Raw genomic sequence first — 102,400 nt, forward strand, 5'->3', positions numbered from 1 at the left:
GCGTCCCTGGGTTTCGCGTTCCCGCTCCCCCGCGCACCGTCCACCCCTTCCTTGGCCTGGGCTCCAGGCGCCTTCCGACCCTCCTGGCCGCGTCCCCGCGCCCAGCCTCAGGGGTGGGACCTGGCGCCCATCCGCCGGCCTCCCCACAGGATCACCGTCCGCCGGCCCAGGCGGCTCCGCACAGGAACCGAGCTACCTCCCAGGGTCCAGCAGGCCTAGGGCCCGCGGCTGCCGGCGTCGCGGGAGTGGTTTTCCCGGGGGGGTTCCCGTTCGGGGCCTACGGCCGTCGCGGGCAGGACGCTGCCCCTTTAAGCCGCTCGTGCACGTGCGGGCGGGAGGAAGCGCGGGCGTGCGCATGCCCGCCGTGCGCGGTGACGCGGCGTGGGGTTTCCCGAGGATGCGGGCAGGGGCCGCCGCGCCCATCCCGATGGCTGGAGGCGTCTGAGGGGCGGACGACGGCGGCGGCGGCGGGCGCGGGCGGCGAGGGCAGCGGGCCGGGACGGGAGCACCGCGGCGGACCCGACCAGCCTCGCCGGCTCTGCCCGCGGGCCGCGAGCGCGACGACCAGGCGGCGGCGTGGGCGCGTCAGGCCGGGCGAGGGCGAGGTGAGCGCGGCCGTGGGGCCCGGCCCTGCCCTGCCCGCAGCTCCGGACCCGCCCGCGGTGCCCGCCCGCCGGGCTCGCCCGCCGCCACGGCTCCCTGGCCTGTCGGGGTGGGGCTGGCGCGGCCGGCGACCCCCGGCGGGCGGGCGGGCGCATCCTGCGCGGCGGGCGGCCGGCGGCCCCGCGAGGAGGCCGGGGCGGCGGGCGGGCCTGCGCGGGGCGCGGGGCGCGCGGCGGAACAAAGGCCGCCGGGACGCGCCTTCCTGCGGGGCGGGCGCGGCGGCGGGACCCCGGCCGCGCCCTCCCCGCCGGCTCCGGCCCTGCCCGCCGCGGGGCCCGGGTCCCATCCGCTGCCCGGGCCCCGGCGCCCGAGAATGAATGGGCGCCGAGAGCGGCCCCGAGACAAGATGGCGATGCGCGCCGCCCGCGGGCCGCCGGAAGACAAAGGCCCGGCCCGCGGCGCGGAGGACCGGCGGGGACGGCGGCGGGTCGGCCGGCCCCCGGCGTGGCCGAGCCGCCCGGCAGACCCGCTTCGCTCCCCGCGGCCTCCTGGCTTCCGCCGTGAACTGACACCGGGGCTTGACCCGTCGAGGCGTTTAGGCATTTTTCGGGTCCTCTGAACGGCAGGGTTAAAGTTCAGAAGTGGCATCAGCTTAACGCGCTTCTTCATCTGCGGGGACGCTCTCTAGTTATGGCTTTGACATTCCCTCCCCGCAGAAAAGCAGCGATGCGAGAATTTTTATTTTGGGAAGGGGAGTCGGGCATTTACAAGCCCCAGAGTTTGGTACTGGTCTCGGGGGCAAGTCGTGTAGTGTCAGTTTGGGGGACATTGGGGTTCTCTGCGTTTTACATTGCTGTCTGACAGCAGAAATCTCAGATAATACTAGATGGTCAACAATTGCTTATGAGATTGGCTCCCCACCCCCACTTTTAGGGAATTGGACCCAGGTCCTTGCTAGGCCAGCGCTCCACCACTGAGCTACCTCCCCAGCGGTTTTACTCTGAGATAGGGACTAAGTTGCCCCGTCTGGCCTGGAATTTGGGATTCTCCTGCCTCAGCCTCCCATTACAGGCCTGCAGGGCCACATGGGAGATTAAGAAAATATGTAGATTATCTTTCATGACTAGCAAATAAATGGAAGTATTAGTTTTGTGAAAAATTCAGATCCACTTTAGAGACTGTGTAAAGTCTCTTGAGCAAGCATTGTTTTTGATGAGGTTTCTCATCAATACCACAAGTTATTTTCTGATTTGACACTATATTTTGGGGAGAGGGGCTTTTAGATTGGAACTAGATTTTTAGTTTTCATGCTAAGATAGCCTTTTCTGAATTCTTCCGGAAGGTACATATTGCAAAAAGAAAGTGAATAAGCAGTTCCCTTTTTGCTTCCTTACTGACATTGGGTGTGTGACCAGGAATGGAACTGGTGCCCTGGATGGTCACACAGATCTGTGAGCCTCCAGAGAGCAGAATCGAGTGGCAGCTTCTGGCTTGATTTAACACAAGACTGACCTTTCTGACAATTGGTGCTGTCCAGAAATGGAATGCAGCCGGGAGGTTCAGGGTTCTGTGAGGGAGAGGCTGTCCTGCCTTGTGTGTTCACAGGTGCTGCAAGTGCTACAAGTCTTTCTCAGAAGGCAAGAGTCTGGAAAGTCAAAGTCAAGTTCTCTGGTTAAGCCTGGACCTCTCCCAGTTAGCCTGCACTGTCCTCCACTACTGGGCCCCTGTTAGCTTGCTTGGTCCTGCCCATGCTGGGCTGCCTGGCCTCAGGCTATGTCAGGACCGCCTTTCATCTTCTGTGAGGCTGTTTCCAGGGTGTCCTTATACAGAAGATTCTTTGAACTTGCAGCTTTGACTCAGAATTGACGCTGTCTTACATGAACATCTACTGGACAAAAACAGCTCCTTTTGTGTAATACCTGAGTTTACAGAAAGCTATCTTTATCTCTTCAGACCAGTCTTAAGCCAAGTGCCTGTTAGTTGCACTTTAAAAAAAGGTTTTCTCTATTTGACAGCCTTAGTTATTTCTGATTTTGGGGTAGGGGAGCTGAAATAAGTTTCCTCAGATTTAAAAAGCTGCAGAATAGTGTGTTGCCTTTTTTATTTTTATTTTTTAAACATTTTTTAAGTTATCAATGGACCTTTATTTTACTTAGTTATATGTGGTGCTGAGAATCGAACCCAGGGCTTCACACATGCTAGGCAAGCGCTCCACCACTGAGCTACACCCCCAGCCCACCTTTTTTATTTTTAAAGAGTAAATGTCTTTTAAGTCTTTTTTATGCCTAGAAGAGTAGTTTCTAAGCTGGGGTCATCCAGGTAGAATTATTGAACACTTGCAAAATTGATTTCATGAGGGTATAGTTAATCTCTTGAAAAAGGTGGTATGCTCTCAGGTATGAAAGCTTTGTTACCTTTTGCTTTACTAAAAAAAAATGTGTTACCCATTCATTTTATTGGGAAAGGTATATATATATATATGTAAATAGCTTTGAGAAAGGGATGTAGAAGGTCTTCCTGGTATCTCTAGACTTACTAACATCATTTGGTTTTGTTGCTAGCAGTTACTTTGATGAATAATATTGATTTTGTTTTAGCAGTGCAGTATTGGCATTTATTATAGTTTCTTCATTGGATTGTTTTTCTCTGCCCGAGATTTGGCTCATGTCAGTCTCAAAATTGGATTAAATTCTTACTGTCTGTGGACTTTGGCTTTAGCATTAGTGGATTAGTAATAGATATTCTCAATTTTATTATCTGGGCTTGACCATATGGCATACCATATTTTTTTGAAACTCCTGTTTAGTGTAAGTCTCATAAGACATGGAACAAAAATTTTTAGAATCTTAACCCTGTTTTAAATTCTAACTTCAGGGCGGCTGGGGTTGTAGCTTAGTGGTAGAGCACTTGCCTAGCACACGCGTAAGGCATTGGATTTGATCCTCACCACCATATAAAAGTAAATAATTAAGTAAAGGCATTGTGTCCATCTACAACTAAAAAGAAAAATATATTTAAAGAAGTCTAACTTCATGGAGCTGGGGTTATAGCTCAGCTGTGGAGCACTTGTCTTTGCATATGTGAGGCACTGGGTTCCATCCATCCTCGTACCACATAAAATAAATAAGTAAGTAAGTAAATAAATAAATATATTGTGTCTATCTTTAAAAAAAAAGTCTAACTTTAGGTTTGCATTTATCTTTATTTTTTTGGTACTGGGAATTTAACCTAGGGGTGTTGTACCACTGAGCTACCTCTCCAACCCCTTTTTAAAACTTTGGGACAGGATCTTGCTAAGTTGCTCAGGGCCTTGCTATGTTGCTGAGGTTTGCATTTGATAATGAGAGTGGTTGGAGAAATTATGACGTGGACAGTTCCAGTGAACGTAGAATGAAGATAAAAGGAGATATATTATTTAGTTTTTACTTATTTTTCAAACCCAGAGCATTGTTTATGCTAGGTAAGTGCTCTGCCTCTGAGCTATATCTCCAGCCCTTTTATTGAGACAGTGTCTTGCTAAGTTGCCCAAGCTGGCCTGGAACTTGTGATCCTCCTGCCTTCCGAGTTGCTGGGATTATAGGCAAGTGCCACAACCCCTGGCAAGAACAAATTAAATTATAATAAAGCAGAGAAATAATTTACAAATCTGAAACATTCAACAGTGAACAAAGAGCAGTTCTTGTGGACTGTGAGGAGTGTGTGTGGATGTATATGTGGGGAGATGCAGTGTCACGTTCCCTGTTCTGCACCAGGTGTGGAGGACCACACCTTTTCAAAGCTTTGCATTTGGTTGCACATCTCTCGTTTCAGAGGTAAAATCTGCAGACATTGGAGCTGGCTGGTGGGTAATCGGGGACACTAACCATTTAGCCTTGTGCTCTTGGCAGTGCTGCCCTACAGGAGCCATGGTGGTCACTAGAACTACTGCTGGCTTCCAGTGATGGATAAGGTTTCCATTTTATAAAGCACAGTTGCTTCCTTTTTTTTTTCAAGGATTTATTAAATCTTCTAAATTAGGATTCTGAGAGAATCATTCCTAAAAGCTTACTAATATAAAAGAAAAGATTATCTAGGTAATCCTTAGGGTTATTCGATTGAACTCATTTTGCTGTTGATAATAGATTATTATAAATTAATAATTAGTTGTCTAAACTTAATGCATTTATTTACAGGCTTCTCTAGCCTTTTAGCGTGGGACCCTAAGTATGGTGGACCATATGCTTGTCTGTTCCTCCTGTCTGTGTCTGTGGTTGTCTTCTGACTCAGTCCTAAGGCGTTCCCCCTGGGTTAGAGATGTAGCTCAGTGGGAGAGGATATCCTCAGGACATTTGAGGTCCTAAGTTCCATCCCTAATTCTGCGAACAAAATAAAACCAAATTCCTTGTGAGGATTACAGATTCTCAACCACTTGTCCCACTGTAGTTGATACAGCTTTAAAAGTACTGGATACTTTCAAATTGATGCGTGTCAAAGCCTCTGCAGTAGGTTTCAAAATATTTGTCATAGGAATTTTGAAATAGTTCCTAAATTCTAGGGAGGGAGAGGAATTCACTCATTTCTCAAAAGAACTGGCACTGAGTTAGAACCCAGCTCTGTCACTTCACTAGTGGTGCTGGTACGTCTGGTGTTTCCTGGTCTGGAAGGGCACACAACAGCTTAGCATGCGGTTGGTCTGAGTATCAAACAAGTGTGGAAAGCTCTCCGTGCAGTCTGCGAGAGTGGGTCATTCTATTGTTAGGGGCTCACTTTGTAAAATACTTAACTCTGATAGTGTTAGGTCACATTGTTAGAAGACAACTTATTGAGAGATTGGGTTGTTCTTCCTCTTGGTTCTAGAGGAATATAACCCCACCCCTACACACAAAATTTGTGGTTTTCACATGGGAGTGGAATTTGGGGTACTTTACAGTTGAGCCACATCCACAGCTCTTTTTATTTTTTATTTTTTTATTTTGAGACCAGATCTCGATAAGCTGCTTGGGGTCTTGCTAAATTGGATAAATCTTGCTAAATTGGCCTTGAACTTGTGGTCTTCCTGTGTCAGCCTGGAGTTGCTGGGATCCAGGTGTGCACCACCGTGCCTGGCTAGAGGAATATTAGGGTGTCAGGCACACATCAGCTGACTTTTCAAATGCTTACCATTTCTCCCAAATCTTCACTCACATTATTTACTCTTCTGAAAGACTTTCTTTGCCTTGATAGGATAATGTTGAACTGGTACTTCATTTTGAAAACTGGCAAAGTTTATTTTTAGGGGACCTTACCCCCCAAATGCTGAATGAATCTTGGCTTTCAAATATTTACTCACCGCTTTCTCTGTTGGTTACTGAGGATAAAAATTGTAAAGCAGGCAAAGTCCAGGACCTTTTTGAGTTTATAGTTTAGTTGGGTGTGTGATCAGCAGGGACAAGGAAGGGTAATGGGTCTTGGGGACACCTGACCTGATCTAGAGTTTGGTGAAGATTTCTTTGAAAAAAAGTTTTAAATCAAGGACTGGTGATAATACATAGTTTGGTGGTAGAGCACTTGCCTGGTATGCCCTGGTTTTGACTCCAGTACTGCCCCCAAAAAAGTCAAGACCTGGTTATTGGGGTTTGTCTGGCAGGCAGGTAGATGGTGTGAGTGGTTTTCATGCAGCTGCCAGTTGTTTTCCTTCACCTGTGGTGTCTCCAGGCTGCCAGAACAGTGTCAAGTATATAATAGGTGCTCATTAATTATTTATTCATTGAACAAGAGCATAAGAGCATGACTTACACAGGAATGGCAATTCCACAGAGAGGGATCAGAATCTTGATTTAAAAAAAAAATTATCTGGGTGGCTCCTGGAGGCCTTTGAAGGGTTTTAAGGAGATTGACTTGATGGGGATCTTTACCTGTACTTAAGCCTTGAGTGTGCTCAGAGCAGGTAGGAGGACTGGTAGGGACTTTGGCTGGTGTGGAAAGGAGGCCTTGTGGTTGCATGGGAGGGGGGACGGTAAAGAAGGTGTCAGTCCAGGTTTCTGTCCTGGATGTCTGGGTGGCAGTACTTTTGTGGGGCACATAATGAGTTCAGCTTGTGCATGCTAGGTTTGAGGCACGTGTGTCCTCATGTTCTGTGTCATGGGTACAGGAGTCCTCTGGCCTGGACGACTAGTTCACTCCCTCCCTTCTATCGGGCTTTGTGAGTAGCTCATGCTCACAGCATCCTCTGACCTCCTAATTTCCACATCTCACTGTTTTTGTAGACTAATGTTGACCCCTCACTAGTTGTAAGCACCTTGGAGGTAGGCAGTTGGGCTCACTGTAGCATCACCAGCCCCTAAAGCAAGATGCACCCCAAATATTTGTTGAATTAGTGACTTCAGAGGCCTGGAAGCAGGAGGCCTTTGGGTGTTATCAGTATTTAGATCATGCTCTAAGTCCTGGGAGCAGCAATCAGAGCAGCGGGTCTCAGTCCAGTCTGTGCCTGAAACCTTTTCAGGACTTTATTAGATCAAAACTGTATCTGTAACGATTAAGACATTTGACTTTTTGCTTTGTTGGCATTTACACGAATGGTGGGTGGAACTGCTAGCTTCTTATACAAATCAAGGCTGTGATACTACACTAGTGGTCACAGTCATTGTCACAGTGCTCAAATAAATACTCTTCACCTCTTGACCTGCAGTTTAAAAAATCCGGTTAGGGACTGGGGTTGTGACTCAGTGTTAGAGCGCTTGCCTGGCATGTGGGAGGCCCTGGGTTCGATCCTCAGCAACACATATAAATAAATAAAGTAAAAATTCCATTAGCAACTAAAAAATATTTGTTTAAAAACCCAGTTAATCAAATGTCCTTGCTAAAGAAGCAGAAATTGATTTGGTAACGTAAGCTTTGAGTACCCATATCATTGTTTTTCTATATCCCAATGAGAAGTAGGCATAAAGATGCAGAGGAGGTGATTGTGCTTGGTTTTGGGGTTGAGTTAAAGAAGAGTGGCTATTTAGATATGGGTTCTGGCAGATATTTTCTTTTTCTTCTTTTTTAGAGAGAGAATTTATTTATTTATTTTTAATTTAATTTTTTTTTTTTTTTTTTTTTTAGTTTTCGGTGGACACAACATCTTTATTTTATTTTTATGTGGTGCTGAGGATCTAACCCAGTGCCCCGCACGTGCCAGGCGAGTGCGCTACTGCTGAGCCATATCCCCAGCCCCAGATATTTTCTTGAAAACTAACAAAGTGATGGCTTGGGCTGGTGGTGCATGCCTATAATCCCAGCACCTTGGGAGGCTGAGGCAGGAGAATTGAGAGTTTAAAGCCAGCCTCAGAGACTTAGTGAGACCTTATCTCAAAAAGTTTTAAAAAGGGCTAGGGATGTAGCTCAGGGGTAAAGCGTCCCTGGGTTAAATCCTCAGTACCAAAAAAAGAGCAAAGTGAACCAGATACTTAAAATTATGTTGACAGTAATAAAATAGGAGCTTTCAAACAAAAAATTAGATTTTCAGAAAACCATGAACTTTCCAGTATTTAGACTTTTCTTAAGAGATCAGTGGTGATGTGGATGTAGTGTTTTCAATATTATGTAACGAAATGTGTCGATGGTTCTCAGCTCACATTTTCCAAATGGTCTCTGCATGGTGTGACAAACCACAGATGGGTAAATGATCCATTCAGAACAGAAGAATGGAGTAAAATTAATGAAGTTGGATAAAACTTCAAAAATTTAATTGAGTTCCACATCAGAACTACCCTTTAAGAAACTGTCTGCAACTATACCTATAGTCCCATCTACTAAGGGAGCTGAGGTAGGGGGTCAAAATGCAAGTCCAGCCTGGGCAACTTAGACCCCATCTCAAAAAAAAAAAAAAAATGCTGGTGACAGCTCAGTGGCAGAGAGTGTGTGGAGGTCACTAATTCAATCCCAAATACTGAAACCCCCCCCAAAACCATAACTAAAAAACCTGACCATTTGTTGTTTCAGTCTAGTACCAAAGAAGATTATCACATTTATTTGAAAAGACTTCTCTCTTCCAACTCAACTGAGGTTGAGTTTTCTCCTAGATGTTAGCCAAAAGGATGCACTGTAACTGTATACAAGAGATAGAGGCATCTGGCTCTTCTCTGTGCTAAAGAGTAAAATATGGTTAATATAATTTTGTTCTTTATTTTTGTGACATTGGAGATTCAACCCTGGGCCTCACACATGCTAGACAAGTGCTCTACCTCCGAGCTACATCTCCAGTCCAAAATACAGGTTCTTACCACATACTTTTTCTTAGAAAATAGTTACTTTTTCCGTACAGTACTGGAGATTATTGAACCCAGGCCCTTTTGTATTCTGTACTGGATAAGCACTCTACCACTGAGCTGCATCCCTAGCCCTTTTTTTTTTTTTTTTTTTTTTTTTTTTTTTTTAAAGAGCTCCAGTCTCTTCTTGCTTCTTCTCTTCCTCCTCTTCTTCTTTTAAATCCTTTTTTTTTTTTAAGTTGTAGTTGGACACAATACCTTTATTTTATTTATTTTTATGTGGTGCTGAGGATCGAACCCAGGGCCTCACATGTGTTAGGCGAGCGCTCTACCACTGAGCCACAACCCCTGCCCCATGCCTAGCCTTTTTTAAAATTAAAAAATTTGAGACAGGTGTTGTTAAGTTGCCCAGGCTGACCTTGAGCTGGTGATCCTCCTGCTCTCAACCTCCCAGGTAGCTGGAATTTCAGGTGTGCCACTGCATGGGGCGAAAATAGTTTTTTTTTTTCCTCCATAAAAATGTTCCTGTTGGGGGCAGGGAATATAGCTTGGTTGGTAGAGTGCTTGCCTCACATGCACAAGGCCCTGGGTTCAATCCCCAGCACCTCCCCACACACATACACACACACAAACAAAAGTTACTGTTGGGAACATGTAATAGGCTTCTAACTTCCAAGTGACTTAATAAACATTTAAAAATTTCTCAGTCTTGATTTCTTACTTAATAAGTCCTGGTAGATCTAACAAAGCCCTTGGGATTCTCAGCAATTGGGATTATAGGGGCCTGAGACCAAGGTGTCTGAGCAGTGCTCATCTGAGGTTGAACCCAGAGCACATCAGAGGCCTGACCCAGGTTTCCTGTAGGGGCTGGAGGCCCTTCCCAGGGGACAGGCACCCATGGACAACACTAGGATTGTGCCTTTTCCTGGGGAGAAGGAGAACAACCCAGAGACAGCACTGAGTGATGTGCAGAGGTCATGGAGCTTGCAAAGCAGTGACCAGAAAAGCTGGGAGAGCACCAGCATGTACACAGCCCATGGCAGCCTTCTCAGAGCCCAGGGCATGGTCAGAAGGGGCACACTGGGAATAGATAGAGCCCTTGGCAGTTGTGGGGCTCCTGAGAGCAAATGAGTGGTGTGGGCTGAGGAGAGTTTGAAGCTGAGGGGTTAGGGTGCAGGTGAGGAAAGCTGTGTAGACGGGGTAGGTGAGGAAATCTGTGGTCTACACTGGTTTTAGATGGGAATGCTTAGAGGAAGGTAGCTGCGAAGGGGAAGAGATGAAGGTCTTCAGTAAGATGTGGGTTCAGGGCTGAGCTGGGCCAGAGAGGGGCTGCTGAGGGGCAGTAACAGCAGTCACCCTGCCCTGTTGGGGGACAAGACTGTAAGCAGGCCACTGGCTGCTGGCATCCTCACATTAAAAAGGGTGATTGAGACCTTGGAGCATGGTGGGAGAACAGATCAGGAACCTGGGGAAAGAGGTCCAGGCTCAAATCAGCTGTTCTGGCAATTGAAGTGAGTCCTGCAAAATTGATATACATTCCGGTGTGGCATAGATTTGGATGAAATTATGTTGGGAGAGGTACTTTAATTTTTTGTTGAAATAAATTCCTCTGAGCCTGGCTTCCAATCCCTCTACCCAACACCCTGAACTGGGTTTTGCCTGGTGGTGGTGCCAGTGCTGTGGCATGTTTTTGTTGAGTCCTGCCACATGTTGATGAGTTTGGTTTTGCTGTTGCTCTCAGTATGCAGTTGTTGGGTGCTGATAATGGTAAGGTCCTTGCCTCACCGAGTCACATGCTGTCAGTAACCTCATTTCACAGATGTGCAGGGAGACAGGGTCACTGGCCAGGTGTAAGCGGAACCTGTGTCTGAACCTGGGCTGTGGGCTGCCTGCCTCTGGAGTCTGCTCTGAGTATGACACTGTGGACCTCCTGGCAGGAACTTGTCTCTGTTCTTTATTTCAGAAGTGGTCTGTTTGCCTTCTTGTATTATAAAGTGGGGTGCAGTCCGCTTGGAAGTTTATTAACAATTTTATCTGAAGTGTTTCCTTCAGTGGCTTCTGTTCTACCTTCAGAGACGACAGGTATTGTGCAACTTGACAGTCCTGGTATCATTTCTAGCTACTACTCTTTTCTCTTTTAAAGTTAGGCATTCTGTTTCCACCACCTATATATTTCCTCTACCATCTGTACTGTACTCATTCTTTGGGGATCTTGTTCCTGTTGTCTTCATTTTTGTCTTTGATCTTTGCATTTTAATAATGCAAACATTTGGCTGGATATGGTGGTGCACACCTGTAGTCCCACTTATTTGGGAGACTGAGGCAGAAGGGTCAGTTGAGCTTATAAGCTTGAGACCCTATCTCAAAAAGAATAAAATAAAAGTATTTACTGTGTTTATTGGAGAACTCAAAGGGAAAACCTATGTATCTTGTAAGAAAATAACTTTATAAGATTGTTTTTATTTATTTATTTTTAGTTTTTTGTTTGATCATGCATGTTTATAGAGTTTGGATCATATTGTAATGTAGATTTTTAGATTTTGATCTTCTTTGTTACATACTGTGTCTTTCTATATTTATATTGCAGTACCTAGGGGGTTGAACCCGGCGGTCCTGTGTCACTGAGCTACACCTCAACCCTTTTTATTTGGATGGGCCATGTCCATCTGTTGAACACGCCAGTTCTGCTACTTCTACCTCAGTTTTCTCATGTCTCAGGCATTGTGAGGATTAAATGAGATGGTGCAAATAAAACATGGAACCTCATGCTTAGTAGGCCTGACAATGTTAGCTTCCACAGCTACTGCTGATGGCTTCTGACTCCTTTGACACGTCCTCCTTTCTTGATATGCTTCCCCACTCCTTCCTGGCCTTTGATTCCTGTCCTGGGTGTAGCTGTTACTTAGTTGAGGTCTCCAGGGATTCTGCTGGGCTTTAGGTTGGTACAGTATTTGCTTCCTACAGGTTCTGTAACTAATTATCACACACTGGGTAGCTTAAATGAACAAATTTACTGTCTCACAGTTCTAGAGGATATAAATCAGAAATCAAAGTGTGGACAAGGCATACTCAGAAGTTTTCAGGGAAGACACCTGCACCCTGAATCTAGAGCCTCATGCATGCAAGCATGTGCTGTCATTGAGCCAGCCCCCTGGACTTCTCTTACCCTCTTTATTGGTAGCAATCTTTGTTGAATGGCTCCTAGATGCATCACTCTAGTTTTATGCCGCTTTTTACACAGCCTTCTCTCTGACAATCTCTGTTGTCCTTAAGACACTAGTCTTTGGGTTAGGGCATACACTAATTCAGTGTGACCTGCAAAAATCTCTTTCCAAATAAGATGTGGACCTGAGTTTTGGTTCAAACTGTTCAAACTCTACAGTTACCCAGGTCTTCGTCCTTGACCTCACTCTCATTTTCCTAATTTCTTGTCTCACATGTCTTCACCTTCTCTTCAAGGCCAAGAGAAGTCTGAGCTGCAGGTTGAAGAAACTAGCAAGAGAAAATTTAATAGAAAAGGTAAATGTCTTATCAGTATTCTGTGTTTCACAGAACCTAGCTACCACTCTTTTTTCCCAAGTTCTGGGATAAAATTGGTTTTTTCAGGTGAGTGTGAAGTCAGGAGAGGGAAAGCACTTGGGCTCTTGCGTATCACATTTTTCCTCTTATCTTTGAGAGTGGCTGTGTGCAAAGAAAGAGCTCTCTGAAAGGGCTGTTTTTTTCTGATATTAGCATACTCCCGCAGAGCTTTGAAGCCTGCAGACCATGGCCACCTTGAAGCACATTCCTCTTAGCCTGTGCCACCTCACAGGCACCTGGTTCTCCTGCCTTTTCGTTTGTTCTTAGTTTCCTGCCAGTGTAGACTCCCTCTTTCCCTGACCTCTCCAGAGGGAATCACAGCTGTCCCACCTGAACGCGGCTTTGACCTACCTGACCCCTGATCGTGGGACTCACCAGTCTACTTGCCCGTCTAGGGGCCCAGTCTTGTGCTTATTTTCACTGCTGGGTTTTTCATCCTTTTGGCCTCAGCTTGAATGTCATCTCCTCAGAGAAGGTTCTCTGGTCATCCCTGTGATTTGGCCCCACCAGCTGACCAGTTATTGCCCTTGTGGCACTTGGTGTAAGTGGCAGGTCCCTGCATCTTAGTTTCCCTCACAGGGCAGATTTGGAGCTGTGGGTGTAGTGTGATCCATCAGGCCACCAGAGCCTGGGACTTGAGGACTTTAGGGAGTGTACCACGTCAGTCTGCCGTCAGGCTTGGGATGCACAGTGAGGACCCAGATCTTAGGTAGTTTTCCTGAGGACAGATAGGAGGCCGGCACAAAGCATTTTTATTTTGTGACAGGTTCACCCTAAGTTGCTCAGGCTGACTTGGAACTTGGAATCCTGCTGCCTCAGCCTCCCGGGTAACTGGGATGACAGGCATGCCCCATTGTGCCTTACTTAACTTTAATAAAATTAAGTTTATTTTACTTATTTTTTTTTTTTAAAGAGAGAATTTCAATATTTATTTTTTAGTTCTCGGCGGACACAGCATCTTTGTATGTGGTGCTGAGGATCAAACCCGGGCCGCATGCATTCCAAGGGAGCTTGCTACCACTTGAGCCACATCCCCAGCCCAATAAAATTAAGTTTAAAAAACTTAATGACAAATATATTTTAAATTTTAAAAGATAGTTTGTATGCAAAATTAGAATTTTTCTAGTCAAATTTACTTTTAAATATTTTAACTTAAAAACACATAGTTCCTAAACTAGCTGCACTTAAAGAATTTTAGTTTTGGCTAATTTTAGCAGACCCTATCTCTTGTGGTCCTCAGCTTCTCCCAGTATCTGGGGTTTGGGTGTTTGCTAGGGGCCAGCTGCTGAGACACTTTATGTCCCTTCTGTGTTCCGTCTTGTCTCTTTTGTGGGAGCAAAAGAGCTTGTTGGTGATTTTCACAGGAATAGGTAGAGGCTGCTGCCAGTGTTCATCACTGTCTTTTGGGGACCAGTAGTCTAAATCAGAAGTCTCTAAGAAGGTGACACAAAGAATGCCCCAGAGCCATGAATTCTTCCCTTAGTGTGGGTATGTACTCTGTTCTCATGTTTTGTCTCTGCCCTTCTCTGAAGACACTTTTGATTGTCCTAGCTTGGAGTATGCTACAGGGATGCATCTCAACAACAAAGGATCATCTGGCCTAAGCTTTTAGCAATGCCAAAGTTGAGAAATGTGTCCTGCAATTTAAAAAACCAAGTCACCAAGCCATTTTATCAGTGATCTATTGCTGCATATCAGACTACCCCCAAAACGCTGGATTGTCACTTGTGGGTTTGCAGCCAGCCACCAGGTGGTGTCCCCCAGATGGGCTTTTAGCTAGGGTGCTTCAGTCTCTGCCTGGCCTCTCCAGTGCTTAGTTCAGACCTTCACCCATAGTGTGTGGGTTCCAGGAGATGGGGAGCTGCATTTTGCCAGTCAGTACAAACTCACAGCAGAGATGGATCTGAGGAGCCAGCTGCAAAGATTGGCCTATTTATATTCATCACAGCCTTTCTATAACATTACCTTTAGAATTGCCTGCTCAGTAGGCTGAGGCAGGAGGATCAAAACCTCAGCAAAATGAGGTGTTAAGCAACTCAGTGAGACCATGCTTCTAAATAAAATACAAAAAAATAGGGCTTGGGATGTGGCTCAGTGGTCTAGCACCCCTGAGTTTAATCCCTGGTATCAAAAAAACAAAAAACAAAAAGACAATGCTGAGACAGGAGAATTGAAAGTTTAAGGCCAGCTTGGGCAACTTGGAGAGTGACTGGCTCAAAAAGATCTGGGAAGGTGACTGAGTTGTAGAGCTTCTGCCTAGCGTATTCAAGGCCGTGAGGGTTCAGTTCCTAGTACTGTACTCCCCCCCACAAAAGTATGCTTGTTGATCTCATCTTCTAGTCATTTATTCTCTTGGGGGAGACAGCAGACTAGTTAGTAAGCCAGTTTCAAACCATATGGTGAGTGTGTGGAGGTACTGGGTGAAAAGGATACTTGGCTTGGGGTACCTGGGGGGGGACTTTCTAGTGGGCAGTGCTGGAAGAGTGAGCAGGAGTCAATGAGTTAAAGAGCCTCAGTATGGACAGTGACTGTGGGTGCTGTTGGGGTTTTTTTTGTACTGGGGATTGGATCCAGGGGTGCTTAAGCACTAAGCTACACCCCCAACCCCTTTTTATTTTTAATTTTGAGAGGATCATTAACCTATTTGCCTAGGTTCTCTCTAAATCTCTGAGGCTGGTCTTCAACTTGTGATCCTCCAGGTGTATGCCACTGTGCCTGGCTGACTGGGTTTTAAGATTCTCAAGATTCTTCAGATTGCTGTACTCCCAGTAATTTGGAAGTTTGAAGCAGGAGGATGGCAAGTTCAAGGCCAGCCTCAGCAACTTAAAAAACAAAAGGGCTGAGAATATAGCTCAGTGGTAAAGTACCCTTGGGTTCATCTGCAGTAAAACCGTTTCCCCCCAAAAAAAGATTCTTCAGATTGATGAAGAATGGATTGTTGGGGAAAATGTAGAAATAGAGGTCATTTAAAGGAGACTGTTGGTGAAAAATGATGTGGCTTCCAGCGGACACTGGTATTGCTATTTTATGGACCATAGGGTAAGAAACGAGCACAATCTATGTCACAGGAGAGAGAATGGGTACAGCAAAGGAGGAAGCAGGAGGTTGACAGTTCTCATCTTGTTGTGTCGATGGGCCTGGCTCATGGGGCCAGCTATTAGGATTGAGCTAATAGTCATATGACCTGTTAATCATCTGGTTTCATAGCTTCAGGTATTGTCTTCTTCTGTGTGTGGCCCTCTCGTTAGCAGTTTAGATATGACAGGGACATGTGGTCGACCTATCTTTGTTAACTCTCTGGTTGAATAGCAGTTTGAATTAGCATAAAATTTTATTTTATACAGAAATGGATAGAACTGGTTGGCCTCAGCAGACAATAATATTGTGTCATAAATTTGCAGCTCTTTCATGCATAATAGTCTTCATAAAATGCTTACTGGCTCAGAATATCAGGTTTTAGAAGAGACAAGGTAAGACCGAGAAAGCTGGTTTGAGGCTCGGGCAGGAGCTCAACGGCAGAGCACCTACCCAGCATACACAGGTCCTGAGTGTGGTTGCCAGTATCACAAAAAGAGCAAAACAAACAAACAACAAAAAAAAAAAAAAACAAAGAATAAAAAAGGAAAGCTAGGTTTGATTTCGAGAGGGAGGGATTTTATTTCTATTTTTTGTGGTGCTGGCATTCAAACCTAGGGTCTCCCACATGGCTAAGCAAGGACTCTACTGAGCTACTTGTGTACCCAGCCCTAGAGGGAGGGATGTCATAAAGCAGCATTGTTAGCATGTTAATGGGTTGTTCTTTCACATTGAGTATGAGTAGCTAAAGTTTTGTGCCTGTAGTTACGAACCAGACGCAGCTTGTGTGTAGATACAGCTGGGCCATCTGGAAGAGGCACAGAGGAGTTGGCAAATGAGGCTGACTGTGGCTAGACCAGTGGGCCCTCTGCGTGTTCTCTCTGCTCACTGTTCAGTTGGCTAAGGCTGGGAGACTCACTGGGGAGGAAACGTGGACAATAAGAAAAGCTCCAGCCGTTACATCTGTGCTGCTGCCCTGCCCTTCCTGTTACCTGGTAGCTGTGCCTGTAATTGAGCTCTTTGGCCTGAATTTCAGCCATGGAGCTGAAATAAACTTTCCTTTACCTTATAGTGTACCATATATCTCAGAGCTGGAGGAAAGGAGTTTGAATTTTTTTTTTTTTTTTGGAGAGAGAAGAGAGAGAGAGAATTTTTTTTTTAATATTTATTTTTCAGTTTTCGGTGGACACAACATCTTTATTTTATTTTATGTGATGCTGAGGATAGAACCCAACGCCCCATGCATGCCAGGCGAGCGCGTTACTGCTTGAGCCACATCCCCAGCCCTGAGTTTGAATGTTTTTACCTTAAGGAAATTAGAAATAGTTGAGTGACAGATAAGTTGACCCCAACTAGAACATTATACAGTATGCACATGTATGGAAACCTCACATGGCACCCCATAAATGTGTGCGATTTTATGTTTTTATAAGCTGAAGTTAATTCAAATTTAAAGATACCCTTCCAATAAAAGGATGATAATTGTGGTCACCTACTGTGTTGTGGGCACTATATTGTGAGCCAGAGCTTGGCCAACTATGGCCTGCCATCTCTTTGTGTGGCCCACTAAGAATGTTTTTTATGTCTGTAAATGGTTTGAAAGCAAAAAGAACAATACTATTTTTTTTGACATGTGCAGTTTGTGTGAAATTTACTTTCCAGTTCCTTCACGGTGGGTTTTATTGGCATGCTCCTAGGGTCTTTTGCATGCTGTATTTGAGTCTATGGCTGTCCCTCTACTATAGTGGGGTCCATGACACCTGTAATGTACAAGATATTTGCCGTCTGGCCTCCTCAGGAAGACCTGCCACCCTGCATGAGCTCTGATTACCATGTTGTCCTTTGGTCTCTTATCAGCAGAGAAGCAGCCCTGGGTCAGGTACAGTTTGCCGGACCTTCCAGAACTGGCACCCAGACACACCTTTCTGATCCCAGGCTTTCTGTTTTCAATCACTGTGCAGCCCTGCTTCCCACAGAAAAATTCCTTTTCCTTTTCCTTTAATAATATTGGTTATCAGTTGTGTTCTAACCTTGTGCTGGTCCAATGATGGGGTATCCTGCACATGAGAAACAGGTAGGTCTAAAATGTTCAACTTAAATGTTGTAGGTGTCTGTGTAGGACAATGGCTGTAACAGGGTATGTCTTTTATTATTGTACCTGAAATTTTGATGCCCACAGGATAGAAATGCCTTAGGAAAATTCCTCTGTGGTGTTTGTGCCGCAGTGTCTGAGAAGGAGGACTTGGATGAGGAGAGAGCAGGGGGTGTTAGTAAAGTTCTCGGGAGTTGACAGCATAACCACATGTGCAAGATGCCAGGACTTCACCACTGTGGCTTGGCCATGAGGAGGACATTTGGGTCTCCTAAGTATAGGTCCTTGGGAAATCCCTAAAGTGCCTTTTGGGAGCTTGCTGTCGGCTCTGGGGCTTCCCCAGCCAGCGCTGGCTGCGGGAGCTTTTCTGAGGTGTACTTTCATGGAGCTGGGAAGTTCTGAGCTCAGTCCCATGCCCGGTTGGATGTTTGCCATTTCCTTGTTTCTCTGTGGCCCTCCTATTACCACTCCTAGCCAGCAGCTCCCCACAGCCTGTTAATGGCTCTCAAGGGTTGAGGAATGAGTTCTTAGGGACACTTGGGGTTGTCATAGCCTGGAGCATCAGAGGGCAGATGTGGCTCAACACTGCAGGCACAGGCCCACTCCACACCACCACAGAGGAGGTGGTCTGTCCACATGATCAGCAGTGCTGTGCGGGGGGGGGGGGGGGGGCTGGCTCCCTGTTTTGTGTGTGGGGCAGCATTTGTGTGGCCTTGGCTTGCTGCGATTTAGATTCTGCATCCATCCAAGTGGTGATTCCTGTGTGCTCCGCTGAGCACTCTCAGTGTCTTTTTTTGTTTTTGTTTTTTTACTGGCTTGCTTATTAGTTCTACTTTCAAGAAGGGGAAATCCTTGGGCATTAAGGGTGGGAAACCGAGAATGTTCCTACACTGCCCTCCTCACCAAAGGGACTATCCTCCCTGCCTCGAGGGGCAGCTCTGGGGAAAGGAGGCCTCAGCAGGTGTCTGGGGCTCTTGGTCCTGGTCACTCTCCTAAAGCCACATCATTTTTATTTTAAAATAAATTTGAGTACATTATAAAATGGATGAAAATTTCACCCTTATCACTAAAGACTTCAGGGTTTGAGAACATGGGCTTGTTTGTATATGGCTACAGTTGTCAAGATCGATGAGCTTCAGAGTCCACACCACTTTCTCTCAGGCTGTGGCCAGTCAGTCCAGCAACACGTGCCACATTTAGACATCAGGTCTGTTCTTCTTTGCTACCTTGCATTTAAAGAGTACAGGCCAGCTGTCCTGTGGAGTGACTCTCACTTGAGGTCATGGTTGGGTCGAGGTTTTCATTTTGGGCAGAGTACTGTAGGGATGTGTCCTGGGCCTCTCTGGAGAGTCGGCCCCAGGGCTGCTGGATTCCACTTCCTTGAGGTTGCTTCTTGTCTCTGCTGTCTCCTCACCTTTCCTGACCTTCCTTCCCACTCCTAGTCCTCAGGCTGCATTGCAAACTGCACTTTCACTGGGAGGTGCCTTCAGTAAGCAGGTACCTGCTGGGTTTTGTTCTGAGACATAGGATTGGGAAATCTTCCCTGTTCTTGACGAATGTATGGCATACAGCCCACTCCTAAATCAGAGGGCATGCTTTGTGGGTGGGGCTGAAGGTGAGCCAAGAATGGTAGGTGTGAGGGCCTTGCCTCCTTTCTTTGCCCCTCTCTGTCAGTCTCCTCCTCTTTTTCCCCTTCCTCAGTTTGGCCTGTCCTTTCTGCCCATTTCCTTCCCTTCTCCACCCATGCCCTCCACCCTGATGGACTGTCATGTAAGGCCCAGATTTGGGTCTTGACTGAGAGAGCCCCAAATTCATGGCACCCTTGGTGTCTTAGGATTTTCACCATGCCCAGAGTCACAAAGGCACTAAAAGTTACCTGTACTGCCAGGCATGGTGGCACATGCCTGTAATACTAGCAACATACCAGCAGCTCGGAGGCTGAGGCAAGAGGATAGAGTTTAAAGCCAGACTCAGCAATGCAATGAGACCCTGTCTCAAAATAAAATACAAAAAAGGGCTGGGGATGTGGCCCAATGGTTAAGCACTCCTGGGTTCAATCCCTGTACCACACCAAAAAAAAAAAAAATTTTTTTCCCTGTATTGAGTTGTGAGAAGAACTTGGTAGCCATTGGAAGAATAATACTTATAAATTGAAAGATACTTATATTCAAATACTTATAAATTGAAAGATACTTATATTCTTAAATAGCCACGATTGTTAGTTAATGGACTGTAGAGCTTCCTCACACTTCAGAATCGGGTTGGACTCCACCCGCTTCACTTCCTGTGCCATGCTGATGTACGTATGGTAGGTGCTTTTTCTTACCAAAGACCAGGGAGAACCTGACTGTCAGGACCTGTGGACGTAGGGAGGGTGTAGCGCCATCTGCTGTTCGGGCCCTGACTTCTCAAGCTAGCAGCTCACTTCTGTCCGATTTTGAGTTCATCACAGTCCTGGGCGTCTCATCATTCAGTTTGGGACATGCGATTTTTTTGGGAGGTGGGATACAGGGGATTGAACCTGGAGTGCTTTACCACTGAACTACCTCCCCTTCCCTTTTAATTTTTATTCAGAGACAGTCCTCTGTAAGTTGCTAAGGGTTTAATTTGCTGAGGCTGGGCTTGAATTTGTAATGCTCAATCCTCCTGCCTCAGCCTCCTGAGTAGCCGGGATGACAGGGTGTGCCACCGTGCCCAATTTGGGATACGAGACTTTTAATGGCTTGCAGTCTGTGCTGAACTTGGCACTGTGTACTGGTGGGGTGGTGTTCTCACAAGAAGGGCCCCACCCACTGGAAGTGCTGGCTAGGGAGGAAGTGGCTTTCTTGCCGAAAAGTGTCTGTCACAAGAGGGGCTACTGGAAGATATCAGGAAAGACAGTGGATGACAATATAAAGGGTCTCATCAGTGCTCATAGAGTGCTTCTGTGGAAAAAGCAAAATGTATCATCTCAAATGTATAGTCCAAAACAGACTTGGAGAAGATAGCCTGTAGTTTTTCTTGACAAGTGTGACAGGTAAATTGAAAACATAAGTGATCTGTTAGGTACCAGGTGACTACTTCCATCAGATAACCAGATTCTGGCAGGGCCCTTCTGTTTTTCACAAAATAAGCCTTTAAGACAATAGGGATAGTCATGAATACTTTTAAAGAAAAACATTAAAGAGTTTCTCTGTTGAGTCTCATTTTTAGGGGCCACTCATCTGTTGACCACTTGTATTTTGGGAAATTACATTGTTAACTGATTTGTGTGTTTGGATCTGTGTTGATGCTTTATGACTCACTCTTCTGCTAGTTAGATAGTGCCTGAGTGAGAGACAGGCTTATGTAACTTGGAGAGGATCTGTTACTGTGTTGCAGACACTAGCCTACCACTGCTTCCTTCCAGGGACCCCAGCCCTCACCCCTGAGGCAGGGAAGCTTATCTACCTAGTGAAACATGGGAAGTGACCAGGTCGGAGCTGGCATGCAGTCCGCGTGCCCTGTGCCCCTGGAGTGTCTTCCTCTGTTGTTATTTTTAGGGTGCTTCCCTTGGGAGACTCCACACTGAGCCTCTGTCTCTTCTGAACCAGTGCTGTTTTTGAATTTTAAAAGAAAAACTGGTTGTTGGAATTCACATTCTCATTTGTCCCAGCTCATCACTGGACTTCATTTGGTAGGATTGGGAGGAGGCAAAAAAAAAAAAAAAAGTCCACCAGTAGGTTAAGCAAGTATTTAAGTGGCTGCTGCGTTCCCATCCCACAGCACAAGCATGCAGTGAGGAGTGGGTAGAGGCCGGCCCCGAGCTCCATGCCCCTGACCTGCTCCCCCCACTCCCCTCCCCACTTCAGTGTCCCCACTGCTGTCCAGTTTTGTGGAGACAAATGCCAGGTAGCTCCCTTACCTTGGGTCCCTCTGATTTACTCTCCTGGCTGGGAGTAAAAGACCAGGGGCTTGTTTGTTTCACGGGGCTTGTAGTCAGTCCACATCAATGAATCACCTGTGCAGAATTTTGTTTTTCTAGCCTGGTTTTCTTGTATTCACTAGCCTCAGTGAATTCCTATGACTTTGGGGGTTTTGATCAAGAGTTTTTATTTTCCTTGAATGTTTTGCTTGCTTAAAGCTTAACCAGGAAGGAAGATGAGGGATAAAATGAAATGTATATATCCTTAAAACAGGTTTTTGTAGTAAATGTTTGAACTTCAAGTGGACTTCCCCAACCCCTTGCGTGACTGGACTTTATACCTGGAATGGAGGCAGTGAAGTTATTTGCTTCTCACATCTAGAGATAGAAGCAGCTGGTTTGTCATGGTTAGTGTAAGCAGGTGAGAAATCGACTAGTGTGTTTGTCCTTCTTGGATTTCTGTCAGCACACTGGAGCAGCCTTCTCTGGCTACCCTGTATCAAAGACCCCATCCCACCTATGCAGCTTTCTCACCCAGTGCTGTTTTCCTTCAGTGAACAGCACCTGATATATCAAAACTGAAGACATTGTTTATATCTGCCTCAACTGGAAAGTGTGCTCCACAACGGCAAATCCTAGTGTCAGTGCCTGGCATGGTGGGGGCTTGGTACATAAGCGAAGGAAGGCTCACCTGGTTGTCGAGACCATGTTGTTATTGCATGCCCATCAGCATTGTAAAATGGGCATCTTGTTTGGTATTGGTGTGTGGCTGTGTTTGCACTTAGACTCCAGGTACACATGTGCTTAATTACTTCACTGCTGCCCAGACTGGCACATGGTATTAGATGAGGCCTGCTTCCTCCTTGGACTGCTTCTCCAGCACAGGTTATTTGGAGCTGGAGTCATGGCCAAGCCAGAATACCTTCTATGTTTTGTGGTTTTTATAGGAAATAAGGTACTCATGTCTTCAGTTGCTGAGTTTTGGAAGTATGTCTCTTTCCTTGTCTGTGGGAAGTATTTTACTTTCTAAAATTGTTTCTAATTTTTCAAGGCAAAACACTTTTTTAGCATTTCTGTTGGATTGGTGATCCAAATCTAGCAGAGTGTACCACTGTCACCCAGTGGCCTCCCTAGGTCTTCTGACCCAGAGGCTTGGGGAGGAGTACCTGGGGATACAGTTGGTAAGGCAGAGGGTTTTGAGTTAAGGCTAAGCTAAAAAAGTTTGGTTTTCTTCCGTAGGAGTATTTGAAGACTTTTGAGCGGAGGAGTCACATGTCAGAACTGTCCTTCAGAAAGATAAATTAGGCAGTGATGCTTAAGATGGATTGAAGAAAAAAAGAGGTGGGGTGGAGAAGCAAATTAGTAGTAGGCTAAGCAGGGAGGGGAGTTGGAAGGAGGCCAGGCAGTGGGTGCAGAGTGCAAGAAGGTGAGGGACATTGACAGGATGGAGTGGTGACTTGGTGGAAGGAGCTTTTGAGTCTGCTGGAGGGGATTGGTGGGACCTCAGTGGGTTTGGGAGGAAAAAGCTCTCCCAAGCTTTGCTTTAGAAGGGGAGTCCAAAAGCCAGTGCATAAGATAGGGAATTGAGCCCTTACCACATGGCAGAGGTAGAACTTTCTAGGAAATTAGAAATTCCTAGGCTATAGCCAGGAAAGGGGAATAACAAGAATGGAGGAGAACTCAAGAACAACAGTTTCCCCTAAATCAGCCAGAGGATGTTGGCTGTGGCTGTGATGGGGGGGGGGGAGTCAGCTAAGACCTCCTGGGGGTGGTGGTGGTGGAACACTCGACTGGCACGTGTGAGGCACTGGGTTTGATCCTCAGCATCACATAAAAATAAATAAAGGTATTTTTTTTAAAGAAAGATGTGTTTTTTGGAACATGTGATGGGCAATGGAAGACAGAGGACTCAAGCTTGGAGGACAGGGCAGAGATGGGGACTCAGGAATCCTCGGAGAGACAGTTTATGCACCTGTGAAATGAGGATCTGATAAATGTATGCGCTGGCACCTAGGAGTGGGTGCTTGGTGGTAGGATAGGTATGGGGATGCCTGTAACATTATTAGAGTTATTCATTTCAAGAAGTTAACCAACTGAAGCTCTAATTAAGAAAAAACAAGGGCTGGGGATGTGGCTCAAGCGGTAACGTGCTCACCTGGCATGCGCGCAGCGCTGGGTTCGATCCTCAGCACCACATACAAATAAAATAAAGATGTTGGGTCCACCGAAAACTGAAGAATAAATGTTAAATCAATCTCTCTCTCTCTCTCTCTCTCTCTCTCTCTCTTAAAAAGAATTAAAAAAAAAAAAAAAGAATGAGTTGTAAGGACTGGAATGTAGAGTTTAGGAAGGGACAGGAAAAGGAAACAGCTGAGAGGTGCTTGCTCCCCCACCTCTGCATTACTCTTCTCTACTCTGTGACCTTCCAGACACAGAGAGCCTGCACCTCTCTCTGCCTCATTGTTGGAGAAGAGTTTGTTTGGTCCAGCTGAGCTGGGTGTCTGCTGCAATCTGGGTACCTGTGATCAGGGTGGATGGTGGCGAAACAGGATTATGCAGGGTAAAGGTGCTGCCAGGAGCCAGCAGCCATCCAGGACTGGAACGTGGAGGAGGACAAGGGGAAACTTTTAAAAGTGGCTTGTAAACTAAACAGAGCCCTCATGCCCAGAAGAGGGCCCAGAGCAGAGATGAGGATAGGGCATGACTCTTGCTCATAGGCCCTCACATAGGAAAGTGGCAGTGGATGGAGAGCATGGGAGACAGAACCGCTCACAGGGAGAGAGGTGACAAGCAAGGGCTGACACAGGCCTCCATGAGCCTTGGGGTAGGGCAGTGAGTTTCCTGGCAGGCAAGGCAAGGAGGAGGAGGGAGCCTTCTGAGCATAGGGGGAGTGTGAGCAAGGGGCAGATGTCAAAGCTGCATCTGGGGTTTTTTGTTCTTTTTAAAAAAAAATGTACACAGACATTGTTCTAAGTGGGAGTAAAAGTGTTCATGTCTGCTACTGGATGCAGGATTTAGATGGTGTCACCCTCACTGTCCTTTCCTCTTTGTGTAGCTTCTGTCCTCTGACCATCCCAAGAGTGATGGTGGTAGTCCTGGCCTCATCCAAGCATGAGGGGACACTCCATCTGATGGTGCATGTGTGTGGTACTCGGCATCATTATATCTGACTCCTTGCCTCTGGCCCATAAGTACTTGATGCATTTAATCGTTCATGAAAAATGGTGTGCACTATACTTTTTTCCAGATATATAATATATATAAATTTTAAATAATATGTACAAATTATATAATAAAGTATTTTTGTTGCCCAGGCTGGCTCTGAACTCTTGGGTTCAGGTAGTACGTGACCCAGTAGCTGGGACTACAGGCTTGCACCCCTGGAAATTTTGTTTTGTCTTATTATTATTATTTTTTTGGTACTGGGGATTGAACTCAAGGGCACTCGACCACTGAGCCATATCCCCAGCCCTATTTTGTATTTTATTTAGAGACAGGGTCTCATGAGTTGCTTAGTGCCTTGCTTTTGCTGAAGCTGGCTTTCAATTCGAGAGCCTCTTGTCTCAGCCTCCTGAGCCATTGGGATTACAGGCATGCGCCACTGCGCCTGGCTTCCCTGGAGATTTACCTCTCTAGCCCCGCTGCTTTTTTTTTCCTCCAAGGAAAAATGGGGGAAGTCTTGAGAGAGGCCCTGGGATAAAGCAAGTAGTATATACTAGGAGAATGCAGGTCATCTCCAAAGGGAAAGAAAGCTCCTGGCCCTTTTTATTTTGAAACAGGATCTCACTAAGTTGCCCAGGCTGGTCTTGAATTTGTAATCCTTCTGCCCCAAACTTCTGAGTAGCTGGGATTACAGGTGGGTGGGTATCAGGTTTGGGGTTTGTTTGTTTGTTTGTTTTTCTTTAGTTGTAGATGGCCACAGTGACTTTATTTTATTTATTTATTTTTATATGGTGCTGAGGATTGAGCCCAGTGCTTCACACATGCTAGGCTAGCGCTCCACTGCCGAGCCACAACCCCAGCCCTGGGTTCTTGTTTTTTGTGATGCTGGGGATCAAACCCAAGGCCTTTAAGCATGACAGACAAGTGCTCTGCCGTTGAACCACATTCCCCAGCCCCAGCTATATTTTGAAAATCTAGTTTGATGGCTTAGAATGTGGATATCCTTGAGGCTCACTGTGCATTGCTGTGAACCGCAGATGCCCAGGGTGCTCTGTGCAGCTTGGCACAGCTAGATGTCTGGGGCCAGACCTAGTGGGGACCACTGCTGCATCAAGTATGTGACTCTGCATAGGTGTGGAGTGGGAATGAGGGCCTCGCAAGGCCAGAGAGGCAAAGGAGGCTTCACTTCCACTGGGCCTTCAGCCCTGGGTGTGGGGATATCTCCTCTGTTGTGAACAGCCTCTGGTAATAGGCACCACATACCATTCTCACCTCATCCTCACTGCTTTCTTGAGTGTGGGGCTCTGGTTGGAAGCAGTTTAGGATGGTGCTCTTTGCTCCAGCTTCTGCTGCTGTTGTGGGGAGGCTGGACTGGTCTTTTGTGGCCCCTGTTTTCCACCTGGAGCGTAGGTGCTTTGATGTCAGCCTTTCCTCTTTTGTGCCAGGCTGTCGTAAATATTTTCAGTCTGGAAATGTGTTTCTATGTTTTGTGGGAATGGTTAAATCTATAAGGGGCTGTTTCTGATGTGCCTCCCCATTTCCTTACTGGATTCAAAGTGCTCTGAGCATATTACAGTTTTATATAATTGTCAAATATTCAGTGGTCACATCTGTTCTAAATGTCAAAGTGACTTTTTTCTGGCTAAATCTGAGGTTCTCCCCCTGTTAATACTGAAGTTGAGAGAGTCTGGAGAGATCTTGTTGGCTATACTATACAGCATATAGCTAGATTCACTGGGCACAGTGGCATATACCTGTAATGCCAGCTACTCAGGTGACTGATGAGAAGCGTTGAAAAGTTTGAGGTCAGCCTTGGCAACTTAGCAAGACCCTGTCCCAAAGTAGGGATCTAGTTCAGTGGTAGAGTGCCCTGGGTTCAGTTCCCAGTACTGCAAAAAACAACCCCAATCAGCAACGTGAAAGAGCTGGAGATGGAGGTCAGTGGTAAAGTGCTTGCCTAGCATGTGCAAGGCACCTGTTCCATCCCTCATACTGCAAAAAAGAAAGTAAATAGCTGAATTCATCTTAGACCTTGATGGTCTCAGTGGCAGCACAGTTCGTTTTTTCATTTACTCAAGAAAGATTGGAGAGACGTAAGATGTGACTATGAAGTTGTTAAATGGTGTGACACTGAATATCTGGGTGGCCAGTGTCCCCAGACCGATCATGGCTTTGTATAGAAAGCATGTGCATTCAGTGCTTGAGGAAACCTGCCCTGCATGGTGGGAGTGAGGCTGGGGGGCCAGGTGTCTGAGCTCATCACAGGTACCTGCATGCGACTGCCCATGACAGTGCACTGGATTTCTTTCAGGGCCTTTTTTTAACAGACACTAGCCTTTCATCTGCCAGAACGAAGCAAAGGCCACTCCTTGGGCTGAGGCAGCCTTGTCTTTATGTGAGACTAAACTGTGAGCAGAAGTTGGATGGTTTGCTTTTCTGCTTTGTTTTGGCCTTCAGCAGGTGCCTATAGTAAGCTTTCCTCTCAGTATTCTTGGAGAAAAGCGTTCTGGTGCATACTCGGGACCCTTCAGAGGAGAGTGTGTTAATTCTGAGCATAAATGTGAGACACACTAAAAAGTAATCTTGTAGCAGTGTGGTGGTACACACACACCTGTAATCCCACAGGCTTGGGAGGCTGATGCAGGAGGATCACGGGTTCAAAGCCAGTCTCAGCCACTTAGCAAGACCTGTCTAGAAATAAAAAAAATTTAAAAGGCTTAGGGTATGGCTCAGTGGTTAAGTGCTCCTTGGCTGAATCACTGGTACAAAAAAATAATAATAATCTCATGCCAATAGATAAAGAAATCAGTAGAACTGCAGACTCAGTGATGAGCTGATGTTGGAGCTGCCAGATGGGAACAGTCAAGTGACTTGGTTTAAAAAGCTTTACTGATGACAGTGTATGCATGTCACTCATAGAAAGGGAGCTACTGAAGAGACATGTCACTCTTCAGCACCCAGGAAGGAATCTTGAAGCTGACCAGGTCAGTGGGAATCCAGTGAGGTATGCTAGCAGAGAAGGAAAAGGCTAGACAAAGAGTCTCCAGGGTATCCCAGCTGTGACAGACTGACTGCTGTGACATCTGACTGGGGCCCTGGCGGTGACAGACTGACTGGCTACATATAATTGGGGTTGGGGGAAGAAGAGGACAGAGGCTGTTTGAAGAGCAGTGGCCGGGAGGTTCTCAGTGAGGGAAGACTATGGATGACAGAGGCCTGTGACGCTCAGAGAGCTCCAAGCAACACCAATAGGGACAGAAGCTCCCGGCACCAAACTGCTGAAAAAGATGACATTTTGAATATAGCTACAGAAAAAAGAAACAAGAAAATTACCCTGCACTTTTTATTAGACAATTCAAGTGAGGTGACATTTTGAAGGGGCTGAATTGGCCATCCAGAGCTCCATACCCAGAGAAGAGGTGTTTTCAAGTTGAAGGTGGAGGAACAACTTTTTATCCCCGGGGCTGTGCGGTTTACTGCACTATATGTGCTCTGTGAGAATTGGGAGCTTCTCTGGGCAGGGTTGTCACGCACCTGCAGTCTGCATGAATGCTAGCTCTCTGGATGTGGCACAATACCCAGCAAAGCCACCCTCGATTCAGAGGCCAGCTGCGCTTCTGACCAGCTGGTCAGGAGCTTGGGAGGCTCCCTGATACCTCCACAAGTTCAATATTTTGCTAGAATAAGTCCCAGCATTTAGGAGAGCACTTTACCCCTGGCTGACTAGGATTAGGAGGTACGCCTGTGATTGTATGCATGTCTGTCCATTATGAGCCCCATGCTCAAGATTGCAGGGTTTTCCCCCACAGTGAGAACTGAACCCAGGCCTCAAGCATCCTAGGCAAGTGTTCTACTACTGAGCTACCCGCTAGCCCTTGCCACCTTCCTTTTAGCCTGGACGTACTTCCTTCCCTTCTGCCAAAGCAAGACTATTTCCAGTGCCATACCTTGAATGAGTGACTTCTCAGAGGAGCCCTGCGGTTTTTCAGGAGCCTGGGTTTTGCTTCAGAAGCTCTTGGTTGGCGAGGGTTGGGAGAGGGACATTTGTCTGTATGTGCTAACTGTGCAGGAGTACATACACAAACACCAGAGGGCCCTCCTCACCTTCACACTGCAGGGTGTGTGGCCCTCTTGTCGGAGCTCTGGTTCCCAGGTGTACCTCACTGTTCACTCTGTCCTGCAGCATGAAGCTCAGATTTCAGACCTTTTTAATTGTTCCTTTTGCCCTCAGTGTACCCGTAGGTGTACATACAGTCTAGTGACTCATTTGTTGTTGGTAGTTTTTAAAAGGTCTTGCTGTTGATGTTGAGCTCTTGTTTTGTTTGAAAGAATTTCTGGCTTTTGTCTGTCCTTGCATTAGTTCAGACACGTGCAGTTGGAGGTCATGGTAGAGCTGCTGTTGTTCTTAGTTGCGGTAGTTAGTACCTCATGTTCTACTTGTTCATTACGTTTCCATCAGAGACCTCTTCAGCAGTGACTTGACGTAGTCTTCAGCAGCCCCAGTTCTTTACGTACAGCTCTTAGGGCTGGGAGTGTCTTGGAATTCATACCTTTTCCAGGTTTAGAAAGATCAGGTGTGCATGTGCTATGCAGCTTCCAATCAGACACATGAGCACAGCCTATTCACACTGACTGGAAAAGAAGAATTGATGCCATGAGCCTGTTCTGCTCTGGTGTTGGGATCTCTAAACTGTATATGAGTAACAGGGTGTGCCTATGTGTTCTCCCGACTTGTTGCTGTGCTGAAACTGGAGAAATCGTTCCTGATAGATACCTTTGCTTGATTCAAAATGTCAATGCAGCATATAAAGAAATTCTCAAGAGGATTCAGCTTGTAAATTGTAAAAAATAAATAATATCATACTTAAAACCTCAAGATGGACTAAAATATATATATAATCATTTTATATTGCTTAATTAGCTCTATAGAATCCAAACATAGGCTGGGTTGATTTTATCATGGAGAAGGCACCTAAATTTTTTTTTTATTTCTTTTTTTTTTTGTAGTAGTAGTGCATGTCACTACTACAGTAATGCTCAGTGGTTGAGCACTCAACCACTGAGCCACATCCCAGGGGCACTCAACCATTGAGCCACATCCCAGTCCTATTTTGTATTTTATTTAGAGACAGTGTCTCACTGAGTTGCTTAGGGCCTTGCCATTGCTGAGGCTGGCTGTGAACTCCTGATCATCCTGTCTCAGCCTCCTGAGCCACTGGAGTGCTCCGCCATGCCCTACTCGCACCTAATCTTTAATGTAGTAATTTCATCTTTGGAAATCCCCTAAGGATTTTAACTTAATACAGTCATGAAAACAGACCACCTTTGCAATTGGGCTCTTTGGCTAAGAGGGTTGTGGTGCTCATAAGCACTGCAGATAGCTGACATGCACTACATACCTTCTTGTGTGACGTGACCTCTCTGCTCTGGACTGGGAGGCAGGCCTGATGAAAATGCCCTGATATCCATGAATAGTTGGATTGCCCCACCTATGGCATGTGTCCTGCTTCAGCTCTTTACTCCCAGCCACGGGATCTTAGCCCAGCCATGCTCGTGTATTTCTTAGGCCTTGCCTGAGTGCTGCAGGTCCTCTGAAGAAATCAGCTTCTCTTGGTTTTATTAATTTGCATTTTTAGAATCCCTCTCACTCTTTGAGTTGTAGGATAATTTCCCATGTTCTCTCTACTTGAACGCAGGACTTATGTGTGGCTAACAACATCTGTTTTGTTAACTTGTGTCTTCAATGTATGGCACATTGATGAAATTACATTATAGAAACTTAACACCATTTATTTATTGGGTGGGGGCAGGTATTGGGGATTGATCCCAGGAGTGCTTTACCTCTGAGCTACATCCAGAGCCCTTTTTATTTTGAGACAGGGTCTTGCTAAGTTGCATAGGGCCTTGCTAATTTGCTGAGGCTGGCCTCAAACTTGTGATCCTCCTGCCTCAGCCTCCCTAGTTAACTGGGTTTACAGACATGCACCAGTGCACCCTGCTCAACAGAATTTCTTAATGAATAGGTGCTCAGAGGACTTGACCCATAAATGACTTTAAAAATAAAATGGAGTTGTCAGGTAAACTTCAAAGACCAGCATTTGAGATTTATCCAGTGGCACCCTAAATAGTGGTAGGAAGGAAGGGGTCTGCTGTGCGGTGGCTGGTTCTTCCTCCTTATGGCAAGGAATGGTCTGGAACCTTTGTACTATGCAGGTGTTACACAGGTCTATCCTCAGAAGACAAGAGTCTGCCACCTGGCTCCAGAGGGCATAGGATGGCTGTGTTGGGTAAGGTTTGGAGTATTCAAGATGTTTGTGTATGTTGGGTTTGCTCAGAAAATTGATGACAAATCTGAATTTACTCCTAAATCTGATTTGAATTTTAACTACTTTAAGTTTTGACCATAAATACTTTGAACTTTTTTTTCTTCTTTCTTTCTTTCTTCCTTTTTTTTTTTTTTTTTTTTTTTTTGGTACTGGGGATAGAACCCAGGGACACTTAACTACTGAGCCACATTTCCAGCCCTTTTTTTATGTTTTCTGTTTGAATTTTTATTTTGAAACAGGGTCTTGCTAAGTTGCTTAGGGCCTTGCTAAATGGCTAAGGCTGGCTTTGAACTTGTGATTGTCTAGCCTCAGCCTCCTGAGCCACAGGGATTACAGGCGTGTGCCACACAGGTGTGTGCCACTGCACCTGGCTCAACCACACTTTCTGTTCTAGCAAGTGTAGTCATGTTGCAAAATGTTGAATGTAGGTCTTGGTTTTATTAAGTCCCTAGTTTCCCATTTTTCTTTAAGGGTAGTGCTGCTGGTTTAGGCTCATGTGCTGGGGAGGCAGGCCTGCTCTGGAGGTCCGTCTAGTGCACTGCACATGGTGGGCGTCTGTTTTCTTCTGAAAGAATGGGGAGCTTGAACTCTGGGTAGCACCTGAACCACAAATCCATCTAGGCATTCCCAGTAGAGCAAGCTGTGGTTTATTTTGCGGACTTGTTCTTGTCCTACCTTTCTCTTGATGTGGAACATGCCTGGAAGGATTTGTGTCTAGAGAGAGGGATACATTGTGATGCTGTTCTAGAGGAGGAATTCTCACCTGGGACTGGGGCCACCCCCTAGGCACACCAGGGGGCAGTTATAGCTGGGAACGGGGCTACTGGACATCCCCATGGCCTTGGAAACAAGGTCAGTGGTGCCCAGGTTGAGGTTGGAGACTCCCGGGCGGTCTCGGGGCGCCCCCCTTGCTACTGTGGCTGGTGGCGGTGGCGGTGGTTTGCCTTCTCTGATGGATTTGTGTTCCCTGACTTCCACGCCCACCCTTTCTTTTTTGAGGTGAAAGTCACATAACATAAAATTAAGCCATTTAAAAGAGAACAATTTGGCATTTAATGCATTCACAGTGTTGTGCAGCTACCATCTTTTACCCAACCTGCACTTTCATCACCCCAGGAGGAAATCCTGAGCCCATAAGCTGCTGCTCATCACCATAGCCCCTGGCAATACTGCACCCTGTCTCTCTGGATCTGCCTGCTTGGATATTCCATATAAATATGTGTGACCTTTTGTGTCTGGCTTTTTTTTTAAATACCTTTATTTTATTTATTTACTTTTTATATGGTGCTGAGGATCAAACTCAGCGCCTTGCACATGCTAGGTGAGCGTTCTACTACTGAGTCACAACCCCAGGGCCCCCCCCCCTTTTTTATACTGGGAATTGAACATGGGATGCTGTATGAATGAGCTACCTCCCCAGCCCTTTTTCATTTTTTATTTTGAGATTGGGCCTCGCTTAGTTGCTGAGGCTGGCCTCAAGCTTGTGATCTCCTCTTGCCTTAGCCTCCCAAGTAGCTGGGATCACAGGCGTGGCCACTGACCGTGTCTAACCTCATTACTGAGCAGGGTTTGTGAGGCTCACGACGTTGCAGTGTGTATCAGAGCTTTGCTCCCTGTATGGCTAAGTAGAGTTCCACTTTGTGGATACATCATGTGTTTCTGGCCCACTAGCCCATTGATGGGCACCTGTAGTTTCCACCTTCTGGCTAGTAGGTGTGTCTGTGCGGCCTCTGCAAACTTATTGAATCCTTGTCTTCAGTTCTTTTGGTTATATACCTAGGAGTACAGTTTCTGAGTCCTTTGGTAACTGGGTGTTTAACTTTTAATGAACCATGGAACTGTTTTTCTTGCATGCCCACTTTTACTTCCAAAAAACATGCTTGCTTTTACATAAGTAGTATAATTCCAAAATTAAACTGCTTTGTTAAGTGCCTTAGAATTTACAGTCCACCCAGAGGACAGTGGCTTGTTGATGCCCCTCCTGCCCCACACTAGGGGTCATAGCACAAGTCCTGGATGACTTGTGTCAGAACATGTAAAGGACTCTCAATAGTAACAAGTTCTGGCTTGAAGAGTGAGCAGCCAGAAGTAGTCTTTTTTTACAGAATTTAATTTGGGGAGTTACAAAAACCATCTTTATATATTTGAAACTTAATTTCTAGGAAGGTACAAGCAGACATTCCGAAGAAATCTAGAATTGAGCATTTTCATTCTGGCTGGAGTTGTGTTGAGGAGTTGGAGCCTCCCCTGTAATCTCTGGCCATTTCAGACAAGGCAGTGGGTGGAACAGAGGCACAGCTTGGAAGGTCCCCTGTAGGCTGGACAGGATTTGGAGACAGCCAGCCATGGCTTCCTAGGGATTCAGATGGAGGCCCTAAGTAACAGGCCACGTGTGGGGTGTGGGCCAGGGCAGCCTTGGGGCCTCTTGTCACAGTGGGTGCTTTGAATGCTTCTTGCCCACCTTTCTTTTGGTTTAATGCCAGGGTTAGGGTTAGGGTTAGGTTGTTTTCCCTAGAGTGCTTCTAAGTATTTTCATATGAAGTTGAGATCAGATTTCTTTTCTTTTTTTTTAATATTTATTTTTTAGTTTTAGGTGGACACAATATCTTTATTTTATTTTTTATGTGGTGCTGAGAATCGAACCCAGTGCCTCATACATGCTAGGCAAATGTGCTACCACTTGAGCCACATCCCCAGCCCTTTTTTAAAAAATATTTATTTTTTTAATTATAGGTGGATACAATATCTTTATTTTATATTTATGTGGTGCTGAGGATCAAACCCAGTGTCTCACACATGCTAGGAGAACACTCCACCTTTGAGCCACAATCCCAGCCCAAATTTCTTTGTTTTTATAGTGAAAAAGAAAATGTTACAATGGTACCAAGTGAAGCAGTTTGAGGGGAGGCACAGTAATAGGGGAGAGGTAGAGGAGTGTATTGTTACTTAAATGTAACTGTTGGTACAATGGAACATTTTCATCACACTCTGATCATAGTGCAAACAGCATTTTCTTTTAGTTACAGACAGATTTACATGTGTTGGAGACCAGACCAGAAGCACTTCTGAATTAAGGTAATTTCACGTATTAAGTGATACTCATCAGTTGTTTTTTTTGGGGGGGGAGGTGAGGCAGGGTACCAGGGATTGAACTAAGGGGCACTGAGCCACACCCCAGCCTTTTTTTATATTTTATTTAGAGACAGGGTCTTACTGAGTTGCTTAACACCTCACTTTTTGCTGAGGCTGGCTTTGCACTCAAGATCCTCCTGTCTCAGCCTCCTGAACCACTAGGATTACAGGCATGCACCACTGCGCCCAGATGTGTCAGTTCTTAAAATACAATGTGTAAATTTTGTCAGGGGTTTGTGTGGAGGTAACTGGGATTGAACCAGGGCCTTACACATGCTGGGCAAGTGCTCTCCCACCGAGCTACACCCCCCAGCCCAAGACACCCATCTTTTTTTTTTTTTTTTTTTTTTTTAAAAAACAAGCTTCCATTCAGCATTTAGCAAGAAGTCTTCAGGTCCCAAGAGGTGATGCGTTACAGTCTGGACAGGAGCAGTATTTCTCTACTATTTTCCATCAGAAAGCTTGAGAGTCCTTTTCTGAAATTGGATGCTGGTGGGAACACCAACACCTGATGTGGAAGAAGGTGGGGCGTGATCCAGTGCAGCAGCCCCTCTGTGCAGGTGTGAAGTGCAGTGGTGAGACCGGCGTGCCCGTGTTGGTGGGCAGTGGGTCCTGGCGAGGGCATGCGCTTTCTCTGTGTTCTTCTTGTCATTCTTTGAAGTTTGGGCATCCATCTCTGTGCAAAGATGAACTTGGCACCATCTTCAGAAATTATCTAAAGTGGATTGTAGACTGCATGTATGTTCTAGAATTCAAAAACTCCCGGAAGAAAACAACCATTGGGAGTTTGAGTGAAGCAGAGATTTTAGATATGGCGTCAAAGACAGAATCCAAAAAGGAAAACGTTTGTAAATTGGACTTCATCAAAATACAACACTGCTCCTTGAAGGGCGTTGCTGGAAAACGAGACACACCATGGGGTCAGTAGAAGACATTGACAGATCACAAGCCCTAGATGGCTGGTAACAGAATATGTAAAGGACTCTCAGTACTAAGAGAGCAGCCGACTCGAAAAAGGCAGGTGACTTAATAGATGCTGCATGGGAGAACACACAGTAGGTGAGCACTTGAAATGCTCAGGACCATTAGCCATCAGGGAAATGCCGTGAGACCACTGAGCACCCATCAGAGTAACCACATGACTAGGTGGGGCAAGGACACAGGGGACCAGAACCACGCTGTGCTGGGGTGGGAAAAGGCAGTTTCTGAAAATGCTGAGTACCGACGGTATGCCTGGTCATAGCACCCCTAGGTGAGCACCAACGGTGTGCACTCCTACATGCCCATCTACCCAGGAGAAATGGAAACTTGTGTAGGCAGCAGTGTGTCAGCATCTCCAGGCAGTTGTGCTGACAGCGGGAGCCAGACCATTGCAAGGCACAGGGCATGTGCTTCTCTGTACACACACTCCTGTAAGACATGACAGTGACGTGCCGCGACCCAACACGTTTGTGGTTACCTGGGTTAGGGCAGGCTGGGCAAGGACAGCAGCCGGGTGCGAGGAGATTTGGGGGTTCGTGGATGTGTATATTATCCTAATTGTGGTTTCATGGGCGTGCACGTGTTTAGGCTGCCTCAGGTGATACACATCTCTTACGTCCCATCTGTCAACACAGAAAACCAAACCAACGACTAGAAAGTAGCACTAGCACTTCTCACACAGCCTTGGGTTCTGCTGCTCCTCTGGTGTCCAGACTCAATTTCAGTGGAAGGGCCTGTTCCTCTGTATTTCTACCCATTGCTTAAAAATTTTAGGTCAAAATTTCCATAACTACTTTCACAATGAGTGTTTTCCTTTTAATTTTTTTTTTTTAGTTATTGATGGAGTTTTATTTTTATTTATTTACTTATATGTGGTGATGAGGATCAAACTCAGTGCCTCACACATGCTAGGCAAGTGCTCTACCACTGAGCCACAACCTTAGCCCCACAACAAATTTTTAATAGGTATCACCTCTGTCAGTCTCTGTCCTAGGGGCCACACACTGACTTTGTGTAGCAGGTATAGTGGGCACTGTTGGTGTCTTCACCTTCAGACACCTCCCACTTTGCTGCTGAGAGGCTTACCCAGGAGACTGGCCTGAGGTCACAGAGCAATAAGGAGCAGCACTAGGTTGGAACCTGGGCTTGCCACTTTCCAACCATAGGCTGTCATGCTGCTTCCTACCAGCAGGGCTGTCAGGTGCCACAAGTCCTGCATAGGTAGGCAGTACCTGCAGGTGCCAACGGAAGCACTGTCCTTCAGGGTTGAAAGGAAGGAAATAGGTGTGAAACGGGTCCTTTCTCCACAGGGGAGGCCCTTGCGTGGTGAAGAGCAGTCTTTGCCGACTTGAGTGCTCACAGACCCTTGTGTGGTTTGCAGTTGTCTCATCACCCACCCTGGAAGGTCATCCTGTGAGTGGAAGGCATTTGTTGCTAAGACTCCATTGATCACATGCAAGGCTTGGTTCTAAAATTAAAGTAGGACTTCCTGTGTGGCTTCAACATGTCTGAAGGCATTGTATTTATCGAGAGATTTTTGACTGCTTAGGATGTGCTCAGTCCTGGAAGCAAGAAGAGGCCAGGGCTAACGAAGTCAGTAAAGGGGATCAACCTGGAAGGGTGTGATGCCCCGGGAGGAGAGCGAGTAGCCTGGCTTTCTAGACACTTGCTCATCACACTGGGGAGGCTGCTCTTACCTGCACTACCACACCTGGTGGGTAAGCGAGCAGCCTTGTACCTGTTGTGAAGAAAGTGGCACTAAGGAGCCAGGGGAGAGTCCTCCTTATCCTTGGCCCTGTGGGAATGGGACCATATCATGCAGGGAGAGCTTGACTGTGCTGTCTACTGAGGTGATGGTGGCCATGCACCACAGGTGGTGGGATCATCTGACATAGTCCAAATCGAACTGAAATATACACCAGATCTCAAGACTTAGTGTCACCAATGGCTGTGATATAATTGTTTTATATTGATTGCATGTTGAACTAAGGTTTTTGACACTTAGGATTAAATATTGTACTAAAATTATTGTTGTTTCATTTTACTTTTAATTGTTTAAACCACTGTAAGATTGAAAATTCTCTATGTGGCTCATGGACAGTGCTGGTTCAGGGAGATTCCTGGCTGGAAGAGAGCTGTGAGCCAAGGTCAGATGTCTAGGTGTGCTAAACCCATCAGCATACTAGGTAGGTAGTGGTTTTGAGTCACTTCCTCTAGAAGTGGAGAGACTAAAATCCCCTTTTCCAGATGGAGGACCTGCAGTTAAAAGGAAGGTTGTCACTTTGTCCCTACAGAAGACTGTATTGTTTTCATTGCATCTTGGTTGATGATAGGTGGTGACTGAGGAAGTGAGATTTCCTTGGGTGGTCTTGTGACAATCACTGGCCAGTCATGGATTGCTTCAGGGTAGCTAAATTGGAACCAGGGGTTTGGTTGGTAGCTGTGAGACTGCTGGGGCAGGGTTGTGGGTACATGGTGTACTGAGACCTCTGTTGTAGGATGCAGGTTCCTGAGGCACCCTGGAGATCTAGGGGCAAATTGTGACCCACCTTTCATTTCCAAAGTGCTTGAAACCCAAGTGGTGAAATCAGGGATTCTCTGTGCCACCTGCTCAGATGATTGTTAGTCTGTCATTCCTCTGGATTCTGCTGTGGTCCCGAGGACAGGGGCATGCCTTGTCACCAGTGTCCTGTCCCCTGGAAGGCGTTCAGGCAGCAGTGAATAAAGTGAATAAGGTTCTTGGAGCACTGCTGAGCTTTTTAAAAAGAAAATTATAGTTCTTGGGATTGAACTCTGACTCAGCCTGATCAGAAAGCAAATGAGCTGCAGTTTGTACTGTGAAATGATGTTTAGCAGAGTGGATGGGTTTGAAGGTGCGCCAGAGCTGTGTGGAGACGAGCAGGACACGCGGAGGTTTTTGTATGGTGGAGCTTGTTTCCTCTCCTTCTGTGGGGAGGCACTCCTGGCTGTCTGGACTTAGTTTGGGGAAGAACACTCTTAGGACAAACTCTGCTCACCAGGCAGTCCTTGTGCCTGGTTAGACCCCCTCTCACCATGGTAACAGACACACTCCCGTCCTGAAGGGATGGGCTTCTGCTCTCATGCACACTTTTGCACGTGTGTAGACTGTGGTCCTGGCCTTCCTGTGGGAAGGAGAATCCTGAGTGGGAGGAAAGGCAAGGAAGCGGGGAGTCAGTTCAGGGCTGTGAGGTGCTGTGAGTGAGCTGCGCATTGTGCAGAGAGCGAGGAAGGTGTGGGGACTGTGGCAAGCCCAAGAGAACCAGGTGAACATGTCGGGTGTGAAGCGTGGACATGTAAGGCTGGCCGTTTGGGTGTCCACACAAACTTGGTAAGAACTGACATTGAATTCTTCTCAAAAGCAACCAGCTAAAGTGGCAGTGTGCTCCAAGGTCACTGCAGAAAATGTGTCCTGGCAAGACCTGCTCCTGCAGTGCTGAGTGTTCACGTCTCCCAGAGCCAGGAGATTCATTCAGACCTGGGCTTTGTTTGAGATGTATTGAACACATGTTTATAATGTGGTCAAAAAAGACCAAAAACTATTTTGACTTCTTAAAAAATGTAAGAGAGGGCTGGGTTGTAGCTCAGTGGTAGAGCGCTTGCCTGCCATGTGTGAGGCACTGTGTTTGAGTCTCAGCACCACATATAAGTAGAATAAAGATCTATCAACAACTAAAAAAAAAAAAAAAAAAAAAAAAAAATTTTTTTTTTTAATGTAAGAAAATGTGCAAACACAGAGATAACTGTGTGGTCACCCAGCTTCAACATTTTCAGAAACTGGCCATCTTTGTCCGTCTCCCCTTTTCCTCAGTACTTCTTTGAAGGACTTTGAAGCAAATCCCAAAATCTGTCATTCCACTTACCAGTGACGAGCACTTGTAGCTGTTAAGGGTTGCATTGTAATGTCCAGCAAAAGAGCAGAAGTTCCTTCCTGTCATCTGATACCTGGATGTCTTCCCAATTTTCTCTTCAAAAAAATCAGGCTGGTCTTGAATTTCTGGGCTCAATTGATCCTCCAGCCTCAGCCTTCTAAATACTGAGACTAAGGTGTGCACCACCTCACCCAGTTTGTACATTTGGATTTTGAATTGAGATCCAAGATCCCAGCATTTTTCTTCTTCTTTCTTTCTCTTTTTCCCCCCCTCCCTCCCTCCTCTTCCCCCTCCCCCCTCCCCCTCCCCTTCCTCCTCTGTTGTCGTTGTTGTTTTGTTGTTTTGGTACCGGGGTGCTTTACCATTGAGCTACATCAATCACTAAGGTGCTTGGTCTAGCCTCAAAACTTGAGATTCTCCTGCCTCAGCCTCCTGAGCCACTAGGATTCCAGATGTATGCCTCCATGCCCAGCAGACCCCAGTATCTTAAGAAGTGATTTTTGTTTGTTTATTTTGGGGGGATATTCCTCAGCCCTTTTGAATTTTCATATTGAGATAGGTCTTGCTAAATTGCCCAGACTGGCCTCAAGCTTGCAGTCCTCCTGCCTCAGCCTCCAAGGTAGCTGGGATTACAGGTGTGCACCATCACATCCAGTTTAAAAAGTGGTTTTCAATGGAAAATTGAAATACGTACAAAAGTATCTGCATAAGAAATTCCATCAGCAGACTAAGCTATTACTTGCTTATGGCTGGCCTTGTTTCTATGTGCCCCCCTCTATTTCCCTTCTTGGTTGTTTCAAAGCAAATTTCAGAAATACCATTTTGTTCTTCAGAGATTTCATTGTTGTCTTTAAATGATAAAGCCCCATTAAACATGTAGTGCTGTTGTCACACCTACAAAGTTGCACAGTTCATGTGACTCCTTCCACAAGTCTGCTTTCTGCTTGGTCAGGGTATCCCTTAACTGCCTGAATCCACAGATCTTCCCTCTTTCCCTGGTCGCAGGAGTGTGATGTTAGGGATCACCGCTGTTGAAGTCTGTGCTTCCAGCCAAGACCAGCAGTGCGCGCTCACACCTGACTGCTGCTCAGATGTCGTCGTAGGCATCACGTACATATATATATATCTTCATTTCAGCCCTGTGACATAGATAACACTGTTCCCATTCTGCGGTAGCCAGACCAGAGAAGAGTGCTTTGGTGTGAGGGTCATAATCTTCACGTTTGCAAAACCAGAATCTTGAGCGCATTTCCATGCGTGTGGCCCCTGTAGCAGCTGTTGCAGCCTGGTGCCCCTGGGGGGCACTGTCAGTGGTGGTGGGCATTCATTCTCCGCTTCATTCAGGGGCCTTGATCCGAAGCATATGCCACTGCCCTGAGTTTGTCAGGAGGTGGTAGAGGCACCACCTGTCAAGCATGGTGCCACACGTGTGGAATGTTCTTCTGGGAGAACCCTGCCAACACGTGGCTTACAGAGGTGTTGCATGCCATCTCAAGTAGGGGCAGATCCCTTTAGTACACATTTTCTGGTTTTTGTATTTTGTGGTGCTGGGGATCAAAGTCAGGGCCTTATGCATGCTAGGCACTAATAAACTGCACTCCCAGTCCACTGCTTTTAAATCATTTAAATTTCTATGAGTAGTATTTCTAAAACAAAAGTCCTAAATAAAATCTACTGGCAGATGTGGGTCATGAGCAGACATGAGACCTCAGCAGGACCTGTCTTAGGGGATTAAGGTGGAAAGTGCAGCCTCAGCAGGACCAGAGCTTACCCAGGTGTGTTGGAGGAGAGCAGCCGCAGGCAGGCAGAATTGATGGTGGGGCTTCCCAGAAGAGCTGGGGGACAAGGCGCAGCCTGGAGAAAAGCAGTAGTGAGTAAATGTAAGTAGGACTTTTTAACAGACATTTCATTCTTAAACTTTGAAAGTAGTATGAGCAGCTTTACCAACGCTGGGAGACTCGATAGAAAAACATGGCCAACGATTCTCATGAAAGTGTAGTTAGCCTCTAAGTATATGTTCTTCTAAAACAACTAGAAGTATTGCATTCAAATCTGTGTTATTTTAAAATTTAATATATAATTAACAATCCCCCAAATTTTTGCATTGTTATTTCATTATTATCAGTGATACAGCACACTTTATCTAGCAATTATAAAAAGTTAACAATAGCCCTCCCCACTTTTTTAAACCAAAACATGTAGAGAAAATAATGTAAATGCTTCTTGACTCCATAGAGAAGCTGTTAATTTGGGGAGCTGGTGGCAAGCAGACCACTTATGAACCCCCAGGGAAGAGCAGAAACTGCCCCGCTCTTCCTGTGCCTTCTTGCAAAAACAGCCACTGCTGGTCTTTTTTCCTATGTGTAGAAAAAAAAGATGGTCTAGTATTGGCACTGCTGCCTGTCCTCTTCACATGGAAGGGCATCCTGCCTTATGGGCTGGTCTGCTTGTTCCCCTGCTGTCTCTTCACAGTGACCGTGAACTTGAGCAGGTGGGGAAAGCCTTCTGTGTGATAAGCAGAAGGTGGCCTGCTCACGGTGTGTGCCATCCATTGCCCTGCAGCTCAGCTGGGGCCATGTGCCTGTGACCTGCAGGTGGGCCAGAGCAGTTCAGCTGTAAAACCTCCTTCCAGATTTTGTTGTGGAAAATAGTGTTTAAATTTTTCATCTTTACAAAGACTAGTGAGAAAGAAATTTATTGACAGGCATTTAAATTTTTTTAAATACTTTTTTTTGTAGTTGTACATAATAACTTCATTTTATTTATTTATTTATTTATTTTTATGTGGTGCTGAGGATCGAATCCTGGGCCTTGCACATGCAAGGTGAGCGCTCTTACCGCTGAGCCATAACCCCAGCCCCAGGCATTTAAATTTTTAAAATTTACATTTTCTAGTTTTTCTCTAGTTGCTGAGGCTGGGCTGAACTTGGAATCCTGCCACAGCATCCTGAGTTGCGAGGATCACAGGTGCACGACACTGCACCTGACTAAATTGCCTGTTGACTAGAACTGTGCCTCCTGATGACCCTGACTGCCCCTTTTCCTCACACTGCCTCCAGATGGTGGGATGGAGGAGCCTCTTTACAACTGAGGACCATTCTGTTGGGGTGCTGGACTGGGAAAAACTGGCACTGTAACCTGCTATGAAATGCAAGCAGGGCAGTCGTGTGAACCAGCTTTCAGTTCTAAACATGGTTTCGTACTCTGTTGATCCTTCTTGCTCTCACATGGTGATGTTCATAAATTGCAGTCCTTAGGCTTGTGTGCTAAAGAGTTAGAGCCAGGCGTGGTGGTTCACACCTATTGTCCCTCTACAAAAGAAGCTGAGACCAGAGGATTGTCTGAGCCCAGCAGTTCAAGACCAGCCTGGGCAAAAAAGCGAGTCCTCCGCGGTTCAAGAAAAAAAAGAGGGACTCCCAGTCTTTCCCTACCAGAGTGGCCTGCCCAGTGAACTTGCCTTGTCCTGTGCCAACTACACTTTGTTCACGCAGGCAGCCTGGGCGTGGGCCCTCTTCCTATGGAGCTTTCCTCGTGGCTCCTGTCCCTCATGAGGAATGCCTGGAGAAGCAGCCCCCAGGGTCAGCAGTCTTTCTGAAACTTGCTGTACACTGAGCTTTCCTAGACAGTAGCAACCGCAGGTCCTGGTCTGCATGTCGGGGACTCTGCCTCAGGTCACAGCCAAGCGTGCAGGCCTTTCTTGGTAGTTCTGCAGACTCGCTCTCACCACTTGTGAGTTTGAGAGTACTCTGGTTCCCTGAGAGACTGGTGTTTAACTGACACTTTTTTGCAGTTTCCAGTGCTGATGGGCACACTCACCCCTCTGTCCCTGCTAAGCAGCCCCCAAGGGCACTTTGTTGTTTGAAGAGAGACTGGTGTCATCAGTGAGCACACATTAGGACTCTGCAATGAGGAGCAAGAGACGATGATTTTTGGATGCTTTTGTGCAGAGGAAGGTGATGAGGAACATTAAAAAACTAGGCTTTGTGGGTCATTCAGATAAAGCCCCCCAGATGTGTTTAAATCTCGGGGACATTAGATATTTGATGTATAGTGTAGTAACCCTATTACTTTTACATGGAATTGTGATGGTAAAGTTGTGAGCCTGTGTGACTTGCATGAGAAACTGAGATCCGTGTGGGAACCGTGTTTGCATGTAAGAGCTGACGTTCCGAAGTGAATAAGGTGCTGGTGGTTCCAGCTGAATAAGGCTCTGGTCTTATTTATGACTGACTCAGCAGCCAAGATCCTAATCAGAAATGCCATCTCCTGTGACATCCTCCTGGGAAAAGGCTTTTCAAGAGGACGGTTTTGGTAGACTCTTGATAAGGGAACTAGGCAGGCATACGGGCTCCCACTAGCCTGATTCCACTGGGCCCAGAAGGCCCATTTTGGTGGGAATGAAGGACTGCTGGATACTACCTCTGTCCTTTCAGGATTGCTGTGGTTACTGCCGTGGCTTCAGGGTTCTAGTTTGCCAAATACCTGTGGTTGTTTCCTAAGGTAACTGCCCCTGGGATTTGGTGTGGTGTCTACTCTAAACGTTAGTCTTGTGTCCTTGGTTTATAGGGGAGACTCAGAAAACGACAGTGTTAAGCATTTGCATTTTCCTGAAGAATGCTAAAACAAGTTTTTTTTTTTTTTTTCAATCCACTATCGAAGTCCTGTGAGACATGGTCACATTATGCAAAGCCAGTGTGTAATTGTCATCTTCACTTACCAATTTTTTTGTGCTGTTTCTGTCTCAGATCACGGATTCTTTGAGGTGGCACTGAAAGCACTAAGACCTGAAGATGAGTGAACTTGACCAGTTGCGGCAGGAGGCGGAACAACTGAAAAACCAAATCAGAGTATGTACCTGCATGTGTCCAGGCTCACTAGTCATGTGGTTCAGACCAGACGGTACCATCACAGGAAGGGGGTTATAGAGCCAGGCTTTTGGTCTTTCGGAAAGAAATTGAATCTTTTTCTTTTTTTTTTTGGTACCAGGGATTAAATTCAATGGCACTTGTCCACTGAGCCACATCCCAGCCCTATTTTGTATTTTATTTAGAGACGGGGTCTCATTGAGTTGCTTAGCACCTCTCCATTGCTGAGGCTGGCTTTGAACTCGTGATCCTCCTGCCTCGGTCTCCCGAGCTGCTGGGATTACAGGCATTTGCTACCTCATCCGGTTGAAATTGAATCTTAATTTGGCTCAGCATGTGCTAGTCTTAGATCCAGTACTTTGTTTTCATGCACATTATAATTATTGGTTATTTGAATACATATGAAATGTTTCTGTAGAATTCAGAAAGGTCTGTTTTACCATCACTACCACTCCTTGTCTTCTTTTCTTTTTTTCTTTGGTACTGGGATTGAACCCACGATGTTCTACCACTGAGAGGCATCCTCAGCCCTTTTATTTAATTTTGTTGCCCAGGCTTCCTTGAAATTGTGACTTTCCTGCCTTAGCCTCCCATATAGCTGGGATTGCAGGCGTGTACCACCATGCCTGGCTCTTCTGTGCTTTTTGTCTTCACCTTGGGAAATAGTTTTGTGACTTGGTCACTGTATCACAGGGTGAATTCTGCCCCGTCCCCTGAAGATAATGGCTACCAACTTTAGGGTAGACAAGGTGCTTACAGACAAGAGCTTTAACAACAACAAAGCAAAAGTATTTTAGCTGTGCCTGTTTTTCTTTCTTTCTTCTTAATTTCAAAGAGGAATATTCCCTAGGGATGGCTGTGGGAACCTACGACTTTTGAGAGACTGAAAGCTAGATGTATCTGATTGAGGTTAAAACCGGACAATGAATAACTTCAACGGAATTCTAAAACATTGAATTCTCGGGACTGCAGTTGTGGCTCAGTGGTGGAGCGCTCACCAGCACCACGTAAAAATAAACGAATAAAGGTTAACAAAAGGCCACAAACATTTAACTCTCTCTTGCTTTCCTCCTTTCTTGTTTTGATGGTGCTGGGTTGACACTTGGGTCCTCTTGTCTAAAAGGCAAATTCTACCACTAAGCCATACCCCCACCCGACACCTATTGCTAAATTGCAGAATCCACAGGCTTTTTATAAGGGAGAGGTTGATCTAAAAGGAGTTAGTTCTGCTTGGTCCCCTCTGTGAACATTTTTTAGAGACACATTAATGCAACAGTGTGTGTGTCCTCCCACTTGCCATGATGAATGAGGGAAGAGGAGACAGGCTCATCAGCAAGAAGTCACAGTGTTGAGCACGTTTCTGAACAGCAGCTCAGTTCTGAGTGCAGTGCCAGGACAAAGCCGCAGGCTTCCTTCTACATGCCAGTCATGCCCAGCAGCCTTGCTGGAGAAAGAAGCACCAACCTCATGTTCGCCACCTTTGTCTCAGACTTGAGAAAAAACAATGGAATTACTGAAATTTACAGCTGGAAAAAAATAGAAAATATCCTCTAGTTTAGGAATTTTACAGCTGGATGTTTAAAATGGCCTGCTACAGTTCAATGCATGAGAGAAGGATCTAGATTTTTATTAGCTTTATTAGGTCAGGCTTCCTCAATGTGTGTCTTTACCCAGGACTAACTAATGAAATACATTTTAAAATATTTGCTTTGATATAAAGTTATTCCCTGACATACTTGTTTGAATAAAACCAAAAGATATTTCTCTATTTTATTTTTTGGTGATGCTGGGAATCTTACTAGGGCCTCATACCCATCAGGCAAGCAAGAACTTTATAACTGAGCTATACTTGTGTTTTTTGGGGGTTTGGGGGGGTTGTTTGTTTTGAGACAGGGTTTCTCTCTGTTACCCAGACTGATCTCAAACTTATGGGCTTAAGTGATTCTTCCGCCTCAGTCTCCCGAGAGTAGCTGGGATCACAGGTGAGAACTTCCATCCCTGTCTTGCCTAAAAATTTGTCTGACTTAAAAGCTTAAGCTTCTAGCTGGGAGTGGTGGTATGTGCCTACAATCCCAGCTACTCAGGAAACTGAGGCAGGAGGATCCCAGATTGATGGCCAGCACCAGCAACTTCATGAGGCCCTGACTCAAAATTTAAAGAAAAAATTAAAAGGGCTTGGGGTCTAGTTCAGTGGTAAAGCCCCTGGGGTTTCAATCTGCAGTACAAAAAACAAACTCTTAAGCTTCTACATAATTCATTTTGAAGTAAGCACTGGTTTTGGTAAATTAAAAAGCAAAACTGTGATGTTGTTGCTTAATGTTAGTGTAATTGAGTCATTTTCCCTGAATTCAAAGCACTCTAATTGGTTTACTGCTTTTGAGATCATATTTCTTCTTTACCCAAAACCCGATGGCTAAGAATGTAACCAGAGTGGTACAGGCTGAGGGGTTGTGAAGCCCTGCCTGTGTGCCTGATGGAGTGGACATGTGCCCATGTGTGACTGTCCTGCTAAGACATGTTGCCTTCCATGGCTCTGTGATCTTTTTGTGATCCTGGGGATCCAAGCCAGGTCCTCACATGTGCTTGGCACATACTCCACTGAGCTGCAGACCCAGTACTTTCTAAAAAATTGCCCAGGCTGGCCTTGAATTTGTGATCCTCCTACCTCTATCTCCTGAGTCCCTGGGACATTTTGTTTTTCTAATAAGTGAAAATTTTTCATAAATTGTTGCTCATAAATGTGGACTCGGCTCTGTTCACAAGAGACCGTGTGGTAGAGGGAGACTGACGGGAGACACTCTCCTGTGTTTTCACCCTCACATGTGGAACGCACAGGGTCCTCCTGGGCCCACGTGGTGGCACATGGCCTTTGATAAATGCTCTTGTTGCCATATTAAAAATGTGGAGGCAAGCAGCCCTTGCAAGTCTCCTTTCAGTGTTTTAGTATGTGCTTGGTGCTCTTTTATTGAGATGTTTGTCTTCAGAGTTCAATTCATAGCCCACCCTTAAGGGAATGCCTCCATTCGCCCCAGTGCATTTCACCTGCACACGGTCAAGGCCCAGGAGCCCATCGTGGGCAGCGCGGCTCCATACCATTCCTGTACCCTTGCTATCCTGATGAGGATCTACTCCATAGACACCTGCCTGGGGTTTGGGCTTTGTCTCTGAAGTGAGGACTCGGTGCTGTGCTGCCTCCTTTGCACAGGACCAGGGGGTGAGTTGAAGGCCGTTGAGTCCATTACCCCAAATAGGAAGATAAAACTTCTTTCAAAAAGTATGTTTTTGTGAGTATTCGAGGATGTCATGCTGATTAAAGCTGCAGAGCGAACAGGAAACAGCAGGTGATTCCAAGAAGGGTCTTTTTTTCTTTCTTAGATTTGATTTTCAGCTTAAAAGACCCCAAAGGACGTTTCATTGTTCTTTTGATTGTATTATTGAGGAAACATGGGTTCTTGGAGATGCTGATTGAAACAAGGCATAGCTTAAATACTCAGAGGGCACAACTCACTCAGGAACAGACCAGCTGCCCTGAACACATGGTGCAGAAACTGGAATTGGCCAGAGCTCAGGCCTTAGCTCCATGTGTGAGATAGCAGGACACCCGAATAACAAGAGAGTGAAGCCTCTCCTGTGGCATTGCTTAGGGTCTACCATTTGTCTGGACAGAATAGGAGAAGGGTTGTTTGTTTGATCATTCCCTCTGATGGAGTGGACAATGTGCTCTGCTGTGCGTGTCCATTGCACTAGAAGTTAACTGAGGGATGTTGCACTGTCCTCCTCGAGCAGGTGTGGGGCTGGCTTGCACCAGGAGGCTTTTCTACAGCTTGCAGGTGAAGGAGTGTGTTCTGAGAGGCACTGAGCTCCCTGACAGCCATGCTGGCCGAAGTGGAGAGGCCTTGGCTCGCCTGTGCTTTCCCTGCTCTTCAGCAGTGGTCTCACCACAGCCAGCTCTAGGCGTGTCTAGATGCCCACATGGATGTTAGAAATCAACCAGGGTTAAGCTGCTTAGGTGCCGTATTTTATTTCTTCTGTTTAAAAAATTCCTGTTGTATGGCTGGGGATATAGCTCAGTTGGTAGAGTGCTTGCCTCGCCTGCACAAGGCCCTGGGTTCAATCTCCAGCACCACACGCACACAAAAAAATTCCTGTTGTGCCTTTTTTGAAGCAAAAGCCATATATAATATTAACACACATGTATTTGGAAATAAATATTAAGCTTCATACTTGGCAGAAAAAATTAATTGATGAGAAGACTTGCTACTCTGAATCTTTCTCATCTACTTTACTCCAGAATTTGTTTTCAGTTGACCCCCGCGGCTGCTCACTTTGCTGCTGAACTGCATTCCCAGCCCAGCTCTCCTCATTTTATTACTGATGTAAAAATGCTTTTTTGGTGTGTTTTAATAACAAGCAGAATTACTAATAACTTCCATTAAAGAAGAATTTGGAATCTAGGTTTGGTATGCAGTAATAGTAATCTCAGCATATTTCCATGCTATCAGTTCCCAAGTATTGCCGTCAACTTCATAAAAAATGGTCATCTCCAGTGAGGTGGTTTGTCCTGAAATACTGCTCTGGCAGTGCCCCAGCTGGCATGGTGGTAACAGGTGGTCAGATGACAAAGCGTTTTCTTACTAGGAATTGTGGTGGGTTCATTCAGGTCATGCTCCACTCAGATGCTGAACCTCATAAAGCTGTCGCCTCGTTTTCCTTCATGATACGGAGCTTTCTACTTACAACAACACATGCTGATTTGAGATTTCAGGACTCATTTTCTAGTAACTTTTGATCACTTCTTAGTGGTGTAAACAATTTAACATTCATGGTGTATCTCTTCACAGTTCTTACCTGCTTCCATAGATTTACATACATGAAAGCAGATTGATAGATATCCAGGTATGGTGACACACACCTGTCATCCCAGCCATTGGTGAGGCTGAGGCAGGAAGGTCACAAGTTCAAAGCCAGCCTATGCAAAAGTGAGGTTCTAAGCAACTCAGTGAGACCTGTCTCTAAATAAAAAACAAAATAGGGCTGGAGAACTGGAGATGTGGCTCAGTGGTTGAGTCCCCCTGAGTTCAATCCCCGGCACCAAAAGAAGAAAAAGAAGGGAATACAGATTGATAACAGGATAGCTTTGACCAGGAAATTTAATCAGAGTTTGAGTGTCTGATTCCTGATTCCTTGCTGTTTACATAGAATTTAGATTTAATGATTATATGGCTTGAAAGCAAAGTCCTTAGTTAATACAATCTAGAAGAACATTTGTTTGGCCTGGGTAGTGGGTCTTTTGGGGGGCCCCCACCCCTTTTACCCTCAGGTGTCGTTGGACAAAAGCACGTGTCTGGTGGCCCTGGAAAGGCAGTGTTGGTTCCCGTGCTTTTCTTTGCTGTCCCAGCTTCCAGTGTGCTCTTTCCAGGGCTGCCTAAAGTTCTGAGACCTGTGGGTACTGCAGGCTTGGGTGGGTTTGGGTATCATGAGTGTCTATACAGGGTGGCCTGGGCAGTCCACAAGCACAGTGCACTGGGGGAGAGGGGAGGCAGGGGAGATTGCCCCACCCTGTTCTGCTGGTGCTGTTTGCAGTTGGTGGAGGCTCTCTGAAACTTGCATGTGGGGGGAGTCCTGGGACTGAATGTAAGAGATGTGACTAACTTACTTTGTCCTTGTCTTTCAGGATGCTCGAAAAGCATGTGCAGATGCAACTCTCTCCCAGGTAAGAAACAATTGCACAGCGCAGTGTCCCTCCCAGGGCAGAGGCTGGTGGGGCCTGGCACCTGCCCACAGAACTGGAGTGACCTTGCTCCTGGGGCTCCTGTGCAGTAAGGTGGAAGGCCACTGCAGGGTGCTTCATTCAGAAGTCCTTCTGAATCTAGGCATGAGGAGCCATGGCTTTTTTCTAAATGAAAGCAGTGTCTCTCCAGCATTAAAGAATCACTTCCTGGTACAAAAGTGATAGTTATAAAATACTGTTGTCTAAAGGTGGGTTTGACCATTCTCTAATCAACGGAACCTGCCTTAGAACTTCACTGTGTAATGTCCACTTTGGCAGTTCCTCAAAAAGTTAAATGTTGAAGTTAGCTAATCCCCAAAAACCAAGTGCTGAATGTTTTCTCTGATATAAGGATGATGATTCACAATGGGGTTGGGGACAGGGAGCATGAGAGGATTAGACAGTCTCTAGTTAGAGCAAAGGAGAGGGAGGGGAAAGGAGAGGGCATGCGGGTAGGAAAGACAGTGGAATGAGATGGACATCATTACCCTAAGTACATGTATGGAGACATAAATGTTGTTGACTCTAATTTGTATACAAACCAGAGATATGAAAAATTGTGCTCTATATGTATAATATGAATTGTAATACATTCTGCTGTCATATTTAACAAATTAGATTGAAAAATAACTAAAACAAAGGTTAAATGTAAGATTACCATATGACCCAGCAGTTGCTGCTAGATATGTGCCCAAGAGAATTGAAAACTGGTTTTCAAACAAGCAGTGTTAAGGAGCCCCTTCATCCCTGGGGTGTGCTCTGAGACCCCCATGGAGCCTGCAGCCGTGGTACCAAGCCCCACATGCACCGGCCTGATCCTATACATCTTTACCTGCAATGAGATTGGCTCATACGCCATGCTTAGGAATAGGCCATAGCAGGAACTAACGAGAGGAACAGCTGTAGGGCCCCAGTGTGTGTGGGGGTGTGTGTTGCTGCCCACGGCCTACACTGTGTGCCTGGCCAAGGGGCCACATGGGCCCACCATCAACACAAGTGTGTTGAGGTTAAGCTGGAAACCTGGCAGCTGCCCAGCGACTGATGAGCAGATGGTGTGTTTCACGGCATGGGCACGCTGGACAAGGGCAGTTGCTCCTATCTGGAGTTTCCGACTGTTTGACCTTAGGGAACGAGTCGTAAAGAGCAAAGCCACCAATAGCGTGGGGCTGGCGGCCTGCTCACGGCAGCCAGTGGACTGGGTAACTGCGTGCACAAGGACTGTAGTGCCTCTGCAACACAGCATCACTTGGTAGGCCTCGTAGGCACTGTGACCAGGACAAAAGCCAGACCCATGGCTGTGGACTCTGACCCTTGTCAGTGTGAAAGGTCTAGAGGAGGGAAGTGAGTGTGCAGGGGCTAGGAGGGACCTGGGGAGCAGGGCTCCCAGGGCAGGCCTCCTGTCCTCCGGTGGTGGTGGCCGCATTGCATCGGGCAGGCACTGAGTGCTGCAGGGTAGCAGCCAGAATGTGGGTACTTCATATTCTGTGGACCTCACCTGTGAGGGGAAAGGGAGAAGCCAGCACCTCTGCTGTGCACAGGAGAGGGAAAGGAAGGCCAAGGGTGTGTGCACCTGCAGTGGAAGGTGCAGAATGCTGTCCAACAGCCGTGGAAGAGCTAGGTCTTGGCACGCAGGAGAGAGAGCCTGAAGCTGGAGGGTTGCTCCTCACCCATGCTCATCTGCACTGACTTTCTTATTTTTAAGATCACAAACAACATCGACCCTGTGGGAAGAATCCAGATGCGCACCAGGAGAACACTGAGGGGGCACCTGGCCAAGATCTACGCAATGCACTGGGGCACTGATTCCAGGTACGGGCCTGACCAGTGCGAGGGTGTCATGTTCTGCTCTTTTAGGGGAAAACACTAACTCAGAAGTTGAGTCAGACACTGAGCAGGCGGGGTCCAACGCTCACAGGCACTCGTTCCCTGGACAGGCTCCATTGGCCAGGGTTGCACTCATGGTCTCAGGAGAGTCACCACTTCAGCTCTGCCTCCCTTCTCCACTCACCTGTCCTTTGGTTTCTGCACCTTTGTTCCAGCTCTGCTGTTTGCTGCTCATGGGACCTCAAGGAAGCTGTCTCCCTCTCTGTGCCCTGGGTCCTCTGGTCCCAGCATGTTTCTAGGGGTTCTAGACCTGTTCTGGGCACTGGAACGTGGAGTGTGCATGGCTTAGTTGGTCTCTCCAGCCCTCACTTGGCAGGCATGTGGGGCTGTGCACCTTAGCAGCTGACCCCAACTTCCCACCTGATTTGTGTGTCCCCTTCTACTTGCTTGCCACCCCAAGGAGGTGAAGCCCCTCATGGCTCCTGTTTCTTCTGAGTTGAGTTCTACCCCTTGCTCAGACTTATATCTTCCTCTGGGTATCTCCCCTCCACCACCCTCCCTCCCTTGGCCTTCCTTTTCCTCACCCTATTCACACCCCGCTCATCCGGTCTGTCTGAACTGGCCAGCTGTGCCAAAGCGGAGTCTGTTAGTTAAACTCTTCTCCTTTTCCTCTTTTCTTTCAGAGGTAACTAGAAAACCTGGCTTTTCTGCTTTTCCACCCAAATAATAAAATACATTGCTACTTGGTTTGTGTGACCGTAACATGCTCTTTCAGACCCTACATACAAGTGTTAACATGCCTTTCCTTGTAGTTTGTGTGTGCGTGCAGTTGTCAAAGTGGAATTTTCTGCTTGGCTTTCTTTTTTTTGAATTGTCTGCTTTAGAGTGTAAATAGGGAGAGAACAAAGGATTCTATCTTTAGTTTGTTCTGTACAGGGTCCCGCAATTGCATGTGCAGATAGGCCCTCGTGATCATTTAATGATGGCATCAAAGAGAGAATAAAAAGGAACGGAGGGTCGTGAGGAGCTGCTGCCAAGAGGGTTAGGGTTTCAGCTAGATGGGAAGGGTGCACTTCAGAGACGAGCATACAGCACCATGACCATAGTTAGTGATGATGATATTAGGAGTTCTTTCATTCTTATATTTTTCAGAATTGGGGACAGAGCCCTGGGCTTTGAACTTGGCAGGCAAATGCTCTACCACCGAGCTACGTTCCTAGCCCAAGAGTAATTTTGTTTAGTTTTTTAAAAGTTGTAAACAGGAAGAAGAAAGAATATCCTTACTGATAATCCCACCTTAGATTTGTTATCAGAAGTACATGGTGACGCAGGATATGGCTTTCTTGTGTGTCCGCTGTTGGGTTGGACAGTGCTGTAGCCATGCTGTCTGCAGAGCTCATATCAGCCGTGTGCTCTCCTTCCCCAGCCTGGCTGTGGGCTCCGTGCCTGAAGGGTACATGTGAGCTGCGGCCAGGTGCACTCGGGCAATTGGCCTGAGCAGTGGCGTGAGAGCAGGGCTGGGCAAGATGGGTGGACTGCACCAGGTCACTTGCTGTGTGGGACTCGTGTTCCGTGTGGTCTCAAACTGGAGTCTGACCTTGAAAGCCCGGATTCGGGAGGAAGAAGAGCACACATTAGCTGGACTGAGTTCAGGATGGTGGCACTCTGGTGGCACTCCTGTGCACAAGAGGCCACTGGGTGTCTGCTGGTGTGCCCTTGTTCCTGGGTAGATGGTAGGTGTGTGGCTTTATTCTTTATCGTTCTTCAAGCTGAACCGTTGTGGTTCATAACACACAACCACAGAACAGAACCAAAGAACAATGTGGAGCTGGGCCTCTGCTGTTCAAAGTATTCCGGGGTTGTTTCTTCTGGTAGCCATGTTTTCCGAGATGCAAGTCCAAAATAGTTGTTTTGGGGTTTTCTGGGACTTGTGTCTTCCTGTATTGCCGTCCTCAGTTTCCTGCCTTCATTGAACGACTGTACAGGTTGTTCCTCACAGGGACAGTGGAGCCCTTGCCTGGCGTAAAAGGCACTGGGCGCAATCCTGGCTCTGTGGCTTGGGCCAGAGGTCATGACCAAGGTTGCTCCTTCCTGTGTAGGATGGGGACACTTAGTCGTGGTAGTGCTGACAATTCCCCTTTCAAGCCAGAGCGCCTAGGGAGTGCTTGTGTCCGTGTGCTGGGTGCAGGACGTGTGGATTTGTGGTGCTTTTGGAGACACCATTTCTGGCATAGGGGTTAATGTTAATTTTCTTTCTCCTTCCTCAAAAAGTCTGCTGAGGCCTGTGCCTGGCAGAGAGAGCCCACCCTCCTCTGGGATGATGAGGGTGAGCTGCACTGGGGCTGTGATGGCTCTTTTCAGTGGCCTGCAGTCCTCAGGCTTGCTCCCAGCTCCCGCCTTGATGTTGAGGGCACCTCGGGAGACTTAGTGAGCTGTGTTCATTCCTCAACAGGAACCTGACCTTGGGATTAGGAGTCCTGTCTTCTCTCACCTTCTGGAGGATCAGCACACAGCTTAACGTTGCCCTGACCCCTGGGCAAGTCAGCAGTTATTAAGCTTTTTGAATTGGAGACCTCTCTGAAGGTGACCCCCCCTGACTGGGAGGATGAGCTGCTAAAGGTGGCTCTGATGTTTCATATAAAGGCTCAGAAAGGCCAGACAAAAATAGAGCAGCAGAGGAGACCTTTGCTATCTCAGGGAAATGGAGGGAAGCACCTGGCGCATGGGGTCTGAACCTGGAGAAGTTGGCTTAAGAATGGCACCTGAATGCTGGGGTACAGGCCTGTTGTAGACACAGCTTAGCATGCACAAGGCCGTGTCCCATCCCTGGCACCAGAGAAGAGTATCTGCAAAGTAATAGGATTGGATTCTGCTTTTGATTTAGTTCTGATCGGTTTTGTAGCAAAGTGCTGAGGTTTTATTCTTTGCCCAACTTGTTGACTTCTTTGTAAAGAAAATTTGTGTGTAGTTTAGTGTCACAGGGATCCGTATTTGAGTTTTACCTCAAGATTTTGATTAGCTTCAAGTAGCCACATTATGCGTACAGCTAAAACTGTTGGAACCTCTGTGTTTTTTGTTTTGGAGTAATTAGGATTGAACCCTAGGGTGCTGTCCCACTGAGCTACCTCCCCAGTCCTCTTATATTTTGAGACAGGGTCAGGCTAAGTTTCCCAGCTGGACTGGAACTTACCATCCTCCTGCCTCAGCCTCCCAAGTAGCTGGTGTTACAGGCAAGGCCACCACACCTGACAAAACAACACATGCCGTAGAATGCTCATGAGTAGTTGTGGCTCCCAGAATCACCCTCACTCTGCTTGCTTTCCACATGACTTTAATTCCTTTGCCCATTAGTCATGCTTTACTTTTGCAGCATCCTGTCTTAATTCTGCAAGTACAGGTAGGGCAGCTTCTCCACACAGACCCCAAACTTTGCATGGTTGCCCAGAGCAAGAGAGCAGTTGTGAAAGGTTTGTGATGCTCCATGGTCTCTGCCGTTGAGGTGCAGTTCTGCATCCTTTCTCATCTCCTTACTGTGGAGGTGGGTGCTAGGTAGAGACCTGCATTCCAGTGTTCATACAGGCTGCTGCATTTGATGGTTTGTTTGGGTTTTTGTTGTTGTTGTTGTTGTTGTGTGGTTTTTAAATTATCTATATATATATATTTTTTTGGTACCAAGGATTGAACTTGGGGGCACTCTACCACTGAGTCACATCCCCAACCCTATTTTGAATTTATTTAGAGACAGGGTCTCACTGAATTGCTTAGCACCTCACCATTACTGAGGCTGGCTTTGAACTCACAATCTTCCTTTCTCAGCCTCCCGAGCCAGTGGGATTACAGGTATGCGTCACTGCATCCAGCTGATAGGGGTTTTGGATGAGAAATGTTTCGTGAATTTGGAAGGTCTAAAAGCTTTCTATTTATTTATATCCAGGCTTTCTCTTTGCCAGAATGGAACAGAAAATTGTATAGTAAATATTTTGTATCACTTTTGGCTCTTGAGAGATCTGCTCCTTGACTTACTGAGGGGAAGGCAGGCGGCAGCAGCTGTGAGAGGAGATGGCTCTGTCTGCACCTACAAGTGAGGAACCTGGTGGTCTTTGCAGTCTGAGCCATGAGTTCATGTCTTCACAGTTGGTATATTTGGGTTCTTTTTCTTATCAGTAGGTGTGTTTTGTCTCAAGCCAGTGTAACATGGAAGCACATATTGGAAGTCACCAGAGTTCCAGTTTCCATTCCATTCCATTTCTTTGTGGGATTTCTGTGGCCAGTGGGACTAATGGTTTGCTTCTATTTTTTCTCCAGGCTTCTCGTCAGTGCCTCGCAGGACGGAAAGCTCATCATCTGGGATAGCTATACCACAAACAAGGTAGGCTGCTTAAGACCCTTCCCTGAAACACCCCCAGAGAGTGGTTTGTTCCTACCACCTCACCTGACATGGCTGGCAGGGGGCAGTCTCAGAAAGTCTTGTGTTCAATGGTGAGGTCCCATAGGAGAGATGAAACAGCTAGCTGCCTGTGTGTGTTTAGGGGGTGGGGCTCTTACACTCCTGCTTCTCCCGCCGAGAATTGGGAATTAACCCCTGGGGTGTTTTACCACTGAGCTGTGCCCCTAACCCTTTTTTAATTAATTTATTTATTTTGAGAGAGGGTCTCACTATGTTGCTTAGTCTGGCTTGGAATTTGCATTCTCCTGCCTCAGCCTTCTGAGTAACTGAGATTACAGGTATGCACCGCCATGCCTGGCTTTGTAGAATACAAAAATACAGATTTTCATTTAGTTACAGCTTTTTTTTTTCTTACCCCCCCCCCTTTTTTTTTTTTTAGTTACAGCTTTTTACAAAGGATAATCTGAAAGGCATTTTACTTTGAATCATAAATTAAATTATTTTTAGAATTTAGCCAGACCTGGGAATGTAAGGCTCTGGTCTGTCCCCATCACCTGGGCATGAGACTGCATGCCCATAATTCCAGCTCCTTAGGGGCTGAGACAAGAGGGTCACCTGAGTCAGACTGAACCATCTAGTGAGCCCCCTTTTCAAAAAAGTTAGGGGAGGCTGGGGATAGAGCATCTGCCTAACATGTGGAAGGCTCTTGGTTCAATCCCTAGCATTTCCCAAAAGCAAACTTAAGAAAATCTATGTTGTCTGCTGTGGCTGGGGTCATGGCTCAGTGGTGGAGTGCTTGCCTACACATGGAGGCTCTGGGTTCAGTCCTCAGCACCACATACAAATATAAAGGTGAAGTGTCTTATCTACAACTAAAAATAATAATAATCTAATGCTTTAGAGAAAAAAGTACTATCATGAGCCCAAACAGATAATATAAACAATCTAATGTGATTATATTTTACTAAAGAATACTAAATGTGTATTAAAGATCACAGAAATTCTAGTAAGTGTATCTAAAACACAGGGAGGTTTATGTGACCAACTGATGATAACAGGAATTTGGTTGCTTCAGTAAAGATATTCTGTTTTTTTAAATGAAACCTCAGCCATCTGGCAAGCCTTTTACCATCTCTGGATCAGGAGGCAGCACTGCTGTCGTTCAGATGCCTGCCTTGCTCTGAATCGTGCCTTCAGTGAACTCTGCGTTAGGTTGGCATCGCAGTGTGCAGCTCTGGGTTTCCAGGCATTTCTCTCTCAGTAGCTTGGGCTGAATGTTGAGAAGCAAAAGCTGAGTCATGCTGTCTTCTGAGACAGGGTCTCCCTGTGTTGCATAGGTGGGTCTTGAACTTGAAGCAGTCACCCCACTTCCACCTCCTGTGTGGCTGGGTCTGCAGGTGTGCACCACCAAACCTGGTGGAGGTCAGTGTTCTTGAGCTTGTTGTCTGTGTTTCTGCCTTTTAGGTCCACGCCATCCCTCTGCGCTCTTCCTGGGTCATGACCTGTGCTTACGCCCCTTCTGGGAACTACGTGGCCTGTGGTGGCCTGGACAACATTTGCTCCATTTACAACCTGAAAACTCGCGAAGGGAATGTGCGTGTGAGTCGTGAGCTGGCAGGACACACAGGTACACACTCATTAATAACCTTCAAAGGATGCAAGCTGCTTACTCAGGGTCCTCCGAGCGTGTTTTGATGCTCACCTCCTGTCAGTCATGAATAAGATGGGTTCAAATCAAAGTCACAGTAATGGCCAGAAGTCCTGGACATGAAAGCTAGGCCTGAAGTACCTGGACCAGTCAGGACCTGCGGGCTTGTCACTGTAACTGGACCTGTGGCGTCCCCACCTTCTCGTGTGCATCAGTGTAGCATAGCTGAGTCTTTTCCTGCAGTGTCTTCATCATGAGCACCTCTCCGCAGGAGGTTCCTCATCTGAACAGGTGTGTTTGCTGCACAGGGCCTTTCCACACACAGACTGTCCTGCCAGCTGGGTTCCCCTGGGATCCCAGCCCTCGTAACAAGGCTCAGCGTTTCAGAAAAAAGAAGGCCCCATCTCGTACTTCACTTCTATGGCTGTGTCCCCCACCCTCAGAACCCTGTCCCCCAGGGTACTCTTGGCAGCACATCATGGGCTCCCTGCCTCACGTGAAGCCAGGGAAATGATCCTCACCTGGTGATCAACACTGCTCTTCACATCTGTTGGCAGTCTGGGAGTGAGTGGCTCAGGGCCAGGAAAGAGCATGTCCGTTGTCCTCTTTAAGATAGCCTTCCTTACTTCAGGTTGCTTTCTCCTTAATTTTCCAACTTCTTAGGTGGGCCCGTAGCCCACTGGTTTTAAACTTTGCTTTCATAAGCACTTTTTTAAATTTTTAAATTTTTTAATTCTAATTTGCTATATATGACAGCAGAATGCATTACAATTCATATTACACATATATACATATAGAGCACAATTTTTCATATCTCTGGTTGTATACAAAGTACATTTACACCATTACGGTCATAAGCACTTTTGAAGATACAGGTTGCCTGTAAGTCTGGCTTTAAATTTAAGTTGCATTCTGCAAATTTTGACCTACCATATTTAAATTATCATACCAGATGATGTATTTCTAATGCTCTTGTGAATGTTTGGCTCACGGGGCATATATCTGAAGTTTTCGTGGTTAACTTGTTGATTTTGAGTTATATGCCATTGTGTTCAGAAAGCAGTTCTTAAAACTGTGAGCCTGTGGTCTGTGAAGATGGCCACATTGTGTTAGGCAGTGTCCGTGTACGTGTTAATTAATTAGAGCAAGTTGTGACATGTCTACGTTTTCTGTTTCACTTGCATGAAGTACTGAGGAAGGGTGTTGATAGGATGTCCTTCCTTATCCCTCCCTTTCAGTCTGTCGAGTTTTACTTCCTGTGTTTTGTGCTCAGCTAGCTGGTACATCTGCATGTTTGTGTGGTGTCCTCTTGCCATGCCCCACATCCCTCATGGGACTGCCCCACATAGGGTTTCTTGTTAAGTCTCCTTTATCCAACCTCACATAGCCGGTCCACCCTTGTGCTCAAGGTTTACATGCCATATTTTTTCTTCTTTCCTTTCCCCTTTGTGTGTCTTTATTCATGGTCTCTTGGACACTGCGTGAGTTGGGCCATGGATCTTGTCCCTCCTCGGAAGGCCTCTACCTGTTAAACGGTTGTTACTTCATACCTGTTCTGCGTGCGTGGGCTCTTCACTTTATGGGGAGTCTCCGCTGTGAGAGTGTGTCGAGCGCACCGGACACACATCCTTGCCTTACGCACCCTTGTGATGGCAAGGCTGTCTCAGGGATGAGGCTCGCTGCTACTTCTGAGCATCCCCAGGGTACTATGCAGCACCTGGTCAGTGCTGGACAAGATTCCTAGTCAGATCCCAGCCCTGCCTGTGTGGTTGTTATCTCTGCTGCTGGGCCCTGCTCTGTTGCCCTCTGCCATGTTGTGCTTCTCCTGGACTTCTTTTTTTTGGGGGGGGGGGTGGGTACTGGGATTGAACTCAGGGGCACTCAACTACTGAGCCACATCCCCAGCCCTATTTTGTATTTTATTTAGATATGGAGTCTCGTTGAGTTGCTTAGTGCCTTGCTGTTGCTACAGCTGGCTTTGAACTCACCATCCTCCTGCATCAGCATACCACGCCACTAGGATTGTGGGTGTTCGCCACCGTGCCTGGCCAACTGGACTTTTTTAAAAGCCTGATTTAGCAGTTGGCTTTTTAGGCAAACATCTTTGTGGCATTTTTGGTGGTTTTCTAGGGTTTACAGATGCATGCATCATTTTTCACAGTCCAGGCAGTTAATGCTGTGCAAGTCCATATGAACATAGGGCCCACTGTCTGCCTCTCCTTGTGCATTGGGTCTTTGTAATCAGTATCACATCAACACGTGCCGTCACCCTTGCAATGCATTGTTACAGTTTTTGCCTTTAAACATTCTGAAGAAATAGCTTTAGGAATCTTGATAAATTAGAAAAAAAATAACTAGCTTTTGAATGTGTCTTGTGTTGGAGATCCCTTTCCTCAGGGATCCCTTGCCCCCAGTGAAGTGGCAGATGGCACCAACCCTGTGCTGTGCTTTCCCAAGGCATCCAAACCTGTAGTGGTTTGACTTGTGTATTAGGCAGAGAAGGGACTGACAGTAGTAACGAATAGGAAAATTTATTTATTTATTTATTTATTTATTTATTTATTAAAGAGGGAGAGAATTTTAATATTTATTTTTAGTTATCGGCAGACACAACATCTTTGTATGTGGTGCTGAGGATCGAACCCGGGCCACACGCATGCCAGGCGGGCGCGCTACCACTTGAGCCACATCCCCAGCCCCAGGAAAATTTTATTTTATTTTATTTTATTTTTATTTATTTTTTTTTTATTGGTTGTTGAAAACATTACAAAGCTCATGATATATCATCTTTCATACATTTGACTCAGTTGGGTTATGAACTCCCATTTTTACCCCAAATACAAATTGCAGAATCACATCAGTTACACACTCACATTTTTACATAATGGCATATTAGTGACTGTTGTATTCTGCTACCTTTCCTTTCCCCTACTATCCCCCCTCTGGGCTCAGCAGTGTCTCTCCCATCTGTGGTCTCCCTGCTGGCTCAGATGTGTCCGTGTCTCTGTGTGTCCAGTTGGTGTCTGTCGCCTCCAGCACACAGGCCGTCCCTTGGGTGGTTTCACGTCAGAACGGCAATGTCCCAGCAAGAGGGAAGCGCATCTCACCCAGCTGCGTGAAAGCACGGTTGGCAAGCTTGTGAGCCACAGAGGGTGTCCAGGAAATGGACAGATGTATATTTATTATGGCAGGTTTAATTTTTATTTTTAGAATTTATATTTATTTCTGTTTTAAAGCGGTTTTAATTTTAGGCTTTAAATTTTTACTTTTACTTTTTTTTTTTTTAAACAAACCTATTTCATCTGGATCTTGAACCCAGTATAAGTAGCTGCCTTCACAGTCTTTGTCTGCTAATCCCAGCACGTGGTCTTCCAGGGTTGGTCTTTGTGGCTCTAGCCTGACTCCTCTTGCTGTAGTAGTGCACTGGCCATCTGGAGTAACCTCATTGCAGACTCTCGTTGCCCTCCGGGCTCCGGTGCTGACCTTTCCTTTGTGGACAGCAGTGCATTGGTGGGGTCTGCTCTCTACCAGTGTACATCAGGTGTCTGGTGTGGGCGCTGAGTGCATGGTCCAGGGCTCCCTCTGCATCTTTCTCTTTGGCACATCTAGAGACATCCCAGCCAGGCTGGCTGAGCCCATAGTGCTGTGCAGCAGTGTGAAGTCAGGAATCGGTTACAGTCAGCCTCTTGAGTGGGCTCTCGCTAGGATGTCTTCCTATTTCCACTGAATTGAAGGGGACATGTGGTACCAGCCCAGGCTTCCACCGTCAGCCTGCCACCCAGGCTTCAGGGAGTGTGGCAGGACTGCAGAGACGGCAGTGCACAGGCGTCTGATTTTAAAATCAGGATACTCTGGAAGTGGTTGACCCAGTGAGTTCATAGTGGCTGGGACAGAGTGTCTAATATTTTAAATATATTGCAAAGAAAACAAACTTTGCAACTTCTGTTCTGATGAAAATAATTTGAAAAATAATCAGTTTCCTAAACACTCATTTCTGACAAGACTGTGTGGCCCACTTACACAGATGGTTCTCAGTCCTGGCCCCAGGGGCTAAAGAAGAGAGAATCCATCCATCCCTGTCCCAGCAGCCGCTTCTTTCTGAGACCTCTGGTACAAGCACAACACTCTGGCCCTCACACAGCCTTCCGTTTGAGATGGCCACGGGCATTTGAGCATTGTGGCAGAGGTCTGGCCAGATGCCTTCCTGATATGACCGAGCATTGTCCTCGGGCGTGGGGACCCATGACAAAGTTCAACTTCATTTTCTGGGCAGTTTTCTTCTCCAGAGAGAAGCTGAATGTCAGACATACCCATGGAAATGTGTGGGTCTTTCCTCATAGGCTCTAGTGAACTCAGACATAGAAGGAAATGTACTGTCTCCATGAAATTCCCGGCGGGAGTCATGCCAGCCATCAGTTGCCACTGCCAGCAGCTCCGCTCCCTCTGGCTGCAGGCCAGCCCCCAGTGCTTCCCCTGGGCCTCCTGGGGCTCAGCTGGACCGCCTTTCCATTTTAGCAGCCTTGCTGCACCAGAAGGACGCTGCCATGAGCCAGAATGGATCCCAGGTCCCCTGACAGTGTGAGAAACCTTGGAGCTGCACACCTTTTCTTCTGCCTCTGGTTGCTCACAGAAGGTCCCTCCAGTGGCCTCACTTGCCTTTTCTCTCGTTGGTGAAGCAGGTGTCCTGCACTCCTCACCTCTGTCTCCTGCCCCTTTATGCCGTCCAGCATGGCCCGGCTGGCTTTTCCTGCAGTTGTAGGTGGATGGTTCTTTGCTCCTGAGGACAGAGGCTCCTGGAGTTGTTGGCCCTTCTCCTGGAGGACCTTGCCAGTGGTCAGCACTGGCCCCATTGCCCAGAATCTTCTTCAGCCTCCTCCTTGTGCGGGCTGCGAGGCTAAAGCTGCCAATGTGTATTCATTGTAGAACTTGAGGGAAAGAAGTTTGAATTATCTTTTATGGTTTTTACATAAAATCCTAACTAGAACCACAGTGTTGTCTTCAAGGGAGTCGAGGAGCATTCTGCTGTGCAGTGCTAAGCTGTCTCCGTTGTTGGACATTGTGGTTTCCCATCTTCTGCTCTCCACTGTGGACATGGAGCAGGGAGACTGTCCTTATAATTGGGCACTTGAGACTCATTACCTTAGGGGGCTGCACTTGGCCACAGCAGCTACTCCGGGTAAATGAGTGTGTGTACCTATATTGCATTCTTTCCCCAGCCTGGTGACATCTGCTTTCGAGATGTCCCCTTGGTACGTCCTCAAGGACCCTCATTGGTAGCCTGTCCTGTGCTCTAGTAGTGTACCTTTCCCTCTGCCTCTGCCCAACCTCACCCCAAGCCTGTCTCTGCAGCTAGTCGTCCCCAAGACATTCAGGATAATCCTGCCTTTACCACCCAGAGGACAGGGCCAGCGCGTGCCTCTCCACCCGACGGGCATGCACATAGGAACTCACCTTGCTTCAGTGGCTCTCCTTGCACTGAGAACTGCTTCTGCTATCTCTTCTTTTCTCCCTTCCTTCCTTCCTTCCCTTTTCTTTTCTTTTCTTTCTTTCTTTCTTTTTTTCGTACTAGGGATTGAACCCAGAGTGCTCTGCCACTGAGCCACACCCCCATCCCTTCTTATTTCTGTTTCATTTTGAGGCACCTCCTCACGAGTTGCTCAGGCTGGCCTGAACTTGGCGACCTCCTGCTCAGCCCCCTGAGTGGTTCAGACCACTGGGAACTTCTAATGTGCACAGCTGGCTCTTCTGATACTCCCCGAACGGGTCTCGTTAACAGGGAGACTGGGACTCCGGAGAGTCCACAAGAACCTTTAGTACTGTTGGCCTCTGAGTAGCCACCACACAGGTTGGGGCAGGCCTGTGTGACTTCACAGCCTGTGATCTTATGTGTGTCTGGGCAGGGCAGGCCTCACAGGGCAGTTTGGGCAGTGTCCACTCACTGGGTTGCCCACTTCATGTTTGGTGGGCTCCTCTTTTGATTCTTGTGGAGCCCTAACAAGCCGCACGTTTGCTGGCTAAGTTAGAGTTTCTCCATTTCCTCCCTGAGCGAGGCAATATGTATAAAACATGTAAAAGATACAGTGTCTGCACAGTTAAATTGTATTCCTTCCATATATGAAAGCTCACAGGCAGCGAGTTGTAACACTGTGAGCTGACAGCCCCCTCCTCACATGCCACAGAGACAGCTGGTGCGCACCCTGGAAACTCTGACTTATATTGTCCACCCCTGCTGTGCCTTAAGGTGTCTGGGCTCTAACAGTTTTGGGGACCTCAGGTGCCACTCAGGTCTTGGTGGCTCCTCCTGGTGAGCTGAGGCCTGTCAACTATCCGAAGACAGTCATCCAGCTCCTTGTGTCAGGGCTGCAGGGCTGGGGCTTATCATTTCATCTGTCCTGCGGGAAAGCACCGGCTTACGGGACTGCTCCTGGTCTGAGGTTGTGTTTCTCCTGCCCAGCCCAGTGAGGTCAGTGGGGTCTCCCCCTTTCTTCTGCCCTCTGTGCTCACACATGGGCCAGAGGAGAGCTGTGAGGCCGAGCATCACCATCTGGGTGCACACCCAACAAGATGGGGTTTCTGGGAGGAAGGGCAGGAAGAGGACCAGGACAGCCACGGGAGCTGTGGGGGTGCGACCACAGCTGGGCCCACCCGCCATGCCAGGCCACAGCTCCTATGTGGTCCCTAATGTCCCTGGGGTTTCTGGGAAGAATTTGACCACACATCTGTTCCTGTGGGCTAAACCCAAGAACATTTCCCCAGATCTTTCAATTTATTTTGAGACCGGGTCTCACGATGCTGCCCAAGCTGGCTTCTAACTTGCTGACCTCCCTAGTCTAGGCCTCCACGCTCAGCTTACGTGTCCTTTTCTAGACACGTACTGGTATTTTGGGGTCCATCACCTCTGTGTTTTTCCTGTGGGGCCAGATTAATGATGTCTGTGGAAAAGGTGCTTTGTTTTCCCATATTCCTGCCGCTTCCTCTTGAGCTCCTCAGTGGGCTGCTGTGTGTGTTGTTTCTGCTCTTCATGGGCCACGTGGCCCTCTGGCGTGAACATGGAGGGAAAGAATTTCCATAACCACAGTATAAATGGGAATCTTCTCGGGACTCCCTAGTGCTTCCACGATCCCATGGAAAGGCCAGGCTCAGGCCATTCTGCTTGCCATCCCCAGCCCTCAACCCCAGAGCTGTGGTAAATACGTGGCTCCATGGGTGCCACAGGAAACCGATGCTCAGCACAGTGGCAGTTAGCAGCACTGATAGAGCCACAGGCATCAGGCCCAGCTGCAGCCTTGGTTTTGCCTCTCTTCTTTCCTCAGGCTGCATGGGGTAGGATGTGCTGCACCCAGCCCACATCCTGGTAGCCCCATGGCCTCACTTCCTTGGCAGGGACCGTTCCCACCCCAACTTGCACATCATGGCCACTGCCCTGGAAAGCCAGCCTATGCCCCTTGTTCACAGAGCCTCACCACTGGACTTCTCGGAGTCACTGCCATTGAGGCTGGGCTCCCCCACCACCACTGGTCCTTCTGGGGCCTACGAGCCCTGTCTGGCCTGGCCCTGTGGCGTGGACTCTGACTTCTCCCTCACATGATCTTTGCGTTAACCATCACTCTCCACCCACTCCAGTGAGCTCCACCAGAGCAAGCACTTCATGCAAGGCTGTGTTCCACTTTCCAGAACTGCCACACTGGACCCTGGACAATGGTGAAGGGCCAGTGAGGTCAGGAGGCAATACTTTGTTGAGCAGAAAAGCAGGTGAAGAATGCAGGTGCAGTAGTTGTGACCACACCTGTCATCCCAGCGACACAGGCAGAAGGGCTACAAGCTCCAGGCCAGCCTGGCCCACTTAGCAGGACTCTGGGGTGGAGAGCTGGCCTCCTCACACCAGGCTCAGGTGTCTGGTAGGTGCAATTTCCCCACCACCTGCTGCAGAGCACGTGGTCTGTGAGGTGCTGCCCGCGGTCCTGGCGTCTCTTGCTCGAGCCTGCTCTCAGCTCGCTCAGCAGTGCGCACTCCGACACAGCTGCTTCTCTGTGCACAGATGGAACCAAAGGTAATATTTAGACTGCCCCGGCCTAGACGAGAGTCTTCCAGGCATATCTGATTGGCTACCGTGCCTTTCTTTGCTTATGGGATCTGAGCTTGCTAGGTGTAGGTCATCATTGTGTCTGCTCTTTGCCAGGTTACTTGTCCTGCTGCCGATTCTTGGATGACAATCAGATAGTCACCAGCTCCGGAGACACCACGTGGTAAGTACCAGATCAGCACTGGACACGGGACACACACCTGTTGTCCCAGAGACTCATGATGCAGGTTAGCAAGGCCCTGTCTCAAAACAAGAAATAAAAAGGGCTGAGCTATAGCTCAGTGGTAGAGTGCCTATGGGTTCAGTGCCCATCACTGAAGAATAAAGAAAATTGGCCACCTGGCCAGGGCTGGCAGTGTAGTCTGAGGCCACTCCTCTGTTCACTGGTAAGTCCACATGTGCAGGAAGGATGGTTCTTGGCATTTATCAGGCCATTTTTAACTGGAACTAAGTACAGATGATTCCAGGCTGCAGTCATGCATGAAGGTGCCTGGTTTCTCTGTTTGCTCTGCGTGTCTCCCCCTGGCTACGTATATCTGTAGCTCTTAAGGAAGGGGCTCCTGAGCACAGCGTGAGACAGCAGAGTTGGGCCGCGAGTGAACGGTGTCATCAGATGCTTCCTGAGAGTTGTTGTAGCTCCTCCTCGTCTTCTGGTCTTCAGAGGTATTTGTGGGTGGCCAGGAGCTGCTGTGACTAGCCAGTCTGTGGCACAGACAACCACCCCTGAGATGAGGTTGGCCCACATCTGGTGAGGAGGTGGAGTCTGTGGGACATGGCCCGCTCCGGCCCCTTCAGCTGGGGCTTTATAGGGTCAGAGTGTCCTAGGAGTGTAACCCCATAGATTTACAGGAGCTCATGTTCTACACTTGGTCAGATGGTTTTGAAGCTCACATCTGGTCACTTCCTTGAAGCTCCTGTGCTCCCTGCTTCCTTTGTGTCCCTCAAGCCTGGTGAGGGTGCCTCTGTACAGCATGTGGGACTTACTTCTAATGGACCTGCATGGCCAGGCCAGCAAGGCTCCCCTGGAGGCCGACATAGAGGGGCACTTTTCAGAGCTGTTGCTGCTTTCTGTGATCGTTGCTGGGGGCAGCAGTGGCTATGTCCTTGAGCCACCCCTGTGCAGTGGTGTGGGTGCCCCACCTTGAACAGCACCAGCACATGGAGTGCCAGCAGCAGCCATTGGGAGCCCCACTATCCTCCGCGAGCCCTACATGTCCCCACTTTGAAGAGCCTCAGCCCTGTGCTGGTGTGAACTGCCCTTGGGCCCAGGTGCTCTGGGACCAGCCCTGCCCCTGGGTTTATTTGCTTTGCTATTTCTCCTCCAAACAAAGTCATATTACATTGGGTGCAGTGGTGTACACCTGTAATCCCAGCACCTTGAGGGAGGAGGATTGCAAGTTCCAGGCCAGCCCCAGTGATTTAGGGAGACCCTGTCTCAACATAAAAGGGGCTGGGGACGCTGCTCCGTAGTGAACCACCCCTGGGTTCAATCCAGTGCCACTCACATACAACAGTTCCCATTTGCCCTCTGTGAGAGCGCTGATGTTTCCTGTGGTCCTAGTGGGTGGAAGGTAGTATATCAGATGACCTATGGGCTGAGACGTAAGACTGACTTGTTTGTCCCTGCTTTAGTGCTCTGTGGGACATTGAGACCGGACAGCAGACGACCACATTTACTGGGCACACTGGAGATGTCATGAGCCTGTCTCTCGCTCCTGACACCAGACTGTTTGTCTCTGGTGCTTGTGATGCTTCGGCCAAGCTCTGGGATGTCCGGGAGGGGATGTGCAGGCAGACCTTCACAGGCCATGAGTCGGACATCAATGCCATCTGCGTGAGTCTGGGCTGCCTCTGGGCTGGGGCTTCTCTCTTCCTGTTGATAGGACTCTGGAACCCTGAGAAACACTGGCTGCAGTCTGATAGGAACTTGGAGGCCAGCTGATGGCACGCTGTGCCTTGCCAAACATCTGTGACAGGCCCGTCCCCACCCGGGACACCATGTGCAGGTGCCACAACACACCTGACTTCAGTACAGGGTTTTGGGCCTCTGGCCTCCCAGGGTGGCTTGGAGGGACATGTCTGCTGGGCTGGGGAGGATCTCTGCTCTTTCTCCACACAGCCAGCTTTGGGCTGCCAGCTGCAGGGGAGCAGGAACCCCGTCCGTGGCAGCCGACCTCAGCTGTATCTTGCTGCCCCAGTCTTGCCAGAGCCCAACCTGCTGCACTTTCCTTACAGTCGTGTCTACAGTGGCCCCACTACTGAGCAGTCATGTTACCATGGTTTCTTCATGAGCATCTACGTATGGTCTTGATTTGCCTTCTCTTTCCAGTTCTTTCCAAACGGCAACGCGTTTGCCACTGGCTCAGATGACGCCACCTGCAGGCTGTTTGACCTCCGTGCAGACCAGGAGCTCATGACCTACTCCCATGACAACATCATATGCGGGATCACCTCTGTGTCCTTCTCCAAGAGCGGGCGCCTGCTGCTCGCCGGGTACGACGACTTCAACTGCAACGTCTGGGATGCGCTCAAAGCAGACAGGGCAGGTAGGTGGCCACGGGGCCCCTGCTGAGCATGCAGCCACGGGACCAGGGTCCGCTCCAGTGAGCGGACTCTCAGGGTACCTGCGCTCCCCCTGTGAGAGGAGTGCACTCGGGTGGCAGGCAGGAGAGCCACACCCAGATGGAACATGGCAGTGGGCCTGGTGAGTGCCCGTGACAGTGTGTTACTGGTCTGCACTCTGTGTGTCCCTGTCAAGGGTGCTAAAGGGCTTTCTTATTAAGTGGACACATGGCCGTTAACCTGAAGGAGGCTGACCTTGGGAATCCTCCAGCAAGTCTGAGTCTGGAAGTCAGGAAGCTTGACTCCAGGACTGTTTGCTCTTGTGCTCAGCTGGACTCCACATTCTTCAGCCCTTCTGGGAGAGCAAGGGGGATCCTGGTGGGTGGGCGGGAGTGTCACAGCACTGTGAGGGAGGTCCATAGCCTATGCGGTCAGCTGCTTTGAGAAGGTTTTGATTCTTTTGCCTGTTTTCCCCACACACACACACACTCCTTTGATGATTTAAGCTTCTCAGGTGAGTGTGCCAGAGTCGGTCCGAGTGGCCCCGGGTTTGTCCAGGTGGTTCCTCCTCATCCTCTGGAGAATGCTTGTGGAAACACTAGTCTTAGCCACTCCCCTTTAATAAGCTTGGACTTGGCCACACCCTTTGGTGTAATTTCCTTGTGGACAAAACTTGCCCCCCCTCGCCGGGCACAGTGGCACACACTGTAATCCCAGTGGCTTGCGAAGCTGAGACAGGAGGATCCCGAGTTCAAAGCGAGCCTCAGCTAAGTGAGGCACTAAGCAACTCAGTGAGAACCTGTCTCTAAATAAAATACAAAATAGGGCTGGGGTGTGTGGCTCAGTGGTCGAGTGCCCCCGAGTTCAATCCCCAGTACCAAAAAAAGAACAAAAACAAAAAGCTTTCCCCCTTGCTGGTGTTCTTCCCTTGCCACCTGAGGTGTGGCCATCCAGCACTTGTCCCAGCCTGATAGTGGGCGAGGCACCCCTGGATGTGTGTGTGATTGTACCCTTGTGTTCCCAGGTGTCTTAGCTGGACATGACAACCGCGTCAGCTGCCTGGGGGTGACTGATGATGGCATGGCCGTGGCGACAGGGTCCTGGGACAGCTTCCTCAAAATCTGGAACTAACACCAGTAGGTAACGGAGCAACCCACGTGCCGTTCCCCGAGTAGAGCTATATGTGTTTCTCTTAGGACCTGAGGTAGTTGCTGCGTGGCTTGTAGAGTAACGTGGACGTGGTGTGGTCTTGGAGCCTAGTAGATCGAAGGGATGGCCCCTTGGCCATGGCTGCTGCAGGAGCAGTAGAGAGGGCAGTGGCACTGCTTGTAGGGCTGAGTCCTGAGTGCCCGTGTCTGTACGTTGACCCATGCTCTGTTCACAGCAGCAGGTGGACGCCACGGAGACTGGAAGACCATTCCGACCTTGAAGCGCTGCAGTGATAGCATATCCTATCCAACCGTACTAACGTGGACACCCACACCTCCCCTCAGAACTTCAAAGGGCAAGATCTTTTTCCTTCACCTATTGCTGAAACCAAGAGCACAATTCCCATTACGAGAAGGTCTCTGTGCTGTAAACTAAAACAAATTGTGCATTCCTTCCGGGGCCATTGTCTTTGTTTTCTTTTTGTCTTGGATAAATTTTAAAAGGAAATACTACAATAAACATGTTAACCAGAAGGCCACCCTGAGTGTAATTGTGAGACAGACGCCTCTGCACTAGCAGGTGGAACTGTAGACCAGGGTCCTGTTCCGTGGCACCCATGCAGAGCCATTTGAGGACTCTGTTGAGCTTGTGATTGTTTCTGAATTTCGAGTCAGGTCCATAGCAGGGTTCTGGACGCTTTCGCACTTCCTTTTTCAGACATACTTCTCTGTGTTCAGAAGTCAAGCAAGACGGGTGTCTGGGGCAGGCCTCTGATACTGCCGGTGAGCTGGCTCGTTCTCTTCTGGTCCCAGATGGCTGTGGACGAGGAGTGCTGAGAAGCAAGAGCGCAGTCAGAGTCCTGCTCCAGCTCCCTCCTAGCCCGTCCTCCTGGCCAGCTCTGCCCAGCTGTCTCCACTCTCACCTTGGGTTTCCTGTGAAGGGACGTTTGTATTCCCCTAACACTACCCTGCCCCGCCCCGCGTCAGGAACCTGTTCTCAAGAGAGATGCCTGTCCTGTGCTTGGATAGTCAGTCGGTTATTTGTGTATGAAACAATGTACAAATCAATGTTTTGAAAATAATGATCTCAGACTTTCTAAGTTGAATTTTAAACACTTTGATTGTTTGCCATGTTGGGTGGTTTACTCTTAGAATCGCATGCTGTAGAAATGCTCACTGCACATAGGACTCAGTCCTTAGGTGTTCTTTTCTTTTAAGAAATACCCTCTTAAAGCTGTAACCGTGGCGGCTGTCCACTTCCTGTCGCTACTCTGCACACATATCGGAAGCAGCAAGCGCTCTACACGTCTGAGTAGCGGGATAAGTCACTGTTTTCTTTACTTCTTTAAAAAAAAATACAGTCCTGTTGCAAACGATTGCTGTTGGATTCTGAGGGAAGGGGTGGGGGGAGCGACAGAGAGCCCTCCTGCCTCCTTGCGCCAGGACCGCCTTCTGCACCCGAGGCAGACCTCCAACTCTCATCTCGAGGGCCCCTCCTCCCTCGCCCAGTGCTCCTCCTAGCTGCAGTAGAGGCTTCGCCATCCTGTCTTCTGCACCACCTGTGCAAAACTGTGCTGTGGCCTGCAGAGGGCCTGGGCCTGGCAGAGAGCACAGTGGCCCTCCTGCTCTCCACCTGCACCTCTGTAGAGCTCTCTTCACCCCCTTCTCCCCTTCTGTATTTAAAGTCGGTGTACTGCAAGGAGGCTGGATGCAAGGTAGATGCTATGTTGAACTGTACTGTTATTTAAGATGTAATAAAGCAGTTTGACATGAGGGACTTTGCTGTGCTGGTTGTTTGCGGGATTTTAGTGTATGGGATGGCTGCCTGCCCTTGGTTGCCCCTGCTGCTGTGAGGCCTGATAGGCATGGTCCCCCCACATCACATGGTCCTCCCTGTGTCAGAACACTGGCCCCTCTGAAGTTCCTGGGAAGCCCCAGTCTCAGGCCTGCAGAACAGCATGGTCCCCCTGCTACCACCTGGGCCATCCTGGGTGGTGTCTCCCCAGGTCCCTACCCTGCCATCCCCTCCTTGGAAGCTGACAACCCTGACTTCTATTTTGTAGTCCCCTAAGGTGCCTGAGGCCATGCTGCCCCAGAGACACCCTTTCCTCTTAGCTAGGTGGCATTTTCATCTGTCTGAGTGACCGAGCTGCCCAGGAGCATGGGAAAGGAGGGCTAGGCTTCGTGTGGCTCAGCGCCCACCCGCCTCCCGCACTCACCCCAGTCCTTTCCAGGCCTCCCAGCTGCAGAGCCTAGAGGTGACTGCCAATCTTCACAGCTTGGATGCTGGCACTTTTTCATATGCAAGTGGAAAATGTCCCTTTTCTGCCTCCTACCCAACAGCAGAGAGGCTGGTCCTAGGACTGCGTGGCCAGGCCCACTTTGCTGGATGCAGGTATCTGTCCCCCTCAGGAGCAGCTCTTGGGATGGACCTGGTAAGGTGCTATTTCAGGCCTCCAAAGTGGAAGTGACTGGTGGGCTAAGCCTGTAGGTTTCCTGGGCTGGAGGGTGGAGTCCACGGGGGCTGGTCACTTCACCTACCCCGTGCTTCTCTTTGGGAGTTCCTGTATCCTGGGGGGGTCCAAGCCTGGCACCTGGCAAGCAGACCTGAGCTGACAGGTGGGATCAGACCCCTTGCCCCTTTCCCATACCCTCTGCCCAGAGGGGACAGGAGCTGATGGCCACTGTTCCGTTTACTTAGCAATGTCACTGAAACAGGTGTCCATTGTGGGCATGTGGACAGCAGTACTGACCAGGGTTGTGAAAAGGGAAGGATCGTTCTCTCCCAACGGGATGAACCACAGGCGTTTTCAGATGGTAGGCTCCAAAGGTCCAGTTTGCACAGATGGTGTCCACCATTGACTGGGACAGGAGCAGCATCACCACCTGCAGCCCTGAGGGGTGACCAGGAGGTACCAGTCCTTCCACATCACTCCCCACAGTCTGCCCTGTAGCCCCTGCTCTTCCCATGTGCACTGGCCCTGGCCCTGCCCTTGGAGGGTGGCATACCTGTCACAGGTAGAAACAATTAAGGGGGCCTCTTGGGCTCTGCTCCCAGATGGTCCTGTCTCCAGCACGAACTGCATGTGTCCTCTATGTCCTGTGTTACTAGGTTTCTGTACTGCCCCACATACAGCAGAACTTGGCCATCAGCAGGGACCCCAGAAAGCAGGGCCCTGCCTGTGGCCTATTTGGTCACAGAGATACATCTGGGGCTCAGGGCAGCTGCCACAGACTCCGTCAGCACCACCCCTGGTCATCTGGGTGGCCTGGGTGCAGGTGCAGGGACAGGGACCTGAGGCTAGGAGGGGGCTTGCCTAGCTCCACCGGGTCCCCACCAACCGGCTCATCCCTCTGTTCTGCAGCCTCCCAGTCTCACCGCTGTCCCAGTACCCACTCCACCACCCTGGGCTCATGCCACTAGGAATTCCTACACCTGCTATTCCCCCTACCTAAGGGACACCTGTCCATAAGTACTCCTGGGCAAAACTGAGCCCATGCTCTGTGACCCCTCCTCCATCTGCCTGTCCCACCTCTCTTCTCTGCTGTGGCATGATGTGTCTGGCACGTGGCATTTAGAAAGCTGGTTGCCCCCACCAGCCCAGGCAGGAGACTGACGCCTAGGGAGGACAGAGTCAGCGGTGGATGGGATGGCCCCCTTCTCTGTTCCCAAGCCAGAGAATGCTGAGACTAGCCTGTGCCAGGTGCACTGGCTGGAAACCAGAGGCTGAGGTTCAGACAAGATGACCTTGGAATAGTCAGGGCCCTCACCTGCTGCCCACCTGTCCCTCCGGCTGCTACTTTCCCTTTTGGATGCTGGTCAGCCTCTGCTCACCCTGTTCACCCCATGCAGCCAGGCCACCTGAAGCCAACTTCCTGCCCAGAGCTGAACAACGCCCAAAAGTGCAGCCTGCACCAAGCACTCCACCCTGGCTCCTAGGAGCAAGGGGCGCACCCCCAGCGACAGCCCTTTTCTGGGTGCAGGCCACTGTGCTTCTCCCTCTGCTTCTCAAACCTGCTGGCCTCATTTAACCTGCAGAAGAGGTGGGGACCACATTAGGGGGTCTGAAGCGTAAACAACATGGGGGCCATTTTTAAGAGAAAGAATACCAAACAACAAATTAACAAAATTATTACACTAACAGCTAACTTAGCAGCTCTGGGGCCTGAGAAAGGGCAAGGTTACCATCCCTGCTGCTACCCCTTCCTGGACCGGCCCCTCCTTTTTATATGACCAGTTTCCTCACCCAACTCCAGCCCTATGGACTTTGACCTCCTTCCAGCCCTGGGCCCTCCCCTCCCTTTTTGGACTCGCCCAAGTGAAATGCTTCTGGGTGCTTTCAGGGCCCCTGCCACCCTTGGCCTTGTTGGAGCAGGCTTGTCATGGGCCAGTGTGAGACTTTGGCCCCTGAACCCCCTGCCCTGTGAAGCTGCATGTTTAAGGTCACCAAAGGGAGCCACAGCCTGCTTCCTCCTGTAAAATGGGGAAGCCACTTGCACAGGCTGCTGGGCCAGGGTAGACAAGGGGTTCCCCTGGCCACCCACTGTGCCCCTGTCAATTCCCTTTAGAGGGATCACATGAGAAGGATGTGAGCTGGGTGCCTCTGCAGGTGATTGCTCCCACTCTAGAAGTTTCTCGAAGCCTAGGCCAGTGCCTGGCATCTATCACTCAATGTCGATCTAACACTATAATGCCAATAATTTCTTGAGCTGGAAACAGCTCAAGCCTGCTGTGGGTGTGGCTGGCAGTCACTTTGGGGAAGCTGCCGAGTTTACAAAATAACCCATGAGGAAGTTACAGAGCTTAAGAAATCCCCCCCCGAAATTCCCACCATGCTTGCCCCCTTCCCAGTCACCCTTGGGGCCTCCACAGTGCAGTGGTCCATGTACAGCAGTGTCATTCTTCCCAGGAAGACACAAGACGGATCCTGGGAGTCCCCCAACAGAGAGCAGGCTGACAGTAGCAGGTATGGGGTAGTGGGGAGACCCATAAAGCTGCTGAGAGGATTCAAGTTCACAGGGGACCAGGCCAGGGGTGCCATGTCAGGGAGCCCCACCATGGGGAAGGAATGACCATGTGAAAACCCAGGCTGGTGCTTGGGAGGCCAGCCTGGTCCAAAGCACCCCGTGGTGCCCTTCTCTGGTCAGTTTCCCACCAGGACCCAGAAGCCCAGGACAGCACCTGGCACATTGCTGAGACATCTGCGGCCAGGGAGGCAGTACAAATGGATGACACAGTTCAGCAAACCCCTGCACTGGGGGCCACAGCTCTGCCTGAAGCTCAGGTCAGCTCTGGTGGCCTTGGCCTCTTACTCGTCCCCTGCCTCCAGGCTGTGGGCTGTGGCACAGCGCTGTTCCGGGGACTTCCAGACCCCCCACATCGAGGCCAGTGTGCGAGGCGCATCCAGCAGCTTGCTGGTGGCCAAGGGACAGGAATGCAGGTGCGAGGGGGAGGGCCACCTCTCAGCGCGCCTGGCGGCCCTGGGGGAGCACAGCGCTAACAGGCTCCTTCGCAAGTTCTGGTTCCCGCAGTGGGCCTGGTCCACGTCGTGTCGCTCGAGTCATCAAGGACTCTGGCGGCGGACTGGACACCTCTCTCGCGGCCCCCTTACCCGAGGCCAGCCCACTGGGTTCGCTCGCCCTGGCCATGCGGTCCGCCAGGCCTCGCCCGCCCCGAGGGGCGCGGTGGGGCAGGGGGTAAGGGTCAGGCTGCCGTGGAGGAGGCCGAGACGCCGAGGCCAGTGAGGACAGGAGTCGGCCCCCGCGCCCCCCCTCCCCTCGGCCGCGCGCAGGGCGGGAGCTCCGGGTCGGCGGCGTGCGCGTGCGCGGCGGCGTGCGCGTGCGCGGCGGCCGCGCCTGCGCACTGAGAGGAGGTGCAGTGCTGCTCGGCGGCGCCGGCGCCGGTCCGTGCGACCATGGGGCGGCGGGCGGCGGGGACGCCGAGGGCCAGGTAGCGGCGGGGCGGCGGGGCCCGCGGGCTCGGCCCGGCATGTAGACGCCCCGCGGGTGCGCGGCAGCGGACGGTGAGTGCGCAGGAGCCCCGCCGAGGCCGCGCGGGTGTCCGGGCTCGGGGCGCCGGCCCTGCCCACCTGCCCGCCGTGGCCGCCGCAGGCGCTGGCCCTCCTCCCTGCGTTCGAGCGCGGCGCGGCTCGGGTTCGTGGCAGGAACTGGCAGGGGCCACCGGCGGGGCCGCGGCCGGGGCTCGGGCCTGGGAGATGGCGTGGAGGGTCTGGGGTCGGGGACATCCTCGGGAGGCCGCTGGCCATCCTCGCGCCCTGGGTTGCTGGAGCCTGGACCTGGAGGCTCGATGGGCGGCGGCGCCGACGTGGTCCTGCGGGGCGTCGCTGGGGGCCGAGGGGCTTTAGCTTGTGACCGCGCAGGGGACCCGGACCTGGAGGAAGGCGGTGAGCCGAGGATCCTGGGGCAGTGCTGTCTGGACTTCGCCAAAGTCACGTGTAACTTGGTACCCAGTCCTCGCCAGAAAACTCGAAAGTTCCCAAAGTCCGCGGTGATGTTCCCACAGGCAGCGGCCACGCGCGGCCCAGGTCAGCAGCGCAGCCGCCGGCCGTGCGGTCCTTTCTGCTGCCCGGTCCGGCTCGCTCCCTGGTACCGCGGGTGGATGCGGGCGCTTGCCACTCACCTACCACCCCAGCCCTCTTCTTTTTTGAGACAGGGACTCACTAAGTTGCCTAGGCTGGCCTCAAACGTGGGTCTTACGCCTCCGCCTCCCGAGCCCGCGGGAGTCCGGGGATTGCAGCCCACCGCGCGGCCCCCTTTTCTCTCAGTTGTGGAACAGGGCGTCCCCGGCACAGCTGATGGCAGTCTCCTCCCTTGGCCACGGACCTGCCTTCCTTCCCTTCCCTTCCCTTCTCCATAGCAATGGGATTCCTTTGACTTTGATTCTGGATTACAAGTTATTTTTCCTTTCTTGTTTTGGAACACTCTCCATTTTAGCTGAAAACTTACTCATTCTGCTTGGCCTTGAGGGCGGTGCTTTCCAGGCTGTCTTCATTGGTGCTTGTGCTCGCATGCTTACCTTGGTGTTATTTTAGCGCCTTCCTGGATGACATGCTTCCTGCTCCAGGGTCTCCTCTTTCCCCTAGCCCTGAGCCCCTGGAGACTCTCCTGGGTGTGGGGAGTCTGCCCTCAGCAGTCACTTCTTCACTGAGTTTGTAGCCCTTCCTGTGGCTCAACAGGTGTCCTTGTACAGCCTGATACAGGAGCATTATTGCAAAGTGGCCCCTTTACATGTTTCTGGTATTTCTTCTTCATGAGTTTGTGCTGCTAAAGCAATTGGCAGTCCTGTTGTTTACATGAGGTTTGTTTATGGTGCCCAGAATGGCCTTGAACTTGGGGTCCTTCTGCCTCTATCTCCTCCCAAGTCTGGATCACAGGCATGTGCTCCTGTGCCCAGCCAGATGGTTTGCTTAAGGATGCGGATGGCCTCAATCTTGATGACCTCAGATCTGTAGATGGGAGAGTTCAGCAGCAGAAAGCAGCTTTTCAGAGGCCTCACACCTTTGGGAGGGACCTTGAGGTGACAGGAGGACATGATTGTGACCATAGGGCCTCCTCCATCAGCCCCACTTTCCACCTCCACCTAGTGGTAGTTACCACTGCATCTGGCCTTTCTGGACCGGAAGGTGTCACTTTGCAACTTCAGGACTCAATGTCCTGTTTGTACTGGTGACTTATCATCTGCAGCATCTCCTGACCCATCACTGTGGGCCCCGGGCCGCTGCATGGGAACAGGTAAATTAATAAAAGTAAAGAGTTTTGGTCCTTTGGACAGATGGTAACAATGGAGAAGGTGCAGGCAGGGAGAGGGTGCCACACACACTGAGTAGGGGCATCACCTGGCTTCCCATTGGGAAGTGCTGGTCTCAGGTTTTCCTGGGTGCCCAAGGACGCAGCAGAGCCACCTTTCTAGAAAGCTGCCTTCCAGTTGTGGTCTTAGCTTGCGGGGTGCAGGCTGGGCCCACTGGCTTTGTTCCCATCGGCAGTGTGGTGCACGTCCACCATGTCTCATCTCTGCCAGCCCGACCTTGTTGCTGGGGGAGTTAATGTTCCTGAGGAGCCTCTCCCCATCTCTGTCTCTGGACGAATTCTCTCACATCTGCTAGCTCAACACTTGCCTGCCCCCCAGCACTCTTGTGCTCTAGTCGATGGGTGCAGCTTTTGTTCCTGTCTATTGAACCCGTGTTTATTGGCATCTTGGTGTTTTTCCTCACCATTTCGTATTGAATTGTTTTGTTTTGTTTGCAGTGCTCTACCACTGAGCCACATCCCCAGCCCTTTTTTAATTTTATTTTGAGACAGGGTCTTGCTAAGTTGCCTAGTGCCTTGCTAAGTGGCTGAGGCTGGCTTTGAACTTACAGTCTCCTGCCTCAGTCACTCAAGCCTCTGGGATTACAGGTATGTGTCATCATGATTAGCGCCGTTTTTATTTTTTATTTTGAGACAGGGTCTTGCTAAATTACTGAGGCTGGCCTTGAACTTGCCATCCTCCTACCTCAGCCTCCTGAGTTGCTAAGATTACAGGCTTGTGCCACAGTGTCTCAGTGCCTGGCTGTACGAGTTCTTCATATTTTTTTAGATGTTGATGGACCTTTATTTTATTCATTTATTTATATGCGGTGCTGAGAATTGAACCCAGGTCCTCACACATGCCAGACAAGTACTCTTACCACTGAGCCACAACTGTAGCCCCAAGTTCTTTATTTAAAAATTTTTTCCCTAATTTTATTGATGCATTGTGATTATGTGTAATAGGGGATCCCTTGTTACATATTGTACATGTACATGGTATAACGGTATGTATGCATTCTTTATGAATACTTCATTATTATGCTTCAATTTTTTTCCCAGTGAAACTTCCTAACGCAGAAGTCACGTTTAGATTTGTGTGCTTTGAGGAATCAGAGCACACTTGGATGGAGTCAGAATCATGTTCTTTAGAAATGGTTAACAGTGGCAGAGTGCCTCCCTGGCATGTATAAGACCCTGGGTTCCATCCCCAGCACCATCAAAAGAAAAAAAAAAAAAAAAAGGTTAGCATGCCAACAAACTTGAATTAAATGTGAATCTTGATTCACAGTTGTCAAAAAATACACTGTAGAGATGACTTAAAATTTTAAAGCTAGTTTTAGTATTTAATATGAGTATGAGTTAGTTGACTGCTTGGTCATCAAACTGGTCTTTGCAAGTAAATATTACAGAGCTTCCTGTAATAAGATGAGCAGCCGGGCCTTGCTGGTTTTTCCTCTTGGTCTGTTAGCATTGGATCAGAACCTTTTGCCCACGCACAGTGCTGCACCATGCCCATGCAGTGCAGTCTCCATGAAACCCGAGGGCAGGGTCCAGAGAGCTCGGAGGGTCCTGCAGGGCAGTGCTGGGTCGGCGGGAGGCTCTGCGCCCCTTCCCCACGCCCCACCTGTGCGTGTCTTCATCTGCGTCCTTGGTGCTATCCTGTGTAATAAACCAGTGGATGTCTCCCTGAGCTCTGTGATCCGTCTGAACGGGGAGGGGACTGGCTGGAGGCCTGTCAGTCAGAGGCACAGGCTGCTGCGTGCTTGCTTCTCCTTCTCCTGGAGTGATGGAATTCTCCATACCCTTCCTGGGGCACAGCCAGACTCGGGGTGCAGGTTCAGAGCTGGACAGCAGTGTGCCGTGCTGCTGGTGACCCGGGGCACCCCAGGTGATTCAGCTGTGCCGCCACATGGGGGCGTTTCTGTGGGTGGGCCTCCTGTGTGGTATGCTCCCCAGCTGTGGTCCAGAGTTTGGTTTGGCCAGAGCTTGGGATTTATGGCCTGAAATCGCCCTCCGTAAACCCCACACTGCTGGAGACGAGGTGGTTGTGGCACTTTCTTGGTTTAGAAGGAAGTGCACCAGAGGCACAGTTTTGACTCTGTGTGGCCATTTCCCCCAGGACCTTTGGCTGGCTCTAGCCCTGTGCCCCTCTGTTGGGTGTCCCTTCTGTGCTGGGTCCTGTTGTCCAGTTCCCACCAGAGTCAGGATGGGCCTGGAAGCTTCTGGCCGGGGGCAGCCCTGTCTCCAGGCTTTGAGAGCCAGCGAGTCCCTCACGCAGCCCTGCCTCCATCAGGAGGTCGTGCGTCCTGGCTGCGGTTCCTGCTCCATTGGAGCCCTTGGACTTCACCTGTCGACTGGCTCCCTACTCCCACTGCTCTGACCCGGCTTGTGCCCAGGGCCAGCACTGCTCCTGCGTGACAGTCCCTCCCCCAAGAGTCATGTTGTGAGACCCTTGGTCTTAGGCTGTTTTCACAGGTCTCCTGTGAGGTGGTCTTGATGGACCCCTTCCTTGCTCAGCTCAGGGTGGGGAGCAGCATCCTGTCGATGGAGAAGAGCTTTGGAAACCAAGTGTGGCTTCCAGGCTGTTAATGGTCTTTGAGGAACCAGGTGGTGACGGCACTGAGAACTTTCTGGTTCTGCGACTGGTGTGTGTGCTCTGCCGTGCACTCTGCCCCTGAGCCACACCAGCCTGGCTGCTTGGGGACATTGCCCTTTAAGCCCTGCCTCCAGCCTCACTCTGGTCACTGGGTTCCTTCTCCCTTGTCTTTCGTTGCCTGGTTGTGTATGCTTGATGGTTTGCTGAGCACTGTTTGGGGTCCCTTGAAAGACACTGTGGGACCGTTGACAGTGACACGTACCTGTAGCCCCAGCTCCACAGGATCACAAGTCGAGGCCAGCCTGTCTCAAAATAGAAAGGGCCGCTGCATGTCTCAGCAGCAGAGCACCCTGCACCCAAGTCCAGTGTCAAAAGAGAGAAAAGGACACTGAGAGTGAGGAAATTCTGGAACCTCCCAACAAGCGGAGACCACAGGCAGGGGCTGGCTGGGTGGTGCAGTGCGCTCACCCTGGACCTCGGGTTCTCATTGGGTCTTCCATGGAGGAAGAAGGACACGAGGTGTGGTGCAAGAGCCAGGCTGTGTGCCCACGAGGGCTGGTGGGACACTCATGCCAGTGGAGTGGCACCTATTCGTTGGTGCTGCCTGAAGTGGGAGCACTCTGAGGGTCTGAAGAGCCCCGGGTGCTCAGGAGGTAGGTGGCCGACCCCATACTCTGGGCCCGGATGAGGCAAAGCATCAAGGTGTGAGGGTGTGAGGAGGAAAGCAGCTCAGCCAGGCTGGCCAGGAGCAAAATGTGCGCCCCACAGCCACGTCCCTGTGACCTGCCGCCTCCAGCCACACCCACCTGCCTGTGGCCACCACCCAGGTAATCCACTGGGCGGATCAGGCTGTCTCAATCTTGTCATTTCACAGTGAGTGTCCCTGCCTCGGCACACGGGAGCTTTGGGGGCACCACGTCTGCCAGCCATGACGCCTCATGTCTCAGACACTGAGCAGAACTGCCATCCCGTGCCTTTTGCTGACTTGTTCTGCTGCTGTGGGAGCATTGTGGGCTTTGCTCAGCTCCCTCAGCCGTGCTCCCCATCCTCGCCCCTCAGCCTCCGTCCAGAGCCTTCCCGCCTGCTCTCTTAACCGGCCCCTCAGGTTGGCGCCTTCCCTCTGCGCTCCATCTGGTCTGGGCCTCAGGTCAGTGCCCGGTGCCGGCCGTGCAGTCGGAGCTCTTGTCTCCCTCCCGCCTGGAGAGCAGTAACAGTTTGGCTGGAAAGTGCCTCTCCGAACTCCCTAGTTGTGTTCACGTAGGATTCCTGGTGCTGCCCCAGGCTGGGCTGCTGAGTTTGAGGCCAAGCTCAGGGAGTCCCCCAGGAAGAGGAGTGCCAGGGCAGGTGGTGTGTTTGGTCAGCTCCGAGGAGAGGGAAGGATGGTGGTGAGGCAGGTGTGCTCCCTGGGAGCTGGCGTTTGAGCAGAAGTCGAATGAGGGTTGTTTCCAGTTTGGGAACAGCACATACAGCTTAGCATATGCCAGTCTGTCTTCCAAACTGGCTGTGTGCCGTTGCACGCCACCAGTAGCAGGAAAGGCAGTGCGCCCCGGTCCTGCCCCGTCCTGCCCCGTCCTGCCGCCGGCCTTCTGCTGCCCTGCCTGACCTTCCCAGGGGAAGTGTCTCTTCACATCTTTTGCTCGTGTTTCTTGGGGGGTTTGTTTAATGAATTGTGGAAGTTCTTTTTTTTTAAGAGAGAGAGAATTTTTAAATATTCAGTTTTCGGTGGACACAACATCTTTATGTTATTTGTATGTGGTGCTGAGGATGGAACCCAGCGCCCCGCGCATGCCAGGCGAGCGTGTTACCACCTGAGCCACATCCCCAGCCCCTCGTGGAAGTTCCTTACGTAACAAGTCCTTCATCACAATGTGCTTAGCAAACTCTTTGTCTGGGACTTGTATATTTTTTGGCTTTTTTTTCCCTTTGGTGATACTAGGGATTGGACCCAGCTTCTGCGTGCGCCAGTCTCTGGCTTCAGGCCCAGCACAGCCGCCCAGAATGCGCTGCGGTTATGGGGTACATTTCTGGGCTCGCCGCTTTTTCTTTGCCTGAGATCTCTGGTGCCAGCCCTGCTGTGTCTGGCGTCCGCAGCTGCACAGCAAGGCGTGACACGCCAGATGGCACTGGACTTCCACCTTGGTCTTGTTCTGAGTTGTTTTTAAGGTACTCTGGACCTTTCACCTTCCCGCTTGAACAGCAGGCTCTGACTGTCACAGCGTGTACAGCCCTGCTTGGGTTCGGGATGGGGGGAGTCTGTAGGTGGTTGTTGTGTGGGCTCTGCCGCAGGCATGGGGTGCGCTGGCCATCCCTTTGTTTCTGCCAGCTGTGCCCAGGGCCTCCACTGCTCCTGTGGGGCCTCGTGTTTGCCTGCTGTGTGGTCGGTGGTGTCTCAACCCCAGGTGCTCTCTTCCTGCGTCCATGGGGTGCTCTCCTGGTCTGCCTGTTGGTTTGCCTCCTGCAGACCTGCAAGCAGACTCACCTGCTCGGTGTGGCCGTCTTGTGGATGCTTGTACATGCTCTGTGGCTTTCCAGAGAGAAGTCCGTGTCTGGTGCGTGCCTGCTTACCGCCTCTGCGCCCCTCTTCCTGCCGTTCTGTGCTGGCTCTGGCCTCCAGTGCACCATTGGTTCTGTCGACAAGTTTTTGTAGGTCTGATTTTCAGTAAACTTCAGGGGGATATTGACCACGAGGGCAGTGCTCTCCGCTCTAGGTACATGTTAGCCTTGTCTGTTAACAGGTGAGGCCCCTGCCGTGCGCTCACCCTGGTCCCTTGGAGAAGGTGAGACATAAGAGTTGGCATTTTTTTTCTTTTTTTTTGAAGGACCTCAGGCAATTGTAAAATGTACCCAGAGGAGAGCCCAGCTGCGAGGACTCAGAGACTGCCCCACCTCTAACCTTGATGCTGCCCCTTGCCAACGCCCCAGGTGTCTTGGCGTCGCGGACTGCTGAGACAGAGCAGCACAGAGGCGTGTTCTGGGCTCTGCAGTGACTGACGCCCAGCATTGGCGCCAGTGGCTGACATTCCTGGCCCTACGTGGCCTTACCTCAGGTGGAGGGTGGAGGGCGGGGCCTCAGGCCTCCAGCAGGCACACTGCCTGGTCAGGCCACCCATGGGGTGTTTCCCTTGATCACCTGCTGAGGCCCCCCCCCCCGTCCCCAAATACAGCCCTGCTTGGCCCGGCAAGGCCAGTCCAGTCCAGTGGCCTCGGCCTGCCTGGCACCTCTGCTGCTGCGTCCTGGCTGGCTGAATTTTCTTCTGTAAGGAGAACAAACCCCGGGCTACTCTGCCCAGCCTCCATCCAGCGGTCTAGGGCTTCCTGCCCGCTGGAGGCCAGCTGTAGGACCCTGTTGGCTGCTCTCCCCTCTGCCCTGTGCCGAGCCTCAGGGTGTCTGCCAAGCGCTGAGCTGTCCTGCCCAGGCAGGCTGGCCTCCAGAGGACAGGGGCTGTCGCCAAGGCCGCCGTTGGCTTCTCTCATGACCCCCTGGTGGCTTTGAGGAGAAGCATGCGTCCTGATGGACCCTCCGTGGAGATTGTGCTTATCACCCTTCAGTTCCTCTCCAGACCCTCTTCTCCTTGTCATCTTTCCTCGAGATGGGACTTGGGTGTGAACCGCTGAGCTGCAGCTCCTGCCCTTCCGTCTTTTGCTTTGAGGCAGGGTCTGGCTGAGTTGACCAGGCTGCCTGGACCTTGCACCCTCCTGCCCGAGTGGTGGGACGACAGGCTTCTGTGTTCTGTGTGCCAGTTCCTGCCACTGGCCCTTCCTGGCTGGCTTCACTCCATGTTGGCTGAGATCAGGTGGCTGGCCACTTCCCACTCCGCAGCTCTCGCACAGCTTTAAGGGGCCGGTGCTTGGGGCTGTGTCTGCTGCCACTCATCCACTGATGGTACACCTGTGAGTTCTGTCTTGGCCTTGACCCCTGAGCTGGTTGGGAGAAAGTTCCAGAAATTGTGATTGGTAAGGTTGCTGTCCTTAGTTCCTGGCCTCTGCTCTCCTGAGCCTGCTGCTGTGGTCAGAGGTGCAGAGCTCTGCCCTCGCTGCTGCCTGGAGCCGGGGTTTCCTCTGTGGCTCTGATGCTGGTCGGGCTCATCCTCTTGGTAGGCCTGCCATGGACCTCGCCGGAGCCCTTACAGCCTTCCTGGGCTAGGAGGTCATAGGCGAGGCGAGGCCTTCTCCTCTCCACTTGGCATGCTGTGCCGTCCGTAGCGTGGCCTTTCATTTCAGGCATTCCCGCTTGGCCATGGGGCTCTGCCCCAGGGCACAGCATCCACCCCTGAGCCCCTGGCCTGCCCTGTGATGCAGCCACCATTGCTCTGTTGTGGCCCCCACTGGTTATTTTTTTCTGCTTTAGCTCTCTAGGTTCACTCACAAGCCTCAGGTGGGACCCTGAGTTCTTGAACATCTTTGGGGTGGAAGCAGCCCGTTTTCAAAGCACTTGGGTACAGCGGCTTCTGGCGCTCATTCCCTTGGAAGGAGCGTGTGGGCAGAACAGTGGGCGCGCCGCCGCCAGGCCCTGCTCCACCCCACATGGCAGAGGAGGGGCAGAGGGAGGGGCGCGTGTGAGAGATACACACACACACACACCAGGGCAACCTCACACCGACTGACTCTCTTTATTTCATTGGATCAAGGCGTCTGCTTTTCTGGCAGAAGTTCTCGTGTATCAGCTTTGGAAATGGAACAGGAGAAGACGAATGTGAGCAAGGAGCTGAGCCCAGACGCGGCCTCGTACTGCTGCTCAGCATGTCATGGGCACGAGGCCTGGAGCTACAGCCGCCCTGTCCGGGGTCGTGCCAAGTCTCGGAGCCTGTCGGCCTCACCTGCCCTGGGCAGCACCAAGGAGTCCAGGTAGGACCAGGAAGGTGCTGCCGTGCGGCTGCTGCACTACACAGTCCTTCTGAGCAGTGTCCACACTCGCCACAGGTTGGGCTAGGCGTTGCCCAGGGGAGCTGCCTCCGAGAGCAGAGCAGGGTATGTCCAGTGCCACGCTGCAGCTGAGCCGTGTCTGTCTTCTTTCCACGCCAGCACACGGCCACCTGGGAGCCCATGCTGAGGGGTGCCGGCTCGGAGGAGCCTGCTCAGTGTAGGGAAAGAAGGCGGGCAGGGCTGAGGTACCAGCCTCCTGTGCTGGGCCAGCCCCTCACACCGGGGACATGGGTCTCAGGTGCAGGGCCATGGGGCCCTTTGCGGTGGCCTGCCCTGGTACAATGTCACCCGTACAGCAGCACTCAGGGCCTTGGGAAGGCGGCCTGATGAGCACAGGGTTCCAGTGGCGCCTGGGGTGTGGCTCTCAATCCTGGGGACAGTGATTCTGGTGCTTTTCATAGAGAAGCCCGCCAGGAACCAGTGTGGTCTACAGCAGTGTCCGTGCTGTGTGGGATTGGGGTGTGGGTGAGGCGCAACTCTTTGCATGCATTCTCCAGGGTCGCAGGCCACAGGGCGGGGGACCCTGGGTGCTGCAGCCTGTGGGTGACCTTGAGTGATGGAGTCACCTGTGGAGAGGTCATACTAACACGAGAGGTTTTTGTATGTTGGTGTTAAGGTGCTTAAACAAAGCCAGCGTCTTGAGAGTGGGGTACAGAGCAGGCTGCTTGCTTGGGCACTGGGGACATTGACAAAGCTGCGTACCTCGCACCATCGACTCGAGGAGGGAGTCTCAGTCCAGCTCTGGTAGGGCAAAGCACCCTATGAAATAAAAAGCCCACGTCTGTTCAGGGAGCTGAGGGGCCTTCCGAGCCTCTGGTGGTGGGGTGGGGAGGGCACAGCCGGGGTGGGTCCAGTGGGCCGTGGGTGCACACGCATCTGTGTGCAGCAACAGGGCAGTCGGGCCTCCACCCGGGGCTGCACCCAGCTCTGCCGAGTTTTTATTTTGAGACAGGGTCTCACCGAGCAGCCCACCTGCCTCCTCCTGCCTCCTCTCCCTTTTGGCTGGGATGACGGCTGGCTGCCCCCTGTTCCCCTGGACTTAGCACAGCACACCTTTTGTGTCCACGGGACTTTGAACCATGAGAGTGGTGAGGGTCTGGGCAGCCTTTTGGGGGTCCCCAGGGTGAGGCAGCGTGGCACACAGCTGTTCTGAGGAGCAGAGAGGGAAAGTGGACGTCCACCTGGCCACCTGTAGTCTCTGCAGGCACTGGACCGTCTTTCCAACAACCTTTGACCTTCCCAGCGGGAGTTCTGTGTGATAATCTGCATGATTTTTAGACTTTTGTAGACAAACCTAGTGCCTAGTCCAGAAAGGCCCTGGCACCCAGGTGACCCCTCTCCGTGTCAGCATAGGCCTGGCCAGACTCCATGGCCCGTAGGCCGCCATCGCCCAGGGCGGGGCAGGTCTTTTATCTGCATCAGGACTAGGCAGTTTTGTGGAGTCACGAGATGGGCAGTGGAAGGTGAGCAACCCTGCAGGTCCGGGTTGCCTGGCTCGGTGACAGTCACTCTGGTGCGTGAGGGGATTATGAGGCCTGGAGGCCAGGGAGGGAGCCTCCTGAGGAGGGCAGTCATGGTGCTGCCCACTATTGCTGGGCAGGTGGGGAGCCCAGATGCGGCCCCCCAGGTGATGGCCTGGAGCAGGCCCTTTGTCAGGGTTCAGCTGGCCGAGTCCCTTTTCAGGGACCACGGAAGTTGGGCTGCTGAGCTCACTCTTTTTGGCGACGAGGGTGCCTTGGAGTTCCAGTCTGGCCCAGGTCCCCCAGGTGGCACTCACTTGTTCTCAGGATGTGTCTGGTTGTGAGCTCAGCCTGGTGCCTGGGCCAGGGCACGACCTCTGGGCTGACCCTGGAGGCTGCGGTGGCTGCTCAGGCTCACGCCGTGCGTGTCCTCGGAGTCTGACGTGACTGCGTGTCGCCAGCTGCGCACTGCTCTGACGGCAGCCCTCTGTGCCCCTGCAGGAGGACACGCTCTCTCCATGGGCCCTGCCCAGTGACCACATTTGGACCAAAGGCCTGTGTGCTACAGAACCCCCAGACCATCATGTAAGTGTGTGGGCCAGGGCGGGGTGTGTCCTGGGGTGCTACGGGGAGAAGCGCATCCTCCTGGTCGATTCAGAAGCTGAGCGGGTACCTCCCAGCCCTGCTGAGTTCCCAGCCCCTGAGTGGCAATCTACTCTAGTGGCTTTGCAAAGTGGAGGGGATGAGCTGGGCACTGCCTAGCCTGTGGACTCTGGGCCCGCGCTGGCGTTGGTTGAACCTCGGGTGCCCCACTGAGCTGCACCACCAGCCCTTTTTATTTTCTGTCTTGAGACAGTCTTGCTAAGTTGCTTAGGACCTTGCTGAGTTGCTGAGGCTGGCCTTAAGCTTGGAAGTCAGGTTGAGTGGTGTTGCAGTGAGAAGCTCAAGTCGCTTCTGATTCCAGCAGAGAGAGTTCTGGGCATGGGCTGCCCCCGTGTCAACATGCTGGCTTTTCCTTCAGTCGTTTCAAGAATACAAAGGTGTGGGGCTGGAGGTGTGGCTCTGCGGTAGAGCTCTTGCCTAGCATGTGTGAGGCACTGGGTTCGACTCTCAGCACCACATAAAAATAAGTAAATAAAATAAAGGTCTATCAATAACTAAATCATGTATATATATGTATAGAAGGCAAAGGTGTTAGCTGGCTTCTCTCCGTCAGACTTAGCTGTTTGAAGGATGCCTTGTCCTTTTCTTTCCTGGTGCTTGGGTCCAAATCTAGGGGCTCAGCATGCCAGGCATATGCTCTGTCACAGGACCACACCCAGCCCAGGGTCCCCTCCTCCCTGTGCCGGCTCTGCTGCTGGCCCACGTGCCCTGGAGGAGGCATGCTTGGAAGTGTGCCAGTCAGCGTCCCCCACCCCGCTGGTGACAGCGCTGCAGTCCAGCTCTGCGTGGTGTTGACCAAGCCAGTGTTTGTGCTCTGCGTGGTGGTCTGGCTGCGGGTAGGGCTTGTGGGAGGGAAAAACCAAAGTGATCTGACATTAGTGTTTCGACCTCAAAGGGTCAGAGCTCTGATCTTCCCACCTTCGCCCTGCACCAAGGACGTCTTGGCCCTCTGTGCTCCTGGAGTTGGGGAGCACCCCGCTCGGGTCTCCATCCCGCCAGGGCTAGGTCACATGCAGTGCTGTGTGGGTCTGCCATGGGGCCAGTGGCTGTGTCGAGGGTGGTGCTGTGCCTGGAGGTTGCAGGTAGACTCGAGAGCGGAAGATGGGAAGTTGCCAGCTGATTGCACCTTTACGGCACTGGGTGAGGGGCTGGCTGGGCAGCTCTGGTGTCCCCGGGGCTGCACTGTGCCTGCCGGCTCGGTGCTGCAGTGCCACCTGGGTGAGACACCTGGCCCACCTCCTGGAACTCCACCGTGGGGACAGCAGAAGTATGGACCTGTCACCTTCAGCTTGTTTGAGGAACTGCTTTACAGACTGGAGTGGCCTGGCAGTGCGGATCCCTGTGACGGTGCTGTCACCTTCCTGTCCATGAGGGAACTGCAGGTCCCCGGGGCCCTGGCATCACCCCACAGTGCTTTCCAGGAGCTGTTCTTGTACAGTGTGGACTGGGAAGATGGTTCTGAGCCCACGTTTGCTCCCCAGCCCCTCTGCCCAGTGGTTGGGATTGCACCCTGCCCTGTGTGGACTCGAAGCAGGCAGGGCTGGGGCTGCACACCACACCTGCACCTGTGGGCCTGGGAGGGTCGGCAGCCCGCTGTGCAGATGACCCAGCAGGAAGTTGAGAGACTGGTTCATGGTCACGCGGAGGGCTTGGTGCCCAGGCCACGTGTGATGGCACTGCTGGTCACGCACGACACGGGCTGGGCCCAGCGAGGCCTCAGGGCTGGAAGAGTCTTGATGGGGCTGCCCAGAGCAGCAACAGTAGAAGCAGGCCTGCTGGGCGGCCACGTGCGGAGCAGGGCTCTCGCCACCTGACAGGGCAGAGGGCTGTGAGCATCCCACACTCCCTCCTGGAGCCTCTCACCCGACAGCCTCTCACCCGCCCGTGGCCCACGAGCAGGCCTGGCCAGTTGCACAGGCTGCAGCCGAGGCCGAGCTGGGCAGGCTGGCGGCCATGGCACTCCGCTAGGAACAGGTAGAGTGGGCCTCTTACGTGGATGGAGGAGCGAGAACAGCAAGAAAGCCACCCACTGTCTTGATTCTCGTCATGAGCGTGCAGAGCTGGCCGTGGGGCGAGGGCATGTGGAGCTGGCGGTGAGGGGCTGCTGCTGCACACCCGCCCGCAGCAGGCGGAACCAAGATGCTGTGGATGTGCAGGCTGCCCCCTGGAGGGTGGAGGTCACCTCGTAGCTGCAAGAGAGGTGCGGGCAGATGGTGAGGCTAAGAGGGTGCCATGAGCAGCCCGTCGTCTCCCAGCAGTAACAGGACAAGGCACTGCTGCTGTGGTTGGTGCTGTGCAGCCTGCCTTGAGGCTCTGTGGTGGGCTCTCGCTGCCCCATGAGGCACCAGGCAGGTCCCCACAGGGACCTGCTGCAAAGGGGCTGAGGCAGGCAGTATGGCGCCAGGGAAAGCGCCAGCTGCCTGTCATGCCTACCATCTGCAGCTGGCTCTGTGGCACATACAGTCCACATGTGCCCCAGGCACTGTAGACCTGGGCGGTTCCTGGGACTGCTGAGTTATAGAAGGGCCTGCTGGGTGGCCCTGCCTCTGGAGGACCCCACCTGCCCCTCAGCATGCTGTGTGAGGGGTCGAGCTGGTGCGCTGCAGGCAGCAGGGTAGAGGGCCATGGGCACTGGGCAAGCAGCCTTTACTGTGACTACAAGGGCCAGCCCACTCACCTGGGGTGTCCCAGAGCAGCACAGACACTCCCCTTGGCTGTGCAGGAAGCACCGCTGTGTCCTTGGGGCCAGGCCCAGGAATGGGTAGGATCCCAGCCGACTGGGTGGGGCCGAGGGCTTTCCTGGTTTCCTGGCCTCTTTTCTTCATGGGTTCTGTGCACAGGTCTGCAAAGGTGAGTGGTGGGTGCCTGAAGGGACCTGGCTGAGCCCTGCAGGTAGCAGGCAGGGCAAGGCAGGGTCTTTGGGTCTACGGCAACCGAGAGAGTAGCTCTGCTGTGCCCTGGTGCTGGCATCTGTGCCAGGCTCCCACAACCACTGTGCAGTGTGTCCAAGAGGCGCAGCCCCTCTCAGGGACTCCTCCTCCAGGGCCAGTGCCTGCTAACTTACTCTCCTCCCGCCAGGCACATTCAGGACCCTGCGAGCCAGAGGTTGACATGGAACAAGTCTCCAAAGAGTGTGCTTGTCATCAAGAAGATCCGGGACGCCAGCCTGCTGCAGCCCTTCAAAGAGCTGTGCGTGTACCTCATGGAGGCAAGTCGAGACCGAGGAGGCCTCCTATGCACACTGGCAGGCGGTGGAACCCCATCCCAGCTGTAGGCAGCAGGCGCGAGTAGGGGACCCTGGAGCTGGGGGCCCACAGCCTCTGCACGGGTCCTGAGGCGTCTGTTCCACAGAACGCCACAGACAGGGAGCTCTGTGGAGAAGGGTCTGAGGCCAGGGAGTCCAAGCTAGAGGGTTGTGCCTGTTCACCCTCAGATGGCAGAGGGAAGGCAGGAGGGCGCACAGAGAGGCAGGAGAGCCACTGCCCAGAGGGTGGCACCCTCCTCGCCCCACCACTCCAGTGCTCCTCTGTCCTGCCTCCCCAGTGCTGCTGCAATGTGGGAGGTCAGGCTTCGGAGCTGGGGGGCCCCAGGTCAGTTTTAACCAAAGAGCCTTATTTTGGTTCACGGTTCTGGAGATGCACTGTCAAGGGCCACATCTGGCGATGGCTGTCTTGCTGGCCAAGTCCCAAGGTGACACAGGGCACCATGTGGCAAGAGGCAGCACACACACATGTGGTCTCTGTCCCTCAGAGCCACCATGATTCAGCCAGAGGCTCTGCCCTGCTGGCTGCTGACCCAGATCCCCTCCAGAGGCCCCTCCTATGAGTAGCACCGCGGAGCTCAGTTTCCTCCTGGTGCCTGAGTGGGGGTGAGCCTCTATCCTCGAGTCCTGGGGACAGGGCACAGGGTGCCTGGTTCCAGAGCCACTGGAGCAGAAGGCGCTGAGGCCTTGCGCGAGGGAGAAGCATGCAGGCAGGAAGTGGCTCGCCACCCTTCCCACCTGGTCCCAGCCTGCTGGACCTGCAAGAGTGCTGAAGGAGCAGCATGGTCCGGGCTGAGCACACGGTGGGCTAAGGCGCGTGCTCCGCCTCACGTCCCACCTCTAGGAGAACAACATGATCGTGTACGTGGAAAAGAAGGTGCTGGAAGACCCTGCCATAGCTTGCGACGACAACTTTGGGCCTGTGAAGAAGAAGTTCTGCACGTTCCGGGAAGGTGTGCTGCAGCCCCCTCCCCCAGCCGTTCCCTTGCTGTCTGCTCTGGGCACGTGGGTACCCAGAGGCTCTGACCGCTGCTGCTCGGTTCTGTCTGCTTCCAGATTATGACGACATTTCCAACCAGATTGACTTCATCATCTGCCTGGGGGGAGACGGGACCCTGCTTTACGCCTCGTCGCTCTTCCAGGTGAGCTGGGTGTGGGTGTAGATCCCCCGGGTGAGAGCTGGCCCAGGGTGGCGAGCTGCTCTGCCTGCCTGCCCTGGGGACACCAGTGTTCTCCAGGTCGTTGTTAGCAATAGTGCAAGCAGCACAGCTGCTGCTGCCTGGTACTCGGCAAGGCCGGGGCCCGGGACTGCCTAGCCCGGCTGGCAGGAAGGGACATTGGTGGGAGACAGTGCCCAGGGCGGCTGCAGGTCCAGATGGGACAACCTTGGGGACAGCTGGTGTGGCCAGGGCATCAGGGCAGCTAGGGGGATGTGGTGCAAGGAGGCCAGGGGCCAACTAGAGCCCTTGGGCCTCACCCCATGCCAGGCAGGACCCAGCCCTCTGGCAGCCTCTGGCAGTTCAGGCGAGGAGGCCTGTGGCGAGCAGCCTGGACGTGGGCAGGGCAGCCTCCTGGATGCCAGTGGGGAGCCCAGAAACTTGCTGGGGATGAGAGTAAGGGGCACAGAGAGGTCTGGGACAGAAGGGAGTGGTCCCATCCTACATCAGAGGTGGGCCTCTCCAGGGCCACAGGCTGCCCTGTTGTGGGGACCATGGCTTCGGCTCACCCCATTATGTGTAGGGGCTGTCAAAACAACCCCCACGCTGCCCTGCCGCCACCCCAGGCGGCTGCCAGGTCTCCTCACCCTCCAGAGCCTGCGGGGCCTGGTCTCCCATGTCAGAGCCCTGTGGCCGGCACCGCCCAGTTCTTTCCTGTTCTGTGACCAGAGAGCTGCTTGGTCTTGTTTTTCTTATCAGCATTCCCAGCCACCAGGGCTAGCGGTGACCGCTCCCTGGAAGACTGCCCATGTGTCTCAGGACCACTTACTCCCCTGAGCACCCCCCACATCCAGGGCCCCTCTCCTGACCACCCCCACTTCCAGTTTGGTCCAGTTCTCCACCTGCCCCACAGCTACACTGTGCTGTCTCTGGAGTGCAGGCAGCCTGGGGCCAGGGCTGAGTCCCCAAGGCCCGGCCATCTGCTGCAGCGCGGCTGTGTCTGTGGTGCAGGCTGGACTCAGCGCCCACCTTCCTCTCCACAGGGCAGTGTGCCTCCAGTCATGGCCTTCCACCTGGGCTCCCTGGGCTTTCTGACTCCCTTCAACTTTGAGAACTTTCAGTCCCAAGTGACTCAGGTGATAGAAGGTGAGGCGAGGTGGCCTGGGGATGGGGACGCCCGCTTTTCCTTTTTGCCCTTTTCGCAACCCTGCGGAGCACCACTGAAAGTCCCTGACCCCGGGCAGCCTCAGGGACCTCACGGGCTGGAGTGCTGGGGGTGCTCTGCAGAGGGGTCTGGCTCCGCCAAGGCTCTGAGGGGCAGAAAGGGAGGGTCTCTGCGCCCTCGGGTGGACCCCTACTCCCTGGGCAGGGCCCTGCTGACCCCACTGCCCCCAGGGAATGCAGCTATTGTTCTTCGGAGCCGGCTGAAGGTCAGGGTGGTGAAGGAGCTCAGAGGCAAGAAGATGACCGTCCACAATGGACTCAGTGAAAATGGCCTGCCAGCCCCAGGCCTGGACACCGAGCTTGGGAAGCAGGCCATGCAGTATCAGGTCTGTGGATGCCCCTGCTGATCTGGCCTTGTCCCTTCCTGTCCTATATTCCGGGGGAGTGGTCGGGGATGATTGAGGCTGGACTTCAGGGTTCAGGCACCGGTGGTGCGCCGCAACCCAGGCCCTGGCATCCTCCTTGAGTGCAGTGGCCCCGCTGTCCCCTCCAGGTCTTGAACGAAGTCGTAATTGACAGAGGCCCCTCCTCATACCTGTCCAACGTGGATGTCTACCTGGACGGACACCTCATCACCACAGTGCAGGGCGATGGTAAGGCTGCGCGCCCCCTGCGTCCTGAGGGGCTGTGAGGCTGGACAGCAAACCCGCACCCTGTTCCTGCAGGAGTCATCGTGTCCACCCCGACCGGCAGCACAGCGTACGCAGCGGCAGCGGGAGCCTCCATGATCCACCCCAACGTGCCGGCTATCATGCTCACACCCATCTGCCCACACTCACTGTCCTTCCGGCCCATCGTGGTCCCTGCAGGAGTTGAGCTGAAGGTCAGGGCAAGCACCCCTCTGCCCCTGGTATACCAGCTGCCTCTATAGCCTTGCCCCCCCCCCCCCCCCACGGTGCTGACCATGGAGCTGACCATGAGGCCGACCATGAGGCCATGGCCTCAGAATCCAGGCTGGCTGGTGCCTCTTGGGAGGCCAGTCCCACCTTGCTGGGGCTCACATGGGCCTGAGAGACCTGGGCCTCAGGGGAGAGGGCCCACACCTGTCCCTGTCTCTGTCCCTGGCAGCAGGGAAAGTGGGCCAGCCTCCCTCGGGGCACCCAGCTGCATTGGGAAGGGCCCTGTTGAGTGGGGGTGGCCAAAGTGGCTCCAGGTGAGGAAAGACCCTTCTAGGAGTCCCTACCACAGGTCCCTGCCTGGCTTTGGCCTCCTGGTCCCCAGCCCCAGACATCCATGAGGTGCCTTGTGGCAGAGAGGCTGTGTCTGCAGGAGGCACTGGGAGCTCACAGCCAGGCCTACTCTTCTTGTCCCTTCTCAATCTCTTCAGATCATGCTGTCACCAGAAGCTAGGAACACTGCATGGGTATCCTTGGATGGACGGAAGCGGCAGGAGATCCGCCACGGAGACAGGTGTGTGTGGGCTGGGGCCTGACTGACCGGGGCCCCGGGGCCTGTGGCAGGGTGGCCACATGGTGCAGCAGAGGGCCTTCAGCAAGCCTGGGCGTCCCTCCGCACAGCCAGGGTGACAGGTCCACAGCTGCACCATCTCAGGCAGCCGCTGGGTCCTCCAGGGCATCTCGCCCCTCAGGCCACCTCCTGGGTGGGCTGTCCAGCATGGGGAGGCCCGTCAGCCAGGACTGGGACGGGCCAGGAGGCTGGTGAGGGTCTGCGCAGCCTCTCTCTTGGGTGCTAGGCCCAGTGCTGCTGGAGTGGGCGGGGCTCACCGTGCGCCTACCCCGGGCAGCATCACCATCACCACCTCCCGCTACCCGCTGCCCTCCATCTGTGTGCGAGACCCGGTGAGCGACTGGTTCGAGAGCCTGGCCCAGTGTCTGCACTGGAACGTGAGGAAGAAGCAAGCCCACTTCGCAGAGGATGAAGAGGACGGGGAGGACAGCTAGCAGCACCGGGCAGCGCCCGGCCTCGCTGTCCTACCACATCCCACCGCGTCCCACCTGCCGCCTGCAGCAGGGGAGCCCGGTCTGCCTTTTGCCGACCAGATCAGCTTTTTACCTTTTCTAATCTGACTCTTTTTCATTTCTAAAGTACAGTGAGAGCCGTGCTGGGCGCCCTGCAGCCCCCAGCAAGGCTCTTGCGATTCCAGGTCGGGAACTTTCCACAAATCAGTCTTGAAATTCAGAGGGTCGGAGAGGATTGATCTGTCCTTCCGTGTTGAAATAAATGCCTCAGCCCAGAGTCTCCTTCAGGTGCGATGCTTCTCCCCTCCGCCCTGTGCTTCTGGGGCTCAGGGGCACCAGCGGCTCTGCTGTCCTGTCTTCTGGGGTAGCCACACGCCCCCCAGGGTCTGCTCTGAACCTCCTGCTGCAGGGCGGTGCGGCAGCTCCCGGAAGGTGTTTTAACCCTAGAGACTCTTCTGAACTTTCTCAAGTGCTTATGTACATATTTTCTTGTACACACTTTTGTGTAGATTTAGAGGGGGACCGTCCTGTAGTCCAGTGTTTACATTGTGTCCAGCCCCGCGCTAATGGTCCAGGGTCCAGGAGAGGAGTCGCTGCTTCTCAGGGTGGGGCCCCCTGGTTCTGAGGCCACTGTGAGGGTTCTGAGATGATTTCCTAATGCGGGGACCGCGAGGCCTGTTTGAAGCAGAGCAGGAGCGGCAGCCCCGGGGCCCTGGGCCGTGCCAAGGTGTCGGGGGGGCTCGTGTCTGGAGGCGCCAGCTCCCCTTCACCTGTTGACTGGCCAGAGCGGGAGGCGGTGCCTTCCAAGGGAAGGTGCCCATCCTGCCGCAGGCGGCCTCGCAGGCCTCACGTTGGGTAGAAGGGCCTCCGGGCCTGCTCGAGCACAAGCACCTCTTCCGTGTGTCCCTTACCTCTACTCCTCCACCCCGGGAACCTGGTATGGCCTGGGCGGGGGACACAAGCCAGGGTGGGGCTGGGGGCCCCAGGGAGGCAGCCCACTTGTGGAGCTCGCCCCCCAGGTGGGCTGGTCTGAAGCCACCTGTGGCCAGCGAGCGCACTGGGGAGTTGGGAAGCGAAGTCACGTCGTCTCCTGTTGTTGGTGTCTTGCCACGTGTTCCTTGCTGAAGGCCTTACTGCTATTTTCAAATCCTTTCAATAAACAGACTTGTTTAAAACAGCTGGGCTGAGCAACAGCCTCTCTTTGGCTTTTGGCAACCAGTTAAGGACTCTGGGACATCGAGTAGGATCCCCAGCATCTCCCTCGTGGGTGGGGGCCGGCCCCCCGTCAGCCCTATCCAGGGCCTCCCTGTGCTGGATGCTGCCCCCGGGCTGTCCCCCAGCCTGGCTGTGCATACAGCCAGGAGGGAGCCCAGTCCTGGGACCAAGTGGGTGCAGGTAAGCAATCAGTGGTCAGCAGTGCGCTCAGGGTAGAGCAGCCGTGGCAGCACCATCAGTGGGTCCAGCTGTCGGCCCCTTCACACCCACCCTTGCAGGCCAGCTCAGCCTCCCACTGGCTCTCTGGAAATATGGAGGAGTGGACCTCTGTGATGGCCACTGCTGCTGGGACGGGTACAGGTACCTAGTACCTCGCTGCCCGGTGGCTCTGGGAAGCAGGCTGGCTGTGGCCTAAGAGCACGGGTCATGGGTTCAGTGCTGCAGAGGCCCCAGGTGCCTCTGACCACAGTGAGGCAGGTGCTGCCCTGCCCCAGGCCTGCAGGCCTTCGTGGCCACCAGCACTCGGAGGCAGGCAGTAAGCCCTGCAGAGGGAAGGCTCCCACCCCAGGATCCTGCTCCCCAGCAAAGGCCTTTGACCTCGGGGCCTTAACCTTCCTGCCTGGGTGGGCAGAGGCCCCAGACAGCCTGTGGGCCTTGCTGGTGGGCTCAGGCCCCGGGCCCCTGGCAGCCTCAGGCAACAGCCTCCAGTGTCTCAGCAGACTGTGCCTTGAGCTCTGGACCCCAGCAGGTGGCCTGGCCAGGCCCAAGGCTGCTGTTAACCCCCCCAGGAGTAGTACACAGACTGGCATGGCCCCTGTGGGTCTGGGTGTGCCAGGGCCAAGTCTGACTGGCAGCCGTCAAGGGACGCAGAAGGCAGGATGCCAGGGAAGATGGAAGAGAGGTCAGGAACAGACTGGCAGCAACTGGCCGCTCGCCAGGTGGAAGGCTTTTTACCACTTTGACCACATTCAGCCCCTAGAAGTACCCAGACCAGAGCCCAGTGGCCTTCAGAATCTGGAAATAGCGTTTACCAGTGGGTAAACTGAGGCCACCGGGGGAGGATGCTGAAGACACCGTTCCCAGAAGCCTCCACCAGCAGGTGCAGACCTGCAGAGGAGGGCTGGCCAGGACCAGCCCCGAGGACTGCCCACCCTTCAGAGCCCAGTGAGAACAGGGCCGGGGGAAGGGCTGCCTCAGGACACTGCATCCCTGGCCAGTAGCTCCACTTCCACCAGCAGGTCCTGAGAGCCAGAATCCAGTCCCAGCCGGTCCACACAGCTGGCAGGAAAGTGAGAGCTGACAGACAGAAACCCGGGACACAGAGACACCAAGGGACAGACTCAGAAGGAGATGAGCAGAGACGCCGATGGGGCGTGGCATGGCTGAGTGTCCCCAGGCTTCGCAGGCTGCAGCGCAGTCCCCGCTGTGGGGTGTCCGTGCAAGCAACTTACTGTGACTGTGGGTCAAGGCCAAGGCAGGGTCAGCAGGATGTGGCCCCAGTTTGGATCCCAGTGGCTTTAGGAGAAGAGGGACAGACCAGATGAGCACCCAGTGTGCACACGTGCTCCAGGACCCTGCCCACAGACAGGCACCCACCAGGGACAGCCTCTTGACCTTGGGCCAGAACTATGAGCCAAAATAAACCTCTCCACAGCTTCCCAGACTCTGGGCATGTTACCAGCAACAGAAACAGACACACAGCCTCGGGGGACAGCTGGCCGCCCAGTCAGCCACCGGCCAGGAGTGGGAGGAGTGCAGCCTGGCCACAGAATGACCTGGAAAGACCCGCAGCCTCTGTTTTCCCACCTGATGCCCACCTGTTGGTGGGAAGGGCTGCAGGCTCAGGCCCGCAGGACCCGGTCAGCAGGGTCAACCAGGATGACAGCTGGGACCACCCTGGGCCCTCAGCACCTGGATGCCCAAGGACAGTGTCCATCCACCCAAGTGTCCCCAGGCCTCACCTGGACCCGCAGCCTGGGTGGGAACACTCAGGAAGGCCCAGCAGGGCTCGGAAACCCTGGGGGCCTCTGCACCCCACAGCTAGGCAGCCCAGGCCCAGCCTCATCTTGCTGACGAATAGTCAACTGGCTCCTGTCCCCTGCCTGTCCCTCCCTCCAGGCCCAACACTGTACCCTGACAGCCCTGGCCAGGGGCATCCCCAGAACCAGGGAAGTGTGGGCATTGCAGCCCCAATCAATGCCAAGTCCAGACAGGGACAGGCCCAAGCAGACCCACTGCCCACACCCCTGGGTATGCCACCTGGCCCCAGTCTGAAGTTCTGCCCCCTTTGAAAGTCTTTGCAAAGTCCCTTTACAGTAGCTCCACAACCAGGCAAGTCTCAAGGTGCCCGTGAAGGCCTGACCCTCTCCAGGCTCTGCCCAGGCAGACTCCCTTCTACCCACCTGTGCCCATCCTCTGTGAGCACCTCAAAATGAAGAGAGGTCATACACGGTGATTCTGGGGAAAGCAGATCTGCACAGACTGTCGCATGACAGTGGGATGGGCTGGCCGGGGTGCTGCAGGCCCCTGCACGCCTCCTTCCTGGGCCCGCCCCAGATGCCTTGATGACCCACTTACTGCCTGTCCCCTTCCCCAGTAGAGCCCAGGCCTGCAGTGAGCCAGGCCATGTGAGGGCCTGCCGGTGGAAAACCAGACCTCAAGGTGTTCACAAGTGGACCATGTGTGGGGCAAAGCCAGGTCTGTGCCAGTAACTGGAGCAGAAATAGGAGCAGAAGCCAAGTCACCAGACTCCACACACAGCAGAGCCCACAGCTCTGACCAGGGTCCTTGATGTAGGTACACCGCTGCCCCCAGGGATGGTGTTTGGCCGGCTTCAGCACTGGGGATTAAACCAGGGGTGCTTCACCACTGAGCGGCAACCCCAGCTGTTGTTACTTTTTATTTTGAGACAGGGTCTCCCTAAGTTGTCCAGGCTGGCCTTGGACTTGTGATCCTCCTGCCTTGGCCTCCTGAGCTACTGGGATGGCAGGTGTGCACTGCCACGCCCAGCTGTTTTGTTTTGTTTGTTTGTTTTTGATACTGGGGATTGAACTCAGGGGCACTCAACCACCGAGCCACTCCCCCAGCCCTTGTTTTGTGTGTATAATTTATTTAGAGACAGGATCTCACTGAGTTGCTTAGCACCTCGCCATTGCTGAGGCTGGCTTTGAATTCACAATCCTCCTGCTTCAGCCTCCCGAGCCACTGGGATTTCAGGGTGTGCCACTGTGTCTGGCAGAAGTAGTTTTTTTTTTTTTTCCAGTGGTCCTTTCCCATGGAACCATTTGGAACGAGAGTAGCCTGATGTGACGTGTGGCTGCATCTCTGGCTTCTCCATGCTCCACTCAGAGTGTGTGGCTGCACCTTCCGCGTTCTTGGCTCCTTTCAGGGTGGCACTCACCACCTGCACAGCCACCAGGTGGCTGCCAGTTCTAGTCACCTGCTGACCAAACAGCCTGTGGTTTGCAGGTGGGTCTTTCCCGCCCAGACCTGCACCCCGCCCAGACCTGCACCCCGTCCAGCAGGGAGCTGCCAGGTCCTGGGCCTCGGCCTCAGGCTGAGGAGTGCACAGGACAGAGGCTGTTCCCTTCCCCACACCAGGTATGGCCTTCACTCTCATCCTGTGACCTCACTTGGCTTTTGTGTTACTGGGGGTGGAATCGGGTGCTTTACTGCTGAGCCACACTCTTAGACCTTTTTAGATTTTTATTTGGAGACAGAGTCTTGCTACACTGCCAGGCTGGTCTTGAGTTGCAATCCTCCTGCCTCCGCCTCTCAGGTTGCTAGGACCACAGGTGTGCACCACTATGCCTGGCTTGCTTGTTTTTTTCCTGAGCTAATTCCAAAAAACAGTTGTTTACCACAAATCTGACCCCAAATTGGAACATGCTGCCCTACAAGAAGGTGGCCACAAGGAGTTCCCACCCATAGTAGGCACAGTAGGCACCTATACACCAGGCTGCCCAAGGTCAGCTCCTGGGAAACCGCGTCCTTCAGGTGGCCCCCAACCTGATCCTCATGGAGACATCTCACGTCCCCAAAGACCTGGAAGGGGAACTTGAGACATTAAAATGACTGTCTCCTTCAAGACTGCTAGCACCCTCAATGCCGCACACTTTCTTTCTCCCCAACACTCCTCCCTTGGGCCTTGGTTTGTCTGGGAAGCAAGCTTCCGAACCTAAGTTTGGTAACAAAGACTTATACAGCCCATCTGGGCACACTGATCACACCTGTATTCCCAGCAACTTGGGAGGCTGAGGCAGGAGGATCCCAAATTCAATGCCAGCCTCAGCAACTTAGTGAGGTTTTAAGTAAATTAGTGAGACCCTGTCTCTAAATAAAAAGAAAAATGGGCTGGGGATGTCGTTCAGTGGTTGAGTGCTCCTGGGTTCAATCCCTGGTACCCAAAAAACACACAGTCCACATAAAACATTACCAGAAAAAGTTGTTAAAGGAAAGAAACTGACGATTCAAGGAAGAATACAAAGATGTAATAAGGAAATAGAAAATGACCAAACTTGTACATGATCAGAAGTCCATCCCCACCCCACCATTCAAATCAGCAAAGGGTCAGGAAGTCACATGCTCAGAATCCTGGGGCTGCGGAGGGTGGAGGGCCTTTGCTAGCTGTATTTTCTCACCCCAAAGTTCTACTTTGACTCCCACCAAAGGAAGAAGTGTAAACTCCAGCAAATTCAGACAAACACAGGCCAGTTTGCCGTGGCGTCTCTCCAAGGTGAAAGGACTTGCAGAGCCTCCTTTCAATGGGAAATGTGTGTCACCTAGGAGCATCTGGGGACAAATGCTGTCAACATGCAGAGGGCAGGCGCACACGTGGGGTCTGGGTCTCCCGGGCCTCTGGGTCTGTGTGTGGGCAGCAGAGCCAGGGCACTGTGCAGACCCTGCCCAGGAGGGAAGCTGCCCAGGCTCCCTGACATTGTTCAAAGTCAGTAAAATGCAACATCCCACGTGAAATGTAAAAATCTCTACAATATTGTTACAAATTTGCTTTTGAAATTACCAGGTACAGCCAGCTTGCTGAATAAAGCCAGGACAGATGGGCGGTTGCCAGCACGGTAGGCTTCGTGCCAACCAGGAAATTCTGCTCCAGAAGCTGTGCCCTGATTGTAGCTGGCAAAGGTCCTGCTCTGGGCTATCCATGAGGCCAGTGACTGGCAGAGTGTTGGAGAGGGCTGAGAGTGACAGGCAACGGGCGAAAGTGGGGGGCTCTCGCCTATGTGCCACCTCGCAGGGGCTGCGGCAGTAACCCTGTATAGGGATTGGGGGACGGCTCTCCTGGCCACAGCCAGTGGGTGCCAAGCATTAATTCTGGGGTATCGCTTCCTCAGACATCCCTGGCTCCTGCTCATGCCCAATCTTGAAAAGCCAGTTCCATATCCTAAGAGTCATTAGTGAAAGATCTGGAGGCTTCTTGGAGGCATTTCTGTTCAGATGTGACCGGGGCTTAGCCAATTCCAAGACCTGTGCAGTCCTCTGGATGCCAAAGTTAGGCAAGAGAAGACTGATATCTTGTTCGTTCTGTGGTTCGTTTTTTTTTTTTTTTTTGTATCGGGGATTGAACTCAAGGGCACTCGACCACAGACACATCCCAGTAAACTATTTTGTATTTTACTTAGAGAGAGGGTTTCACTGAGTTGCTTAGAGGAGGCAGGCTTTGAACTCGCAATCCTCCTGTCTCAGCCTCCTGAGCCTCTGGGATTACCGGTGTGCGCCACTGTGTGGGCTTATTTCTTATTTCATTTTATGTTTTGTAGTTACTCTGGATTGAACGAGCGCACTTTACCGCTAAGTTACACTCCCAACCCTTTTATTTTTTATTTTGATACAGGGTCTCACTAAGTTACCCTGCTGGCCTGGAATTTGTGATGGCCCTGCCACAGCCTCCAAATATACATACTTCCCCAAATCCCTGTAAAAGCCTGGCTGTGATCACAGACCTGGCCACTGTGCCAGGCTGGGGTTCCCATTCAGGTGAACACTAGAGTTTCACTTCTACTTCTTTCATTTAAAAATGTTTCCATTTTTAGGCCCAAGCCCTGACCCACTCCCTGAATACCTGCTACCCCTCCACCTACCCCTAATGTCCCTGGGGGGACAATCCCACTCAACGGGAGTGGGAGACACTAGGGCAGCTACCCCGAGATCAGACAGAGGAGGCTGACCTTAACAGACCCTTAGCTATATGACGATGGAGAAACTAAACTAACGAAAAACAAGTGTAATACTTTAAAAGTTGCCTGTGATCCTAGTGACTTAGGAGGCTGGGGCAGGAGTATCACAAGTTGGAGGCCAACCAAGAAATATGTCCCCCAAAGGGCTGGGGATATAGCTCAGTGGTAGTGTTTCAGGAGACAAGGCAGGACACAGAAAATAGCAGGAATCAGTTTTATTTGGCTGCCGCCAGGCTCAGAGGGTACAGCTTTTGCTGTAATCAATTAATCCCCCTGAACTCCAAGTTCAGGCAGTTTCAGAACTTTATGCCCAGCGTGTAAGGAGAGGCTCAGAAGTTCACAGTCAAGTTCACACACAAGAAAGGCTTTTTCTTTTTACTGTTCTGGGCATGTTAACCCTTCAAGGACAGCGACTGAGAAGGGGAGTCTTCTCCCCTTTCCTTCCCTCACCCTGCCAGCTGTCACCATAGAGCCAGCTAGTGACATTATCTTTGATATGTAAACATCAAGGCCAGGGATCTAGTTAAGAGAACCTATTTTTCTTATCACACTCTGCATTTGCAGACACACTTCCCTTGAAAGCCTTTACAAACTGTTTCACATACACGTGCTCCATAGTTCACAGATGTCGGTGAAGAAACAGTAGAGCGGTGCTGCACACCTGGCGCGCCGACCGCCCAGGCCGGGGGCCAGGTGAGGCAACAGGAGCCAGGAAGCTCCAGGACCCTGAGCCCCTGCAGAGGCTCTTGCTGAGAGTCCTAAGA

The 102,400-nt window shown here is 50.9% G+C and overlaps 2 protein-coding genes across 11 annotated transcripts; both read left to right on the forward strand.

The window, feature by feature from the left end:
* The first annotated feature begins 476 nt into the window (after nt 1-476).
* Nucleotides 477-70,990, forward strand: Gnb1 (G protein subunit beta 1). 4 transcript variants are annotated; one of them, XM_046424606.2, is made up of 11 exons: nt 477-605; nt 43,676-43,777; nt 49,470-49,508; nt 51,268-51,374; nt 55,695-55,758; nt 57,241-57,403; nt 65,604-65,670; nt 67,140-67,341; nt 67,837-68,053; nt 69,094-69,209; nt 69,454-70,990. In XM_046424606.2, the coding sequence occupies exons 2-10, from the start codon at nt 43,721-43,723 to the stop codon at nt 69,198-69,200; spliced, it is 1,023 nt and encodes a 340-aa protein (XP_046280562.1). In that variant the 5' UTR covers nt 477-605; nt 43,676-43,720; the 3' UTR covers nt 69,201-69,209; nt 69,454-70,990. The 4 variants fall into 4 exon arrangements, with proteins under 4 accessions (XP_046280562.1, XP_046280560.1, XP_046280561.1 ...); XM_046424604.2 differs by having other exon boundaries at nt 69,457-70,990; XM_046424605.2 differs by having other exon boundaries at nt 69,094-69,205.
* A 2,998-nt stretch (nt 70,991-73,988) lies between these two features.
* Nadk (NAD kinase) lies at nt 73,989-95,407 on the forward strand. Of its 7 annotated transcripts, XM_046424595.1 has the most exons (13): nt 82,121-82,265; nt 82,358-82,399; nt 84,251-84,467; nt 86,507-86,590; nt 89,747-89,876; nt 90,775-90,883; nt 90,987-91,072; nt 92,131-92,233; nt 92,483-92,637; nt 92,805-92,904; nt 92,977-93,134; nt 93,639-93,721; nt 94,056-95,407. In XM_046424595.1, exons 1-13 carry the CDS (start codon nt 82,136-82,138, stop codon nt 94,210-94,212), a joined length of 1,554 nt encoding a protein of 517 aa, XP_046280551.1. In that variant the 5' UTR covers nt 82,121-82,135; the 3' UTR covers nt 94,213-95,407. The 7 variants fall into 7 exon arrangements, with proteins under 7 accessions (XP_046280552.1, XP_046280555.1, XP_046280558.1 ...); XM_046424596.1 differs by lacking the exons at nt 82,121-82,265; nt 82,358-82,399 and adding an exon at nt 73,989-74,184; XM_046424599.2 differs by lacking the exons at nt 82,121-82,265; nt 82,358-82,399 and adding an exon at nt 75,111-75,240.
* Nucleotides 95,408-102,400: the final 6,993 nt, after the last annotated feature.

The sequence above is a fragment of the Marmota monax genome, unplaced genomic scaffold (assembly GCF_021218885.2).
Source record: "Marmota monax isolate L192 unplaced genomic scaffold, Marmota_monax_Labrador192_F-V1.1 WCK01_AAM20220418_F8-fsc00080, whole genome shotgun sequence".
NCBI lineage: Eukaryota > Metazoa > Chordata > Mammalia > Rodentia > Sciuridae > Marmota > Marmota monax.

Bases quoted from the DNA above. Each gene is read 5' to 3' on its own strand.
- Gnb1 (XM_046424606.2), top strand. From the start codon at position 43,721: ATGAGTGAACTTGACCAGTTGCGGCAGGAGGCGGAACAACTGAAAAAC. The intron at 43,778-49,469 runs GTATGTACCTGC...CTTGTCTTTCAG, and splicing joins AACTGAAAAACCAAATCAGA to GATGCTCGAAAAGCATGTGC. The intron at 49,509-51,267 runs GTAAGAAACAAT...CTTATTTTTAAG, and splicing joins CAGATGCAACTCTCTCCCAG to ATCACAAACAACATCGACCC.
- Nadk (XM_046424596.1), top strand. From the start codon at position 74,004: ATGAGGAAGTTACAGAGCTTAAGAAATCCCCCCCCGAAATTCCCACCA. The intron at 74,185-84,250 runs GTATGGGGTAGT...CATTGGATCAAG, and splicing joins GAGCAGGCTGACAGTAGCAG to GCGTCTGCTTTTCTGGCAGA. The intron at 84,468-86,506 runs GTAGGACCAGGA...GTGCCCCTGCAG, and splicing joins GGCAGCACCAAGGAGTCCAG to GAGGACACGCTCTCTCCATG.